At 44.5% G+C, this 121,180-nt stretch overlaps 3 protein-coding genes across 14 annotated transcripts in view; 2 read left to right on the plus strand and 1 right to left on the minus strand.

Annotated features, from left to right (window-relative positions):
- LOC133390454 (arf-GAP with dual PH domain-containing protein 1-like) overlaps positions 1-3,160 on the minus strand; it is a 17,754-nt gene extending 14,594 nt beyond the window's left edge. The window contains exons 1-2 of the mRNA XM_061639066.1: positions 2,809-3,160; positions 1,158-1,288 (exon numbers count right to left, since the gene is read on the minus strand). Of these exons, the coding sequence (XP_061495050.1) occupies positions 1,158-1,288; positions 2,809-2,899 (222 nt within the window). The 5' untranslated portion in view covers positions 2,900-3,160. The remainder of the gene's footprint in view (positions 1-1,157; positions 1,289-2,808) is intronic.
- A 2,676-nt stretch (positions 3,161-5,836) lies between these two features.
- NOL12 (nucleolar protein 12) lies at positions 5,837-21,112 on the plus strand. Its single transcript, XM_061639068.1, has 6 exons — positions 5,837-6,201; positions 7,021-7,126; positions 13,356-13,404; positions 14,394-14,536; positions 17,630-17,718; positions 20,386-21,112. Exons 1-6 carry the CDS (start codon positions 6,125-6,127, stop codon positions 20,555-20,557), a joined length of 636 nt encoding a protein of 211 aa, XP_061495052.1. The 5' UTR covers positions 5,837-6,124; the 3' UTR covers positions 20,558-21,112.
- A 10,475-nt stretch (positions 21,113-31,587) lies between these two features.
- TRIOBP (TRIO and F-actin binding protein) lies at positions 31,588-117,803 on the plus strand. 12 transcript variants are annotated; one of them, XM_061639071.1, is made up of 24 exons: positions 31,598-31,714; positions 32,809-32,873; positions 33,488-33,599; positions 34,195-34,383; positions 44,392-44,528; positions 47,005-47,122; positions 47,740-47,914; positions 48,666-49,062; positions 50,171-50,305; positions 50,570-50,702; positions 54,749-56,140; positions 94,926-94,982; positions 95,564-95,632; positions 96,785-96,874; positions 98,776-98,885; positions 101,692-102,253; positions 104,431-104,526; positions 105,804-105,951; positions 106,826-106,937; positions 107,967-108,126; positions 110,872-110,985; positions 113,340-113,426; positions 114,368-114,524; positions 116,999-117,803. In XM_061639071.1, the coding sequence occupies exons 3-24, from the start codon at positions 33,513-33,515 to the stop codon at positions 117,001-117,003; spliced, it is 4,530 nt and encodes a 1,509-aa protein (XP_061495055.1). In that variant the 5' UTR covers positions 31,598-31,714; positions 32,809-32,873; positions 33,488-33,512; the 3' UTR covers positions 117,004-117,803. The 12 variants fall into 12 exon arrangements, with proteins under 12 accessions (XP_061495064.1, XP_061495055.1, XP_061495063.1 ...); XM_061639073.1 differs by having other exon boundaries at positions 31,610-31,686; XM_061639070.1 differs by lacking the exon at positions 31,598-31,714 and adding an exon at positions 32,024-32,065.
- Positions 117,804-121,180: the final 3,377 nt, after the last annotated feature.

The following is a 121,180-nucleotide window of genomic DNA, read 5'->3' on the forward strand; positions in this document are numbered from 1 at the left end:
TCATTTCAGGGAATAAAATGAGGACACCTTTCACAATGGGAAGCCTCCACAAAACTGGACCACAACAGTGCTCCCAATTTGGTTGGAGTCCTACCCTGTGAGGTATTTAGGATAGCAGTTAATCCAGACCCGCTCAAAATAAAAGAACATTAAACAAAGGTCCACAATATTTGCCTACCAAAAACTGTGGTCACCTGGTTTTTTTATTTATTACATACATTTATGTCTCAACTTTCCATTTGAGATGCTTATGGCAACTCACATAAGCAAACATAATTAAAATACAAGGTACCAAGGGAGGAAAGAATTCCTGCCCCTCCCTTGCTGACTTGGCTGTTACTATTCTTTCCTGGGGGAAAGGGAGACAGGGAATTTGCCCGTCTGGCCAACATTGGGAGGAGGGGCTCTGAATACCTCCACAGAGCAGAGGTCAAGAGCAGGAAAGGCTAGTAAGGAGCTTGCTGGTTTGACCCTGCAAGGAAAGGACAGGGTCACTGTCTGGAGACAATCCATGCTCACCTCTGCAGCCTCCAAGCTGGAAGGAAGCTTGGTCACTTGTCGTGCTTTCCAAAGGGTAGTGTTATACTCACCATGGTGAGCCAAAACATGGAAGCCTAAACCTAAAATTATAGAGCTAAAAAGGACCAGTCAGTGAGGCAAGATTTGTGTGTTTTAATTTTGCAAAAACAATAACCACATAATCAAAAAATAAAATTTCTAATTGGTTTACATAAACTAGCATAAAATATTTATCAAACAATACAGATGAAATTGACAAAATTTAAAAACGAGCAAATGTAATTTCCATATTTTGAGAAATGTCATGTCTATATGATTGGTACCTATATGATTAATCCAGCCACACGGTTGTGCTTGTTTAAATCACTCCTCACCTAATACATATCCCTAACCCTTCAAGATCCCGCTGTGTTACATGATGTCAGGCTTCTACAAAGCCCCAAATGCCCCCTCCTTCCCTGACACAGCAACCTTAGCAGAGTTCACCCTCTCCTCATCCCCCATGACAAACATTTTTGTAGCTTAGTGCCATCCCTTCCTCTTTACTCCAGCATGCTAGAGAGCAAAGATGGGGAAATGTTTGCATGTCCTGTACAAATATATCAGAGTAAGAAGCTTCTTAGAGCAACAAGACTCACCTGCACCTCATCTTCGTCCCAGTGGTCCACCTTTAGTGATTTGATTTTGCTGATGTCAGGGATGTTGCGATGAATCCCTGAGCAGCTTAAGCAGAGGAAGACACCCAAAGTATAGGAGGCCCAGTCAGGATCTAAGGGGGGGGGAAGTGTATCAGTAGCTGTGGATTGGGTCTTGACAGGCTTGGCTTGGATATTAAGAACATATGAATATAAGAAGAGCCCTGTTGGATGAGACCAAACACCCATCTACCCCAACATCCTGTCCTCATAGTAACCAACCAGATGTTTATGAGAAGCCCACATGCAGGACCTAAGCGTAATCTAGGTTTGCTGTGTTCCCTCCTGGGCAACCTTCCATACACAACATGCAAAAGTGGTCGGTGCTGGTTAGGCCTCATTTTGAGTACTGCGTCCAGTTCTGTATACTGCATTTTAAGAAGGATGCAGACAAACTGGAACAGCTTCAGAGGAGGACAACAAGGGCGATCAGGAGACTGGAAACAAAGCCCTATGAGAGACTGAAAGAACTGGGCATGTTTACTCTTGAGAAGACTGAGGGGAGATACAATAGCACTCTTCAAAGACTTGAAAGGTTGTCGCACAGAGGAGGGCCAGGATCTCTTCTTGATCATCCTAGAGTACAGGACATGGAATAATATTGGCTCAAGTTGCAGGGAGCCAGATTTTAACTGAACATCAGGAAAAACCTCCTGTTAAAGAGGTATGACAATGGAAGCAATTACCTAGGGAGGAGGTGGACAACACTGGAGGCCTTCAAGAGGCAGCTGGACAGCCACCTCTCAGGTATGCTTTAACTTGGATTCCTGCACTCAGCAGGGGGTTGCACTCCATGGCCTTATAGGCCCCTTCCAACTCTACGATTCTATGATTCTAAGAGACGAGTGTAATTTTTTTCTTTCTGCAGCAGACTAGTTTCTACACACACTCATACACCCCTCTCTATCCTCCATCGTGACAACCAAGATTCCATATTAGAGTTCAAGGACACATTTCAGTCAGGCAAAATCACTTAGGCTGTGAAGCCATGTCAGTGACAGGTGTGGCCTGGGGAGATGGAGTGTGGCCTGACAGAATTCCAAGGGCCAGACAGAGTGGCCTGGAGGGCCACTTTTGCCCCTCCCCCCTGCAAGACTGGAGGTTCCCTGCCCCACCCTAGTGCAACAAATTCACTGTAGAAAAGAAACAGACTTTTAGTGATTAGGAAAGTGATGGGGGATGCATTAAAAAGTGAGGAATGAATAATGATTAACAGGAAGACATATAAACATCCCCCAAGCACATCAGGATGAATGCTCATTGTCATATAACCTCCCTACAAACAAATCAGAACGAATGCTCAGTACAGACCAGACATAATCTAACTTTCATGTAAACTTTGTGTGAGAAAATCAAGATGAATAGCTCAATATACGTGTTAGCTGGAAGAGCCCCAGGCTAGATAAAGCACACAGCACCCAAACCTGCCTTGCCCCCAAGGGCCAAAACTGCTTCCTCTCTACTAATTCTCCCCTCTAATTCCTTCCAAGATACTATCATTCTTTTGTCTGTTGCAGATGTCCATCATCTTTGCTAACTGCCTTCCTCTTCTGCACTGCATCTTCATTCTTTTGCCTCCACAAGAGAGATTTACCAGGTTTCCCGCAATCTGCACACAAGGTGTTCTCTTCTCTACTCCATACTTCCTTGAGGCCTTTCACAGTCCTGCTATCTTCTGTAGCCATCGTCTTTGGAATGCTTTGGAACCCTCCAGGCGGGTCAGAAATTTGTTTTCTTGGTTCCTGTGACCACCCGTCCACCTTGCACAGAGAATTTTTTAGGTGTCTTTCTTTTTTGGGAGGAGATGGGGACAGATAATAAAAAGCCCAGCCTCTCTGCGTGAGGCAGCTGGAGTGATAGAAAGCGGCTGCAAGGCAAAGCAACTCAGGCTGAGGTGTTAGGCCCAGGCAGCAGCAGCAGCAGCAGCAGCAGAAAAGGAGGCCGTACCCGTGGGTACAAAGGGAAGTGCAGCTATTAACCACAAAACCGGTTTTTCCACATCTCACAGAGCTCAAGTACGAGCCCAAGGAAAAGGAACTCAAGCAGCAAGCAAAGTGATAAAACGCAGCACAACCCACATTGCTCTGTCAATAAACTCTGTCCGTTACTATGCCCTTGCTTGTTAAATGGCTCTTGGAGTGCTCATAAGCCTACACAAACACTCCATTTGGAGCTGGCACTGTTTTTATTGAAGAGATGAAACAAAATCAAGAGGAAGAGATCATACATAACTTGACCAAGACCATGCAAGAAATCAGTGGCAGAGACTGGAAAAACCCCTAGAGCAGCCTTCACCAACACGGTATCCTCCATGTGTTGTGGAACTCCACCTCCCGTCAGCCCCAGCTAGCCTGGCGAATGGTTGAACATGATAGTTGTAGGGAGTTGTAGTTCAGCAACACCTGGAAGGACATCGATAAGCCACCCAACTGATTTGTTGCACTTCTGAACTAAATTGTGAGCATTGAACCAGTTGTGAGAGAAATACTTTTGGAAGACAGAACTGCATGGGAAGGCCAACATAGGTAAACAGCAATAAACCCCTTAAAAAACTTAAGATTTCCAAAAAGTGCTTAGGTGGATAGTTTTCTTTTGCCTGGTACTGGCAAGATTGCAAGTAGGCATGTAGCAAGAGTATTCAGGGAGAGCCATTAAGAAGATAAGAAGAGCCCTGCTGGATCAGACCAATGGCCCATCTAGTCCAGCATCCTGTTCTCACAGTGGCCAACCAGATACCTATGGGAAGCCCACAAGCAGGACCTGAGTGCAAGAGCACTCTCCCCACTTGCGATTCCCAGCAACTGGTATTCAGAGGCATACTGCTTCTGACAGTAGCCACTGATGACCTTATTGTCCATGAATTTGTCTAATCCTCTTTTAAAGCCATCCAAGTTGCTGGCCATCACTACCTCCTGTGGGAGCAAATTACATAATTAGAGCATCACTGCTGTGAAAGCCCTCTCTCTTGTTACTATTGAATAGTATACCTCTGATAAAAGGGGAAAAAAGAGGAAATGGGCAGAAGAGCTTCACATGGGCAGACTGATGTGGGAAGAGGTGCTCTTTCGGGGGTGAGGGAGGCAGTCCCAAGGCATATAGTGCAGGGGTGAACCTATGGCCCCTGGGCCTAATTAGGTCCATCAGGCCTCTGAATTTGGTGCAGGGAGGCCATTCTGGACAATCCTTGCCCACCTATTAGTCACCTGATGTCAGGCGCAGAGATCTGTTATCTCCAATCTAAGTGCTAAGATCAGAAATAAGGGATGTCATACCTCCAGTCTTAGCGGTCGGCACCACAGCACTAAGATCAGAAATAAATCTTTGCTGTTCCCTTTCACTATCAAAGATGTTTGGTCTTTGATGGCAGCAGGCAGAAGCTTATCTCTCATCTTAGTGCTGTAATCTCACAAAGCTAAGATGGGAGAAAGGCCTCTGCCAATGGCCTTTTAAAGAGCGAGCAGGGGCTTAACTTTGATCTTAGCTCTGTGAGAGTACAGTGCTAAGATCAGAGATAAGCTTCTGTTTGCTCCCTGCTTGAAATATGAATCACCTGACATCATATGATGTCAAGTGATTGATAGGTCAGTGGCCTCTCAAAGGCATTGCTATCGTATGGATTTTGAAATGCATGTGTTTCAAAACTCCATAGAGAACTAGCAGCAACTACTGAGTAAAAAGAGGCACACAGTAATAGATGGTAAGTTGCAGTTGGCCAATTCCTTTTAGGCTGCAATCCTATACAGGTACCTACAAGTAAATCCTATTGATCTCAATGGATCTTTCTTCTGAGTAGCCATGCACAGGACTGCACAGTTGACTGGATTAAATCATTTTGCAGAGAAGCAGCCATGTTAGTCTGTTGCAGCAAAACCAAAAAAAGTCTTGTGGTACCTTAAAGACTAACCAACATATTATAACATACAAGCTTTCTGTGGACTAAAGTCCACTACCACTTCATCAGATGCATGATGTAATTTCCAGAGAGGAAGCTGCGTTAAATCTCTTGCAACAAAAATAACAGAATGTCTTGTAGTACCTTAAAAACTAACACAGTTATTATAGTCTAAGACGGCATTTGTACTCAAGCCCTTTTTGTCAGATGCAAGCAAGCTGACAAAGTGAGCTTGAGTCCACAAAAGCTTATCCCCTAATAAACTGATGGTGCCACAATACTCTTTTTCGGGTTTGTTGCAAGATTCCGTGGTTAGAGACATGCAGTGTTGTTGAGAAGTATACTCAGGGCTTTTTTTTGTGACAGTACTCACAGGTACTGTCACCTCCCTCTCTCTCTCTTTTTGCTGCCCATGGAAGCCATTTTGCACTGGCACCCACAGGTCTTTCAGCAATATGTGACTACCTGCACCTCATTTTAACCCCCCTTTCCCCCCCAAAAAAAACACTAGTGGTGGTGATGTATAAACAGTGAGAACCTAGAAAACACATTCACTGAAGATTACGTTATTAACAGTGGGAAAATCTCAAAAGACTGGTCAGGTTTGTGAGTAGCCAATTAATAACGGAATTATCACAGCACCTTCCGCATTTCATTTCCCGTTGACCTTACTGTTTGCACACTTCCCCCCCCCCCGCTCCCTGCAGGATGAGACTCCATGCATCTAATGAAGCCGACTATCAGCCACGAAAGCTTATACCATTAATATAGTGGTCAGCCTTTAAGGTAGCAGCACCAGGCTCTTTATGGTTTGGGGGGTTAAAGCCTGAGGTGATATGGGCAGGGGAATACTCCTTCTCTTGAGAGAAAAACTGGGAGACGTTGACGACAACGATCTACGGCGGGAGGACCCAGCAGAAAGCACAAGGCGGAAGAGGCGGTGTTTGGGTTGCGCCGGGGCTTCTCTGGTGCTTCGCCGGGCCGGAAGAAGCGAATCTTGGCGGGTGGTTGAGGTAGCATGGGCCGCAAGAAGCAGCAGCAGCGTCGGGACGCGGCGCTCCGGAGAGTGGTAACATTTGATGAGGAGAGCCGGCGGTAAGTTGTGGGAAGGAGACGGCCGGAGGTTGAGGCTTTCGTTCTCCCCGTGGATGGCAACGTGCAGCCTCCTTCCACGCGGATCCCCTTCCAGAAAAGCATCTGGCGTGGAAGCAGGCAGATTACCAAGAATCTTCGTAAGGGGGTTGCCCGTGGAAGTGTTCCACGCGAGCGCGGCGTTCCTACAGGATAGCCCACGCGTGCAGCAAAACGAGTCGGGGAATGGATTGCGGTAGAATGGATTGCGCCGCTTCTGGGAAAGGGGATCATACCATGTAAAAACCATTTCTCTACTTTAAAACTTTCCCACAAAGTTATACCAGTATAGCAGGAAAACAGCTGGGCTAGAATTTGCCTTCCGATATACAAATTCTGTTTTGTTTACTTAGGGGAGCAGTCAAAAGGGGCATCTTTCTTTCTCAGGCATGAAATTATACAGTCCATTCTACCACCTTCTTCGGCTATGCGTGTACACTGGGCCTTATAACGGAACTTGGTTCGTGGGCTAGTCCACTGGGTCAAATGCTGACGGTTCTGTGGAGGTTCTTAGGAGGCTTTATGAAAAAACCTTATAGCTAGCAGGTGGCAATAATAGGGTCTCTCCGTCCTTCCAATGCTATATTAAAACCCAAAAAAGAGTTGCCCAATGCATGCCTCCTTTTATGGGTTGTGCTTGTGGGTGCTGTGCTGGTGAATGTTTTCCTGTCTGTTGGTTGTGTCTGGTAGCTTTACTGGAGGAAAACAGCTCTTGAGTTGGCGAGGATATGGTGCTCCTCCAAGGTCTCTAACTTGCTATATGATATACTGAACTCTTCTCAGGGAGTACTTGACAGGGTTCCATAAGCGTAAGGTTGAGAGGAGGAAAGCGGCTGTGCAGGAGATAAAACTCAAGCTGAAAGAAGAGCAGAAGAAGATGAAGGAAGAGGTACTGTTCCATTTGGGGGTCTGTCTTGAAGAATTTGAAGGGGGCCTTGGGTTGCATCCCAACTAAATTTGACTCAGAGTAGACCTATTGAAATGAGGAAACCTAAGTTAGCCGTGTCCATTAATTCCCACAGCTCTATTTTGTGTATGACTAGCATCAGTGGAGGCTGGTGATGTCAGTGGGGTAGTGAATCCGCTCCGGATTTTAGTCCAAACTTTCAAGGAGCTATCCAAGGTACTCACGTTTTAAACTGTGGTGCAGCGTGCCTCTCAATCATGAAAAAGGGTATTTGCATCCCCATAAGGAGTGCTAAAAATAGAGCAAAAATGCTACTAGTTGCTTTCTTAATCATGCGTGGAGTTAGAGCACAATGTAGGCAGGCAGCTGATCAAAGGGAAAGGAGAAACAAGAACTTTGCCATGCTTTAAGGTGCCGCAAGGCTCTTGGTTGTTTTGCTGCAAGAGACTAGCATGGCTACCCCTCTGGAAACAGATAAAGACCTTAAAGGATGACAGGGTTTGGAGAAGTTAAAATGGTCCTGCAAAATGGTACTGGAGATGTAGTGGCAACTCCCTACTGCCAGTGGAGGCTGGTGGCTTTGATGCCAGTGAGGCAGTGAATCCGCTCCAGGTTTTATGGCCATTAAACTCAAAGTGGATTCACTGCCCCACTGGCTTCAGATCCACCCAGTCTCCACTGACTAGCATTTAGTACAACCCCTTGAAGGTCACCTAGTCCAACCTGCTGCTTGATGAAGAAAATACAGAGCCAGAGGATCCCCAGGGGATGTCCACCCTTCCTCTGCCTCAAGACCTTCAGTGAGGGGGAAAAGACCATCCCCACTAGGTAATTGGTTCCATTGTCAAACTGTTTTTGCCATTAAGAAGTTTCTCTATGTGTTTAATCAAAATCTACCCTGCTGTAGCTTAAGCCCATTAGATCTAGTCCTGCTCTCTGGGGCAGCAGAGAACAGAGAATTTGATTTCTTCAGTGTGACTGCCCTTCATGTGTTTGAGAACTACTATCATGTCCCCCCTAAGGCTTCTCTTGTCCAAACTAAAAAAGCACTTCTGGTTCCTTCAGCCCTTCCTCAGAGGGCTTGTTTTCCATCCCGCTGACCCTCTTCTTTCCCCACCTCTGAATCTGTTCTAGTTTGCTAGCAGAGACTCTTCTTCCCACAGTGTGATAGGCACAAGATTCAGGCAGGGATGTTTCTGGTTGAAAGGAACTATCGGGTTACTGCAGTGCTTCCGAGACAGTGCAAATGAAAAATGACCTTGGGTTTATCATAGTCCGCACTCAAGTTTTCCCACTCCAAAACCATGAGGAATTTTTTTTTGCCTTATCAGCTGCTGGGTGCAACAATTTTTATTCAAACTGACTTGTCCTTGTTGAATAGTGTGTTGTTCTGCTCTTACACTTGCTCTTCAAGGCAAGCTTGATAATACCTCAGAGCTTTTTCAGCTTTCCCTGTTCTCTGATAAATGAAATGTGGGTGAATTCAGTAGCATTGAATGGCACACGAAGTGATAATGAAGCAATCGTTGCTTAGGAATTATTGAATGTGTTTCCTTAAAGTTTCTTCCTTGCTCAGAAATGGTTCTTGGTAAGCCCCAGGCCAGGAATGTGGAACTTGTGACCCTCTAGTTGTTGCTGGACTGTAACTCCCATCATCCCTGACCATTGGTCATGCAGGCAGGAGCTGCTGGGAGCTGGAGTCTGTGGAGAGAAGGGGGGTATTTACTTAATTACTTAGTCTATAAAAAGTAGTTATAAAACCCAACTTCCACTCCAGTGGTTCTCCTAAACCTGTGCCGCTGCCACCATTCAGTCTCACTTATTTCCACTGAACCCCTTACCAATAACCCGGTAACTATTGAGTACAGATGTGGTACAAAGCCAGTCAGATACAGACATTTAACAAAGGCATTTACGTTTTTTGGTATAAGATCATTAAGTACATAAATTATCTGGTTATTTTAAAATAGTACTGTATCTTTAAATGATATGCTTTCTTAACTTGTTGTTAGTTTTAAATACCGACAGCTTATATTCAGCTAAGACAACTTCAAGGAAGCAGTTAGTTTCCCCATTAAAACTCTTCAGCCAAATTGTCCTTGTATTCTTTCCACCCCAGTTAAGTCTCAGCATTATAACTGAGGACTCTGCTGGAAGCCTCTTCCCCCGCCCGTGTTGACGTGTGTGCGTTGTTGCGTGAAACAGCATACATTACGTTGGAGTTAAGTTGAGCAAGAAACTTTTTCAGAGCATTAGAGCATGTTAAGAGTCTTTATTAAGTCATTACGGCCAAAGGCTTAAGAGTAAATACATGTAGAGTTTCGTCAGTCACCCCCCTTCTGGTACATCTCTCTCCAAAGGTAAACATAAAAGAGAACCTCACAGTTCAGAGGCAATATTCAGAAGACACAACTTACAGACTCTGTTAGAACTTTCCCAGTTGCTATCTCACGTTACCATGACAACCGCTGGCCTTGGATGTCTGCTCACTCTCAGGCCAAGAGTTAACAGTTACTTCTCCAAACTTGCAGGCTTTATGGAAAACAACTAGAGACAGTAATGCCCATGGGTCACAGCCCAACATATCCCCCTTTTTTTTCCATTAAGACTGCAAATACTTTCCATTGCATCTATAACTTTTCCATTTCAGCAATACAAAGGTAATACATTTCAATACATTGCATCATACAGATCCATATTACATCTCAGTACATTGCAGTACATTTCAGAACATCTCTGTACATTTAGCTAGAACTTTATTCAATCAAACTTTGACTCATTCCAAGCCTTGTCACCAGTTTGCCAAATTTCTCCTCACACAAAGGCTTGGTCATTATGTCAGCCACCATGTTTTGTTTCTTGCTGCTCCAGTCAATGCATGACCCGTGCCACATCACAACTATGCCAGAGGTTGACTTACGACTGCTGAGCCCCCCTGCGTGATCTGCATCCACAAAACATTCAAGACCTCCTGTATTTGCTCCTGACAAATCCAGACTCTTTGTCTTCGTGCCTTTCAGATTTACGTCAAGATCTGGTTTAAATGTTTGCGCTTGTGTTTCTGGACACCAAGCTCCGAAATATGCATTCTCTTGTGCTCTAGGTGCACGTTTGCCACGTCTCTTACCCTGTGGCTTGTAAACTCGGCTGCGATGCACTCTTTCAGGCATCAGCCTGACTGCATTACGTGAATACTGTGGCTGTGTGCTTTTAACAGCTGTCTTCTTACAGCTCTGACCGTCATTCTCTTTCCGCCCCATTAAACTCAAGGCATCAGCACACTTCGCACCCACGGACATTCTAAACTGCCCCTGTGTCATAAAACCCTGACAGACAACTTTGCCTCTTCTCTGCAGAAAACATTTTCCTCTATCAAATGTTACACAATACCCAGAAGCCACCAGTTTTTGAACTGATAAAATATTATGAGCCAATTCTGGAACAAACAAACATTCTGACATTATCCCAAGTTTATTAAATCTCACCAGTCCTCGGGCTTCCACATTCTTGCGTGATCCATCCGCAAGTAAAACAAAGTCCTGCTCATCTGTAGACGTGTAAAACAAACTCCTGTCTTTGATTAATATATGGCTTGCACCGCTGTCAAGAAGCCAGTTAACAGGTCCTAAATCTTGAGACTTCTGTTTACAAACAAAGTTCACACTTCCCTGCTTCAAGCCTCCGTCCCTGGAGTTTCGCTTGACTGCACAGTCTTTTCGGAGATGCCCACGAGCCCCACAGGCATAACAAGCCTTTAACAGCTGCTGCTTGTAATCCTGTTTGCTTTCGGCTGCCTCCTCCGGTTCGGCACTTTTCTCCTCCTTGCTTCTGACAGCTTCCATCAGCTCGGCTCTCTGCGCCTTCTGCCTCCACTGCCATTCCTGGGACAAATCCTGCAACGCGTCCCACATCTGTTTAGCCGACGGCTCATCTCTCACACACATCAGTTGAGAATCTGATAGAGCCAAGATTATAAACACCTGCGCCCTCTGGTCTCGACGCTTCCAGGCCGCGGTCAATACCGCCGGGGGTGGTCCATCTATTGTGTCCCATAAATCCTCTGTTATCAGCAAAGCCCGCATCCTCGGCTTCCAGCTGCCATAATTCTTTTCCGTCAATCTTTCCATTGGCAAGCCTCCCCCAGACAGGTTTACAGCCATGTTGCTCACCTCCGTCTGGTACAATCAATCAAGCTGCCCTCTGGAACTCCGTCTGCCGTTCAGACCAGCAACTTACTCCCGTGTAATGCGCTGTGGATCTGGGCCCATAACCCCTGTTGACGTGTGTGCGTTGTTGCGTGAAACAGCATACATTACGTTGGAGTTAAGTTGAGCAAGAAACTTCTTCAGAGCATTAGAGCATGTTAAGAGTCTTTATTAAGACATTACGGCCAAAGGCTTAAGAGTAAATACATGTAGAGTTTCGTCAGTCACCCCCCTTCTGGTACATCTCTCTCCAAAGGTAAACATAAAAGAGAACCTCTCAGTTCAGAGGCAATACACAGAAGACCAGCCTCACAGTTCAGAGGCAATATTCAGAAGACACAACTTACAGACTCTGTTAGAACTTTCCCAGTTGCTATCTCATGTTACCATGACAACCGCTGGCCTTGGATGTCTGCTCACTCTCAGGCCAAGAGATAACAGTTACTTCTCCAAACTTGCAGGCTTTATGGAAAACAACTAGAGACAGTAATGCCCATGGGTCACAGCCCAACAGCCCGCCCGCCCTCCCTCCCTCCCTTTACCTACTTACTGAAGCTTAGGTTTGTCTTGTGGTATGGTCCTGGAAATCTTCCCTCTGGTATTTCTACCAGTCACTGGAGACAAATATCCTGGGTGCTTCTCACTCTCCCCTCAATGGTGTAGACAGGTTCTCCCCTTGTCTCTTCAGCTTGAGTCAAGTGATTCAGCTATCCCCAGCAAGTCTTCGGCCACCGAGCCATTCTACCTGCCTCTCAGTCTTTCTTCTTCCCTGATCCTCTTCCTGTGCTGTCATCTTCGGGCTCTCCACAAACACCAAGTGCCATCAACTCCAACCATCTAGCCAACTAAGTGCTGACCAGCCCCTGGCCAATCACACTTGCTTAACTGGATAGTCTAAACATGCACCACACCCCAATCTAATATGCATACCTTCTATCCTCCTTTTGCATACTGAGAATTATCTAACATAGCTGTCAGTTAAAAACCCATGTAGCAGTTAAACTAACATTTACCAGGCCAAACAGAAAATTTCTCGCATCAAATACTTTACCGTACAAATGTCAGAACACATTACACAATAACATAAAAACTTTTTTCAAATAAACAGGATTTCTTCACAGAGTCCAACAACGCTGGAGGGCCCACCTTAGACTCTGCATTTACTAGGAAATGTGTGACCAACTATATGGCCTGATAGGCAGCATCTGCTCTGGAGGCCACCAGTTGGACAGTCATGAACACAAGAGATAAAACTGGCTATAATTAGTCAATTAATGCTTGAAATGTATTCATACACAATGTTGCCATTACCTGTTGGGCTGTTAAGCATGTTACATCATGATCCCCACTACCAATGTGAATCATTTGCATTTCTCAGGAAGCATAAAATTCCACTATAATAACTGGTTTAGCTCTAAAAAGTTCTAGAAACATAGGAAGCTGCCTTATACGGAGCCAGACCATTGGTCCATCTAGCTCAGTACTGTCTATACTGACTGGCAGCGGCTTTCAGACAGGGTTCTCTCCCAGACCTTCCTAGAGATGCCAGGGATTGAACCTGGGACCTTCTGCATGCAAAGCAGATGCTGTGCCACTGAGCGACGGCCCTTATTGTGTATCACACCCTTGCCCTCTTCCAAGGCTCTATGTCCAGGCTTGCCCACTTTATACATTGCCTAGGTCAGAACCTCAAGCTTTTCTTTCGTGCCTACTTCTCAAAAGTCTTCCATTTCCCCCTCTTGTCCTTTCCATTGAACACTGCCAAGAGGATGCAAAATTGCACTTGCTCATTCTCTTGATAACCAGTTCCCCTCCCTGTCATTCCCACTCGTCTCATTCTAGACACGCAGCCCAATCCTGTGCGTGCTTACGCCACAGTAAGACCTCCTAAATTTATCTCACAGGATTGCAAGCTTAGTAAGGTTCGTTTCTAATAGTGATATGTTGAATGCCTTTTTGGCACAATGTTGTCCGAGAAATTAAATGCTGTGGTCATTTGTTTTTAGAGACACAAGGAATACATGAAGATGTTGAAAGAGAGAGAGGAAGCTTTGGGTGAGTGTCCTATCTGAAGTTCTAACCAATCAAATAGTGGTTGTTTAGTTTATGAGTCGCCTTTTACATACATCTCAAGGCAATTTACAAACATATAATTAAAACTGTTGTGTTTTTCACAGTGCAAAAACAACCAGCAATAGGTTTTTTTTTTTTTTTTACTGTTTTTAAAGCTAAGGCAGCTCCCTTTTCATCCAGCTGGAAAAGCTTGTTGAAACAAAAATGTGTTGAGTTATTTCCAGAAAGCACAGGTGGTGGGCATCTGTTGTATCTTGGTGGGAAATTTGGTAGGGATAAGAGAAGATGTCAGCATTTTTATCTTCTTTCTAGGGAGGCTTGTTTTAGTCTGTTAGATTAGAGACGTGAAAGCCTGGGAAAATTCAGGGGAAAAACAGTGGGTTTTTTCCATGAATTTTCCCAGGTTTTTTCCAGGCCTTCACATCTCTATGTTAGACTGCAGAGAGCTAAACACACTGAAATAGGTTGGTGTTGCTTAGGATTCACCAGGGCGTTACTGGAGTAAACTGTTTAAGATTGGACTATGAATTACAACCAGTGATGAGAGAAACAACTTTTGTGCTTCTTTTTTGTTAAAGTGTTGATGAACTTTCCACCTTAAAAGGATGATTGTTGCATATAATTGTAGGAAGATTGGCATAGATCAGCCTTTCCCAACCTGGTACCCTCCAGGTGTTTTCAGCTTTGTTGTAGTCCAAAACATCTGGAGAGCACCAGGTTGGGGAAGGCTGCGATAGACTCCTGATATAGTTCATTAGAATCCTAACCATCTTGGTAGAAATCATCTAGCTAAAACAAAATAACAAAAATAGTTTCAGCTCCTCTGTGTGTGTGAAGAAATAGAATATGCAACAATATGTATGAGAAACTCAAACTTGGAAGAACTCATGTCTTGGAGTCTTCATCTGGAATGCTGGAGAAACTGCTTTGACCTATGCAATGTAATTGTGTTCCTTATTTAATTTTCTCAGAGGAAGCTGATGAGCTGGAGCGTCTGGTGACATCCCAGACAGAGTCTGTAAGCTATGATCACCCAAACCACACAGTCACCGTTACTACAATCAGTGACTTGGATCTCTCAGGAGCACACCTAGTGGGGCTGAACACCCATGAGGTAATCTGTGTGTGTGTGCACACATAAATGTCTTATTGATTTAGAAAAATGTTTTAAAAGATGTTTTGTTTTAATATATTTTAAAGTCTGTTTTTATGATGTTCTAAAGTGTTTTTAGTGCTTTTGTTTGCTGCCCTGGGCTCCTTCTGGGAGGAAGGGCTGGATATAAATCAAATAATAAACTTCCCCATGTTCAACAAGTGAAGTCCTTTGGTTAGTCACTTGGGTTAAATGTGAAAAGCTGGGTCCTTGCCTGGAGAATTCAGCTCTTCTTGATATCTGACAGATTCCAGCAAGCTGCTCTTTCAGAGTTCAGAACAAGCCCTGTTTCTTTCAGTTGCTTTTGATTGGAATATTTTTATTTAAACATGTGGCTTTACATTCTGTAATGCACCCTAGAATCTAAAGATGAAGTGGGGATTTGAACCTGGATCTCTCTGGTCCTAGTCCAGCAGTATAACCACTATACCATGCTGGCTGTCACATATGGCGCTCTGTGTGTTTCAAGGATTTAACATCTGAGATCTCAGTAATATGTACAAAAGCAGTATATGACAGGCCACCATTATTTCTGTAGTATGTGGGGACAGAAGGGGGCTTGCCTAAGTCCACTTACTATTTTTTTTAATTTTCTATCCCACCTTCCCTCTAAGGAGCTCAAGGGGGCATACAAACATGGTCCTCCCCCTCCCAATTTTATTCTCGCAACAACCCTGTGAGGTAGCTTGGGCTGAGAGATAGTGACTGACCCAAGGTCATCCAGTGAGCTTCATGGTACAGCGGGGATTTGAACCCTGGTCTCCCAGGTCCCCGTCCGACACTAACCACTACACCACCCTGGCCCCTACTTGGTGGCCAAGACTTGAACCAGGACTTCCTGGGTCACAGTTCATACCAATAGCCACCACACCTCATAAATCTGTGTGAGAAGTTTTGACTTCCGGGAAGGGTGAGACTTCCGGGAAGGGTGACTTCGCTTGTGCCTCCTTTTGAGACGGGCTCCCGCCTCACAAGAAGCTTATTCAGATATAAATCAGTCAGAACACTCTTTTTGACTGATAAAATTTCTCCCGGGCAGGGAGAAACGTAGAGATCAACCTCAAAAACCTGTTTTTGTTGGGAGGACTGGATTTCATTAATTTATGAGAGAAGGTTCAGCCAGCAATGCCGGACGGACTTCTGAACAAGCTCTATCTGATAATGCGACACGTTTATCTTTTCTTCAAAGAGAAAACGTACTAACAGGCAAGCACCCTTCTTTCTATTTTTTTTTTACTTGGTTTAAATTGTTGCAGCAAAAAGAGATTTGTCAAATGAATCAGCTTTAAAGAACTTCTGGGTGAGCTATAACTCTTCTCTGTTATTCACGAAATTAATAGCTTATCTCTGTTTCTATTGCAAAAAGCTGTCCTGGAAGTGCATTCTAAAGATATAAACAGAAGAGGGATTTCTATTCCGAGGAGAAAAAAATAAAAAATATGAACTTTGGAACATTATATTGTCTGGGACTATTCTCTTTTTGGTCTATTTTATTTTGACGAATCTGCTTCTTCACAACGCCACTAACTGTTTTGATGCTGGGAACTAAATTTGTTTTGTATTCTTGAACATAGAGAGATAAGGCAGGCTGCTCTGTTTATACTGTGATGTCATCAAGCCTGGAATATTAACCCAATTGTTGCTGAAATAAGAAGTGGTTCTTCTTTATTTTTGTTTTGTTTTGTTTTCGTGGTTGTAAGAATGGCAATCAAGAAAGTGGCTGAGAATCTGGAAGTAATTATGTTTCAGAAAATAATGGATGAGATTGAGATAACGAAACAAACCCTGCGACAGGGCAGTAAGGAGCTGAAAATTGAACTGAGCAAAATGACGCAGGAGCTTAAAGAAATAGGGGGTCCTGTGAGAGAGGAGAATGAGATCAGAGATGAGAAAAGAAAAAATAAAGGGAAGATACAAGCCCTGGAGATTGGAACAAATGTGGAATTGGAAAAGGATCTGGAGTTTATGGATATTAGAAATAAAATCTACTGTTTGGAATTTAACGTTGTCTCTGAAGAAATTAATGAAGATATTAGAGATAAAGTTATCAATGGCTTGGATAATTTTCTGGACTGGAATGACGTGATGGAGCTTGATATAGAGAAAATCTATGGAATTAACTGCAGCCATGTGACAATGGAAAAACTCTCAGGAGATGAGCCAGTGCATTTTGTAAAAAAGAACAGAGATATGACTTTACAACAATATTTCAGCAACTTATTCAGAATCGATGGCAAGAAAATATTTGGGATAGAGGAAATTCCCATCAGACTCTTATTATATGACTATGGCAATGACAGCAAGATTATTATGGAATACTGATAATGGAAGATTGGACACTGAAATTACTGGACTTAACAGGACTATTGAAGATGGAAGATGGAATTAATATTGATAATGGAATAATGGCTATTGAAATTATTGGACCTAACAGATTTGATGAGATGGGTTAATCAATATGTTTATTTGGACTATGGTTATGACAACAAGATTGTTATTATTATTAATGAGATGGATTAATCGACATGTTTATTTGGAGAAAAATTGATAGATATATTTCTTAAAGAATTGAAACCTCTCTTTGACTTTTTGTGGAAAGAATAAAGTAATGTTTATGAGATTTGATGATTAATTAAGATAACTACTGGAGGAAAGTGATTTTATAATATAATTTAAGAGACAGGATTGTTATATATTGTAGACCTATAACTGATCTGCGACAAATGGGAAGTCAACATTTTATTTTTTTGTTTAATCATTTTTGTTTTGTTTTGTTTTTTGTCTTGGAATGTTTTATGACTTTGTTTTGTTTGTTTTATGAAAATTTGAATAAAAATTATTGTAAAAAAAAAAAATATGTGTGAGAAGTTTTACATGTATGCTGCCGGTTCTGATCACCATTTCAGAGAAGACAAGTCAATAACTGCTTTTTAAACTAGCTTAATCAGCTGTTTGTCAAATCGAACCAGGTTTATACATGTTTCCACTAGTAATGCCTAGATTTCTGTGTGGTGGTCATGCAGGCTCATGTGTCTTTTTTCTTTTCTTTTTTAGGAAGAAGATGCTGGAACAGAAAAAGATGCCTCAAGCAGACCTGCATGCATTTTGCCTAAAAAATCTAGAGACCCTTTCCTGTCTCAGAGGTAGTGATGATCATTTAATACTCATCTATTTAACCCCCGAAAACAAGTTCAGAACATCCTTTTTGCAAGGGTTGCTCCAAGGTAGGGCTGGAGAATCTATGGCCCTGCAGGTGTTGTTGGACTACAACTCTTATCCCTGACCTTTGGTTTTGCTGACTGGGGCTCATGGGAGCTGGAATACTACCTCCGTATTGGGGCATCATGCCTCTGAACTCCAGTGATTCTGTTCATATCTTGCTTATGAGCTTTCCTTAGGGATCTGGTTGACCACTGTGAGAACAGGATGCTGGACTAGAATGGCCTTTCATCTGATCCATCAGAACTCTTCTTGTGTTCTTACTGAGTCCAGAAACAACTGGAGGGCCACAGGGGTTATGCATTCTTGCTCAGAGAGAATTCTGGGGGTTGAAGAGAGCTGCCTTCTTTGTCCATTCACAAACCTATCTGTGAATAAACTGTTTTTTGATGTCCACTGTGTGCAAAGGCCCTGAAGGCCCTGTTCTTATGGCAGCCTTGGAAATAGGTTCCTTAGGCTGCACTCCTAACCCCACTTACCTGGGAGTAAGCCCCACTGAATTCCGTAGGACTTACTCCTGGGTAGATATGGTTAGGATTGCACTGTTACAAAAATTATTTTATCAAGCTGCAGGATAGTAGCCTGTTTCCATGCTGGCTGTGGAGGAGGGGCAGACCTATCCTCTGGCCACCATTAAAACATAAGATATTAGCCTCTTAGCAGGCTAGTTTAAAGAAAAGGAAAGCTTTCTACCAAACCAGTGGTGGAGACGATATGAGAGAGGGACTTGCCTTCCTCTGCAGCCGGCCTGGAAGCCAATCAGACTTGTGGAGTAGGAGTGGAGAGTTCTGTTCCCCCTCTACTCACCTGTATGAGTTGCTGCTAGGTGTGCTGTTAAATACAACATGGGCTCAATGCTTAAATAGCGTTACATAGCAAAAATGTTTGATACTTTGCTGTGCCACAAGGGGGCAGTCACATTCTAGTTCTTTAAGAGTTAAGTTCGTTAGAAGTTAAGTTATTGTCTAAACAGATGTCTGTGACTTAATGCCACGTATGTTCGTATTAGAATGTTTCTATTCCACCATTCTGACAACATTTGTTTTGTTGTTTCCACTCTTTCTTTCAACTGTGTATATTGACAAGCGGGACCTCCAAAGAAAAAGTGTTGCAATGTGCCGTGCTCCTGTTCAGGGTTCCAGCCACCCTAAACTCCGTTCCGCCCTTAAGACCCTCTCACCCCAACTGCAATAGTCAACCAGTGTTCTGTGCCCAGTGAACATGCTCAGCCCTCATTGGAGCTGTTTTTGGGGTTTCCCCTCTTTCTTTAGTTTTTTTTCCAGCTCTACAAACCTTAGGGTTTCACAAAGCCTGCTTATATCTCCCTCTTGTGCATGTGTGGTGTCATTTTGCTGTCATATTCTAGTGGGTGCCATTAAGACTGGCACTTGGTGAAAGGGGTTTCCTGTTGCTTGTAAGGCAAGAGTGGGGGACTGGGTCTGGCCAAGCCTCTGTAGCCCACTGGCATGTGGGCCGGGCCACTCATCTTTCATCATGTGACATCAGATGATTCAAACTGCAAGCCATAGCTGCAAAGGAACAATCAAGAGCATACTTACAGTGCGCTCCCAATTCTTTCTCTTGAATTTAGCGCCACAATTTTACCTGTCCAGTGGCTGATATCATATCACGTCAGGTGCTGGACAGGTGGGCATGGCTTTGCCAAAATGGTCTGGCCGGCCAAAGAGGAAAGTCTTGGTCTGTGGGCCAGAAGGTCCCCACTGCTACTATAGAAATGGGTCTTAAAGGGAGAAAAGAGGACTGATTCATAGTTCCAAGTATAGGAGAGAACTCTGGCAGATTGCAGAGAGAAGGAGAGACATCCAAGGAGGTTTAATTTTCATTTACATCAGGCGTGGGGAACCTTTGGCCTTCCAGATGTTGATGACCTACAACTGCCATCATCCCTCACCACTGACCATGCTTGCTAGGGCTGATGGGAGTTGTAGTTCAGCAACATCTGGAGGGCCAAGCATTCCCAACTCCTGATTCATACTCTATTCCAGGGATAGCCAACTGAGTGCCTCCAGATGCTGTTGGGTTACCATTCCCATCATCCCTGGGCTTTGGCTATGTTGGCTGGAGTTTATGGAAGCTGTAGTCCAGCAACATCTGGAGGCCACCACATTGGCTATCCCTGCTCTATTTCTTTCTCCAAGGAGCTCAGAGTGTCTGGAGTATGGTCTTAGGAACATATGATGCTCCTTATACTCAGTCAGACCAACTGGTCCTTCTAAGTCCAGTACAGGCTACACTGGCAGTGTGTTTTGGGCACATGTCTTTTCTGCTGTCTGAGATTCCAGGGACTGAACTGAGACCTACTCCCTGCAAACTGTATGCTTTGCCACTGAACTATGACTTTTTCCAGGTGATCTCCCATCCAGGTAGCACACAGGGCAAGACCTACTTAAATTCAGGAATAGAACTGTGTCGTGTGCCTCCCAAACAAAAGATACAGCTGTGCATTGACACGGCGGGAGCACGAAATGGGAGTGAGGGGAGAAATGTAGTTCGGGCCACAAAGTTTTGAGAATCAGGCCTGGGAACTAGCTTGTCTGTAGAATTTATTATTTTTCTCCTCCTCACTGCAGGATCTCTTCTCTCACTGCCTCGCTGCATTCCCGTAGCCAGAAAAAGACAAAAGGAAAGCAGATCAGGCACAGCCAAGGCATCAAGAAGAGAACCCAGAAACCAAGTACAGGACGGACAAGCAAGTCCCAACGCCGGAAAATGACTGGCAAAGGGAGGCACTTCCAAGACTGATGGGCAGGCGCAGTGAAAATAGTACCCTGTAAAGTTATGATCTCTGGCAACATCTGGAGGGCTATGCATTCCCAGCTCCTGATTCACACTCTGTTCCAAGGAAAGTCCATTTTGTATCAGTGAGGTCTTTCTCAGTGGGAGCTTCACTGGAAGAGGAAAACTTTCTCAAAACTAAGTGAGGAACACTGAACCTGTTACTTGGAAGAGTAAAATATTTTTGTGCAGAATAGCCTACTTCGGCTAAGCAAATGTGATTGTTCTTGGCCTGCATAGGCCTCTTGCTGTGTGTGCTACACATGCGTGCGCACACACACACAACGGGGGTGGGAAACAGATGCATTTTCTCTGGTATTGAGAGATAATTAAATGGTCACATCTACAAGGAGGGTGCAATCTGCATCCATGGATTGTTGTCTTGCCTGTAGTCCCAGCTTATCCTCACTGGGAGAGCTGGTGCTGTGGGTGCTTAGCAGATGAGCACAAAAACGCTAGGAAACTTTTAAAATTTTGTGTGCATGATTTTTTAATTTTGTGACATAAATATCTGTTTCAGGATACTGTGTGCGCTTTTATTTCTCCTGAATCTTTCTGACACTTGGTTTGGAAGTGATTAGGCTGACTATTATTATTTCTAGGGCTTTTGTGATGAAGGGCTTTATAACTTTTTGCTTTACCCTCGTAAGGAACTTAGGAGATTTCTGCTATTTCCATTTATAGATGGGAAATAAATTTGCTCATGGTCACAGGCGTTGAGTCTGCGGAAGAGATGGGATGGAATCCAGGCCTCCCAGATCAAAGGCCAACACTCCCTCAGCTGCCTGTCAAAACATTTTTTTTAAATGGTCATGATCCGAGAGCTACCTTAAGTTGTGTCCATGGAGTTGCATTTACCTGATAGAATTTTATTTTAAGTTTAGTTTAGTTATATGCCATTTTTCCATAGTGAACTATGCCCAAAGGGCACTCACAGAAAACATTAACATTATGTAAACTGCTTAGAGATTTTTTTATTAAGCAGTATATAGATCTTCCTAAACTGGATAACTTGCCAGGGAGGCTTGCCTTGCACCAAGTTTGATGCCTTTCTGACGTAAGTCTGAGACCACTTCCCCCCTAGTCTTCATGTTTGTTTTAATTGATGGTTTTGTTGGCTCTGCTGGATTTTATTACTCTGACCCTTTCTGTCTTTTGGGGTTTTTAACTTTGAGTTGCATTTGTGGAAGTAACCACACATTACATCAAGAAACTAGTAGTGTATTTTATCCCACTTACCTTCAGCAAGAGGTAGTATGCAAACAATAGTAAGCAGCAAATAATAAGGAACAGTGGGAACTATTCCAAATGCCCCACAAAGGAGGGCTATGGGAAGCTCTGACTGTATAAAGCAGCTTCCTATAGATTTCCTTTGTGGGTATTTGAGATTCTTGAACAGTTGCCATTGTTGCTTATATTTGTACTCTATATCTTGCTGAAGGTAAGTGGGATAAGATACGCTGGTAATTCCTTGGTGTAATATGTGGGTACTTATAGCTAGTGTCCCATGGCTGTAGTTTATCTCAGGCCACCAAAAGCTCACAAAGGACTTTCTTGCCCAGCTTCTGAAACATGATTTGAATATTGGAAAAGCCTAGAAGGGGAGGTAAATGTCATGGGTTAGGTTGCAGCCTTTTGGTTCCAGATGTTGCTGGACTACAGCTACCATCAGCCCCAGCCAACATGGCCAATGGTCAGGAATTATGGAAACTGTAGTCCAGCAGCATCTGGGGACACAAAGGTTGGGAAAGGCTGGGTTACGGGGCATCTATCCAGCCGCTTTTCCCAACCTGGTATTCTCTATAATGTTTTGGACTACAACTCCCGTCAGCCTCAGCCGGCACTACTATGGTCACCTCTGTCGGGAGAGAGACGGGGAGTGTGACTCTGTTGATTCTCCTTGATCTCTCAGTGGCTTTCAGTACCATCAACCATGGTATCCTTCTGGGAAGACTGGCTGAGTTGGGAGTGGGAGGGACTGCATGGCGGTGGTTCCGTTCCTACTTGGCTGGTTAGCTCCAGAAGGTGGTGCTTGGGGAACATTGCTCAGCACCCTGGGTTCCACAGGGGTCAGTTCTGTCTCCCATGCTGTTCAACATCTACATAAAACCATTGGGTGCTGTCATCAGGAGCTTTGGAGTGCATTGCCATCAGTATGCTGATGACACGCAGCTCTATTTCTCTTTTTCATCTTCAGGTGAGGCTGTCAATGTGCTGAACCGGTGCCTGGCTGCGACAATGGACTGGATGAGGGCTAATAAACTGAGGCTCAATCCAGACAAGACTGAGATGCTGCTAGTGGGTGGTTCTTCTGACCAGATGGTGGATGTCCAACCTGTCCTGGATGGGGTTGCACTCCCCCTGAAGGAGCAGGTTCGTAGCTTGGGGGTTCTAGAACCATCTCTGTCAGTTGAGGCTCAGGTAGCCTTGGTGGCATGGAGTGCCTTCTACCAGCTTCAGTTGGTGGCCCAGCTATGCCCCTATCTGGACAGGGATAACCTGGCTTCAGTTGTCCATGCTCTGGTAACCTCCAAGTTAGATTACTGCAATGCGCTCTATGTGGGGCTGCTTTTGAAGACGGTTCAGAAGCTGCAGCTTGTGCAAAATGCAGCGGCCAGATCGGTAACGGGGACCAGACGGTCTGAACATCTCAAACTGATTCTGGCTCGCTTGCATTGGCTGCCTGTATGTTTCCGCACTCAATTCAAGGTGCTGGTTTTAACCTATAAAGCTTTACACGGCTTGGGACCACAATACCTGATGGAACGCCTCTCCCAACACGAACCTACCAGTACACTACGCTCAACATCCAAGGCCCTCCTCCGAGTGCCTACTCGGAGGGAAGCTGGGAGTCTGGCAACAAGGGAGAGGGCCTTCTCAGTGGTGGCCCCAAAATTATGGAATTATATTTCTGACAAGGTGTGCCTGGTGCCAACACTTATCTTTTTGGCGCCAGGTCAAGCCTTTCCTCTTCTCCCAGGCATTTTAGCATGTGTTTTAAAAAATTTTAAATTTTTTTAAATTGTGTTTTTAAATTGTTTTTTTGTGTTTTAAAATTGTTATATTTGTTTTTAATTGCTGTAAACCGCCCAGAGAGCTTCGGCTATGGGGTGGTATATAAATGGAATAAATAAATAAATAATATTGATCCAAAATATTTGGAGGGGACCATAATGGGGAATGCTGATCTACAGGATGTGCTTCTTGGACTTTCCTATGGGGACAAAATGGAGGGGTGCATTTGAGCACGGTATTCTAAAATCAGGATCTTGGGAGTGCCCAGGGAATGGATAAATCAGTGCTGAAGCTATTGCATGAATACAATATGTTTCCCTGGAGTAATTGCATTCTGACCTAGCCAAACTGCTTCTAAACAATTTTCAGATCTGTTTCTAATTGGTAACGGAACCTTGGGAAACACAAAAATGCCCATACTTGTGGAGATGCAGGGGGTGGGAAGAAAAGAGAGGCATAGTCAAAATGTGTGTGAGAGTGTGTGTGTGTCTTGTGACTCAATCATGTGAGGAGTTTTGGTATGCAGCTCCTAGGATTAAATATTTAGGCCACTCTTGGTGTATGGCTAAAAGTGAGAAGCACTAGCTTCATGGCAGTCGGATGCATTTCTGTTCATTCATTGCACCTTCTGCTTTCTAGGTTGCTATAGAACCCTTGCTGTATTTTTTTTAATGGGGGATAATGTTGTCTTTTATATTTTTTGTCTCTGCTATTGCTAAGCAGCAGTGTTTTCGCTCTTGAACAACCTTAGAAATGTTCTCTGTACCCCAACTTGTTAACTAGAAAGATAATAGAAGTGGGGTTGGGAAAAGGCCTGATGTCTTAGTACAAAATGAAGATATAAAAGAGTTTGCCCTACTTCTGAGTAGCTTATATTGGTCTGCTACTGTCACATTCCTAGCCTGTGGAGAACAACTCATAGCTCAACAATGACTGCCGTGATTCTTCACTGTTTCATTTAACCAACAGCATGTAATCGTCTGAAACTGGGAACATCAACAGGCCAGTGCCTCAAGTCAAAATCATGCAGGGTTTTTGTTAAAATTCCAAAGGTTGATTCTTCAAATGGTTTCAGTAGAATGTATCTGCTTAAACAAAGCAATCCTAGCTCTGAACTGGGAGTAGAAAAAGAGGAAGACCAAACAAGAGATGGATTGATTCCATAAAGGAAGCCACAGACCTGAACTTACAAGATCAGAACGGGGTGGTTTATAACAGATGCTACTGGAGGTCGCGGATTCATAGGGTTGCCATAAGTCGTAACTGACTTGAAGGCGCATAACACACACAGTAATACTATTATGACAGTGGAAACTGACTTTGGTGAAACTGCTATATGCCCTCATAATTATGATGATGCAAAGAGAGGGAGGAATGGGTAAAGCTGGAGGCATGGGGAAGGGAGCACACCCTATGTTAGTTCAGATCCTTTTCTCCTGCATGACTGGGTCCTACCTCCTCCCCATGTGTGCAAAATTATACTGACAAAATAGTTCTTTTAGCCAAATATGCACTCAGTGTAGTCGACAGGGAGCTCAAGATGTCAGTTTTTCTATTATGACATTGGAGAACAGGATCCTAACGAACCCAGAGACAATCACAGCTCACCACCAGATATATATAAATCCCAATAAAGCAGCCTTTGCCATCCTACTGCCTTTCATTTGTTTAGGACTCCGACTCCCATCAGCCCCATCCTAATGGCTGATGGGAGTTGGAGTCCTAAACAGCAGGAGTGTGCTAGGTTGACAAAGGCTGTGAGAAGAAGATGCATCATAGGTGTGGCATGGGGATCGCCCACATAGGGACTCAAGTGGCAGAACATGTTGCATAAATGATAGCTATCCAAAAGGCAGGAAGAATTTAAAAGGGGGAGGGGAATTAATTAGATTTCTTGTCTCAGAACTGTTGCATGCATCCTGCCTCAAGCCTCCAGATACAAACGTCTACCAAGATCATCAGTTCCACACGTATAACTGGCATTGCAAGGATAAGATACTCCACCCAGACAAGCAGTGGTAGGAGATCACGAGACAGCTTCAAAGCAAGATTCCTCGGCTTCCTCTTCTAAAGCCCCTAAGGAAAGAGAGGACCGTGTCTTATCAGAATGTCTGTGTGGAACAAATGGCTCCACAGCAAGACTTGAGCCTCTCTCCTTGGGGACCTGTTGCCTGTGGGTTCTACATGCAGGCCTCCGAGCCACTAAGTCAGGAACGGTGAACCTCAGGCGCAAGGGCCAAATGCAAGCCTCTTTTTCTTTTTGGCTCGCAGGACTGTTCCCCCACCACACCCCTCACCAGCCCTGCTTTGCACCTCCCCTCAGTGTTTCTCCTTGCCTGGAATGTGGCCTTGGACTCTGATGATGCTTCTTGCTTGCCTGGATGGAGGACAGGGAGGGGTGTATGAGTGTATTTGGAAACTAGCCTACTGTGCAAAGATAAATTTCACATCTGTTGCTCTGCTCACTTTTGCCTCTGGCCCCTCCCACCACTGGCATGTGGCCCCCAGAAGGGAATATAGCGCCCCACCACTGCATAAACCTGTGGAACTGACTGATGATTGGGCATGGAATGGCATCCCTTTCCTGGATCTTTCTGGCCCTCCAGATGTTGCTGAACTACAACTCCCATCCTTCCTGGCCATTGGTCTTGTTGGCTGAAGCTGATGGGAGTTGCAGTTCAGCTATATCTGGGGGTTCCCCATGCCTGCTGTATCCCAAGGGTGCACTGCTTCTGCATTCATCTGAAGGGACCCCCTGAGGCATCAGTTTCCTTCTCACTGCTCAGTGCCCTCAGACCAGTGAGGCCCAGTGGATTTTCTTCCTGGTAGCATTCTTGTGCTGGGTGATATCATATTGGCATCCCTACTGTTGGTGCATGTTAACTGGCACTTGCTATGTGTAGATGATGTGAAGGCATTGTTGGTAAACAGTACTGTGACTGGGGAGTGAGGGTAGTGTTGCTAGTGATGCGGTGTGAGTGGCTGTCATAGTTTCTGTTTTTTATATACCCTTCTGCTTGTGCTGCAGTGTGCCAACGCTTCTATGGGAATGTAGGATTCCAGCTACTAATGCCAGTGTTTGCTCTGTTTCAGTGGTGGCCATTTTAGCTGCACCATAGGATTGCAAGGTCTGTCTGCATTTGGCTTACTACATCTGGGAATCATCCACAATTAGAAATATTGTGCATGTGCTTGAATGTGTAATGAATTAACTTTTCCTCCTGTTGTATGGAAGAGAAGCTTTCAGTGGGTGGTCTAATGAAGAGATGCTCAAACTTTGCTGTAGTAAGCTGCTCCCTGTGTAGAGTGAAACTATCATAGCCAAGATTAATGAAGACAAAAAAAGAGGTGCGGGTCAGCTTCCATGAGGCTGTTGCCCCACTTTGGGGGATAGTTAGACTGAATTAGAGAAAAGCGAGGGGGAGGGGCATAGGTGCAGAGGCCCAGAGTTTTATGAGAAGTGAAAAGGTCCATGAAAATTGGGCTAATTTCAGTGGATGCATCTCAGGCAGGAACAGGGAACCCTTGGCCCTCCAGATGTTGCTGAACTATTGTTAGCAGAAGAGCCAAACAGTAGTGTAGCTGAGTTATGTACCACTCTTGGGAGAAGAAGCACACCCTTTCGCTGGATATAATCACTCTGAGATTCTGGGTTTAGGAAAATAAAGCTTAGTTTTATTCTAGGGAATACACACTGGATAGAAAATATCCTAGTTCTAGTTAACTAGAGTTGGACATGTAAACAACCGTGGGTGCTCTTTCATCTCTGCAAGAGAGAGAGGCAAAATAAAGGTTTCCTCTCCCAAGGTGGCAGGAAGAAGGGGGGAACAGGAAATGAGGTCAGCAACCCTAGGAGCATCAGTTTACACCTGGAGGAAGGTCAGCAAAGGTTACTTTACTGTTCTTCAACCTTGGGTCCCTAGATGTTTTCCGACTACAACTCCCATCAACCCCAGCCAGATTAGCCAATGGCCAAAGATTATAGGAGTTGTAGTCCAGCAACATCTGGGGACCCAAGGGTGAAGAACAGTAGGTTAGGTTCCCTTCTCTATCTACTGTACTTCTTCCCCATGCAAACCCCATCAAGCTGTGTTGCATCCCAACATTTCCAACAACTCTCTTAACCCCTGATCATTGGCAAGGGTAGCCAACATGACTGAGGCTGATAATGGGAGCTGGAGTCCAGGATGGCCAGAGCATGCCTGGCAGGTGGATACTGAAAGCTCCTATTCTGCATCTCCTATTCCATCCACAGCAGGAGTAGCCAGCATGGTGCTTGCTGGATATTGATGGATTACAGCTCCTAGCATCCCTCACCTTTCACCACCTTTGTTGGGGTAAGAGTCCAACTCCTTCTGGCAAGCACTTGGCTTACCTCTAGTTCATACCAAGGAAATTATATATACCAGAGGTGGGGAACTCTTTTCAGTATGAAACCCTTCTGAGAAACCTTCAGAGGGCTTCATGCCAGTGGTAGATGGTCTAGAGGCAAAAAAATGTATGTAGAGTCTACATATGCTCATTTGCCCTTCTCTAGCCTCCATTCAGACAAGCAAGAGGCATTGTCAGAGATCAAGGACATATTTCAACCAGGCAAAGACACTTGGGGTGCAAAGTAGGTGTGGTCTGGACTCTGGAGAGAGTTCTGAGGGCCAGATACCCCGAGGGCCAGATTCAGCTCCTAGGACTGAGGTTTCCTACTCCAGATATATCTTCATTCACACTCACTCCTGCCTGTGTCCAAGGCTTAATATAAGCCTCAGAAACTGCTTCCAGTATGTGGTCTCAAATGCAGCTTGAAAGCTTGTAAGACATTATGTTTCTGAGCGTCATTAAAGAGTAGCTTTTTTAAATCAGAGGGCAGGAATCTGGGGCAGCTTAAGTGCCGGCACCTTTCTTTTTACAAATATGGCTGAGTTCAATCTCTTACACAGATGCAGGCCCCACTGCATTTTACTCATTAACCCTGATCTGGTTAGTAACTAGCAATTTTGAAAGGCTACTTTGGACCTTCAGTTGACACATTTTTTTTCCATTTGAAGAGAGTTTTTAAGACTGACAAATGCACGGCTTGCACAAATGAAGCTTAGATTGGGCTGCACTAGTCCAAAAACACAATTGGGTGCAACAAAGAGAAATGCAGCAGATTGGAGATAGGGAGGCAGATGCAGTTTGATATGGTTTGCATTCAGTCTCTTATTTCATAGGTGTGTGGCATAAGTGATGGAATTTTGTGCACACCTGGACAGGAACAGGTTGGCCTTTGAGCACAGAACTAGGTCTAAATTCCTGCCTGTCTCCTTAGTGCTGAACTGAGAAGCTTACTTGGTTGACAATTGCGACAATGGCTTTGATAATTTACTTTCAGGGATCCCTTTCCAAATGGGACTGTCTGCTGTGGAACCTTTACATACCTGGTGCAGAAACAAACCTGCACAAAATTCTGAGATGTGGTTTAGTATGCATGCTCAGTTCATATTTATAGTGCATGATGAGCCAGGTCTGTTGAGCCTTACTGTCACCTGCCTTGAACTGAGATGTTACCTTTAAATGCAACCATCAGGCCCCTTGCAGCTGAACATCTGAAGGGAAGATCTTTTGCAGTGAGCCAGCTGTAAGGCATTACTGATGATCATTGTCTTAAGAAATCCCTGATAAGCTTCTTCAGGGTACCCTGATACACAGTTTGAAAAATACTGGTCCAGAGGTAAAACTACACCAGTACACAGGTGACCCATGTAGGTAGGAGAGCCATAGCTCAGTGGCAGAGTACATGCTTTGCATGCAGATGATCTCAGATTCCATCTCCCGATAAAAACAGCAGAGACTCCTATCTGAAACCCTGAAGCTCTGCTCTCAGTCACTGTAGATGTTGTTGTTGTTATGTGCCTCCAAGTCGGCTACGACTTATGGCGACCCTATGAATCAGTGACCTCCAAAAGCATCTGTCATGAACCACCTTGTTTAGATCTTGTAAGTTCAGGTCTGTGGCTTCCTTGATGGAATCAATCCATCTCTTGTTTGGCCCTCTTTTTCTACTTCCTTCTTCTCCAACACCACATTTCAAATGAGTTGATTTTTTTCTCATCCACTTTTTTCACTGTCCAACTTTCACATCCATACATAGAGATTGGGAATACCATAGTCTGAATGATCCTGACTTTAGTGTTCAGTGATACATCTTTACATTTGAGGACCTTTTCTAGTTCTCTCACAGCTGCCCTCCCCAGTCCTAGCCTTCTTCTGATTTCTTGACTATTGTCTCCATGTTGGTTAATGACTGTGCCAAGGTATTGATAATCCTTGACAAGTTCAGTGTCCTCATTGTCAACTGTAAAGTTACATAAATCTTCTGTTGTCATTACTTTAGTCTTCTTGACTTTCAGCTGTAGTCCTGCTTTTGTGCTTTCCTCTAACTTTCATCAGCATCCGTTTCAAATCATTACTGGTTTCTGCTAGTAGTATGGTATCATCTGCATATCTTAAATTATTGATATTTCTCCCTCCAATTTTCACACCTCCTTCATCTTGGTCCAATCCTGCTTTCTGTACAATATGTTCTGCGTAGGGAATATGAGGCCCTTGGGATACTGTTGAACTTCAACTCCCATCAGCCCTTGGCAGCATAAGCAATGGTCAGGGATTATGGGAGTTGTAGTCTAGCACTAATCGGAGGTCCACAAGTTCCCTGCCTTTGGAGGAGACAGTATTGAGCTAGAGAGACCAGTGGTCTGACTGGGCATAAAGCAGCTTCTTATGTTCCCAAGCACATTATACTCAACAGTGGCAAAGGCAGGATAGAGTTGTGTTACCTCTAAGATTTATGGACGGTCTAGATTTCACTTTAGCAAACACACGGAATATTCAGCTAGCAAGTGATCTATTTACAAACACAATTACAGAAAGATGTAGAGTAGCAGTTGTAGAGACAGCGTGGCCAAACAGCCACAACACTTTATATACTTTGTTTATGATGGCACTCTTGCCAAAATTTGTGGAATTCACGTGCTTGTTGGGCAAAACAGAACCTAGACAGAAGATGAATCGCCAAGGTGGGCAGGAGGTTCCATTATTAAGCACAGTGCTTGAGACGGTTGCTCCAGGCAATTAAATTTTGAGTGTCAAGAAAGGGCAGCAAATTGTTATTTGAATGGTTGTTATATGCCTTCAAGTCGATTACGACTTATGGCGACCCTATGAATCGGTGACCTCCAAGAGCATCTGTCATGAACCACCCTGTTCAGATCTTGCAAGTTCAGGCCTGTGGCTTCCTTTATGGAATCAGTCCATTTCTTGTTTGGTCTTCCTCTTTTTCTACTCCCTTGTTTTTCCCAGCATTGTTGTCTTTTCTAGTGAAGTTGTGTTTTTTACGACCAGGAAAATGGAGAGCTGCTTGTGGGACTTTGTTTGTTTGACCTCAGGTGCCAAAATAACGTCACCGGCTTCAGGTACTAATATGTAACTTGGGAGGGGAAAGGAGGCGTCATTTGCTGTTCCCCTCGGGCAGCAAAATATCTTGGGCAGGCCCCGTCAATAGTACTCCACAGAGAGAAGCAGAGGCTTCCGTGACGGTGAAAAGGGGAAGACCGCGATCTCCGCAGGGACTCAAAGCATGTGTGGTTGCGTTTGCCCCATTTCCTATTTCCTTTCTTATTAAAAAGACTCGGAGCATAAGGGAAATGTTGGTTTGGTACGAAGACCAAGCGACCTCACCCTGGAAAAGAAGGGAGAGAAATCAATCACCCACCCAGAAACACTGCAACGTGGGCTACAAAACACGAAACCGAGTTAATTTATTTAATTAAAAAAAAAATCGACTCTGAAAGTTCCAAGCCTGATCTGCATTCCGGCGGTTTCATTCGCTGCCGAATCGGTCCTCCCTTCTAGCAGGCAGCCGCTTAAAACGTAGCATTTAAATTAAGGCGATCTGCTCAGCCAATTAAAAAATGGCCGGTGGGTGTACTCGAAGTCCACCTCCCCGGAGGAAAGTTTGTATTCATTGTTATAAAAAGAGGGAGAGAAGAGAGCGGTGGAGGTGCTCCAGCTGTAGTCGTAATATAGTAGGGATTGTATTCTGAAGGGTGCGTTTCTGCTGGGTTTTTTTAATCGGTATGTGTTGTATTGATAAGTTACGCCCATTAGCTAAACGGGGAAAGCATTTATGGGTTCAAAGAGGTCCCAATGTATAATTGTTTTAGCAGCATCTTCCAAAGGTTGATAGACACGTGAAACTAGCTAACGTCCCCTCCCCACTCGTTTTCCGGTAGAAAGTGGATTGTAAAGGTTTGTGAGTTCCCCAGGTGGTAAAAGCCTGGCTTTATTGATGAGACCCCGAGTTGCTGCAAATGGTTATGCTTCCTTAAATAAGTCTCTAAATGCGTTGCATGGTAATTAAAAACAGCGGCCGAAAAAGAAGTTTGAAGTCATGCAAGGATGAGAAGTGAAGAAGCTGTGAAGCGGGTGTTTGTTGGGAGAACCTGTTCCTTTAAATTGCTTTTAACTGTCTTTTTAATATATATATATATATATATATATATATAATTCTGAGGAATACTACACTTTTTAATTGATTAGCGGGACAGGATACAGTGTTTTGTGATGGGCGGGGAAAGTGCTTTCAAAGTGATAATTGTATGGTGGCTTAGTCTGTTTATATTCTTTTGGTGGTGTTTCATTTGGATAAAATATTTCTAAAAAGGAGAGAGTGGCAGCCTCTTTCAAATAAAATTGTGTGTGGTGGCTCATAAATCTAGTCCACAGAAATGACATATATAGAGGGATGGAAAAAATATAGAGGGGGGGAAGAAACCAGTCCAATACCTATTTACAAAGCTGCAAAATTGCAGAGGCAGTTTTGCCTAATGGTTAGTTCAAGTAGCAATATTTTGACTTGTTTTATCTCTCCATATGTCCTTATGAGTGGAAATAGGTTGAAAGTATGGGTAGGTGCTAGTGGTTATCAGTCCGGATCTTATTCTAATGGAAATGCCCATTGATCAATGCCTCACTGTTAAAATTAATCTGGTGGCCAAGCATGTGCTCTCACTTGCCCTTTAAAGTTTTTCCTTCTGTATGATCTTGGCCCTTGTTACTTCCAGTATGTAACAGAAATTAGAAATGCCTCCCTTACGGGGAGACCTGGTGGAGGGATAAATGGGAAGATCTGTATGTTAAATGCCATTTATTCTATTTCCAATGTTCAGACTGCCAGTGCCATTGCTAAAATCAACAGACAAGGAGGTAACAGCAGGTTGGGAGGATCCCCAAGGTTTGTAGGAGTAGAAAAATTATTTTTTGGGGGGGGAGGGAGAGCTAAAAACATCCCAGTGAGAACTGATTAAGCTGAATGGTCATAGGATGCTAATATGTATGTTTGCAAGATATGTGTGTGTGGAATTGAAAGCTGGGGGAGGAATGGAAAAGAGCAGGAGTAGCCAACCAGGTGCCCTAGAGATGTTGTGGTCTACAACTCCCATCATCCTCAGCCACCATGGCTACTGTTCAGGAGTGGGTGGGAGTTGTATTGCAGCAGCATCTGGATGGCCACAGATTACTCACTGCTGTTGAACTTCACCAGTTTGAGCCTCTTGCATTATAATAATCGGGGAAGTCTCAAATAGTGCCACCTAAAATTAACTTCTCTAGGGATCCTGTGGGACTTTAATGTTCCTGGTGCCATCTTGAAAGTGTTGCCCTTACTGGAGAAATAGGAGTCTGACCATGTGGATTGTGGGACAGAGAGGAGGAAGCCCATAGTTGCGGGTAGGGGAGAGAGGAGATCAAGTGAGGACAGGAGATTGGCAGTGACTGAGCAGTGCAATGATGGTGACATAGCCTTTTTCACCATGAGCAGCAAAAGTCTAAAGCCATCTTTGCTATCAGGTGGGCTACTCTGAACAAAAGCGAAATGAAGTCTCTGACGTTTCTTTGGAAAGAGAGCAGGAATGAGACCCTGTGGAACAAAACAGATGTAATGGAAGCCATGAGTACCCATGTGAGCATTCCATGCACACCATAACACATTTCAACGCACTTAGCACAAACTTTGCCCCATTCACGTGTTTGCACAATGCTCCAGCGATTGGTGAGTAAGTTGCTGCTACAGTTATGCGTTACATATGCTATTAATAATATTATTGTACTTCCATCTTGCCTTTCCACCAAAGAGTTCAAGGCAGTGTATGTGACCCTATAGTCTTATCTTTATGGCAACCCTGTGAAGTAGGTTAGGTTGAGAGATAGTGGCTTTCCAAGTGAGCTTCGTGGTTTGTGTGTGGATCTGAACTGGAGCCTCTGCCGTTCTTGTCTGTAATCACTATACCACACTGCTTCACATGGATCCATAAATTTGGTAAGTGCCTTTAAATGTGGAATGCTCATGCTTTCCCCATGGCTGCCGTAGCTGAGTCTGCTTTCAGCGTGCAGACTTCGATGCTCTTTGAAGATTCCTCCTTCTCCTCTGATGTTCTTGGAGATTGAGACATTTCCTGCTGTTGCCAATGAACACCAGGTTATAAGGAACATCTTCTCTTTGATAATGTTGGAGGAAACTGGAGGGTACTGATGTACTTATGATCCTTTTGTTGCAGCTGCCTTTCCCCCTCCCTTGCAGCCAGTTCCCTAAACATGCATGCCTGAGAGATCTTCCCTTCCCTGCATGGACCATGTCAGAAATGGCAGATAACACTGTCTGTGAGAAGTTTGAGGCCAATGTATTTGTCAAGAGCCGGTGCCAGAACTGTTTTCGAACAGTCGCTGCTCACCAGTGTGGTAACCAGGTGAGCTTATGTTTGACCTTGCTGGCGTGGGGGGCGGGTGAATGCTCTGAGTATTTCATGGAGTGTGGCAGCACCTACCCTGTGGAATTCCCTCCCCTTAAATATTAGGCAGGCGCCATCTCTACTATCTTTTCGGCGCCTTTTGAAGACTTTCCTCTTTCAACAAGCCTTTTAAGTTGAGACCTATCCCAGTCTGCATCTGTGTTAGAATTGCTTTTAATATGTTTTCTTTAATATGTTTTTAACCTTTTTTTAAAAGATGTTTTTAAAGTTTTTTAAAAAAATGTTTTTAACGTTTTGTTTTAATGTATTTTAAGGTCTTTTTATAATGTTTTAATGTGTTTTTAGCATTTCTGTTTGCTGCCCTGGGCTCCTGCTGGGAGGAAGGTCGGGATATAAATAAAATAATAAATAAAATAAATGGAGGGTGCTTTGTTTTGGGGGTGGGATTTTCCTAATCAAATGGAATAAGTGGAAATTTCTAAGGAGAGGTAATGAATGGTAAGAGGCAATGTTCCTAGTGCTCAGGATTTAAATGATCAATTGCATTACCCTTCCCAAGCTTTACAATCTGCATCAGAGGCACTGCTTTCTGATCTGTTAGTAAGAGTTGTTAGAGTGGTGGGTAGCATAGGAAGGTGCTGTATATTGAATAAGACCATTGGCCCATCTAGCTCAGGTTTGAGACAAGAATCTTTCCTGGCCCTACTTGGAGATGCCAGGGACTGAACGAAGGGCCTTCTGTGCAAAGCAGATGTTCTACCATTGAGTATGGGCCTTCTCCTACTATGGACATAACCTTTTTGGTGGTGGCCCCACTTCTTTAGAATTCCCTTCCTAGGGAAATGTGTGTGGGCCCATAATTGCTGGACATGAAGAGGACCTTAAAGACACCTTAAAGCCATTCTCATTCTGGTCTGCATTTGGTTAGTTTTGTGCTTTGAAATGCTGAATTGTGCTGCTTCTAATTTTATGGAGTCGATAGGTATGTAATTGTGGTGGTTATGCTGTGTGTCTTAATTTTTGTAAAACAGCTTTATGAGGGCAATGTGGCCTGAAAAGCAGTTAGAGAGCGTTTAAATGACTTAAAGCCATGAAAAAAGTTTGCACTGATAGGAGACAGAGCATGACGGTTTCCAGAGCATTATGGTGTGTGCATAATGAGGAGGGGGTGGTTTTTAAGTGCTGGAACTTCAAGGAAGCATTATGGTTTTAAGTTTGTATTGGAAATTTTATAATACAAAAACTAGAAAAGCAAGCAGAAAGAAATGGTATACAATGTACAACACTGTATACATAGTACAGAGCAAACAATATAAATTGAGTAAACATTTGAAAGAAAAATCCAATTTTAAAAAAAGTATTGGATGGAGCTTGTATACTGAAAAGAAAAGCATCACATTAAAAAACCCTACAGAGCATATAGAGATAATAAATGAATTTTGCCCAAAAGTGTTGCATCATGCAATATGGGGTAACGCAGTGTCATAATCCATCACAGAATGTTGAGGATAGAAGGGAAGGGTGAGGCCAGAGAAGTAGTAGTTGGGAAGTCAAATTAGTGTAATGGGTGAGATGTTCAGCCTAAGATGGCTCTCCATAATGAAGCATGCGTTGCGGGTTGGCTCCAGTCATGTTCCTTAGTTGCAGTGAATTGAATAAAGGTGAAGCATTTTATCAGGAGGGGCTGATGCATTTCAAATTGCAGGATGATCAAGTGTGACCCTCACTATAGCATAGGTACACCATAAGATTTTCCATGGAAGGAATGCTGAATCTGTCATGGTGATAGCAAGTGTGGTTTGACTCGGATCTGAAGAACTGGGTTAATATCCCAGCTCTGTCACAGACTTGCAGGGTGTCTTCCAGCAAACTGCTGTCTTCCAGCCTCTGCTTCCCATCCTTTCTTAAGAACATAAGAACATAAGAAGAGCCTGCTGGATCAGGCCAGTGGCCCATCTAGTCCAGCATCCTGTTCTCACAGTGGCCAACCAGGTGCCTGGGGGAAGCCCACAAGCAGGACCCGAGTGCAAGAACACTCTCCCCTCCTGAGGCTTCCAGCAACTGGTTTTCAGAAGCATGCTGCCTCTGACTAGGGTGGCACAGCACAGCCATCACAGCTAGTAGCCATTGATAGCCCTGTCCTCCATGAATTTGTCTAATCTTCTTTTAAAGCCATCCAAGCTGGTGGCCATTATTGCATCTTGTGGGAGCAAATTCCATAGTTTAACTATGCGCTGAGTAAAGAAGTACTTCCTTTTGTCTGTCCTGAATCTTCCAACATTCAGCTTCTTTGATTGTCCACGAGTTCTTGTATTATGAGAGAGGGAGAAGAACTTTTCTCTATCCACTTTCTCAATGCCATGCATAATTTTATACACTTCTATCATGTCTCCTCTGACCCGCCTTTTCTCTAAACTAAAAAGCCCCAAATGCTGCAACCTTTCCTCGTAAGGGAATCGCTCCATCCCCTTGATCATTCTGGTTGCCCTCTTCTGAACCTTTTCCAACTCTATAATATCCTTTTTGAGATGAGGCGACCAGAACTGTACACAGTATTCCAAATGCGGCCGCACCATAGATTTATACAACGGCATTATGATATCGGCTGTTTTATTTTCAATACCTTTCCTAATTATCCCTAGCATGGAATTTGCCTTTTTCACAGCTGCCGCACACTGGGTCGACATTTTCATCGTGCTGTCCACTACAACCCCGAGGTCTCTCTCCTGGTCGGTCACCGCCAGTTCAGACCCCATGAGCGTATATGTGAAATTAAGATTTTTTGCTCCAATATGCATAATTTTACACTTGTTTATATTGAATTGCATTTGCCATTTTTCCACCCATTCACTCAGTTTGGAGAGGTCTTTTTGGAGCTCTTTGCAATCCCTTTTTGTTTTAACAACCCTGAACAATTTAGTGTTGTCAGCAAACTTGGCCACTTGACTGCTCACTCCTAATTCTAGGTCATTAATGAACAAGTTGAAAAGTACAGGTCCCAATACCGATCCTTGAGGGACTCCACTTTCTACAGCCCTCCATTGGGAGAACTGTCCGTTTATTCCTACTCTCTGCTTTCTGCTTCTTAACCAATTCCTTATCCACAAGAGGACCTCTCCTCTTATTCCATGACTGCTAAGCTTCCTCAGAAGCCTTTGGTGAGGTACCTTGTCAAACGCTTTTTGAAAGTCTAAGTACACTATGTCCACTGGATCACCTCTATCTATATGCTTGTTGACACTCTCAAAGAATTCTAATAGGTTACTGAGACAGGACTTTCCCTTGCAGAAGCCATGCTGGCTCTGCTTCAGCAAGGCTTGTTCTTCTATGTGCTTAGTTAATCTAGCTTTAATAATACTTTCTACCAGTTTTCCAGGGACAGAAGTTAAGCTAACTGGCCTGTAATTTCCGGGATCCCCTCTGGATCTTCCTACCTACAGTCCTTTCAGCGCAGTCCCTTATACTGGATTCTTCCAATACTCTGAGTAAGGGCAACCTTGTAATGGGGCTCCTCCTCCCTAAGGTCTCCTCAACAGGTCAGACCCTCCCAATCTGTCATTTCGAATTGCTGGCTATGCTCATGCTTGGTATCTTCGCAGATTAATTTCATCAGATTCTAGCAACATAGGAAGCTGCCTTATACAGAATCAGACTCATTGGCCCATCTGGCTCAGTATGGTCTACACTGACTGGCAGCAGCTCTCCCACTTCTCAGACAGAGTTGGGATATCAACCCAGTTCTTCAGACCTATATGGAGATGGTGGGGATTGAACCTGGGAACTTCTGCATGCAAAGCAGATGCTCTGCCATATAGCTACAGCCCTTCCCTTGTTCTCATTGTCATTCCTTTGGCTTTTAATTACTTGCCGACTGTAATCAGTGCTCAAGCCACAGCATGAGGAACACTGAACTTCCAACAGTAGGGCTCATATACCTTTGAGAGTTATATAGAAGAGGGAAGTTTGGCAAGTGCAGCTTTTCTTGCCCCTGCAGCATTGTGATGTGACAAGCTGCACCTGCTGAAATGTATTTTTCTGCAGCTGCCAAAGTGTTGAAAGGCTGATCATCCCTGCCATATATCAGGAAATGGATCTGGCCTTTGCCCACCTCTTCCATTTTCTTATTTTAGAGAAATGTCTGGGGGTGGGGAGGTGTAATCTGAGCAGTTTATAGCAAAGCAGTGACTTCCCCTGCTGACATGCAGAAAGTAAGAAATCCCCCCCCCAACAAGGTACTTGAGTGCTGTTTGTGAATGTGGACTTTGAATGAAACCACAGGGACCATTAGATAATGTGTTAATGAGATACTAAGAGTTCTTACAGGAGGTGTAAAAGGCTGTGACTTCATTCACAGAACCCTTAGCGTAGCTGCTGTATAGTGTAGTTAATGGTCTCCTTTTTAATGGACAGAGGCTCAGCTGCATGGTATGGAGTAATTCAGCAGGTGAAACTTTCCCCATTATTATTTTATAATGCTATCAATGTACCTGGTGCTTTAAGATGTTCTGTCCCAAGGAGCTTCAAAACCTAAAATTCAACAGTGGGGGGAGGTTATCCTAATTTACCTTATTTTGAGTCAGACCATTGGTATATCTAGCTCAGTATTGTCAACTTACATACCAGCAGCAGTTCTCCAGGGTTTCCGAGATCTTTCCCAGCCGTATCTGGTGATGCCAGAAGTTGAACCTGGGACTGTCTGCATGCTTTTACCAGAGAGCTGTGACTTCTCCCCTTAGACACAAAAGTAGGATGCTCGCTGGCTGGAGAAATGACAGGTTATGCATCCCACACTTGCGTGTGGATACTCCATTCAACTTTTTTAAAAAATACTGGAATGGCTATTTTGCCATGAGTAAAGGAGAATGGATGTTAACACTCTCACCAATTGTTTCTACTCAAAAAGAACCCAGGAGAAACTGTTCCAAATCCTGGCATCACTTGCTCTGGTTTAAAAGATTGACTTTCCTAAGGTGCTCAAAACTAATGCTGGATCTTCCAGGGCTAAATAAAACCATTTAATCACTGTACTAGGAGTCTTTGGGTAGCAGAGTGAGACTGCAGTGGTATTTCTAACAGTGAAGTGACATGCCCCACAAGACTAATAGCTAATACCTTGGAGGACAGAAACAAAATTGAATATGATCTTTATAGGCTGGAACATTGGGCTGAAGACAACAGAATGAAATTTAACAGGGATAAGTGCAAATTTTTACACCTAGGAAAAAGAAACTAAATACACAGTTATAAGATGGGGGATACTTGGTTCAGCAATACGACATATGAGAAAGATTTTGGGATTGTTGTTGATCACAAGCTGAATATCAGCCAACAATGCGATGTGGCTGCAAAAAGGCAAATGCTATTTTAGGCTGCATTACAGAAGTATAGTTTCCAAATTGCATGAAGTATTGGTTCCCTCTATTCAGCACTGGTTAGGCCTCATCTGCAGTACTGCATCCAGTTCTGGACGCCGCACTTTGAGAAGGATGCAGATAAACTGGAACAGGTTCAGAGGAGGGCAACGAAGATGATCAGGGGACTGGAAACAAAACCCTATGAGGAGAGACTGAAAGAAGTGGGCAAGTTTAGCCTTGAGAAGACTGAGGGGAGATATGATACCACTCTTCAAGCACTTGAAAGGTTGTCACACAGAGGAAGGCCAGGATCTCTTCTCGATCATCCCACAGTGCAGAACACGGAATAATGGGCTCAAGTTACAGGAAGCCCAATTTTACCTGAACATCAGGAGAAACTTCCTAGCTGTTAGAGCCATACAACAATGGAAACAATTACCTAGGGAGATAGTGGGCTCTCCAACATTGGAGACATTCAAGAGGCAGCTGGACAGCCACCTGTCGGTTATGCTTTAAGTTAGAGTCCTGGATTGCAGAGGGGATTGGACTTGAAGGCCTTATAGGCCCCATCCAACTCTATTATATGATCCTAAGACCTCATGTTAATCTTTTTTACAATTTTGAGAGGAAACCAGAAGACTGTATTGACTGTGATTAGAATGATCTCTCTCTCCTTTTCTATGCACAGGATGAAAGCTACACTGCAGACATAGATTTGGCTTTAAACCTGCTTTTGCTGTCTTGGCTCAACAAGAAACCCTGGGAATTCTTAGAACTAGAAGAGTGCAAAGAATTGCCTCTAAGAACTCCCTAGTCCCCTCACAGAATGACATTGCCCAGTTTTTGGGAAATGGGGGAAGAAGTACCTTAGCAGTAAGCTTCCTCCCTCCCCCATCTCTCTCTCTCTCTCTCTCTCTCACACACACACACACACACGCACGCGCGCGCACGCACGCACGCGCACACGCGCACACACACACACACTTTAAGTTCATAAATAGTTGTGACATTGGTGAGTGGTGCTTTTACTTCTCTCCCGAGTTTGTGCCCTCCAGAACAGGTATGGGGAACCCATGTCCGTCCAGATGTTGTTGGACTCAATAAGAACATAAGAGGAGCCCATAAGAGGGAGGTGGTGGGATCCCCTTCGCTGGATGTCTTCAAGCAGAGGCTGGACAGCTATCTGCGGGAGATGCTCTAGCTGTGAATTTCCTGCTGTGAGCAGGGGGTTGGACTCAATGGCCTACAAGGCCCCTTCCAACTCTATGATTCTATGATTCTAATGGATCAGGCCAATGGCCCTTTTAGTTCAGCATCCTGTTCTGATAGTAGCCAACCAGATGCCTATGGGAAGCCTGCAAGCAGGACCTGCAAAAGCACTCCCTCCTGCCATTTCCATCAACTGTTGCTTCTGATCGTGGAGGCAGAGCATATCCATCATGGTTAGTAGCCACTGATTGTCTTATCCTCCATGAACTTGTCTAATCCTCTTTTCAAGCCATCATAAGAACATAACTCCAACTCCCATCAGCCCCAGCCAGCTTGGCCAGTGGTCAGGAATGATGGGAGGTGCAGTCCAGCAGTATCTGGAGGTCCACAGGTTCCATGTCCCTGTTCCAGGATGTAGAAATTCTGGGCATTGCATTCACCTGATGTGCATCTGTTTAGAAAGCCTTGGACTTCAAATGTAGCACTGGATTACAAGGCCAGGCAGAGTGAGTCACCTGTCAGCTCCTGGCCCATTCTCTGGCTGGCCAGGTGTAAACTCCATCCCTCCCTATGGGGTGCCAGCTGGTGTCCTGTTAACAATGTTGTTCATTGTTTGCTGGGTTAGATCAGCCTAGGATTATGAAATAGTAATGAGGTTCCCTCTCTCCCCAGTCCTGGCCCTCTAGAATTTCCTCCTGGCTTGCTTATGATCTGCTCAGAGCCATCCCCCCGCCCCCTGCTCTTGAGCAGGACAATGAAAGGGAAGTGGTGCTGACAGCCAGCTTGCTATGGGACCCTCCCTTTGGTGATCATACCCTGCTAAGGTAACTGGGCTGGGGTGAAAGCAGGGGGGGGGAGTGGGATGAATCTCTAGCTTGATAGGGCAATGAGAAAACTCTTAAAGCGACAGGCATGTTTGAAAGTGAACTCTGGATTTGAGCAGGGGAAGAGTTTGCTTCTGGAGTCTTGTTAATCCCCTCTCTCAAGCAGTGGAGTGCAAACAATAAGGAGTGCTTCCCAATCTGTGGTTGAGCCCTCCTGAGCCTCCAAAGGTGCTTTCCCTGCATTGCTTGTGGGGCTGAGTAGGAGGGGTAGAGACTTCCTGAATCATAGAGATGCAGGATTGGGAGGGTGACCATCTAGTTCAGTTTCCTGCACAATCCAGGCAGATTTTCTGTGTCGGATATCTCTTTCTGATTAGCTCATGCCATCCAGATGATCCTGTCCCATGGCAAGAGAAACAAGTACAGCACACAATGCTGGTATTGGAGGTGCTGTAAAGAAAGGCAGGGTTCCACAAAGAGATGGTTGTCAAGGGTGGAGCGCACACTCCTTCTAATGCATGCTAATGCATGCCATAATTGTGACAGTACAAGTCGAGCGTCACCCATCCTCTATACCTTCCCGTTAATGCCGTGCAGAAGGCTGTGTGCCCTACATGTGCTATTGATTGCTGCTGTTGATCAATTGGGGTAATAACATGCTATTTCTGTTTTTGTTTTGCAAGGTTTTTGATTCAGGACCTCTTAAGGCATTAGCACATAAAAGCGTACTTTTTTATAACAAATGGGAAGGCTCATCAGAAATTTGATTTAGAGATGTTTAGTTTGAGAGCATCTGAGAACCCCTGCTTTAAAGCAAGAAATAAGCTTGGTGTATGAAGTGGTTTCCAACTGTGCTCCCAACTTGTCTGCCATTCCGTCAGCTTTCAGGTGGTGAAATTGTGCACATGCATGTTTAGTAGGGCTTGGGAAGAGGCTGGGGATCAGGCCAGCCTCTGCAATAAAGAGAAGGGAGGAACTTTTGTTCTGCGTTCAGGAACCTATTGCTTGCCATTTGACTTCTATCCTCAAAGTGAATTATAACTGCCAAGCAAAAGGCTTGGATCTCGTAAGACATGCTCACTTATCCAAGTACACAAAAGGAAAGTTTTCCATGCTCCCTCCTTTCTTCAGCTGCAGCACCTTGGATAGCTCCTTAAAAACTCATACTAAAACCTGGAGTGGATTCACTGCCCCACTACATTGGGGCCACCAGTCTCCACTGCATATGAGTGGGTGCATCCAGAGACAAAAGTGAGTGAGGAAAAGGATGCTGAATGTGACCTTTGTCTAGTCAGCTACATTCCAGCCATGCAAAAACAAGAGGCTTCTATACCTTTTCTGGCCCCGACTCCATTTCTCCATCCAGACAAGTAAGAGGCATTATCTCTGTTCAGGAAAGGGCCCATTCCAGGCAGGCAAGAGCACCTCAAGGAGGTCATGGAATTAGGCTGTTGAGGAGTATGGCCTGGGGAGAGTCCTGAGGCTTGGATAGAGAGGCCTGGAGGATCATATCAGCTCCTGGGCCTGTGGTTTTCCAACTCAGCTTTAACTATTGGATCCCCAAAGACTATAGTTCAAAAGAATAAATAGAAATTATGGCTGTCTTAAAAGAGCTGATAGACAAAATCTGTTGAAAAATGCTAGAATGCAGATCCACAATTGAGCAGCTACCACTCACCAAGAAGGCCATGCTGTAGGGGCTACCACCAAGGAGGCCATGCTGTATTTTAATTAGAAATAGACAGATCTGTCAGTTTCTGTTTCACGTTTCTCATTTTTCCAATCTTAAATTCAGTTCTCCACATTCCCGTATCTCAGTGTGATTTTGTCCCCTAAAAAGTCCTCATGAAAATTCACTGGCAATTTAGAGATGTTTATTTCTCCTAATATACACATTTCTGTATGCAGTTTTGCCTAATATACACATTTCTGTATGCAGTTTTGCCTAATATACACATTTTTGCAAAGCAATTTTCACTTATATGCATTTTAGTACACAATTCTTTGGACAGCTTCATTGTGAAATTTGGAGAAATGCAAATTTTGCAAGATGTCTGTGTTTCGGTTCCTGGATTGTTTTGGAAAATGTGAATTATGTAGATTCACCTTTAAATGTGAACTAAGTCAAAATTCTCCCCATCACTAATTTGAAGAAAAAATATGTTAAAAAAGTATTTATATAGGCACATACATTCTCTGCCCCCCATTCCCTTTACGGGAAAATGTAGGGGGGATTGCACAACATTTGGAGATGGATTTAGGGTGATATTCTCCAAGAATAAAGGATCAGATGGTTCATATGAATAGTTCTGTTGCCTAAATAGGGGGGGGGAGTTCTTTCATTTTTAATTATATTCTGTTACTTTCTTAGCAAGAGCTACACAATGGGTAAGCCAATGTCATACAGGGATTGTTTGCAAATGACTATGCAGGCTTTAAATTACCTTACACAGAACTCTTTATTGAGCAGAATAAAAAGGTAACTGGGGAAAATGTAACAACTTTCTGTACTGTTCTTTGCTGAGTAAGGTAGCCCCTTTCTCTACTCTGAACCCTGCAAAGGATGCAATGAGATGCCACTGCTACATCTCCTGTCACCTCCCATTTCTTCCTGGCAGGAATCAAAGGAACATGCTGCAAAAAGTCTTGATTGTGTTGATGGTACCAGCGAGTCCAGTCCCTGTGACCCCTTGTGCATTTTAGTGCCCCAGTGTGAACTCTATGTATGTGTGGGCTCTGAGGACAGAACTGAGAGGTAAGTGCCCCAGTGGTGAGTTGGGGCGGGAGAAGAGAGATGTCTTCCTTTCTTTTTAAGTAACTTTATTTTCACAGATACAAAATGAGGATCAAAGGAAATCCCTATAACAAGGGGAGTCAATGAATAAGCATTCTCACTTACCAAGTTTTTCAAAGTTAACTTTCACAAGTGAAATCAGTTTAACCCAAAGTTCCGTTTCATAATAAACCATGTGTAGCTGGTGGTCTGCAACTGTGTTCTTGTTCTTAGTGGCTTAATCAATAAGTTATTAACATTTTGCAAAAAAAGTTGTCGTCTTATTTCTTACTGCTTGCAATTGTTTAATGAGTTTTTCCGTTAAGGCCAATGACCATTCTTGGTGGCACCGTTCTTCAAAACAGTCCGGTGTTGTGCTCTTCCAGTTCTTGGCTGTTATTGGTCTTGGTCTGATGCTGATAGTGCACCCGTTATTGGCAATCAGTTTTCCCAAAGTGATTTTCAAAAACAGTGGAAGACCTTTGAAGGTGCAAATTCCCTGTTCTTTAAACTAGCAGGAAGGGGGACAGCTGACCTTTCATAGGTGACTGTGGCTGTGATGTGAGGCAGAGGTGGCACTTAATTTTGAGCCACTGTAATGTAGAGGCATTTAAATGGAGGCTTATGCTGCAGATGTTGCTGGTCCACCGCTCCCATTTTTTCTGACCGTTGGCCATGCTAGCTGGTGCTGATGGGAGTTAACATCTGAAGGATCACAGATTCCCCATCTCTGCTATAAGGCAAGTCAGTATTATCCCCTGTATTACAAGTGGGGGAATGAAGATAGAGAATGGCTGCCTAAGGCCAATGTGTGAGCTTGTGGCAAAAGTGAGATTCAAAATACAGACTTCATGATTTGTAGTACAGTCTCTTAACCGCTGTGCTGCACCCACAGCTCAATTGCATTTTATTTAACATTTATACACTGCTTGATAAAACCTTTTAATTTATATATTTCTTGTAAAACACTTCGCAACAAAAAATTAAAAACAAGTAATGATATAAAAGATAATTAAAATTAATTTGTTATGTGCCTTCAAGTCGAGACTAAAAAAGATTAACACATGTCAACATCTACATGCCTAGATAGGCTTGCTTAAACAAAATATTTAAGCAGATGCCGGAAAGAGTACAGCAAAGGGGCCTGCCTGATATCAATAGGCAGGGAGTTCCAAAGTAAGTGCAACTGCAACCATGATAAAAGACCGATTTCTGACAAGTGTGGAATGAGTATTATGTGGCACCTATAGCAGTACCAGTTCTGCAGATCAAAGCAATTGAGAGGACATATATGGGGTAAGGCGAGCCTGCAAGTAAACTGGCCTCAAGCTGTTAATGCATTTTATGAAAATAGGAGCAGAGAACATTCTGTCCCAGATCATGGGTTGGGCTACACTAGAGCTGGTCTGAACCTTGGCCACCGTGCCTATAAATAAACCAACACACACAGCCCCCCCCCCCCGAAAAATTGGTCCTTGTGCAAGGGGCTGAATGTTTTCCTGAACTTGGGGGATTTGGGGCACAGTTCTTGACAGATCACATCCCTGCTCCTGCCCTCCTTGTAGCCCCAGCTCTTTCTTTCTTTAACTGTTGGGAAGGGCTATAGAGCATCTGTTTTGGATGCAGAAGATCCCAGGTTCAATTCTTGGCACCTTCAGGTGGGGCTGGGAGAGAACTTTGCATGAAGCCCCAGAGAACTGCTGCCAGTCAGTGTCGACAGTGCGAAGCTAGATGGGCCAAGGTTCTGACTCTGTATAAGGCAGCTTCCTGTGCCTCTGAACAGCAGAAGCCCTTGCTCATGTCAGGAATAGTCATCCAATAGCTCTCCAGATGTTGCTGGTCTCCATGGTGCATGGTCCCTTCTCCCCTTCTCCAGGATGCAAGAAAGGTTGGGGGTTTCTTGGAGGTGGAGTCCCTGGTGCACCTTGCCTCAGAGAAGGAAAACCAGTGATCCCCACCCCACCCCACCCGCATCAGCCTTTCCCACAGGAGTATGTGTTGGTGGGCTTCTGTAGTTGAAGCACAATCCTGATTTTTGGCTTGACTAGCCATGCCACCCAAAAATGGGCGCATGGATCCTGGTGCTAGGAAGGAGCCGCGGCCGTTCAAGAGGCTTTGAGCAAGGGTGGAGAACCTGCAGCTCTTCAGAGGCTGCTGGGCTCCAACTCCCATCAGCCATTGCCAGCACTGGCCAGCGGTCGAGGATGATGGAAGGTGTAGTCCCACAACTTGGGGGGAGTCAGGGGGCTCATGTTCCACCAGTCTGCTGGTGCAGCAGTGAAACTAGCGAGGCCATCTTTGGCTCCTGGTGTTGTCTGCCCTTACGCAAGCTCTTAGGCGAGGTTCAATCTTCTTGAACAATTTTCTGCAGTGGACACACCTCTTAGCTAAGCATGCTGGGTGGCTGTCAGTCGTTTATGTGTTTTTGTGTTGTGTGTGTTTTTTGCCTGCCCCACAGCTGGCAGGAAAGCTTGGAGTACACCCAGCTGAGCTGCAGAGCTGAGGAAGAAGCCAGTACCTGTCCTGACGCTTGCTCCATCCTTGGCATTGATACAGATGCCCATGATACATTTGGGGTGAGATGGAAGCGTGTGTGGCTGCTCTTAACAGCCTAATGTGCCATTTTAAAAATAATAATTAATGATTCCTTCTCTTTGAGGTGCCTGCAGGGGCGCCTTGCATGCCTGCTCACCAAGTCAGGAGAAACAGAGTAGAACTTGTACATTATCTTAAAGTTTAAGACTTATAACAGGTGGGGAACCTCAGGCCCATAGGTCCAAATATGGCCCTCTACTGTCTCGAACTGGCCCTCGGGACTCTTCCCAGGCTACACTAATCACCAGCTCTGCTTTGCACCTTCTTTAACTGGTTTTGCCTGGCTGGAATTTGCCCTTGAACTATGAAATGCATCCTGCTTGCTTGGGTGGAGAGTGGAGAGGGGTGTGTGTGTGTGTGTGTGGAAACTAGCCTGCTGTACAGAGATAAAATTAATATTTGTTGCTTTGCCCGCTTTCTGTCTCTTGCCCCACCTACCAGTGCCATGTGGCCCTCAGTCTGAAAAAGATCGCCACCCCTCACTGAAAGGATCTGGGGTCCTTCCCCTGGGGATCTAGTGTCTGGGGCTTCCGTAATTTCTCCACCACACAGGCTCTTCTTGCTAGCGACATGTAGCAAACTCTCTCTCCTTTTATAGGACTGGGAAATGACCAGGATCCTTGGCAGCATTTTGGGGCCTGACAAAGATAATACAATGTACTATGCAGGCCACAAGCAAGAGGTTCGACCTGAAAACCTACATTCTGATAGACCCAGGTGGGCTGACATGGCATCCTCTGGGAGAACAGAGTCCTGGAGTTGTCCGAAAGCAGGTACATTTCCCCACCCACTTCATGCCAGTGTAGACCTGTCTGTATATTTGGGTTTGGGAGAACACAGGAAAGCAGCGTAGCTCAAATATTGCACCGAGAAACCCAAAGCCTGTGCCCAGATTAAATAGATTTCCATACATTTGCATAATCAGTTCTGCTTCCTCTATTTAGGTTCTCAAGGAACTTGAAGCTTTATAGTCAAGCTTTTGGGCGACAAAGGGCAAAAGGAAAATGTAAATAAATATGGGGAAGGCATGGAGACAGGGTAATGCACAGTGATGGCAAGGGGCAGGCAACAGAAGGTGATTGGGTGGTGAGAACTGCTCCAGGCATTGAGGTCATTCTAGAAATACCAGAATTCAGATCCAGAAACTAGATTCTGCACATAGTCCAATGTTCTTGTGGGGGAACGTAATGCACCCCCCCCTTTGGCTTAGTTTAGAGATCTCTAAGAAAGGGCGGGGAGCCTGTAATCCTCCCAATGTTACTGGACAACTACTCCCATCATCCCTGACCATTGGCATCACTGGCTGGTACTGATGGGAGTTAGAGTCCAACAACATCTGGAAGGTCAAAAGTTCTGTTTCTGTGCTGCCGTTGGCTTAAAAACTCATCTGCTTGGAGAAGCGACTCTTGTCATCTTGCACCAATACCCGTGTAGTAATATCTTTGCTGTTGGTTTGCTCAATTTTCCGACATGTACATCTTGAGCATGGGAGGAATTGTTGCAGTATCTTCCTTTCCCTTCCAGGATCCAGGGCCGTGAGCCAGGACCAAGGGGACAGCAGGAGGCAGAATCAAGCAGAAAGCGGCTATTTCTCTCTGGAGCGTCGGAAGTCTGAACCAAGTGGGGCCTCTTCCCCTCCCCGTGTGGGCAGCAGTGTTTTGCCTGCCCGCGGGGGTGCCTCGAGGCCAGGCGGGTGGCTGCCTTCTTCCATTACTTCTGCAGACTCGGACCAGAGCTGGCGCACAGGCGGCAGTAGTGAGGGTCGGCATGGGCTGATGAGGCAGGAGTACACGGTGTTGGCCGACCTGCCCAAGCCAAAGCGTCTCAGCCACCGGCAGGCCTTTGAAAAAGAGCGCAGCAGCTCCCGCACCCGAAGTCCTGGCCGGGCAGAGGTGGAGCGGATCTTTGGACAGGAGCGCAGGTGAGAAATGGAGATGCAAGTTTTGGCTTTTTGTCAGGAGTGGTGGGGGCAAGCTGTGGAGCTGTCCTCCTGACACCGGCATCGCTTACCAGAGTGGTGCAAGGGTACGGCAGCAGCAAGGCCGGGGCTGCATGGGTACACCAACAGAGCCAATCCAGCACTTTTGCTGGTGCGCCCACATGCCCTGCCCAGCCAACCTGCAGCAATGCCAGTGTTGCGTGCGCACACACACACACCGCTTTCTATTCTTGAGCACAAGAAATAGGGGCTGAATTAATGTTTGTCATGTATTCCTGCTCACAGGAAAAAAGTCCTATGCAGAAAGGTTGAAGGAGCTGGGTATGTTTAGCCCAGAGAAGAGAAGATTAAGAGGAGACATTATTCCGTTCTTCCTGCAGAAGAGGACAAAGACTTGTTCTGTAGAGCTAGATCTAATGGGTTTCAGTTACAGAGGGGAGGTTTGGGGTGAACAGTAGGAGAATCGTCTTGATGACAGCAGTTTGACAATGGAACCAATTACCTAGAGGGGGGTGGCTTCCCCCTCTGTGAGGGAGGGCCATAGCTCAGTGGTAGAGCATCTGCTTGGCATGCAGAAGGTCCCTGGTTCAGTCCCCAACATCTCCAGGCTGGGAGAGGCTTCCTGCCTGAAACCTTGGACTGTCACTGCCAGTCAGTGTGGCCAGAACTGAGCTAGATGGACCAATGGATCTGACTTCATATAAGGGGGCTTCCTATGCTTCCTCGCTGGTGATCTTCAAGAAGGAGCTGGACAGCTTTCTGTTGGGGGGGACGCTTAAGAGCTCTCAGTTTCCTGCCTCAAGCAAAGGGTTGGACTAGATGGGTTACAAGAGTCCCGTCCAACTCATGCAGTTCTATAGGCCACTGGGTTCAGTGGGGCCTACTCTTAGGTAAGTGTGCGTAGGCTTGCCCCTGTGGCGCTGACCTCAGTTTGCACCTATGCCCTGATCTTCCACAATTGTCTTCTCCTGGCTTCAGACATGGTCCTGTGGGAGGGGCTCATTTTGGTCTAGGTTGGCGGAGGGGCTCAAAGTGCCTCTGCTCCCCCCCCCAAATGCTCAGCCTCCACTTTCTCCTTTGATGCTGGAAGGAAAGCCAGCCCCAGCCTGAAGCTGGAGAAGAGGACAGAAATCTTCAAACTCTCTTGCTGGGACAACCTCCACCCTCTCTCTGGTTCCGAGTTTGACAACAGGAGCCTCAACCTTCCTTTCTGTCTCACCAGAAGGTGATGAACACTTTCCATGCTGAAGGTGTTGGGGAAATGTGGACCTCTGATGATGTGTATCTTCAGCCAAAAAAAGTACATATGTAGTCCTTGCAATTTTGCACATACCTTGGGGATTGCATGCTTGGCTCAGTTAAGGTCTGAGATCATGGACACAAGGGCTAGCAAGTCCCTTGTAGTGTGTTTGGAGATTAGTTCTTGATTATATCTAATAACTATATCTCCCCTCTCCTGTTTTTTTTTTTGTCCTTTTGGGGTTCTTAGGAAGTCAGAGACACTGGAGGCATTCCAAGCCCTGGAGGAGGGTCTCTTAGAGAGGCTGGATAGCAAGACCCTGAAGCTGGCGAAGGAAGGACGTTTAGTCAGGAGGCAATCGAGCCCCAATCTGCGCAGAGAAGTGAGTGGCTAGTCCATAGTGAGGAATGGCAATTGGATATCGAGTGGGAGTGGAATGGGCCCTTGGTCAAACTATATTTTCTCCTGATATCTGGTTTCCCCAATTTGTGTCTCCATGGTTACCACAGTCCACTTTGAAGAGCAAACCTTTCTGATCTTTGTCTGACTTTTGAATATCCCCATTCTCTCATGCTGATCTGCTTATGGAACAGTCCTGAGAAGACTGTACCACCTCAGAAGGCACAATAGTTTGACAGTGTCCTTGCATCAAACTCTCTCTTCTTGATCAAAACTTACTATGTGAGGGAGAAGGAGTCTAGCCTATCTTTATCCTCAGCCTGCTAGTTTGCGTGAGTGCAAAGAGTCTGGCATGGGAACACTTTCATACAAGCTGTTCCCACCTGCCCTTCTCCTTCTGATGTTTTACAGTCTCTACAGTGGGGAAACTCTGAATGCTTCCATTGGCTCTCAGAGGAACTATTTTTATTGCTGCTTGTTCCTCTGACTGTGCATACTTCCATGACTCCCAAGAGGACAGAGAGATCCGGAAGTAGTATTGTAAATTTCCACCCTTGGGAAAAGGGAGAGAAGGATGGTCTCTTATGCATGTGACACCACCAAAAGACGTGTGTACAGGAACTGTTAAAAAAAAAAGAAAAAAGCAGCAGTCGCATATTCCTTGTTGGGAATCATTAAGAAAAGGATTGTAAAATAAAACTACCAACAGCATAATCTTGCTTAGGGATTTTGCATATTACATGGTATATAAATATTATTAATGAATGAATGAAATAATGGTTTTATAGAAATCTGCGGTGCAACCATAACTTGGAATACTGTGAACATTTCTGGTCACCTTACCTCAAAAAGGATATTGTAGAGCTGGAAAAGGTTCACAAAAGGGCAGCCGTAATGATCAAGGGGATGGAGCAGCTTCCCTACGCGGAATGGTTACAATATTTGGAGCTTTGTAGTTTGGAGGCGGGCAGACAAGTAAAGGAGGGCATGATAGAGGTGTATCGGATTGTGCCTGGTGTGGAGAAAGTTGATGGAAAGATGTTTTCCTCTCTCATAGTAAATTACAGAATTTGCTCCCACAAGATGTGATGATGGCCACCAACATGGATGGCTTTTAAAGCAGATTAGACAGTGTTATAGAGGATAAGGCTGTCCACAGCTACTAGCAATAGCAACTATGTACCACCACCACGGATGGAGGCAGTATCCCTCCAAATACCAGTTGCTGGGGTTTGTGAGCAGGAAAGGATTCTTGTGCCCACTGTCTGTCTTGGGGGCTTTCCAGAGGCATCTGGCAGGCTGCTGCAGACAACAGGTTGCTGGACTAGATAGGCCTTTGGTCTGATCCAGCAGGTGTGCTCTTATGCTAAGGATTTGATTGGGTTTCCTGACTTGTAGCTGTGATGCTACTGTCCTTGCTATAGCGTTTCCTTGTCTTGAAATAAAAGGAGGCACTCTTGGGGGTGGCAGGTGAGCTCTGTTTGATGCTGCATAGAGCATTCAGACAACTGAGTCTAGAGCTACCATAACTGTAAGGCTGAGAGCTGACTACATGTTGCATTGTGTCTGCTTTGCTGCCCCCTCCTGGCACACAATTAACTGGCTTGCCCTTTCTTCAATTGGCCACTGGTGGCCACATCAAGCCCTCAGTGTCAGAGGAACCTGCTGCCTTCCAGATGTTGCTGGACTACACCTCCCATCCTCCCTGACCACTGACCGGGGCTGATGGGAATTGGAGTCCAGCAACATCTGGATGGCACTAGGTTTTCCCTGACCCTGTTCCAACTCTTTTGAACTGGCTCTGCGCTTTCCTAGTATCCCTGTTCATGTGCCCAGGGATCAACCATTTTTTGGCTGTCATTGCCAGTTATGCCAAAAACCAGGACTGCAGAATTCTTACTACTCCACCTCTGGGGAAGCCTCCACCTTGAGTCTTTCCAGCAGGAAAAGGCAGGATGGGAGCAGGTTGGCTTGGCCACTTGCTGAATGGAGGTGCTTCAGTCAAGGAAGCCCCACCCTGACAGCCTCTCACATGGGAAAGACTGGTGGGGGGCTTGCTGGTTTGGCTGCTGTAAAGTCAGGTGCACCACGTGTCCCATCTCCAAACAACCCCCGGCCTTTCTTTCATTCCTGGAGAGGAGAGGGATCACCACACCACTGTTCACATGGTCCCCACCCATCTCTGTAGCTTCCAAGTTGGGAGAGATGCTGGGTCACTCATAGCACTGGGCAGTGGGTGATAGTGACATGGTTGCTATGGTGGATGTGGAGCCCCAAATGGTTGCAGCCTGCCTGCACTTTGTTCTGCTGCTTTGAGTGGCTGCTAGTGTTTCAGTCCCAGTTGGTGTGTTTTCCTGTGTGGTGCTAGGCATGTGCATGCGTAGACAGTCTTTTTAAATACTGCCACTACATAGAAATGGGTATAGCTAGCACAGAAGTTCAGCTTGTATTCTCCCAATATGCAATACTGTGACCCTCAAAAAAACAAAACAAAGTGATGCCACTGGGAGCAGCAAGTGCATGGGACAGGTGGCGTGCCCAGGATCCGAGGTCAGTAGTTGCAGACAGCCTGTTGGACAAGTTAATCCTATGCTGACTAGTTTGACTTGTGCTGTGTTTGCTTTCGGTGGATTGTCAGGTGCACTCGGTGTACTTTGCAATTCCCTGCAAGTGCAGGATCCAGCATCCGCAGTGTCTTTACACCATATAGCTCCTAGCCTCTGTGGCTACAAAGAAGGCTTGTAAGTGTGTTGGCAATGGCTAGTGAAATATCTGGAGTTGTAAAGAAGGGGCTGAGCAGTATTTAAGGCCATTTCTATGCTGCTTAATATATAAAATATCTCTAAGCAGCGTAGAGCAAACTAAAAAACTCCACAGATATTACCAAAATATACAATAGAAACATCTGTACAAACTGCTAAGAGCGGCAATAAAAACTATAGCAGTGAAGGCATAATAACAACCAGAAGACAGAGTCTTAAGCTTTAACAATTAGGGAAAGCCTGCAGGGGGAAAAAGCAGGTCTTCAAAAGATGACGGAAGTAGTTAACTGACAATAACGATAGAGGCAGTGTCATACTATGTCATGTGAACCACCAGTGGCTGATTCGGTGATCAAATCCACGGAAGGCTAAGGATCATAAACCTTTAATAGCTGGGCATCTCCAGGAAGGTGGTCTTAAAGAGGCTTGCATGGCTGCTTGCACAACATATTAATGCAAAGAATGGGGGAAGGGGATAAGAAACAATGACCAACATGGCTTCATTTGCCTAATGTAGACCGCAGGGATGACAAACCTTTTTCAGACCAAGGGCCAAGTTTCCTGTCGGTCAACCCTCTGGGGGCTATGTGCCAATAATGGGCGTGGCCTACGTATGTGCACACGCACACCAATGTCAGTCAGCATGCGTGCACGCATCCAGTTCTGTATATCGTACATGAAGAAGGATGCAGACAAACTAGAACAGGTTCAGAGGAGGGCAACGAGGATGATCGGGACTGGAAACAAGGCCCTAAGAGGAGAGGCTGAAAGAACTGGGTGTGTTTCCCCTTGAGAAGACTGAGGGGAGATATGATAGCACTCTTCAAGAACTTGAAAAGGTGTCACACAGAGGGCCAGAATCTCACAATGGGCTCAAATTATGGGAAGCTAGCAGCCTACTGGCCAGACCCAATTCCCCACACCTGCAGGGAGGAGAAGGGAGAATAGAATGTCCAAGAGTGCCCAGCAAATGGCAGGCATAGGCGAGAGGGGAAGTGCCGTTCATCAGCAGTAGGACGCACATTTTGCTTGCAAAAGGTCCCGGGTCCAATCCCTGACATCTCCAGGTAGGGATGGGAAGGGCCCTCTGTCTGAAAACAATGAAGAGCCACTGTCAGTCAGTGGAGACAATGCCAAGCTACAGGGACTGACTGGATTCAAAGCAGCTACCTATGTCCCTAAGACAGATTGTGGCCCAAGGCAATTTTAATACCCGAGATATGAGGGTAACCTTGTTTGCAGTAACCAGACTCCTCCTCTTCTTCAGGTTATGAAAAGACTCCCCTGGGAGCCAGAACAGCCCAGCCGAAGCAGAGGTGAACCCCAGCGCTTTGGGAGACCAGAACAGCGACCAGAGAGATGTAGCAGGAGCCAAGGCGAGTCGGTGCTCTCCGGGAGTCCCATTCAGCGCTTGCAGAGAGAGAGCAGGAGCAGGGGAGTGTTTCTTCACTCGGTGGCTTCCCATCAGCAAGCAGAGAGGGAGCGGTGGAAACACGAGGACCCTAGGAGAACTGACAGAGAGAAGGCTCCCCTTCGCACCCCTGCAAGTCATGGGAAGCCAACGGAGGAGGGTGGGAAAAGCCAGTCGGAGCTCTTGTGTCACAAGAGCTCTGGGAAGAGCACTGAGACCAAGTGGAGAAGCAGCCTGGGTGCCCTGCATGCTGCCCATCCTGGGAGGAGTTTGGACAAGAGTCGAGCGAGCCACGGAAGGCTACTGGAGAGGTACAAGGACAGCGACCGGAAGGCACGAGGCAAACCTTTGCTCCCCATAGATACAGGCGAGCATCCGAGAGAGGAGGCGAGAGCCTGCCGGGGAGATGTGCGTGATCTCAGCCCAGGGAGGACAAGGGCAGCCAGAGGTCAAGGTGGGCAGACTCTGAGTCCTCCGAGGCACAGGGAGGTTAGCCGAAGAGCCCAAGGAGAAGCTGGGTGTGCGGTCAGTCCAGGGAGAGAGATGGGGATAGGTTTGAAAACTTATGGGGAGGCTAGGGGTGTGCTTGGTCCTGGGCTATGTACTGGTGGAAGCCAAAGAGAGATCAGCCGCTCCCTGAGCCCGGGGAGATGCAGAGAAAGCAGTCAGAACAGACCTGGAGAGGCCAGGCGTTCTCCTAGTCCTGGGCGGCCAGTGGAGAGTTGCCACGCATGTCCAAAGCAGGCAAGGAGCTATGCTGTTTCTGAGCAGCAACCGGAGGGTAGCTGGAAAAGCCAACGGGAGGCCTGTTCCAGGACTCCACGGGCAAGTATAGATACTGATTGGCCGGGCAAAGGAGAGCAGTCCAACACTTTCACTAGGAAGGAGAATGACTGGAAGGGTTGTGGCAAATCCTTATGCCCCACAAGCCCACCAGTTTCTGAGCAGAAGAGAGACCCTTGTTGCCACGTGAGACCAGAGGATAATTGGAAGAGCCAAGAAGGGTCTTTGTGCCATGGGCATCCAGCGCAGCTCTTGGAAAGGGAGTGGATGAGCCAAGGAGAATGCTGGCATTTAGCAAAGCCAGGGCGGCAGCAGCAGCAGCTGGAGAGTAACTGTGGAAGTCGAAGGAGTTCAACCGGATGGATAGAGGATGAATGGAAAAATCGGGGAAGGTGTCCAAGTCCTGCGAAACCAGAGAGTCAGCTGGAGAATGAATGGAGCAATGAGGAGAAGCTCTTGTACCAGGTAAGGAGGTGATGGGAACTTGCCCAGAAGCGTGTCCACTTTTTTCTTCCCAGTTTCTATAGAGGAAGATGTCTTTGGCTTTTTTTCTTGGTAGTCCCTGCTGCTGAGTGGTCCCCAAAATAAAGTCCCAGTAGGACATGCACCAGGAAATCAGTTTTCTGCTTTGGGGCATGAATGTGGCTATAGCACACAACTGCATCAAGGAAGCTTATGTAACTTGTTCCGAATGTGCTTGCTTAACGTGCATATTTTTGTATATATTGGGCCTTGTTCATTCATGAGGGTGTCAAAATAGTTTGGGTACTTCCATGTGACCTGGAATGCTAATGGTTCACTATACTTACAGTCCAAGATATGCTGATTGTTAGTAAAATGTCAAAATGGGACTGTTTACTTACTTGTTACACGTATATCCTGCCTTTCTTCCAAGGAGCTCACAGTGGAATACATCATGGGTCTGCTCCCCATTTTATCCTCACAACAGCTCAGTGAGGTGGCTTAGGCTGTGAGACAGGCCACATTCACACCATACATTTATTCCACTTTAGACAGTTAAGACTTCCACCAAACAACCTTGGGAAGGGTAGTTTGTGAAGGGTGCTGAGAGCTGTTAAGAGAGCCATATTCCCCTCACAGAGCTACAACTGCCAGAGTGGTTTAACAGTCAGTCCCTTTTCCCAGAGACCTCTTACATTGCAGATCCTGCACTGAGGAGGGGTTGGACTAGTTGACCTCAAAGGTACCTTTCAATTCTGCTATTCTCTCCAGTGTTTTTAACAACAACAACAACAGACTGTGTTTCAGACAGGAGACTTTCCCAGCCCTACCTGAGGATCCCAGGGACCGAACCTGGGAATGTCTGCTTGCAGACCCTGTGCTGTACTGCTGAGCTGTGGTCCCTCTCCTCAGTGTTGCCATTTGCTCATTCTCCCACTTGCCATGCTTCCAGAGACCAGGAAATGGTGAGGCTATGAGGAGAAAGGGTCAAAGTGTGAAAGAGCCGGAGATGAAGCAAGAAACAGTGGCAGCTGTTCTTGATCACCATTGCTGCTCATCTTGCCTTCTTCTGGGAGGTGCTTGGGATTTGGGGGTGGGGGAGGATGAACAATGAGGAGGGGATCCCCACTGAGGGAGTCTTGCCCAAGGTTCCCCCAAACCTGGAAGCTGGCACGGTTTCCTCTTAGTTATTTAGGCCTTAGATTTGAGGAAGAAAGGATCATTCCAAAGCATCCAAGAATAGCTATATATCTGTATGGAGAATGCAGGTTTGTTTTGCTAGTATGTAAATATGTTCATACCTTGCTCGCAGGGTATCAAAGCTGTTACTTCCCAATAGAAAATAGATATCTTTTATTTTTATTTTAGAATAGGTGCCTTCCAAAACAGCTCTCCCTCTGTATGGGCTTGAACAATACCCTGGCAGAGATTTAGTTCCTTCTGGGCCACCCTGAATGCTGAATTTTGGCACCCGCACACAGCCCAAGACATGCTGATTACTAGTCAAGTCTGCTCATAATATTCAGATCTTGGGTCATGAAGATTTCCTCAGAATAGAGGCCAGCATTCCAGCATAGATCAAGCCAAGTTCCACAAGGAGCAGAATATTTCTTTGTATGACTTTAATCCCGGTATGTCTCGCCTTCCTGTCCAAGGACGCTTCAGACAGCTAACAAAATAGTAAACAAGCAATGTTTGGGGTGTGTGGGTTCCACTGCCTCTTCAGGCTTGGATTTTGAGGATAGCTCTGCCAGTATAGGGTGATCAGTTGCACATTGCCAAAAAAGAGCAAAAGAGGACACAGATTTGCATATGTTAATGAACATGCATGGCTGTAAATTGGGAAATAATTAAATAGAAATAATAAATCCCTCCACAGTAAGACTATAACCAGGTGACCTGTGTCTGCTATCCAGGTGCTAAATGTGGATGGGGCAACTTAAAGGCCTCTGATCCCCCTTCTTAGGGTTCTTTAAGCAGGACATATGGCTACCCTGTTGCAGTAGCAGTCAGAAACATAGGCCTGTGCTTGCAAAATGTAAACCTTGTATACGCCAACAAACGCTTACACAGTGGCCTGTTTAGGATACTCGTGTTTAGGATCCAAGCTTGGGAAGAAGGATCTAGGCTGTGCATTCCTCCCTTGTCCTGTTGCTCCCTTTGTGAAGCAGCTTTGGCATTGCATGCCTCATTTACATTAAACCAGTATGCCCTGGGAAAATTCTGGTTTAATGTTGGCAACCATTCAATAGGCTTGAATATACTGAAATACATTTTAAATTTATAATTGAAGGGTCACCTTTCTCCATATGTCCCAACATACAGTTTATGACCAGAGGGAGGGACTCTTCTTGCGGTGCCACCACTGTGGTGGAAAGGAAGCTGTGAACACAAGACAGGGATTTCTTCATGGTGACACCCTGTCTGGAAGTCCCTCCCAGGGGAGATTAGGCAGTCCCCTTCCAAGATCTGAACAGGGTGGTTTATAGCAGATGCTATTGGAGGTTGCTGATTCATAGAGTCGCCATAAGTTGAAATGGACTTGAAGGCATATAACAACAAAGGTTTTTTTATAACTGTCATTTCAACCATGGATATACCTCTTGTCAGATTTTATGTTGCCAACTGCCCTGGGCACCCTTTGTGGAGAAAGGGCAGATATAGATGTTCTGTGTCCAAAATGGAGAAATCTGGTTTAATGCATACCAGGATCACAGTGCCAAAGCCAGTAATAAATGGAGGAGTGTGTAGCCCTGATGCTCATTCCTGGACCCCAAAAAGCCATGGTTCATAAACCCATGGTTTATGGGTTGGGAGGATTTCAACTGCTGCATCTAGATGTGACTTCCATGAAAGTTAACCTAGAGAGCCCAGGACAAATATGCAAAATGAACCACTGTAATGTGTACTGGTAATACAGACAAGGACCAGTAGAGCAGTAAATGTGGAAGGAGTGGATGAATAGGGAGAAATGCGGGGAGGACAGAAGGAACTATAGTAACCGGCAGGGTAATGGTAAATTCAGAAGTGCGGGGTCCCTTCGTGATAGTCAGGCCATGCACCCATCACAGCCTTGCTCCTTTTTCTACATTCCCTTGTCTTCCTTGCTCTCCCTGTCATCTCGCAAGCCAATCAGCATGAAAGGAGGGGCTGTGTTAGCTACTGAGAAGAGTCTTCTGAGTGGCTGCCTCACCCCTTCTCATTCTGATTTGTTTCAATCAGCATGAAAGAACAAGGACTCTTCTCAGTGGCCAACACGCTCCTTTCATTCTGCTTGGCTTTGGCTCCTACATAGGGACCTGGCTGGGACTCTGCTCCCAAAAAAGTGACGGGTCTACGATCCCTTGTGTCCCTGGACGGCCACGTCCCTGGTAATAACTTGCTATTAAGCATTTAGGAACTATATAGTGCTCCCCTAGGCTCCTTTGGGAGGAAGGAATGGATATAAATGTAATATATATAAAATACAGAACACAGATGTTTCCAGGCTGGTTAATCTGAAATAGCTGCCCCTCACCAGCATTGTGTGCTTGATCACTGCTGCTGCTTAGAATGGCTACTTTACAAACAACCTTGAAGAAAGCCACCTTTTACTGCTAGGACAGGGGTTCCCAAAATGTTCCATGAACAACCAGTGGTCTGCAAGCTTCATTCAGGTGGTCTGCAGCATGTCCATACTAAATATTTGCATTGGTTTTTCATTGTTTTTTCTATTGCCTTTTAATTTTTTATTGTATTTTATTGTATTGCAATTTGAATTTTGTGGAATGCAAATTGGAATACAATATTAGAAATAAAAGAAGCAATAAAAACACAATTAAAAGTCATACAGCATCTAGCACAGCACATTACAATTGCTGCAATAGGCAGAAACATCATTAAATGGTCCACCAAGACCCTCAGCAATTTTCTAGTGGTCCATGGGGGGGAAAGCTTGGGAACCACTGTGCTAGGAGATGTGCCAAAGATCTCTTTCAGCTTTTGAGCAGAAACAAAATTGTGCATTTTTAAAACTTTCTCCACAATCGTGTGATCAGGAAACTGGCTTCCTTTTTAAAGCAGGGATTCTTGGAAGAACGCTCTGTGAATATGGCTTTCTTTATGCATGTTCCTTAGTAGCACCAGCTAGATGGAGGCCAACTTCTGAAAACGTCTTGCTTATGTAGAAGCCAAGACCTTTATGTGGACACCAATAAGAAGCACAAGGTATAGTATGACCTTGAAAACTATTATCTGGCTGGTCAACTGGATGTCAGCTGCTAAATCTTGGCTCTGAAAGGGCTCCGTCGAGCAATTAACTATATGGCAGAAAAAGGTTTGGTGGATACAGATTCTCCATCCTAGTGTTTTTTGGGAGCCAGGCTTGTCTTCTGTTGCTGTCTGCAGGTAGATGTTGCTGCCTGAATTATCTCTGTAAGGAGTAAAGGCTGTACTTTGGTGCTAGGAGTGGATGCTTGAAGGTGCTGTGAAGACCTGGGGGAGGGGAGGAAACACTTTCCATCTGGTTTTTCCCTCCATTTTTTTCCAGAAGAAAATGGAAAAAATTGGGGGGGGATGATTTCCCTCCCAGTTGTTCCATTTTTTAATATCTGGGCCTTCACATCTCTATCTTGGCCCCCATGTTCCATCCTTGGCTTCTGTAGTTAAGGAATGTTTGGTAACATTTCTATGGTTGGAAAGTAACAGCCTGGAAAAGTGGATTTGAGACCTGTCTGATAGGTGTCAGGCCCAGGATGTGACTCAGGAACCAGACCAACGGCTGTAGTTAATTTGTGTTTTATTAGGGTAATGTCCAAACAAAGACTGCGTTTTCTCATGAAGCAATACAGGGATACAGGTCCTGCGGCATTGGGAGAAAGTTGACAGAGCAAGGGACTTCTTCCCGCCTGTTCTTTAAGAAGGGGCCAAACGGGCGCGCAATCTTTCGCTCCTCCTTAACTGCCCCTCAGGTACTGCCTGCCTTCCCCCCCTTCTCTCCTGTCTTTTCAGCTGTCTGCGTGTGCGCGGTGAGGGGGGAAGCATCACCCCCTCCTCTTCTGAAGTTTCCGATTCCAGGATGGGGGATAGGGGAGGGGCTGATGGTAAACTGCCTCCCCGCTTTTCGGCTGTGAGCAGCCCTCTTTCCCCTCTTGCTCTGAGCCTGAAAGAGGGGGAGGCGTGAGAATGTCCAGGGAGGGCTCAGGCTCCCCGTCGCTAAGCGACCTTATCACTGGCAGTTTCTCTGTTTCGTCTTCGCTCCAAAGGGGGGAAGTTCCTCCCCCTTCCCTCTGCCATCCATCCGAATACTCTTCTCCCAACTCTCCGGGATCCAGCTCCCCGGGATTGGGACCCCAGCTCTGCCTTCCGACACCATCCCCCCTCCCAGGCTGTGCCCCCCTCCCCTTGTCTGGCTTGGGACGGTGGGGAAAATGTTGATGGAAAAATTTTACCAATTCTGGAGCATGCACATCAGCTGCATCTTCCCATGATCTGTCAGCCACCCCATAGCCTTTCCAGTGAATCAAGTACTGCAGCTTGTGGCGTCTGATCCTGGAATCTAAGATCTCCTCAACTTCAAACTCAAGCTGCTCATTTACCAGGAGTGGAGCTCCGGGAGGTTCCTCCGGCTGTAACTCACTGGGAGGGGCGGCTTTCGTTAAGAGGGATTGATGGAACACAGGATGTATTTTAAACGTGTCAGGCAGCTTCAGTCGGTACGCCACGGGATTGATTTGAGTTTCTATTTCGAAAGGACCCACCCTCTTGTCTTGTAATTTTCTACATTTGCCCGGCATCTGGAGGAAGCGGGTGGACAGCCATACCTGGTCTCCCGGTTGAAGGGGGGGGCCCTCCTTCCTGTGCAGGTCAGCAACTCGCTTGTACTCCGTTTTGGCTTCGTTTAACTGCTGTTTCAGTGTCTGTTGCGCCGCTTGCAATTCCTTAAGGAAGTTCTCAGCTGCCGGTACCAGCATTCCTTCTGAGCTGCTTGGAAAGACTTTAGGATGGAATCCATAATTAGCGAAGAACGGGGTTTGTTGAGTGCTGGAGTGCAGAGAATTGTTGTAGGCGAACTCTGCAAAATGCAAATATGATACCCAGTCAGTCTGTTGATAGGACACATAACTTCGTAAATATCTTTCCAAAACGGCGTTCAAGCGTTCCGTCTGCCCATCTGTCTGGGGGTGATGGGCGGAGGAGAGTTTTAATTCCGTCTGCAACTGTTTCCACATTGCTCTCCAAAATTTGGCTGTGAACTGAGTTCCTCGGTCTGAGACTACGCTGTTTAGCAATCCATGCAGCCGGTAGACTTCTTTTATGAATAACTTGGCCGTTTCTTTAGCCTCTAAGGCCCCTGCACAAGGAAGAAAGTGTGCCATTTTGGTAAGTAGATCCACCACTACTAAGATGGCTGTCATTCCTTGGGACTTGGGTAGATCAGTTATAAAATCCATGGAGAGGTCCTTCCAGGGTTCGTGTGGGACAGGCAACGGTTGTAACAGTCCTGCTGGTGTCCCTGTTTGTGTTTTTGTCCGCAGACAGACAGAGCAGGACTTTACATAACTCTCAATATCCCGACGCATTTTAGGCCACCAGAAGTCCTTGGCCACGTTCTGAATGGTCTTGTAAATCCCAAAGTGTCCCGCTGTGATGGAATCATGACACTGGCGTAGGATTCTGAGCCTTAATTCCCCTTCTGGCACATATCTGGCGGTTTTGAACCATAACAGTCCATTTCTCCAGTGAAAGGTTACTTCTGAGTCTTGACCTTGTCCCGTCTCTTGCTGATATTTTAGCTTGTCTGCATCTTCTTGTTGTGCCTTTTTGAGTTCCTCTTCCCGTGAAGGCTGGCATACTCCCAACGTTAATTTCTCTGGCGTGATTACGTACTGAGGCTGGTCCTCAGATTCACTTTCTTTGTATTGTGGCTGTCTGGATAAGGCATCCGCTCTCTGGTTTTTGGCTTGGGCATGGTAAGTAATCTAGAAGTTAAACCTAGTGAAGAACTGGGACCATCTTACCTGTCTCTGGTTCAGCTTTCTGGCTGTTTGGAGGCTTTCAAGATTCTTGTGGTCAGAGCGCACTTCAATTCGATGAGAGGTCCCCTCTAGGTATTGTCTCCAGTTTTCAAAAGAGTCCTTGATGGCTAGCAGCTCCTTCTCCCAAACTGTGTAGTTCTTCTCTGCAGGCTTTAACTTCCGAGAGAAGTACGCACAGGGGTGCAGCTCCTTCCCTTCTTGGTCTAATTGTAGCAGGACCCCCCCGATGGCAAAATCTGAAGCATCTGCTTCCACTACGAAAGGGCGGTTCGGATCAGCAAAGCGCAGAATGGGCTCAGTAGCAAACCTTCTCTTCAGCTCCTCAAAGGCCTCGGTGGCGTTCTCTGTCCATTGAAACTTCTTCTTCCCCCTTAAACAGTCAGTCAGAGGAGCTGTTAATTTGGAAAACCCTGGAATGAACTTTCTGTAATAATTGGCAAACCCCCAAAACCGTTGTACATCCTTTTTGGTGACAGGTTGGCCCCAGTCCAATATGCAGCTTACTTTCCCTGGGTCCATCTCCACGCCTTCCGCTGAGATTCGATATCCAAGGAAGTCTAGAGACTTGAGGTCAAATCCACATTTCTCTAATTTAGCATACAGGTCATTTTCTCTCAGTCTCTTCAACACCGTCTTCACATGCTGGTCGTGGTCTTCCTGGTTCTTTGAGAACACCAGGATATCATCTAAGTAACAGATTACATACGTGTCCAACAAGTCTCTAAACACGTCGTTCATGAATTTTTGAAAAATTCCTGCCCTTCCACAAAGCCCGAACGGCATGACCAGGTATTCATACTGTCCGTAAGCGGTCAAGAATCCTGTTTTCCATTCATCTCCCTCCTTCATTCTGATCAGATTGTACGCTCCTCTCAAATCCAACTTCGTGAAGATTTTTGCAGAGCGCAGTCGGTCCAGCAACTCTGAGATCAGGGGCAGCGGGTAGCTGTTGGGGATGGTGATCTGGTTCAATGCGCGATAGTCGTTACAGGGTCTGAGTCCCCCCCCCTTCTTTTTCACAAACAATAGTGGCGCTCCAGCAGGGGATTGTGAGGGGCGTATGAATCCTCGCCTCAGGTTTTTATCCAGGAATTCCTTCAGGGCCTCCCTCTCATTCTCTGTGAGAGAGTAGATTCTCCCTGACGGGATGCTCGCTCCTGGCACTAGGTCAATCACACAGTCGTAAGGGCGGTGGGGGGGTAAAGTCTCTGCCTCTTTTTCATCAAACACATCTTTGAATTCTTCATACTTTGGCGGCAGGGTCACTTGCTCGATCTCTTGCACTGCCCCTGCTAAGGTGTTCTTGATTCCTTCAGGTTGACAGTTCTCCTGGCAATACTGTGAGGTGAACCACACCACCGCCTCCTTCCAACTTATTTTGGGTTCATGCTTTGCTAGCCAGGGCATTCCCAGAATCACCTCAAAGTTCGAGAGATCTGACACGTATAGCGAAATGAACTCTTCGTGCCCAGGGATTTGAAGTTTCACTTCCTCCGTGGCTTGTGTCACCCCTCCTGACTTCAGGGGTCTCCCATCAATAGTCTCCACAGCTAGGGGAGCGTCCAGTTTCCACCGGGAAATTCCATGACGCTTGACTAACTTTGCATCAATAAAATTTGTGGAGGCTCCACTGTCAATTAAGGCAGTGGAATTAAACACCACTCCTCTGGAAGTTGTAATCCGAATAGGCAAGACCAACACCCCCTTTGAGGGAGGTTGGATTGTTGGGGGGCCTTTATACAACGCTGCCCCCAGTCCACCGGCCTGCACGTGGACTGGGTGTTCTAGTTTCCCGACGGCTCGGCTTTCCCCCCTTTCAGTCCACAGTCTCTGGCCACATGGCCCGGCTTTGAACAATAAAAGCATAAACGTTCCCGGCGTCGTCTTTCCTTTTCTTCTTCCGACAGTCTTGGCCTAGCCCCTCCCTGTCCCTCAGTTGCATTACCTGCCATCCCTGCAGTGGGAAGGGTCTTGTTGCGGGATGCCGAGGCTGAGTATCTCGGGACCTCCTGCTTCCTTTCCAGGCACCTTCCTTCCATCCGGTGATCTATCTGTAGGCATAGCCGGATGAGCCCTGGTAGGTCAGCGGGGGGGGAGGTCCTGGCCAACTCATCCAGGATTTCAGCATTTAATCCACTCTGGTACATAAACATCAGGGCGGCATCATTGTAACCAGTTTCCTGGGACAGAATTTTAAAAGCGTTAGTGTACTCGGAAACAGTCCCTTTAGCTTGCTTCAGAGCGCCTAGTTGCCGCGCTACTGTTTCAGCCCTTTGCGGGTCTTGAAACATCTCGGTCATCTCCTGTATAAATCCTCTGTACCTTCCTAAAACAGTATCCTTTCTCACGAGATACGGAGTCACCCATTTTGCAGCTTCTCCCTCCAGGAGGCTAATCACGAAAGCTACTTTAGCCCCATCGTCTGGAAATTCCGTGTGCCTGACATCCAGATATAACTCACATTGAGCCACGAAGGTTGCCAACTGATCACTTTGTCCCGCGTATTTTGGGGGCAATCCAATGGGGACCTTTACTACGGCAGCTGGAGGGGCTGTTCGCATCTGGTCTATCGTGGCCTTCAAGGTTTGATTATCCGTCTTCAGCGCCTTGACTGCTGCTAGCAGGGCTTGAACATCCGTCTGCAAATCAGCTACCTTAGTCCTCAAGAGTTCCACTTCTTCCGTCTCAGAAGTGGGGTTCGTCCCCCCCGCTGCTCCCTTTGACATCTTGTCCCAGTCAAGTGAAGAGAGCGTTGAGGGTGATTTAGGTGGCTCTGTCAAGCTGTCAGGCCCAGGATGTGACTCAGGAACCAGACCAACGGCTGTAGTTAATTCGTGTTTTATTAGGGTAATGTCCAAACAAAGACTGCGTTTTCTCATGAAGCAATACAGGGATACAGGTCCTGCGGCATTGGGAGAAAGTTGACAGAGCAAGGGACTTCTTCCCGCCTGTTCTTTAAGAAGGGGCCAAACGGGCGCAAAATCTTTCGCTCCTTCTTAACTGCCCCTCAGGTACTGCCCGCCTTCCCCCCCCTCTCTCCTGTCTTTTCAGCTGTCTGCGTGTGCGCGGTGAGGGGGGAAGCATCACCCCCTCCTCTTCTGAAGTTTCCGATTCCAGGATGGGGGATAGGGGAGGGGCTGATGGTAAACTGCCTCCCCGCTTTTCGGCTGTGAGCAGCCCTCCCTCTTTCCCCTCTTGCTCTGAGCCTGAAAGAGGGGGAGGCGTGAGAATGTCCAGGGAGGGCTCAGGCTCCCCGTTGCTAAGCGACCTTATCACTGGCAGTTCCTCTGTTTCGTCTTCGCTCCAAAGGGGCGAAGTTCCTCCCCCTTCCCTCTGCCATCCATCCGAATACTCTTCTCCCAACTCTCCGGGATCCAGCTCCCCGGGATTGGGACCCCAGCTCTGCCTTCCGACAATAGGTGTCTGATTGGAAGCAGCCTTATAGTGTTCGTCCTTTTCAGATTTCTCTATTCTGTCTGGCAAGAGCTGTTTCCCATCACCTGCTGCCTGATTCTTTTTAACTGAAGGTGTCTGGGATTGAACCCTGGGACCTTCTGCAAGCCAAGCAGGTGCTCTGCCCTGAGATATGGTCCCTCCCTTATTATCCTGATGGAGTAAATAAGCTATTGGTCTAACTTTCTATATAAGGAGATGCCTTGTAAAAACACACTTAATGAATTACGCCACAGAGGTAAAAGGTGCCAGATCCTCCTTTCTTAAGGCAGCCTTCCTCTCCCAGTGGCCCTCTGGGGGGGTTGAGTCCAACACCACATCAGCCCCATCCAGCATGGCCAACAGTCAGGAATGATGGGAGTGATAGTATCTGGAGAGCACCAGGTTGGGAAAGACTGTTTTAAGGCCACACAACTCTTGGTTACATCAATGCCTGGATGAAAGACCTTCAGCAGGTGTCTTTCTACCACTTGGTATGGATTTGTGGAGAGAGGGGAATGTGCAATGCAGAATAATGTACTGTAAAAGGCAATTGGAAATATATGTGCATGAATAATGGGGAAATAAAAAAATTACATGTTTTCCTGTTCTTCAGATATTTCTAGTTGGGGGATGCGTGTTACTAAGAAGACAAACAGTTGCTGCATTTTCTAGTCAAGTTTTGGAGGGCTGGCTGGCATTGCTGGCTGTTTCTTCTGCAGATGTTGCATCGCTGCATTGACACACACCTTTGATACAATGCCCCCCATACTTCTGAAAAAGCCTCCGCTTGAAATGCTGCTGAAATGGAATATGTGTCTGCCGGTATGCCTTGGGCAACCCGAGCACCTGCACCTCGTCTCTTTTCCAGACATTGCCTCTGCTGCTGAGCATGCAACACACTTTGGTTGTGATAGCAGTAAAATAAATAGCCTGAGAGTCCAATTAATCCCTAATAAGAGATGAGAAAAGTGAAATGACCCAAGGCTACAGTGTTGTTGGGAAAAGCCTGGATTGGGAGGCAAACATTTCTTTGCCTAACAAATATGCCCAGGCTTAAATTCTTGGTACAAAGTGGATATTTGTAGATATGTTTGAGGCATATTTGCAAATTTACAATGTATAAGTAGGACCCACAACAAAATGTTGCTATCTTGATTGTTGCTGTTTAGGATTCCAGCTACTCCATTCCATTTCCTCTCTCCCCGTCTTCCAGTTTCCCACCCCACTACCAAGCAGACATTAATTCAGTACTCCTCCATTGGTTTGTGTTTTTTGGGGGGGGGGGGAGCAATCTCTACTCATAGGGGTTTTTTAAACTAAAAATATTGTTATGCTTCTGCAAACCTTGGAGTTACCCAAGCCTGCTGATAACTCTCTCTCTGTGTATGGATAGTGCTGTTTTGTCTACATAAGTGATGGCACTCATTCCCTGAACATGGAGGGATTAATAATTTGCATCATTTTGTAGCTTCCCCCCCCCACTGCACGTGCATATGCTATATATATATATATATATATATGCATGAAGGGAGGGAAACGGTGCAAATTAACCACTCAACTTACATTCCCCTTAACCTATCTATCTAAATAAAAATGTGTCATGCTGCAGACATAGTGCTGTGAACTGTAGCATGAACACTTCCACCACCACCACCTGCATGCCACTCGCACTGCCTGCCTTGGCAAGCAGGCAAGGCAGAAGTGACAAACCTGGCTTGGGGAGTGGCTGGCTGGCTGGCACGCAGTGTTATTTGTCCCAGGGAAGCTGCAGCATGGGCAGGAGGTTGGTGTGTGGCCTAGCTGTGCTGTGCTGCAGCATTGTTTGTCTGGAGTGGCAGCGGAACAGGCAAGGCAAGCGGGTTGGCAAGGGGAGTGGGGCTGGGGTGCTTCAGGGGGTAGGGATTGGTGGGGGAGTGGGAGGTTGGTGAGCAAAGGGAGTGGGAAGGTGAGTGCAGTGAGCATGGGGGCAAAGACCCCCTACTGTGTGTACACACACACTCTTAAGAGGCTCCCAGCTAATGGACCTTGATCATAGTGTAGAGAGAATGCATGATGCCAGGTGACATATAAATATGCAAAAGGAAGAACTGAGTGCTTTTACAAGGGTGCTTATTGTGGGATGGATTCTGCTCATCCATGCAAGTTCTTCGCAGGGTACACACAATGTTATTGGCATCAAAATGCCAATCCATATTCTCTCCCTAAAGGTAAAGGTGTCCCTGCACTTATAGTGTGAGTCGTTTCTGACTGTTAGGGTGACGTCTTGCAACGTTTACTAGGCAGACCGTTTATATGGGGTGGGATTGCCGGTTCCTTTCCCGGCCTTTCTTTACCCCCCCCCCAGCGTATGCCGGGTACTCATTTTACCGACCACGGATGGATGGAAGGCTGAGTGGACCTCGACCCCTTTTACCAGAGATTCGACTTCCTCCTTCCGTTGGAATCGAACTCCGGCCATGAGCAGAGCTTTGGCTGCATTACCACTGCTTACCTCTCTGTACCACTGCTCTCCCTACTTCCAATTAAATCCAGATCTACCCTTTCTGGGGGAAATCTATTAAGTTAAAAAAAGCAAACTGTTGCCAATGATCCCTTTGGGATATTTCAGTGGCCTGTTCGTAGTATTAAGCTACACATCCTTCTCCTAAAGTGATTGTGAGCTATGTAATTTAAGTATAAGGTTGGGGGCGGGGGTAATAATGCTACAACAGATGTATTGCGGAGTAAGACTGGCAGATGGGAGGCAGAGGCAGCTGTTTAACACCTTGAAAGCTGTGTATAGATGATAGCTAGCTTGTGTTTTTTCTCTAGAGATGTATTATTAAAAGTTTTCCCTTCTCCTGAATTCTGTTGGAATCCACTGACATAAGATTAGCAAACAAATGACATTATTTCAGTGGCTTCTACCAGCTTATGCCAAATGAAACTCTTTTTAAAATGTAGTTTTTGACTACTAGGATGTAAAGTCGGTAAGTAACTGTTGTACAGTCGCAGCTTTTATTGTATTGGTTTTAATCTGCTGATCTGGAATAACCTTTACTGCTGCTATTGATCAATTTTTAGCATTTTGCTGTTTTTATAATTCATATTTTAAATTGTTAAATTATGGTTTATTTATTTATTTATTTATTTATTATTAAATTTATATACCGCCCGACTAGCAATAGCTCTCTGGGCGGTGAACATAAAATAGCATAAAAATACAATGAATAACAAAATAACTCTAAAATACAATCATCAATCCAATACAATAAACATTTTAAAAAGTAAATCAGTGTAACTTAAAATGCTTCAGAGAATAGGAAGGTTTTGACCTGGCGCCGGAAGGAGAGCAGAGTCGGCGCCAGGCGTACTTCCTCGGGGAGACTGTTCCATAGTTTGGGGGCCACCACTGAGAAGGCCCTAGATCTTGTCATCACCCTCCGGGCCTCCCTGTGAGTTGGAACCCGGAGGAGGGCCTTCGTAGCAGAACGTTGTGCACGGGCCGGTTCATATCGGAAGAGGCGTTCCGCAAGGTATCGTGGTCCCGCACCGTATAAGGCTTTATAGGTTAATACCAACACTTTGAATCTAGCCCGGAAACATATTGGCAACCAGTGCAAGCTGGCCAGAACAGGTGTTATATGCTCGGACCACTTGGTCCTTGTCAGCAATCTGGCCGCCGCATTTTGCACTAGTTGTAGCTTCCGAACTGTCTTCAAAGGTAGCCCTACGTAAAGCGCATTACAGTAATCCAAACGTGAGGTTACCAGAGCATGTACCACTGATGTAAGGTCCTCTTTACTCAAATAGGGACGTAGCTGGGCTACCAACCGAAGTTAGTAAAACGCATTCCTAACCACCGAGGCTACTTGAGCCTCAAGTGAGAGGGAAGAATCTAAAAAGACTCCCAGACTACGAACCCGGTCCTTTAGGGGGAGTGTAACCCCGTCCAGGACAGGGTATATATCCACCATCCGATCAGAGAACCCGTCCACCAACAGCTTTTTGCTTTTTGTTGCTTTTGTTCAACATTTAACTGTATGCTGCTGACAGAATCTTTATTATGAGAGGATAAGTAAATATGAACAATAAGAGCAGGTTCAGATCTCCCACCGCCAGTAAATTTACACATGTCTCTCTTGATTTTGTACTGCTTTAAACTGTCATGGGTCTTTCTCCAAAAAATCTGGGAACCGTAGTTTGGTGCTGAGAATTCTGTAACATGTTTTTTGTGTGTCACTATATCCAGTGTTTGTGAGCCATGCTGTATGACTTAAATGTTAAAATGTATTTGTATTTTGTTTTTTTTTGTTTTTTATATAGTTTTTATTCAAATTTTTCCAAAAAACAAACAAAACAAAGTAAGAAAAAACATAACAATACTACAACAAAAAATAAAAATAAAATGGTTGACTTCCGATTTGTCACAGATCAGCTATAAGTATATAATATACATCAAACCTGTCCCTTAATATGTACATACAGAATCCCTTTTCTCCATAAGCTGTCTTAATTAATCATCAAATCCCAGTATCATCATTTTATTTTGATCTTTCGACAAAAAGTCTAAGAGAGGCTTCCAATCCTTAAGGAATGTATCTGTCGATTTTTCTCTAAGTAAACACGTCAATTTATCCATTTCTACTAAGTCCATTAATTTCAGTAGCCATTCTTCCATTGTTGGTATTGATTCCATTTTCCACTTTTGTGCATATAATAATCTTGCTGCCGTAATCATATATAATAATATTCTTCCATATTTCTTTTCTATTTGTTTATCCATAAAACCCAGTAAAAAAAATTCTGGTTTTGACTGAATATTTATCTTTAAAATTTTTTGCATCTTCCTACCTATCTGTGCCCAGAATAATTTCGCCTTTTTACATGACCACCACATATGATAAAAAGATCCTTCTTGTTGTTTACATTTCCAACAAACATTAGAGACATTACTATACATTTTTGTATTTGTATTTTGAATGTATGCTACTGATCTATATATTGGCAGCCACTTTGAGCAAATGGTTGAAAAAGCATGGCAGAGACTTATGAACAGATATGGGGGCATGATTGAAAATGCAAGCCTTTCTTGGACACAGGCTACCCTGTGCACCACAGCACATTATTATGTGTATGTGTTGTTATATAAATGTTTAGTAAATAATGCTAAAGTAACATGAAGTTTTTGAGAGAGGTTGACTGACACTCTTACCCCCCAATCATTGTCAATACACACACACACGCTATTTTCTTTGTGTAGCAAACTGAATTTGCTATTGGCTTGTCTTCATCTTGTTGCAAGGGCAGTGCTGCTTCATAAGCTGAAAGTTTCTGCGCCCTGGTGCTCCAGGGAACAGATGGCAGTGAGGAGTCATTCAGCCCCAGCAGGAATTGGCCCTGGGATCTATGAATGCTAATTGTAATGCATTGAATTACTGAATACTGGAGCCAGGTAGTTGTCTTCATTGATAACTTATTATGCTGCTACTCACTTATGCAACCAGAGAAGTGATAGCATAACAGATGGGAAGAAAGTGTTACAATTCCCTAGTAATTGCAGCAGGTAAATGGGAACTTTCTTCAAATGTAGGGCAGCAGCATAGCAAAGAGAATTTAAAATTTGGCTGTTGGGTTGAATTTCAGTTGACCATGATTGGAGAAGAGGATCCACCTGGCTTTGTTGATACAGTCCATACTGGGCAGTAGCCAGGACAGAAGATCCTGTTTTTTTTTCTTTTCCATGAAGGACTGTGGGAAAAGGAAAGACAGTTTACAAACGATGTAACATGCTCAGGGCCATAGGCAACGCATAGAGGACTCTTCTGTGACCTCAGTGCTGTGTGCTAGAATAAATACAACTGGGAAATATAACCCATCAAATAGTCTGAAAGCTCCTAACACAACTGCAGTTCTCCAGAGCATACCCTGTGAAATTCTTACCATTTTTTTCTCTTTTGATAAGAATGACAGAGAAGAAGCATTGGAAGGTATGTTCTGTGCAACTCCCACTCTATAGATTTACAATTGTTTAGCTTTATGGCATGCCTAACATTCTCTCAATAGTATGATTCTCTTCCGCAAGCCTCCCTACAATGGTTCAAGTGGGGAGTGTGCGTCTTAAGTAGGCCTGCACAGATACATGTATGTGCATAAGCTTTCTGAGTGCCTGTATGGGCAAGGTAGAGTGTTAAATTGTTCTATGTCCTTGTGTGTGTCTGTGCAATAGAGATAGACTCTTCTAGTGGTTGGAGTTGGTGGGCGAGCCTCTATTCACCATTACATTTTTGTTTCTCTTTAGTAGCTGTTTTTCAGGGACTTCATGGGGTTTTGTGGGCTCAGATGTCTCTGGTTTCTGGAAGTTGGTGTGTGTGAATTGCCAGCAAAGAAATTTCAAACTCAGTTGTGTTAAGCAGTATGAATAGTGTGTTCCACTGGATTTGAGGAATTTCATGGAAACAGAATTCCTACTGCACACATGTGAGCTGTTACTGTTCTTACTATTCTTTATCATTCCTATAGCATTGCAGCCCACCATGTGTGTATAACTGTCAGATCTCTGGACTAAAGGAAAGGAAAAGTGAGCATTTTGCTCTAGTTGTGTAGTTTTGAGTAATTGCATTTGGGGCTCTTCCAAATGACCTGTTTGTTGAGCATTCATCCTGATTTGCTTGCACTACGCTTATACCTCTTCCGATTCATTCATTCTACACTTTTCTGTGGGTTTCCCTGCCACTTTCCTAACCATAAAAACTGTTCCTTCTGGAAATTGATTGGTTGCTCTAGGGCAGGGATTCTTACCTTGTGGTCCATGGACCCTTAGGGGGTCTGTGAACTGGATGCAAAAAAAGATATTCCAATGCAATAAAATTAATGGTATTTTATTTATTTATGGGGGTCCATAGCTTTCAGTCAGATTCTCAAAGGGGCCCTTGATTTAAAAAATGGTTAAGAACCACTGCTCTAGGGTGGCAAACCCAAATTTCTAGGCAAGAACCCCTTCCACAAAAAACTGACAATCTGGAGGCAACCTTACAGCCTGATCCTATCAATGTTTGCTCCGAAGCAAGCCCCATTGATTTTAATTTTTTTTATTTAATATAGGCAATATTTTGGCTTAATTGTCTGCTTTAGGGGTATTGAGATCATCAGACTGCCAGTTAAAACATGAGATCCTGCTTAAATACTTTCTTCTCCCCCTCCCGCCCGCTCCTTTCAGTTTCCGCCTCAACCCCACTGATTGATATGGTGAACCTCGGGCGTCTTTACACAGTGAACATTTGGATGCGAGGAAGGCAGAGGTATAATTCTTCAGGCGTGGGTCCGCTAGGCTCCTTTTCGCCTTCTGCAAATTGCAACCAGATGCCTCGCCCAACCCCCAGCTCCTGGCGTTTGGGGGGGGGGCGTGGGAGCAAGACGGAAAAATTGGGAATATGGAGCTGCACTAAGAAACCAACAGACCTGCAGTATTCCAATCTAGTGTCCTTTGCCGTGTTGCTCGGATCATAACTAGGGTGGTGTGTAAAGTCTTGTGGCTTTGCGTAAATGGCGGGGGTTACTTTGTCAGTTCAGCCTGCCTGTACCAGGCAGCGCCTTTTTTCTTTGCTTTTCCTCCCCATCAATGGCTTGCCACCAAGCCCTGGCAGCGCCGCCTGGCACGCTCTCTGGCCTCTAGAAAGGAAAAAGGGACTCCCCCGGCGCCTCTCTGTGTTAAAAGCCCCTCCCACTTAGCCTGTAGCTCCTTTTTTTTTTTTACCGTTGTCGAAGTCTTGCCCCTCCGCCTCCTCATTGGCCGCCATCCTTACACTTTTTTTTAGTCTGAGCAGCCGGGCTCCGCCCCTTCTCCTCTTGCTTCTTCATTGGCTGTTGGCAACTTGTGCTCGGCAAAAGTTGCAATTGGATTTCTTCTCATTGGCTAGAAAGGATCCTCCCAGGAAGTTTTAAAGAAAGAGAAGAAGAGGAAAAAAAAAGTTTATTCTGGGCGGATAGAAGAGGTTGGAACTGCTAGGAGGGGTGAGAGCGGGGAAATGGACATAGATGCTGCCGCTGCTACTACTTTATTTGGTTGCTTCTGAAACATACCAGTAGACTTGTGTTACCGATTAACACAGCCTTCAGGATGACGGTGAGTTGCTACCTTTTTGCTGGCCGACTTGGTTTCCTTCAACCGTAGTTTTGCTTCTCTTAAGGGGGCTGGAGAGTGCGCACAGGTAAGGCATTGCTGTGGCCCTGGCAGCGGCCCCTCGGCCGCAAGATTTAGATTCCCGCTGGTGGTCCTCCTCCTGGAAGATGGTAGAGGTGTAGGGTTCTGTGTGAGCCCCCCATCGCCGCCACCCCCATTTCCTTCTACGATCCCGTTCGTGAAGGTTCCCGAGCTAGATCTGGATCTGATCCCCGTTCCTCGTGTGCCCAATATTGGGCCTAGCGTTTTCTCGAAGTGATTGTACAGAGACTGGCAGAGTTCGCACATTTGAACACGGGCGTGGAGCATTAACTGTTGTCATGTTTTGCTTCGGAGGGTCCTAACTGATATGGGCAGCGCGATACCTTTTAAAAAGTTGTTTTTAATCACCTTCTTTTTGGCTAGACGCCTGCCAGTTCTGAGTTTACAATAGGATTCTTCAGCGGGTGAGTGCTGCAAGAGTTCTGTTAACGTGAAAGCTGCCATACATCTCTTTCAATAAAAAGCTTTAAAACTTTCTCCAAAAAGGGGGGAGGTGAGCGATCTTTCTCGAGTTGGCTGCTCCCACCCCTAAAATCGTCTCTGTGGAGCAGGCATGTTTGTAGCCAGGAAGAACCACCAGCTCTGCTACTGGGTTAGAGAAATGTTGTTTCCATGTCTGAGGAGGGATTGTGGCCTCTGCTTTTCCGTCTTGGCCTTCAGAGGTGCTCAAGGAAGCCAGCTTTGCACAACTGGAATCTTTCCTCCCCCACCCTGGCCTCCTGGGAGTGGGTGGGTGTGCTATAATCTTGGAATGGATCAACTCTCTGCTTTGGACATGACCATTATGCTGATTTGGAAAAGGCTCTTTAAAACCTTTTTTTCTTTTTTTTTCCTTTTTTTTGATTTGTGAATCACTTTTTCCTCTTTTGCTCAGGCAGTGTGATACTTCAAAAGCATTTCTTTTGTAAAAGTAGTTAAAGGGTTTAGGAGGACACAGCCTTTGGGTCTGCCTCACTCTTGGCCTTCCTTTTATCTGCCAATTCTCCTGTTTCTTTTCCCACAAAAGTTTTAAAGGTTCAGTCCCCATCTCCATTGCCCATTGTAGACAATAACAGTATCCAACACTTCATGAGATTGCTGAGCCGTGAAGTATGATATCACATTGGCCAGTGGCAGATCAGCTGTCTGTATGCACTTCAGATATGTATAGTGTACATGTGTTCTTGAGAGCTAAGATTGAAACAGCAAGGGCTTGGCTGCTGCTTTTAAATGTGGGGATGTAGGTTTCCCTCCCAGGTATGTTGGGAGCCAGTTGCTTGTGACTGTGGAGCAGGACTTGAACAACATGTGACCCATCCAATTTAACATCACCCTTCCTCTGGCATTATGGCCTGCCCAGAGATGTAGTTGTCCAGGGTCTCAGGGGGCCTTAGACCCTTTACTTTTTTGGGAGCAGGGTTCCTATATCTCTAGTATCCTACAAACCGATTGGCATGAAAGGGGAATGTGTTAGCCACTGAGAAGAGTCTTTTAACACGCTTCCTTGTTTTTCCATGTTGATTGAAGCCATTCAGTGTGAAAGGAAGTGAGTAACCACTGAAAAGACTTTTTTCAGTAGCCAACACTCCCCCCTTTCATGCTTATTGGCTCCTAGGGACATTGTTATAGGACAAGGTATTACTAAGTATCTCATTATCAACCCAGCAGCAAAAAAGGGGGTGGTGGCTGTGACTGTCATGAAGAGACCCAGTTTGCCACTACACTACTGGACCTGCCAGGTGTGTAACTCTCTGTTCTTACATACCAGTTTTGCCCAAATGTGGGTCCCCAGACATTCTTGAGGTACAACCTCTGTCTCCAGGCAGCATAGCCAGTGATTAGGGGATGATGGGAGCTATAGTCCAGCAATATCTAGGTTGGGAAAGGCCAATATTTTTTTACTACCAGCCTTGATCACACACAGCCTTTCCCAACCGTTGGGTCCCCAGATGTTGCTGGACTCCAGTTCCCATAATTTCTGACCATTGGCCATGCTGTCTGGGGCTTATGGGAGCTGTAGGCCAGCACACATCTGGGGACCCAAAAGTTGGGAAAGGTTGGGAAGGCACCCTGTGTAGCGGTGGGCAGCATTCAGCTGGAGTGAACAGGCCTGAATGAATGGGAATTTATGCTCCTCCTTTCTCGCTCGCCTCCTTTGTAACTTTTGGCCGTGTGACACGTGTGTGTTTCAAGGGTGTGTTTCAAGGGCCGGCTGAGCCCTGAGAGATGCCTGGTGTATATGAGATGTGTATGATGACGATTAGTTATGGCCGGCTGTGCGTGGAACAGAGGCATCAAGTGATTGCACATCCATATTAGGGGAAAGCGATGACCCGTAGCTGTGAGCACTCTTGGTCTGTGCTTCCTACAGCCACATAACATCCTGCAGCCCTTCCTATCCTTCCTGGAGACACCACTCCTTTTCCTCTCCCCCCCCCAAGGATAATTGCTGATTGAGGGGGAGCAGAAGAAACTGACATGTGAAAATGTTGCTCCCTCTCTTGAGAGCTAAAGAGTAGATTTGTAGCAAATCTCCTCCCCACGCCTTTCGCCTAACAGTGGCATAAATCCTAACCAAGCTTGCCTTGCCTTTCCATGTTAGTTTTGCATTCTCCCTGCTTTTGTTGGGGGGGGGGAGACGGAGTGGGTGTCTTTGGTCAAAAGCCAAGCCCGGCAGAAAGGGAGCTGGTTTTAATCTCTAGGAGGTTTGGATTCCATCTCATCAGATACGCAAGAATGAAGTAGGCAATATCTCTTTCCCCCCCTTTTTTTTCTTGTTTGCCAGCACAGTCTTGTTCTTGGTTCATTATCTGTGTGGGTGCCTTCTTAAGGTCACTCCATGGTGTTTAGTTATCCTCGTAACCTCCTTATTGTTCTTTCATGTGTAGAACATGGTTAACTAGAGGGACTCGCCCCAGGCCAGATCTGCATAGACTGGAGATCATAATAGGTGCATGTGTTTCTATGGATAAGTCTGTCTGGTGCCTGTGTAAGGATTGATTGGAAGGACGTGCTTTCTGTTAATTTCCCTGTGTTACATTCCTGAGTGTTCCACAAAAAGGGACGAGTAAATAGCAGCCTAGCAGATGGATACCTAGCATGGTGTGTTTAGAAATACATGGGGAACCAGTTGTCTGTAGCTTTTGCCCATGTAGGGTATGTTGAAATGTAGTGAGCTTTTGACTCACTCACATCCCCTGGCTCACGAAAACATCTGATCCTTGTGTTGTGGCAATCGGTACTTTTTTGTCCTACTGGGCAAGGTATGGTTTGTGATGGCCTGCAAACCTGAATCTGTTTGTGATCCTGGTTTTCAGGCCATCTCAAACACAGTTTGTCTAGTAGGATGTAACATAAACTATGACTTGCAGCAAGCAAAGATGGGACGTTTGTGATTGCTGTTAGAAAGAGGAGAAGAGAGCATGTGAGCTCAAGGCTTGTAACACCAAACCATGGCTTAATGCAGGGATTGCCAAACTGTCACCTGTGGGCACCAAGGTGCCCACAAAGGCCTTCAGTGGTGCCCCCAACAGGTAGCCCAGGATCTGAGCTTACTTTTTGTTTTAAAAGTATCTAGTCCTCCTAGAAAGTTTTGGAGCAAAATATGTAGGTACCCTTCTAAGTGATTTCTGTGAAATAAGCCAGCCTGGCTGCCCCTGCTTGTCGGTGTTAATAGCCAATGAGTGAAGTCAAAGCTGTGATTGATAACTGAGTTGGTTAAACATCCAGCAATAGGAATCCCTGGGGTCCTAAAGAGCTGCTGTTTTGCCCTCCCTTAGTGTACTTTTCCTGCTTCTGTTTTTGTTTTCCTAGTCCTTGGAATCTGTATAGCTTGCCCTTCCTTTATCCCTAGCAATCAGGATGGATCTTTCCTGTGCTGGATTTTTCCAAGATCAGGTTGTTGTTGTTATGTGCTTTCAAGTCGATTACGACTTATGGTGACCCGATGAATCAGTGACCTTCAACAGCATCTGTCATCAACCACCCTGTTCAGATCTGTGGCTTCGTTTATGGAATCAATTTATCTTTTGTTTGGTCTTCCTCTTTTTCTACTCCCTTCTGTTTTTCCCAGCATTGTTGTCTTTTCTAGTGATACCTTCTCATTATGTGTCCAAAGTATGATAACCTCAGTTTCATCATTTTAGCTTCTAGTGATATTTCTGGTTTAATTTGTTCAAACACCCAATTTGTCTTTTTTGCAGTTCATGGTATGCACAAAGCTCTCCTCCAACACCGCATTTCAAATGAGGTGATTTTTCTCTTATCTGCTTTTTTCACTGTCCAACTTTCACATCCATACATAGAGATAGGGAATACCATGGTCTGAATGATTCTGATTTTAGTGTTCAGTGATAAATCTTTGCATTTGAGAACCTTTTCTAGTTCTCTCATAGCTACCCTCGCCAGTCCTAGCCTTCTGATTTCTTGACTATTGTCTCCATTTTGGTAAATGGCTGTGTCAAGGTATTGATAATCCTTGACAAGTTCAGTGTCCTCATTGTCAACTTTAAAGTTACATAAATCTTCTGTTGTCATTACTTTAGTCTTCTTGACTTTCAGCTGTAGTCCTGCTTTTGTGCTTTCCTCTTTAACTTTCATCAGCATTCTTTTCAAATCATTACTGGTTTCTACTAATAGTATGGTATTGTCTACATATCTTAAATTATTGATATTTCTCCCTCCAGTTTTCACACCTCCTTCATCTTGGTCCAATCCTGCTTTCCGTATGATATGTTCTGCGTATAGATTAAACAAGTAGGGTGATAAAATACACCCCTGTCTCACACCCTTTCCTATTGGGAACCAATCGGTTTCCTGTCCTTACAGTAGGCTCTTATCCAGAGTATAGGTTGCACATCGGGACAATCAGATGCTGTGGCACCCCCATTTCTTTTAAAGCATTCCATAGTTTTTCATGATCTATGCAGTCAAAGGCTTTGCTGTAATCTATAAAGCACAGGGTGATTTCCTTCTGAAATTCCTTGGTCCATTCCATTATCCAACGTATGTTTGCAATATGATCTTTGGTGCCTCTTCCTTTTCTGAATCCAGCTTGGACATCTGGCATTTCTCATTCCATAGAATGAGATTCCAAGAGCCTTTGTTGTAGGATCTTGAGTATTACTTCACTTGCATGGGATATTAAGGCAATAGTTGGATAATTACTGCATTCCTTGGGATCCCCTTTCTTTGGAATTGGGATGTATATTGAACGCTTCCAGTATGTGGGTCATTGTTTAATTTTCCATATTTCTTGACAAATTTTTGGAATAATTTGAACAGATTCAGTCTCAGTAGCTTGTAACAACTCTATTGGTATGCTATCTGTTCCTGGTGATATGTTTCTTCCCAGTATTTTAAGAGCAGCTTTCACCTCACATTCTAAAATTTCTGGTTCTTCATTATACTGTTCCTCCATGAATGAATCTGTCATACTGGCATCTCTTTTATAGCTTTCTTCAGTCTTTTTGCATTCTTCCCTGATCATGTCTCTGACTTCACTCCATAGTTCTTCTGGTTCTCTGTCAACTAAGTTTAAAGCCTCAAACCTGTTCCTTATTTGATCTTTATATTCTTCTGGAATGTTATTTAAATTGTATTTGGGCATGATGATTGCGTTGTTCTTCTTTAGCTTTACTCTGATATTCGATACGACCAGTTCATGATCTGTACCGCAGTCTGCTCCTGGTCTTGTTTTCACAGAAAGTATGGAATGTGTCCATCTTTTGCTACCAATTATATAATCAATTTGATTCCTGTATTGACCACTTGGTAATGTCCCACATGTACAGTCGTCTTTTCGGTTGCTCAAAAAATGTGTTCTCAAGAAACAAATTATTGGCTTCACAGAATTCAATAAGTCTTTCTCCTGCTTCATTTCTGTGTCCTAAGCCCTATTTCCCCACAATTCCTAGTTTTTCTCTGTTTCCTACATTTGCGTTCCAGTCCCCCATGATTATCAGCACATCTTGTTTTCGTGTGTGATCAATTTTCTCTCGTACTTCTGCGTAAAATCTCTCCAGTTCTTCTTCTTCTGCATTTGCCATTGGAGCATAGACTTGGATGATGGTTATGTTAATAGGTTTCCCATTTAATCTCATTGATATCACTTGCTTATACCTTGCGTTGTAGCTCCTAATTGCTTTTGCTACATCACTCCTCACTACTAAAGTAACCCTGTTTCTTCTTAATTTCTCATTTCCTGCATAAAATATTTTGTAGTTGCTTGATTGAAAATGTCCCATTCCCGTCCATTTTAATTCATTCACGCCAAGTATTGTGATGTTGATACGTTCCATTTCTTGCATGACAATTTCTAACTTTCCCTGGTTCATGCTTCTCATGTTCCATGTTCCTATTGTGTAAGTCGTACAACTCCGGACTCTCCTTTCTCATCTGTGCGCATCAGCCTCTGGGTTTCCTTTCAGCTTTGATCCAGCTGCGTCATTAGTCACAGCGCTACTCGTACTTGTCCTTTGTTCTTCCCCAGTAGCTCAATGAGTGCCTTCTGACCTGGGGGTCTCCTCTGCCAGCACTATCTCGTGTGGCATTTTGGATACTCTGTTCATAAGGTTTTCGTGGTAAGAGGTATTCAGAGGTGGTTTACCATTGCCTTCCTCTGAGTTTGGATGCCTTTTAGTCTGGTGTCTCAGCTTTGACCATTCCGCCGTGGGTGTCACTGCTAGGAGTCTAGCCTTTTAGTCTAGACTCCTGACGGCATTGCTCTTAGATTCTTCAACACTCTCAAACCCCTCACCACGTTAAGGTGTGCATCCGAGATCAGGTAGTGCCTAGAAATTATTTTCTGCAAATACTACTACACAATAAGTGAGAGTGAATGTTAAAAAATCCCCCCTCCCAAAGGCAAATGTGGAAGCATTGCAAGGAGGCTTAAGCATGTCTCCTGCTTTGCAGGAGCTGAAGACCAGGGACTCATTAAGAATTCACTGTACAAGACTTCAACTGTACAATCATATAGTACAGTGGTATTAATGTCTACTCAGAAGTAATTCTCTTTGTGTTTAATGGGGCTTACATCCTGGTTAATCTCTTCACAATATCTAGAGCTTAGTAGTTCCAGCAGTTTCCAAGAAGCAAAGCTTGGAGGTTAGTGCTGTAAACTGGCTTGGTATATCTTAGTAAAGCTGTCACTCCACCCGCATAGATGCATGTTCCTGGCTACTTTCCCAATCAATGTAAGCCCAAATCAAGATAAATGTTTCTCCCAGAGTTTGGCTACTAGTTTTCTCTTTTCCAGATATTCCTAATAATCAATGTGCCTTTGAGACTTGTTCAGGTATTCTTCTCATACTATTGGGGGAGGGGAGCATGGGAATGCGCTAGGAAACCTGCCCCTTCAGATGCTGGCCCAGCCAGTCTCTACACCTTGGCAGCCAAACATCTGCACCAGGGGTGTGCTGTACTCATGGAGGCTCCCCCATGCAATCTAGAATCCTGAATGATTAGGGTTCTAAACTGTGTGACATGTCTCCACAAGGACAGTAGGGTCCTGGTACAGATGTTTGTGTGGAAGGTGGCATAGCCAGGTAAGGGGTCATGATGGAGAGGACAGGTTAGTCACTGCTGTTCAAAAACACACACAATCACACTAGTTCAAAGATGCTATTCTAGTGTTGTGAGCCTGGACAATAATGCAAAGGGGAGGGGGAGGTAGTCATGTGTTTCTCCTATTTAGCTACTATCTTGGTTTTTATTCTTAATAAAATATTGTGCAGCTTCTCTGTTTCATTCAGAGCAGCTAACAAGGTTGGTTTTGACACTGATTTGGTTTCCTTGAGCTGTATGATTCTTGTTTGCATAGGTCTTGATGGATTTCCTTCTGTGCTTGAACCACAGGGGTGGTTGTGCATGATAGATGCTTACAAAGAGAAGCTGGAGAAAGTTTATTTTATTATAAAAATATTGATGTACCATTTATTACAATGTGTGTCTAGGTGGCATACACATTAAAACAACAAAATAGTAAAATCACAGCACAAAAAAACATTCATCCGATAGCCCAACCAGGCACCATTAATTAAGTTCCCCAGCCCTATTTTATTTTTTTAAATACTTATTTAGGTTGGTGATGAGAAATTGGGAGGAGAGCAGAGTGGTCACAGAGACTTGTGGAAGTATGGCTTTGAACTCCATAAAGTGAATATTCAAAGGAGACGTGGGAGCCAGATTCTGCAGCAGGATAATCCAACGTTAAAGAGGTCCACAAGAGCTTGGTTATGCCATTCAAACTTTATTACTAAAGACCTGAAGTAGTATGGGTTAAAAGACTTAAGCTAGGAATAGCGTGCTGTGTTTGTTTTTTTCTTTGTAACCAATATTGCATCCTCCTTACCTTGTCCCTAACTGTCCCACAACCTTTTTAATAAAGTGTGTATTTGTTTTTCCTTACCCTAAATACCAATTTCTGTTTGCTTTCATGGGGGGTCTTCATCTGAGGTGAGCTGGCTAACTGACTTCATGGAATTTGAATCCTAAATAATCTTGATTGGGATCAGCACTCTCATAAACATAAATGCAGCTTTTTATGCCAGTTTTCAGAGTATAGGGAAAGATGTGCAGTTCAGAAGGTTTTGAGGTTGATCATGCATTTTGGTTGGAAGTGGACCTTTTCTGCAAATGACTTGCTTGCTGTGTGGACATGACTGCAGGGTGCCCATGAATGGATCCATTACTTCTGGGGTGGGGAACCTGTGGCCCTCCAGATGTTTCTGGACTACAGCTCCCATCATCCCTGATCATTGGCCATGATGGCTTGGGGTGATGGAAGTAGTGGTCTAACAACATCTGAAGAGCCATTTCTGTATTAGTGCATTTTAAAAGCAAGAATTTTAGTCATGCTTCTTTACCCATCCGTAATAAATAAATGGCATTTTTAATATAGATCCATCTAATTAGCCATCTAATTATTCCTTTTATCATGTATGTGTAAGCACTTCGATTGGCAGTCTTTTCTGTCTAATAGTCAACTTTATAACAATCTTGGGCAGCATTTTCAATTCTGGTAAACTTCAGAGAGTGAGAGAGAGGGTGACTTGCCTCACGTTGCACAATGATGCCATGGCAGACGTACGACTCTAACTTAGGTCACCCAGATCAAATCATGCTCTTTGTTCACGGGATCACTGTTACCAGCTATACTGCAACTGAGCTCTTGAGTAGTGGTGTGGGAGAATCATTGTGCTTGCTTTAACTTTTGCCCACTTAAATTTCCAGGCTGGTTTTGACAGTTTTAAGTGTGTGATTTACATATGGAAAAGACTTGTATTTTGCACAAGATCTGCCGCCATCTCCAATTACCCCAATTGCAAATCGTCCTGGAGATTGGTGGTGGTAGAGGGTTATGTCTGTCTTCTGCTATAAATTGCTTTCTGTTGGGCTTGGTGTTCAAAGTAGATTTAAAAGTTTGTTACCACTTTAATCCTTGCAACAGCCATATGAGGTAGGTTGAGGCAGGCAGATAGTAACTTTGCCAGAAAAGCCAGTATGGCTTGTGGCTGCGTAGGGTTTAAAACCTTAGTTCCTCACAACTGAATCCAGAACTCTGCTAACCTTTGTATTAAACAAGCTTTGCCTGCTATTGTGCCCCAAACACCATGACCCACCTAACTACCCTTCTTTGTCTGTCAGTCTGTAGACTGCTTTCCCCCAGGATCCTTTTCTAGCTCTGCCCTCTGGTATGGGCAATGTTCCAGAACCAGGTAGGCTCTGCAGTGGAGGTATAGCCCACCGTGAATTTAGCTTTTGTTCTTAGCGTAGGAGATATTTGACCTCCTATCAGGAGACTTTGGGCTGCCTTTTTATTCAATCTGTTTATGAGCCCACGATTGGATCTTAACATATCCATACATGTCTTATGAACATCCTTTCTTGTTTTTCCTTTACCCGTTTGTGCCATCCTAAGCAATTCCTTTCCTTCTTTGGTGTTTACATTCTTTGCATTCTTGCACGCTATTATCATGTCCCCTGTAGACCTGATTTTGCCAAACTAAGCATCTTTAATTCTCTTTTATCTCTTCATGCAGTGTAGACCCTTCAGTCCTCCAAGTGGTATTGTTTTTTGTTTTATTTCTGTATCAAACGGCATGGTTCCTTAAGATGAAATATAACACTTGGGAGTATAGCTAAATTGCTGTTTGGCTGTTCCTCCTACAAAAGCTTGCAACATTGAGCTTAAAATGGCATTTCCCTTTCTAACACAGGGAGGGATAATCTGTAGTTCTTAAGATGCTCTTGCTAGGATGTGGATGGGGAACTCATGACCCTCCAGATTATGCTGGATTTACAGCTCCCATCATTCCTCATCATTCACTGTGCTTCCTGGAGCTGATTGGAGTTGGAGCCCCACACCATCTGGAGGGCTACAGGTTCTCCACCACTGATGTATAGTATGATATGGAAGACCACAAGCTGGAGCCTGGTCCCATTCAGCTTGCAGCTCTCCATCATTTTAGCGTCGCCTGTAAATATGGCCTAATTTTATCCTTGCTGTTTTTCCACTAGGGAAAATGCCTGACACACCATGCGTCTTCATTAGATAAATGTGCTCCATCTCAGTACTTTGATGTTTGTTGCAACTACTACTTCCATGGTATCTTGCTTCCTAATCTGCATGACGACCTGGTCTATTTGGACTTAAAATGCCATGGAAACACAGTACAACATTTGACTGCAAAATTTTCTTTTCTTTTAATAATGTTATTTGTTATTTAATTTTGAGAATTGCATTATTGTATACACACCTTTATTAATAATAATTGTATACAGCCATTGGCTATTACAACAGGATTACAAACACAAAGATACAATTATGTTTAAAACATTCAAAATAAAAACACGAGCTGTGAAATGTCATTTACAACTACTATTCATGACATATATAGCTCTAAGCTTTTTTGCTGCCAAAGCAAAATTAGCAGTGGCAATTATTATGTGAGGTTGGATGGAGGACAATAAAAAAATCACAATCTGAAACCTGTTATTGTCTTGATTTGCATGAATTATTGGAAGTAGGAATTTAGATCTTGGTAGAGAAAACAGAGGACAATCAAGTATGTAATGTGTCAAATCTTCTGGTACATTACAGCCGGCTATACATAGCCTTTTAGCGTAGGGGATGCCAAGGTATCTACCTTGTAGGAACATCGATGGCATCACCTGGAATCGCAACTCGGTGTAGGCTCTCCGAAGGGGAGCCCTTGTCAAGATATCCAAATAGTGAGGCCACATTCAGGTGGAGTTAATGTGGGAATACCATTTGGAAAATTGTGAGTTGGCAATCACTGCCCTATCTTGGTGTGCATCAAACTCAAAGATCTGGTTTCGGAGAAACTTCAAATTAAGATTAAGTAGGTGGGTAGGGGTTAGCAAATATTGAATACCAAGAACAGGGGAATTCCCTGCCCAGCCCCCCTTATCCAACTGCTCCTGCCAGCATAGTTTGGCCAGTGAGGATGAATCAGTATCCGAGAGTTTCTTCCATAGTCGAAAAAAGGCTAGGTCTATCCTAGCCGTTAAAGAGGGAAGATTGAGTTCAGCTCTCAGGAGAGCAGCTGGGGTGCCTTTGGGTAGACCCATAATTTGTTTAAAGAAAGTGTTTTGAATTGGTTCAAGGGCAAGCCGCAACGAAGGACCCCAAATCTCGCACCCATACATAATTAACGAGAGTAATTTTGTTGAATAAAGCTTGGACATGGGTCTTATGAGTTGGCATCCCTTAGAATAAAAGAATTTCTTCAATATACCGAGGGCCCTGCTCGCCTGGAATTTGATATGAGCCAATTGGTGTGACCATGACAATTTATTATTGATAAGGAGTCCCAAATATTTAAAAGTATGAACCTGTTCTATAGTGTGGCCATTTAAACGCCAGATGGATTTTGCTTTACTGTGTTTTCCACAGATCATTATTTTAGATTTTATATAATTAATTTGTAACAATTGGGAATCACAATAATTTTGGAGATGCAATAGCATTCGTTTTAGACCGATCTTGTTTTGTGAAAGCAAGAGTAGATCATCGGCATAGAGCAATACAGGGATTTTCCTCTCTTTGATTGAAGGTGGAAAGAACGTAGAGGAAGTCATTTCTAAAACAATATCATTAATAAAAAAGTTGAACAGGAAAGGGGCCAATATACATCCCTGTTTGACTCCATTTCTCATTGGAATTTCTTGGGATAGGAAACCATTGAGACCCAGGCGAATTCTTATAACATTGTCATGGTGTAAGGTTTGTAATAACCAAAGAAGTCTTTTATCTATGCCAGCTTTGTCTAGTTTACTCCAAAGGAGATGACGATTGTTGGAGTCAAAGGCGGCCGCAAAATCAATGAACGCTAGATAAAGAGAATGGGATGGTGTCTTTTTTGTTTTCATGATTAGATGCTGTAAAATAAACAGTTGATGAATCGTAGAGGCACCTTCCCTAAATCCTGCCTGGGCATCAGAAATAATGGTATATTTCTTGTCCCAATCAAGGAGTCTATTTAAGAGGTAGCGTCCGTAGAGCTTTGACGCAACGTCCATGAGGCTTATGGGTCTATAATTGGACGGGATAGTAGGGTCTCCTTTTTTAAAAATGGGGATTACTATGCTCGTTTTCCAGCTCAAGGGAATGCAACCCGTTTCATTAATTCTTGTGAATAAGGCTGCAAAAATGGGACGCCACCATGAAGGGAAAGATTTATATAGGTCTGCTGGTATCATGTCTTGGCCTGGGGCTTTCCCCGTACGTAATATTGCAATTAAATTATCAATATCTGGACCTGTTACAGGGGGCCATTGTGGGGAATCAGCAGGGAGGGTTGGTGAACCCTGAAGGGGGGGAGAAAAATCACCAAAAATGGATTTGTAATGTAATATCCAAGTTTCAGGAAGAATCGGAGGAATTGAAATAGAAGGTGTATCGGATAGAGAATTATGGGGCATTATTGTATTTATGCTTTATGATGTGTTATATTCGTGTTTTTGTAAGCCGCCTTGAGGGCCTTTTGGCCATAAGGCGGGATATAAATTTAATAAATAAATAAAAATAAATATAAAATGTAAGTATATTACGCACACTGCATTCCTTTGGCCCGTTTTGAAATCTGGGTGTAACTGGCTACAATTATCCGTTATAATCACTTGCTGTTTGTTCATGTTTCTGTAACTATCTAAATACCTAGGGATTTTCTTACAAAACTCCTCGTTTTTCTTTTTTTTTTCTGGGAAATAGCAACATGGACATTGGTGGTTAATCTGGAATGAGATGGAAGAATCTAGAAAATGGATAAGAGCATGGTTCTCTGGGTTTGGTCAGTAATGTCAGGGTACTTCTGATATGTCAAATGTTTGACTGCAACATACGTGGTATGAATATTTCTGGGATCAAATGAAGCCAAAGCAGTTGTTCTAACCAATTCAAAGTCATTAGCATTTATCTAGAATTGCTGTTGTCTTGTGGAAGGCTTCCAGTCTTGCTTGAATTTAGCATTGCTTGTGACCTGAGGGTGGGGAATGGGGTAAAATTAAAATTCATTTTAAATTGCATATTTCATTAGGATAGCCAACTTTAAATAGTTAAAATGGCGATCGCCTTGTCGCTCAAGAATAATGCTCTGTACACACCACACATTTAAAGCACACATCTTTCCCCCAAAGAATCCTGGGAACTATAGTTTACCCCTCACATTTTCAGCACCCTTAACAAGCTGCAGTTTCCACGATTCTTTGGAAGAAGTCATATGCTTTAAGTGTAGTGTGTATGTAGCCTAGAACCTGAACCAACTGGTTTAAATTACAAGAAAGGATTTTGACTAAACATTGGGAAGAAATTCCAGACTGTATGAGCTATTTAGTAGTGGAACAGGCTGCCTCAGAAGGTGGTGGACTCTCCTTAGTCAGAGATTTTTAGGTTGCTATCCAGCCACTACTGAGCAGGGATGCGGCAGGAGCAGATTTCCTACATTGGCAGAGGGTTGGACCAGATGATCTTCGAGGTCCCTTCCACTTCCATGATTCTGACTACTACTGCTTGCTACCATTCGCTCATTCCTCAAATGGTTGATTCGCAATAACTTATCACCTCTTCTCCTGTTTCCTAGTTGTTGTCTTAGGAAGCAAAATGGGCAACGTTTTCATAATTCAATGCATTCTGATAGTGTTTTTCAGATTCAAACAAGGTTATTGTGGCTCGTAATGCTCTTTGCTCTCCCCACCCCCACCCATGTGGTGCCCAAGCAATTGTTTTTGGTATTCGTGCTCCAGCAAATGTTTAGACTGTGGTCATGTTTTATCACCCCAGTTGTTGGCATGTGTTCCTGGGCTTCCTGTTACTTTTTCATTCTTGCCTCCTTGCTGGCCAAGAGAAGTGACGCCTTTTTGGTTTTAACTGGATGGCTCAACACTAAGGTTGTGAGCTGGTTTGTTATGAAGGTTTGAGGCACTGAAAAGATGGATAGGAGACGTGAATGTGTGTTGAGGGGCAATTCTATGTTTCACGTTCAAATTAAAGCTTGATTCCTGTACCTGACTTCAAGGGGGGAGGGCAGGAAAGAATTAAAAGACAATGCAATGAGATCTCTCTTGAAGATTGCGATACCTGAATAAAAGCTGGCTTATGCACCAAAGACAAAATTTAAAATGTCATTTTAATCCAGGAGCAAGGTCTGACAAACTTGGTTGTTCTCCACTTAGTTGCCGCTGCCGCTGCTGCTGCTGCTGCTGCTGCTTAAGAGCAAATTATATCCTGTCTTTTAAGAGACATAGATCATTTTGGGGTAGCTTAGCAACAAACTATAAAACAATAAAATCGAATAAAAATGTCAAATCATTTATAATAGATCAAGTTTCAACATTCTTGTTGAGTCAAGAGATTTAAATCCCTCTGTTCTGGCAGGCAACAAGTGCCACCCTAGTCAGAGGCAGCATGCTTCTGAAAACCAGTTGCCGGAAGCCTCAGGAGGGGAGAGTGTTCTTGCACTCGGGTCCTGCTTGCGGGCTTCCCCCAGGCACCTGGTTGGCCACTGTGAGAACAGGATGCTGGACTAGATGGGCCACTGGCCTGATCCAGCAGGCTCTTCTTATGTTCTTATGTTCTTAAGTGCTGGCATAGATGTATATGCACAGAGAAGGGTTGGTTTCACTATGTGGAGGAAATGTGGAAGCACTGAGGACTTGCGGACTGTGTGGTCCTAACTGCTCACTTTATGTTCCCTGCTGCGTCTTTCTTTCCTCTTTCCCCTTCCCCCCCCCCACTTTCTCTTGGTGTATTGGCAATCCTGGAGGTGAAGAGTGAGGAAGCCTCGGTCACCTGGCTCTGGTTTCTATGTGGGTTTTCTCCCCACCCCCTTATTGTTGACATCCAGTTCCTGCAATTGGACACCTCGGCCAAGCTTGTCAGTGATAGGCTGGCAATCGCAATTGAAGAAACAGGTGGCCCTCCCCTGCATCCAATCAGGTTGTCCTGTTTGGGGCAGGCCAGGACTCCTCTGTGCTTCAGTCTGCCTGCCCATAACCTTGGGTGTAACCCAAGAACTCTGCTTTGGGAGATGAAAGCAGGGAAAAGTTTCACTGAGCTGGGTTTGGAGACTCACCTGGCAGCTGATGGTGGATGCTTTTTTGGAAGTGTCAGAAACCCAGTGGGGAACTCAGTCCCCATCCAGGAGGTGCTGAGCTGCATCGCATGCTACCTGGGTAGAGTATGTGGCAGTATGTGGTAGAACCACTGGACAGCTTCCCTATGAATGGCCATCTTGATGCAGACAGCTCTCCGGTATGGATGTGTGTCCTTGGATCCTTCTGCTTTTCATGTTTCAGGGGAGGAGAGAAACACTAAGACAAGAAAGGCGCCGGTGTGGTGTTACTATGGCACAGACGCTAATCTGAAGTTTCAGGGCTCTATCAATTCTTATTGGGAAAGTTCAGAACTCCCTTTTTGGGAGAGAGTCCAGCTAGATATATAAGCCTTCCATCGAGTGCCTTGGGTTTAAACTTTCTCTGAGGCATCCAGAGTTCTATCTGAGAAGTTTGGGTTTTGAGAGGACTCCAGTCTTCCCTGTCTTGTTAGGAATGGACCAGACCGTGGCGAGTATATGACACTGGCAGGGAGGGAGCAGGGAAGCATAGTAAGCGAAGGAGAGGCTGACAGCATCACCAGCGATGGGAAACTGTTGTGAAAAGTACGAAAATCCAAGAGGGTGGGACGCACAATGGGAAAGGTGTAAGAGGAGGAGTTTTGTGTGTGGTAGTGGGGGTATTTTGTTTGTGAAAGGTGATCATCCAGGCAGCTGCCTTGTGTATCTTGTTTGTCCCTCATTTTTTTCTTGATATATAATGCATCTAAATATTGAATCCCTTTGGATAGTATTCAGTTCTAGTCCTACTCAGAGCAGACCTATATAAATTAATGAACCTACATTCATGCTGATTAACTTTAGTGGGCCTACTCTGAGTAGGACTAGGATTGAATACCACCCTTTGTCTTGATTTTTATCTTGTGTGTCTGGTGATGGTGGTATATGTCCTCCTTTGGTTTTGTAAAGCAAGAGGGATGTCTTCCTATGTCAGCTGTTCAGAACTGGGAGGCAAGACGGGCTTGAGTGCCACAGCAGTCAGTTGAGAGAGTGAGTGTGTGGCATTATGGCTTTGATGTAGAATGGCATCCACCCCATTTATGTTGATTGTGCACAAGGGCTTTGCCAGCAGATGGGGGAGGAAAGTAAGACTGGTGGGAGGCGTTTTGCTCATCAGAGAAGGCCTCTTGCATTTTAAGTGCCCTTTTTAATCTCAGATCTGACTTGTTCCATAGCCTTGGGTGGGTAATCTTTATATTTTGTATATTTACTTATCTCTTGCAAAGACATGACAAAATGAAGGCTTGTTTGCTTGTTCCCTGCAACTTGCAAACAAACAAAAGTTGATGAAAATGCATCTTTTTGAAGAAGTGATGAATGGTACTGGATGCACATCTGCTATTTTTTTTACATAAATGTAAAAGAATCCAGTCTATTTCATGATATCGATTCTAGTTAATAATGAAAAGGTGCCATTTTGGCAAGGCGGGGGGAGCTACTGATTGAAAATGTAGAAAATGTTTGGTGATGGTTTGTCCATCAATTGGTCCATGTATGCAATTTTCAGATACACTTAACAACTCAATCATGGTGGGTGAAGAAGTGCTTCTTTAAAAAAAAAAAAAGAATTGTCTGGGGAAGTAATCAGCTATGAATTGTTATAATACACTGATGCTGTAAGTGTTGATGCAAATTTGAAGTGAAATACTTCAGTAGCTCTTCTGCTCCCCTCCCGCCCCCTGCCAGTTCAGAACATTTTCTAACATTCTTAATGAATATGTTATTTAAATCTAGTGTCTCCTGTTCCTCTATTCCTGGTGTGCTGCCTTCAGGTGGAGTTGTCAGATGCTGTATGCTATTTGATCAAATCAGGAAGCTGATTGAGGCTGCATTTAGACATAGGTGTATTGCGTTAGTTCAACATATTAAAATAGTAGCGCTTCTGTACCAACTTCTAAAATTCCTTTCACACTGCGGTACCTGTTGTGTGAAGGAACCGTGAGTTTTTTTGGCCAATATACCAGCATTTTGCGTAACTGTCTTTCACGCTGCTGCAACAAACAGTGCCTTGTTTTCATCCCTTACACGTTATACACATGTTCACTGTAGTTCCTCCATAGTTCACTGTTTGAGTTACTGTCTGGACATGGGTATGTGTGAGGAAAGGAGGAAGGGAATGCTACCCATGCCTAAGCTGGAATACTGGTACAGTTTTCATCAGGCAAAAAAAGTGGGGGCACCTAACGGGCAGGAACGTATTGAATGCCAGGATCCCTGTCACATGAGTGGCTACAGCAAGTACAAATCTGCAATCTTCTGGGTTCCCTGGCTTGCAAACAGATTATTTCTGATATTATTTATCACGAAAATTAGCATTAAACTTCCACTATATTCCAATAGATTTCTGGAAATACCTTTTATGTTGTGTGAAAGGTCAAATATAATGCACAAATTACCAGGTATGAAATTGTCAGAATAACAGAATAAAATTTAGTGTGACAGCAGCCTCAATCACTGTTACATACACACATGTATACATACTTAGCATTGTGGATTTAAAAAATCCATATCCTCTCTTATGTATTCAACTAGTGAGTCCTATCAGCACATAGATTACTGCTAGTACAGTAGGACTTCCCCTCTCCTTCCCCTGCACTCTCCCCAAATCTTCTCCAGAGAGTTGTGAGAATCCCTAGAATAGATTTAGGGGGTGCACAGGGAGAGGAAGGGGGAAGTCCTGTTGCACTAGCGATAATCACACTGATGAGACGCTTCCTTAGCACTACATTGGTTGCAACCCTATATATTTCAGATAAATAAAAATCTGGAGCATGGCTTCTTGACAGAGGGTTTCAAATTGGGTCAAGGTTTGGGATTGCTTCCCACTCTGCCTCAGATTTCCTTTTTTGACATATTTTTTTCAATTAATCATGTAAAGAAAAGGTAGGGATCCCTGTACAAAAAACATTTACAAAAAAGGGGGAACAGTGCAAGGGGGAGAGAGGTGGGTTCTTGTGCTGCAAGCAAATGAAATGGAAAAAAATATCAGTTAAATTGATGATGTAAAGTATTGAGAAAAGCTGACACAGGTTTACTAAATGAACTTGAGCAAGTCACTTAGCACCCTCAAGCCCAAGCTGCACATTTGTAAAACAGGAAAAGCAATAATACATTATGCCAGGTGGTTAAGATTACTCTCAGTGCAGTACAAAATTGAAATCTTATTGTCTGTCTCCACATTTGTGGATGTGGGGAGGGGGAGGTGCGACACTGAATGCCAGGCTCCATCCCATTGCCTTGACTAGCACTTAGTTAGACATACTTTAGTAGACAATCAGACAGGTGTTAAAGCTTTTCAGGAGTGAGAGACAGAGAAGTCTTTGCAGTTCTGACTAGGGCAAGGATAGAGATGTGAACACCTGGGAAGAAAAACGGGGGAGAACCCATATTTTCCAGGTTTTTTCACATGAAAAAATGGGGGAAAGTTTTTCCCCCTGATTTTTTCTGTTTTTCTCAGGCTTTTACATCTCTAGGCAAGCATAGGGTGTCTTTTTCATGCCAATGGCGACATTCCCTCAAGGACAACCTCCTGGGGGTCGCATACTTGTGGTGGGTGGGACTAGAAGCAAAAAGTGACTGGGCCAAAGGCAAAAGTAGGCAGAACATTGAATGCAACTCTTACCTTTTGTATACCAAGATAAAATCTAGCCAGGCGAAAGTCAGGTTCTCACATCCCTTCCCCCATGTCCCTCCATCCAGGCAAGCAAGAGGCCTTTATCGCAGTTCAAGGACACTTTTCAGTCAGGCAGGAGCACTTGAGGAGGGCACATAACAGGTTGGTGAGGGGCATGGCCTGAAAAGAGTGCTGAGGACCAGGTAGTTATACTTTGCCCGTAGGCCTGAGGTTACCATTCCTGGGCTGTAGGATCGGGGACACATTCTTTGCATTTCTCCATTTGTACAATGTTTTGGGCCCAACAAAATATAGTAAGATTAAACCCAAAAGACAGGTCATACCCATTAATGGTAAGCCTAAGGTTATGTGCTGGAGACAACTGCCTCTCTCCAAAACAAGAGAAATTCCTGGTGTACTGAATTGTAGTTCTTGGAGCTGAGCTAATTAGACCTAGCTAGAGTTTTACTTCTTGTAGTATTTTAATAGGGACTTAGTATAAAGTCTGGTGTGCCACCCTTAAAAACCTAGGAGCCCTGCTGCATCACATAAAGAGTCCATCTAGCCCTTCCTTTCTCAGTCTGTGGATGTTTTGGACTCCCATCGACCCCAGCCAGCACAGCCAATGGCCAGAGATGATGAGAGTTCTCGTCCAAACCTTCTGCAGGATACCAGGTTGGGGAAGACTAATCATCTTGTTTCACCAACTACAGACAAGCCAGATACCTCCCTTGCTCTTTACATGTAGTTGATTGTTCTAACTGGCACATGTGTCATCTTTTTCTAGGCTCTGTTTTCCCAATTATTGTTAGATCTCAGATGTATGGATTTCTGGTAAACTTCTGCATTTATTTGTCTTTCATCCCATGCCATTTAGTAAACGTCTGGGTCACTTTTCTCTTTCCAGCCGGATCTTCTCAATTTCAAGAAAGGATGGATGTCCATATTGCATGAACCAGGAGAGGTAAGGGTAAAGATCTAAGAGTGTTCCTCTTCTTTCCCCACCCTCACAACGCTGTTTTGCCCAGTCACCCTTTTTGGTGTAGCAGGGATAACTCCTCCTTTGACTTCCCTTCTTGGTGGAATCGTGCTATTCAGAAGCTTTTGCTTGTGCAGTATGGGTGAAAATCTCACTGGAATAAAAACACACACAAATGTGTAGAAAATGAACCTCTCTAGAGCAACCTCGCAGAATTCCTTTTTGGAGTTGAATAAAATAGATGCATGGCTGAGAATTTTGGGAGGGCTCCTTCCCTAAGACTAGGAATTCTTGCTACTACTTTACCTAGCATGCTTTGTGCATTCCACAATCCTCGTTGTATGTTTCCTGCTAAGCTCTGCCTGTATCTTATTGAATAAACACTGGGAGGGAGGTGTCTCCTGAGCAAAATGGAGCAGTCAGACTTGAGGCTAAATGTCTTTTTATTGAGCATGAGCTTGAAAGGTCAATGAGTGCTATGCACATCCGTGGATATTTATAATTTACCTCTTCCATCTTGTCCTGCCCTTTCCTCTCCTCTCCCTTTTTAATGTTTCTGTCTGCAGTGGACAAAGCATTGGTTTGTGTTGACAGACTCCAGCCTGAGATATTACAGAGACTCCAATGCTGAAGAGGTAAGGAAGCGGCCTGACCTACATGATCTCTCTTGCAGGGGGCAGTTGGACAGCTGCTGAGAAACGTGTATGTGAAGCAAGTTTGAGCACTTAGGAAAAGCACAGTGTATTATCATTCCCTCTATTTCTTGTGTTCAGGTTGTGAGTGCCATTGCTGATGTAGCCAAAACAGCACCTCCACATACACAAGAGAGAGCTGTTAGCGGGCTTGGGGGAAACCCATAGTTTGCAGAAATAAAAGAAAAATGTGAGGGAGAGAAAATCCCCAAAACCAGTTGAATGAGGACTAGGAATGGGCAAGAAATTCAATTCAGTTCTAATTTCAAGATGAATCTATCAAATCTGCACTTTCTGAAACAATATGAGAACCAAAACACAGCCATCCTTCAAAGTTTGCACTTATTTGAATTTTGCAATGCACATCACCAACCACTGTTTAAAAAATGTGTATATTAGGGGCAAGTGGGCATAAAAATGAATATATTAATGAAAATAACTTCCAAACATTCATTATATGACGAGAAATTGCTCACAATAATGTGTATATTAGTGAAAACTGCTTACAAAAATCTGTTCATTAGTAGAAATTTGCACTAAATGCTGGAGAATTTTCATGTGGATTTAAAAAAAAATTCACAAATTGCTGCACAAACGTGGAGAACTGAATTTAAGATTGGAAAAAGAAGGAAAGGAAAAACCCGAAACTGACAGATCTTTTCATCCCTAATGAGGACTGAGCATATTCAGTGGCAACAGAATGCTTGCTGATAGAGGGAAAAGAAAACTGGGGTGTGTGGAAATGGAGGGTCTGGGATCCTGAACAGGGAGCACTTCACACTGCAGCATTTTGTTACAGATCCTATTTGTTGGATATCATTATTTGTGAGAAAAAGTAGTGTGCTTAGGACTCAAGTTGTAAGGGGACAGGAGGCTACAGTACTCCTGTGGTGTATTTTGTATTAACTGAGTAGAACTGGTAGATTGTTGAATTTTAATAATATAAAGTATGCAGGGTTTGAAAAAAATCCAAGGGAAATAGGATGTGAAAGACTGGTGTGGGGTGTATTCATATATTTGTGCATATATGGTTTTTTTGGGGGGGGGGTTAAGCTAGATGCCTAGCTTAAGCTGATGGTCTGGGGGTCATTTCAGGCTGATGAACTGGATGGAGAGATTGACCTACGCTCTTGCACTGATGTGACGGAATATGCAGTGCAGCGGAACTATGGCTTCCAGATACATGTGAGTGCTTAGAATGCCATAGAGTTAGATGGGACAAAAAGACCATCTAGTCTACAGTGCTCATCACAAAAGCATTTTTAGACTACTAGATACCCTTGCAAATAAGCATCTTGTCTGAGGCAAGGAGGTAGAGTGCATATTTATGCACACAGTCCTTGACTGTATAATGTAACAGGTCTTCCTTCTAACACAGGGGATATATGTTGGGTGTTGAGTGTCATGGGATCATTGGCTTTATATATTTTTGTTGGCCTGATTGATACATGCTTCCTTGGGGTAAGAGCTACAGCAGCCCACGAGTGCGCATCCAAGTGGCAAATGCACTTGGGGAAGCTATGTGGGGAGTGCTATGGCTTCTGCCAGCTTCAGTGCTCTCTCTTGTAATGGAAGAGCAGCCACAGCTGGAAGGAAGGGGAGAAAGAAGTGGTAGAGTGGGTGACCTTAATAAGTATTTCCAAAACTTGGCTGTAATTTACATGTAGAAAGTGAGGTACCTTAGATAAAGACTTTGGATTGGACCGAAGAGTCTTGGGTTCAAATTTCACTTCTGCCGTAGACTGAGTGATTTTTCCCAAGGTCACGTATTCTCTGTCTCCTTTCCCACCCCCTGCCTCTAAAATGATAAAGGCCTACCTCTCACCACTATACCTGATACAAACTCAAAGAAGGTAGCATGATTTGCAGATCTATAACTCATAGTTATAAAATTACAGCTCTGAAGATCTTTTATTTCCCTAAAGGAAATGTCTACCAAGATAGAGGGTCCAGCAAGATTGTGTTTACAGCAGGGGTGAGGAACCTTTGGGCCTCCATATGTTGGTGGGCTGCAACTCCCATCTTCCCTGACCATAGGCTGTGCTGGTGTGGGCTGATGGGAGTTGGAGTCCAGCAACATCTGTGGGAGGTTCCCCATCCCTGATCTGCATAGGCCAGCCTTTCCCAACCAGTGTGCCTTCAGATGTTGTTGGACCACAACTCCCATCAGCCTCAGCCAGCATTGCCAATGGTCAGGAAAGTTGGGAATTGTGGTCCAACAACATCTGGAGGCACTCTGGTTGGGAAAGGCTGGCATAGGCTATTGATATGAAGGCAATCAATGTAAAGTTTCAGAAAAGTAAAGGTTGATGGATTATTTTATAAGGGGGGGCGGAGTAACCTGACAATTGTGTCGTGGCACTTTTTTCCTTTAGTAAAAAAAGAATAGGACTCAAAACTGTGATACATGAAATTCAATATAAGACATAAAAGAACCTATAAAATACAATTAAAATCAGTATAGATATTTAATGCAGGCATTCCACAGTCCACCTGAATGAAGCTCATGGGCCACTGGTGGTCCATAGACCAGAGTTTGGGAACCCCACTTTGCATGGAAGTGTTTTTTAAATTATGTTTTTGCCCACATTTAAAATCCCATTTAATTCAAAAGCTTCTTCTGTTTCAGGTGTCCCCAGCTTTTTTGGGCCCAGAGCACATTTGGAAATCTAAGAGAGTGTCATGAGCACCATGAAATACCCATTTCACAAAAGAAAAAACTTGATGATCAGAACCCTTCCCCAAACAGTCAAAACTCATATACCCCCCCCCCACCAAAAAAAACAGAAGCCGGCAATTTCCCTCCCTCTCCCCAAAGAAGCCAAAACAACTCAAATAAGGGCCTTGGCAGATGCTTTGGAGGGTGCATCTGGGGGCATCATGGTGGCCACAGGTGCCACTCTGGGGATTCCAGTCCTATTTTGTCAAACCCCAAACTTTAAGGCTTTATTGAAATGCAAATGTTTGCCAGATATGCTTAAAGGGTTCAATGATATGTACTAGCTTGCATCCATGCCATTTATCTTCAGATCTCTTTCCTGTATTGGAAGTAAAGTATAGGTCTTTGTCTGGCATTTCCCTTTCAGACTAAAGATGGGGTCTTCACATTGTCTGCAATGACATCGGGAATCCGACGGAACTGGATAGAAGCTCTGAGGAAAAGCATACGTCCTGCCAGTGTTCCAGACGTTACAAAGTACGTGCCCTGAAAATATTTCCCCTGCCTCTGAAACGCAGCAGTGTTGATCAGTTTTCCTGATTGATTGATTAACCTAATTCACACGCAATGATAATCCAAAGTTAAACGAACTATGGCTTACCAAGAACAAGCAAGTGTGCTGGTGCACATGCTCAATGTACCCCCTTCTCCTTCTGCTGCACTGGGAAGAAATAGAGCACTGGCTTAGGGTTACATGTGAACCAGTGCTCATGATTTGTTTCTCTCCAAACAAACCATGAGAACAAACCAGGAACATCTGTCTGAGTAAATCTAGTTTTGCTTCTCTGGCCATTATTGCAGTTGCTCAGCATGCTGTGCTGTGTTACAGATAGATAAGCAAGAATCCCGTGATAGACTTGCTTGCTGCAGCAAATCATTAGCCACTGCTTAGAGACAAATTTGCAGCAACTACTTCTTGGTCCAGGAAGCAAAGAAGTATAGTGTCATGGTTGTGCAGATTCTTTCTTGGCACTTCTAAAGGTGCAATACTACTGACAAGATTCGGGGGGCGGGGGGAGGCCACATTCGAAGCAAATGTGATAGAATTGTGATGCTAAAGAATCTGGCAGAGAGTTTTTACAGAGTTAGGACCACAGGAAGCTGCCTTATACCAAGTCAGACTGTGTGTCCACCATGTAGTTCAGGGGTGGGGAAACCTAATTTGGCCTGAGAGGCCTCATTTTGGTTTGCAAGGCCATTTCAGCCAAGCCACACCCACTTTCCCCCTACATCTGACATCCTATAGGACATCTGATGTGGGGCAGGAAAAAAATCTGGCTCAGCCCAAATGGGGTTTTTTGGGCACCACTGATCAGGTGATTGGTGGGTGATGGATGGGTCTTGAAGCCCCTTTCAAAGCTCTACTTGTGGAGTACCCTGCAAGATCCTTTCAGGCAAAAAGGTCACCTGAAGTCACTCTCTACGCCTCTCGAACTCGGCCCAGAAGGTATGGGGGCATAACAATCTGGACCACTGGCCAGATCCAATTCCCCACCCCTGATTTAGCGCAGTGTTGTCCACGTTGACTGTCAGTGGCTAATCCAGGTTTCAGGTAGGGGTCTTTCTTAGTCCTGACTGGAGATGCTGGAGATTGCACAGAGAAGGCCTCAGGTTCAAAGTGTGTGCCCTGCCACTGTGCTACAGCCCTTCTCCATTGTGAGAGTTCATCTGCCCTTGCTGTGAGGCTGGAACATCTGTTCTTCTCCTATCTCAGCCAGATCAAACATAGGCAAAACAGTTCAGCGTGCTGCAAAGAGAGAGAGAGAGAAGATACACTGCCCAGCATGACTTTACAAAGCAGATGGCTTGAGATGACTCATGTATTTTTATTTATTTATTATATTTATATCCCGCTCTTCATCCCAAAGGAGCCCAGGGTAGCAAACACATGTGCAGTAGAAATACATTTAAAAATAAAATGAAAACCTATTTAAAACCTGTTAAAAACATCTAAAGGCCAATAAAACACAGTAAACCATATATCTGGATAGGCCCACCGAAACAGAAAAGTCTTAAGCAGCTGTCTAAAAGAATACAATGATCACACCTGCCTGATGTCAATAGGCAGGGAGTTCCAAAGTACAGGCGCTGTCACAGTAAAGACGTGACTCTATACAAGCGCAGAACAGATGTTCTGTGGCCCTTGTAGAAGTGCAGGTTCTGCAGATCAAAGTGAATCAGTCAGCACATATGGGGTAAGACAATAGACACACGCGCACACACAGGTAGGTGTGAGTGAGTGTGTCAGAGTGTGTGTGTGTGTGTATGTGAGAGAGAGAGAAAGAGAGTGAAAAACAGACAGGGGTTTGCAACCATGGGCAGATGCTAGGTTCCAGTACCCTGGGAGGCCCTACCCGCTGCAGTCCCAGAGTGGCCAGTGGAGGCAACTGCTCCTCCTTCTCATCTCCATGCAAGCTGGGCATCAGGTTGGCCTCGGTGAGAACAGGATACTGGACTTAAATGGTCCATTGGCCTGAGCCAGCTGGTTGTTCTTGTGACCCAGTAAATACAAATTAAAACACCAGATGCATACAATTTCTAACACAGAGAGTGTCTATGGTTCTTACCTAAACTAAGGACAGAAGAAAACCAAGATACAGTTAAATTAACAAAATCCTTTTACGGGTCTGTGCAGCAGAAGTGGGAAATCTAGCAACTGTTTCTGTGTTTTTTTCCGTGTCGGCCAATAAATAGGCAACATAACATTCAAAAGTCCTCCCTCGGTATTTTAATATGATGGAATCAAATCTATTTCACTAATCTCTGTAAAAGTTGCATATAAAAAGAAAATGCATTAATATTTCTGTTGCTCCATCCTCGCAGGGGTAGAACATTCATTACATAGAACACCCCAAAAATGGACATTCATTAAGCAGTATATAAATTAATAAATCATTTTTATATAATTAAGCAGTATATAAATTACTAAATTTGATGTAGATATTACATTTTATTATATACTTTTATATAACGCACATTAATAAATAAATAATGGCCTGCTTGTGGGCTTTCTCACAAACCTCTGGTTGGCCACTATGAGTACAATGGACTAGATGGGCCTTTCGCCTGATTCAGAGGGGCTCTTCCAATGTCCTTCCTCCATGAAAACTTGTTCCTCTTCCATTGCCACCTGATGTAACAAGGCTGTCTGTACTTGGGCTATTCCAAGGTCTGGGTGTGACCATACAACAGGGTTGGAGAGCCCTTTGTGGGCAGCATTCACAATCCTTGCCTGTGCTATTCCCATCTCTAATTTTGTATGCGGCTTTCTTCCTGACTCTAGGCTATCTGACAGCAATAAGGAGAACTTCCGCAGCTACGGATCCCCGAAGAGCTCCTTCAGGTCGGAAGAACAGCGGCCAAGCACAGGATCTGAGGTCATCACTAGGGGCGGCAGCAGCAGCAGGAGAGCAGATGGGCAGCGCCATGCTTTTGACTACGTTGAGCTATCCCCCTTGCAACAGGGGCCCTTAAACCAAGGATCCCCGCAACAGACAAGAGGAAGGAGTGCAAGAGCCATGGACGGAGTGGCCAAGCGGGAGGAGCTAGAGCGGGACTTGGCCCTCCGCTCGGAGGAAAGGCGGAAGTGGTTTGAGTCTTCGGCCAGTGGGGTCCTGCAGACGGACGGCCTGCCAGGGGACCTCTGTCCTAAAGCAGGAGGCCAGGAACCTCTGGGGCCTCCCCTCTCTGAAGCTCAGAGGAGTCGGCTGAGTGAAGAAATCGAGAAGAAGTGGCAGGAGCTGGAACGCCTTCCCCTGAAGGAGTCCAAGCGGGTACCACTGATGGCCCTGCTGAACCAGGGGAAAGGAAGCCACGAAGATGTAAGCGAGGCATTGGAGAAAGAGGTATGCTTAGTCATGGAACGGCATTAGCCGCGTTTAGGAAGGGGGTGCTGTGTCTTTTTAAAGAAGCTTGTTTCATGCAGTATATGTGTGTTTTGAATTCTCTCTTAGTGTATTGCCTTGTTGCAAAGAACAGTGGTGACTGGTGGCCCCCAGGACTGGTAGGGTGGAAAGCAGGAGGATCAACAGTAGGTGGAGCCAGAGCCAATGACAGGCGGAGCCAACTGATTCCAGTTTTGTCCTCCATCCTCCTCCCTGCTGTGTTCTACAACAGGCAACACTGAGACTAAGGAGAAAGAAGCTGACAGATGAGGCCACCCCCTGGATTGGATGAAAATAAGAAGGCAGGGAGGTGGGGGCTGGCTGAGGGCAGGGTGAGGTTGGTGGGGCAGTGCCCCATTTGCTGAGAGGGACCAGCCTCCACTGGCAAAGAGGAGTGTGTGTGTGTGCGTGTGTTGGGAGTAGCAGGAGGCAAAATTACACAGAACTCTTAGCCGGCAAACCTCTGCTCCAGGACATACTCTCTCTGTTTGGAATGAAGGTGTCCTGGGAAGGGGAAAAGCAGATGCTTTTCAGCATGGAGCATTCACAGGAGCAAATGGTGGAAGAATCGGTGCCGTTTGTTCTTAGAACCTGTGCTGCTTTTCCTTCCTCATTTCAACCCCTTTCACAAGGCCACTAGGTAGAGATTGCTGAACATGGTTCCATGTTGCGCTAGTTCCAAGTACGGATCATAGGTCTTGAAAGCTGTTATACAAGTGATTGGGCAATCTGCAGAGTGGGAGCTGCGTATCGAGAAAAGGTGAATCTGAGGTGACATGATAGAAGTGTATAAAATTATGCGTGGCTTGGAGAAATTGGATAGAGAAATGTTTTTCTCCCTCTCGCATGACACTAGAACTTGTGGACATCCAATGAAGCGGAATATTGGAAGATTCAGGACAGATAAAAGAAAGTACTGCTTCACACAGCACATAGTGAAACTATGGAATTCGCTCCCACAAGACTCAGAGGCAGTGATGGCCATCGAGCTGGATGACTTTAAAAGAGGATTAGACAAATTCATGGATGATAAGGCTATCAGTGGCTACTAGCTAGGATGGCTATGCTTTGCCTCCATGGTCAGAGGCAGTATACCTCCAAATACCAGATATACTGGAAACTGCAGGAGGGGAAAGTGCTGTTGCGCTAAGGTCCTGCTTGCAGGCTTCCCATGGGCATCTGGTTGGCCACTGTGAGAACAGGATGCTGGACTAGATGGGCCACTGGCCTGACCCAGCAGGTTCTGCTTATGTTCTTCCCTGCCCCCCAGCCTAATTTCATGTTGACTTGCAGACTGTTTGCATTCTGGACCACCTGTTTTGGGAATCTCTTCCTCTCCTGCATCACGTCTCTGTGTGTGCAATGCAGTGCTGCAGACGCTGCCCCCTTTGGGCTCTGGCCCCACCCACCCAGCATGTGGCCCCCAATAGATTACCACTGAGGGAATGCAATCCTCAGCAGGAAAAAGAAAATTCCCACATGTGCTATATATGTTGCCCAAAGCAACTGGGAGAGTGTAATCTTGTTGACGAACGGCTATTGAATGTTGCCATTCCCTTGTGAATCCACTGCACATAGAAGTATTTTCCTTGACCTCTATGTGGTGCCTATAACATAGTGGCATGTGTTGTTTTATATAGCACCATCAGTGTGCATGGTGTTGTACAGAGGAATGCTTGAATTGTCCCATAGTGTGTCTAGTACGTGACAGAGTATTAAGGGCTTTAAAGGACACTTATAAACTGAAGTAACTGCATGGCTACAGAAGCATCACTATTCCCTGATGTTTGCAGTGTCTATCTGGGTGTGTGCGCATGCACGAAAACATCTGCCTTCTCCTGCATGTGGATTTGAAAAAAATCAATGCCTTCAGTATTTATTTATTTATTTATTGCATTTATTACATTTATATCCCACCTTTCCTCCAAGGAGCTCAAGGTGGCACATATTGTTCTCCTCCATTTTATCCTCACAACAACCCTGTGAGGTAGGTTAGGCTGAGAGGCTGTGACTGGTCCAAGGTCACCCAGCAAGCTTCATGGCAGAGTGGGGATTTGAACCTTGGTCTCCTAGGTCCTAGTTCAGCACTCTGACCACTACACCACGTATGGCTAAACCTCTTTTTTTTTCTGACACAGGTCCAGGTTCTGAGGTCACAGCTGGAGTCCTTGCGTGCTCAGAGTGAGGCAAAATCCCCCAGAGATGGGCATGCACCCCGAGGCTATATCTCTCAGGTAACAGAATAGCTTAGCATGATGATCTGGATCCTCTGCCTTTTTTACTGCCTCTCTTTCTTTCCCCATCCCTATGCAGTAAGGGTAGAGAAATGAGGGACCAGGGGTCATCCCCATTTGTTTGCCCTTACTAGATTATTGCTGCCATAGCAACCTCAATCAGACTTTATCTGTAATCAATGTTAATTATAACTCTTGCATTCAAAGAATTCTGCACCTAACACATGGCCAAAGTGTTCAGCTTTGGAAAAGGTCAGAAGAAAAAATCCTCATCCTAGCCTATGCTTATGCACCTCCTTTTAAGCTTAATCTTGGTCTGTTTATGTACCAAAAATAAGCAAAATGTAAGTCTGGAACAAAGAGGAGCAAGTTTTGCTAAGAGTCTTCTACTTTGCTTGTTTCAGAGGCCAACATGGTTCTAGGCATGTGCTATCTTCCTATGCCACACATATCAAACTCTAGAAACAAAAGTGTAAATATGTATATTTGCACACTACATTTTTAAAATGTTAGTACATAAGATTTCTTCCTTTTGGCTTTAATTTGGTAACTGGTTTGCAACATTCTTGTAATGTTCTCATTTTTGCTCCAGTTGTGTGTTTTTATACATTTATTTCAATTCATAGTATAAACATACAGTAATACATCTCCACCAAGGATATAGAGTGTATGTGGTGGGAGATCCCAATCATTCTTCTGTGATTATTTGCTCTTTGTATGCCCCCACATGGAGAACAGAGATATAACTGGGGGGGGGGGAGGCACTTTCAGTATTTCCATTACACCATGTTAGCTCTGGCAGGAGTAGGGAACCCATGGCCCTCCAGATGTTGCTGGGCTGCAACTCCCATAATCTATGATCATTGGCCATACTGGCATGGGCCGATGGGAGGTGGAGCCCAACATTATCAGGAGAGCTACAGATTCCCCGTCCCTGAGCAATGGGGAAAGCTGCTGTGTGATGGTGGTGTTAGGTGTTCATCGCTAGTCCTACTCAAAGTAGACCCACTGAACTAAACATTAATTTCAGTGTGCCTGCTGTACTCTGAGTAGGACTTAGTTGAATACAATTATTTTGTATTTTATATTTGTAGTTTGTAAATTACTTTTGCTACTGCTACAGGAAAGTGTTAGGTGTAAACAGTTGCAGAGCCAGCTACTTTTTCAGCACAGAGAAAGACTCTTGAATTTGAGGTCCGTGGCTTGGTTTGCCAAACTCAGCATTGGTTCCCTGATGGATCATAGATTCTCTCTCCCCGCTCCAATCTTTCTGGTAGGAGGCATGTGAGCACAGTTTAGCCAAGATGGAGACTTCCCATCAACAGGTTATGACGGAACTGCAGCGGCACCACCAGCGAGAGATGGAGCGGTTGCGGCAGGAGAAGGACCGGCTTCTGGCAGAGGAGGCAGCTGCCACAGCTGCAGGTGAAGCTACACTCGTGTGTGTGTGTGTGTGTGTGTATCCCCGTCCTTTTGAAACCCCATTGCAAAGCTGTCATTGTAGCATTCTCAGCTAGAACATTATGGTGAGACAACACTGGTGTGGTATAATGGTTAGCCTGTGGCCCTATAGATGCTGTTGGAATACAACTCCCATCATCCCTGACCATAGACCATGCTTAGCTTTGATTGATGGGAGTCTGGAGTCCATCAACATCTGCAGGGCCATAGGTGCCCCACCATTGGATTAGAGTGTTAGATTAGGACTGGTGAGACCATGTTCCTAATCCATACTTAGCCATGAAGCTCACTTGGGCCAGTCAGCTACTCTCAACCTAACCTACTTCACAGGATGGTTCTGAAGATAAAATGGGGAGGGGGGCAGCTGTCTTTGACAGATGGGATATAATTAGATATCACCAAGGTACATCATTATTGTCTGTCCAAATATGTATGTGTGTGTGTGTGTACATTATATAGACAATATATCACAGCTCTATGATATATTGAACATATTAGGCTGCCTTGTACTGAGACAGGTCATTGGTCTATGTGCTGTTACTATTACCTATTCTGACTGGAAGCATCTCCCCAAGTTCTTGTGCAGAAGGTCTTATCACCCGCAGCCTGCTCCATTTGTTACTGTTTTTTCAATTGAAGTTTGTGGATGTTGAATTTGGGACCTTATGCATGCAAAGCACATGCTCTCCCACTGAGCTCTGGCCCTTCCCCAATAAACCCTTGCTTCTTTTATTAGTTAGGAAGCAATAAAATGCATTACACATCCCAAGTTGGCAAATTTCATAAGTCTTCCCCTGTTTCTGTTTCCTTCATCCCTTTTTTTCTTTTTTGCTCTTAGCAATTGAAGCATTGAAGAAGGCACACCGGGAGGAACTAAATAAAGAGCTGGGCAGGACCCGCAGCTTCCAGAAGGGAGGTTCAGACCCAGATGTGCTCCGGCGACAGCATCAGTAAGCAACTCTTCTGGAATGTCTGTGTGCCTCTGTTCTAGCCTTGGAATGTCTGACCTTGAAAAGTTTAGAGAAGAGGGGGGAGTTGTGTGTTCCCAAGTGTAGGTTGCAACACCATTGGAACCGATGAAAGGGAGGAATGGGTAATTGTGAGATCTTGGTAACTAGGCATGGAGCTCTTCCAGATAAAAGTGGCTGGAAATCCACCCCAGGGTCACTTTTCATTGCAGAATTGACATAGAAGTAGACCCGCAGGATGGTCCTTCTAGGATATTGTCATCTGCACACTAGTAAACAGTGTCCCCAAATTTCTGTCACTTCAGATTTACTGTTTTTGTTCTGTAAATGAAAAACAGCTGGGCCAAAAAAACACAACCCTTCATGAAATGTCGTGATGTTTGCTATTGGGATGTTTTTTTATTCCAGCCAATGTTAACATACTGGGTTAAAAAAATAAAAGGTCCCTTGTGGCTTTTCAAGAAAAAACAACCCAGGGAAGCAGGTAAGAGCTCTGACACACTGCACATGGCTTTATTTTGGGATGTTAACCACTCCGGGACTCATTTGAATTCAGCTTGGGGTAGAAAAATCCCCTTGAAACTGTCTGACAGTTTCTTTTGTTAAGAATTACCATGTTCTCTTTCCCCAACATACCCTGGACGTCAGCTTGGTTAGAAAACTACCCCCTAAACCTGTCTGTCCAGTTTAAGTGGCCATGCAGCAATCTTAAGCCAAAGGGCTATAGAAGAATAGGTACTGTCAGTTTTCACTGGAGGTCGTCCTCCTCTTCTGTTGTTGTAACCATTGGTCATTTTGTTCAGAGTCATATCCAATCCCATCTGTCATCCAGCACCTTTGTTCTCTGGACAAGGGGCAGCTTCTTCAGGACACAATGGGAGCCTTGGGATCTGTCAGTGATAGAGAGTGAACTTGGGGTGGGGGGAAGAAAAGTGGGTGTAAACTGTTTGCAGAAGGTCCTAGGGTGGGCTGATACCTCCTGGCAGCAGCGTGTTTTGACCTCCGCTGCAGGTCCGACATGGAGTCCCTGAAGCGAGAGCTGCAGGTGCTTTCAGAGCAGTATTCCCAGAAGTGCCTAGAGATTGGAAACCTTGTGCAGAAGGCCGAAGAGCAGGAGCAAATGCTACAGCACTGCCAACAGGAGGGAAAGGAGCTGTTGCGGCAAAACCAGGCGAGTGGCTTGCTGTGTGTCTCAGGCCGGAGCGGGGAACCTTTGGTCCTCCAGATGTTGCCAAAGTACAATTCCCATCAGCTCTAGGAAACAGGCCAGGGATGATGGGAGTTGTAGTCCAAGAACATGTGGAGGGCCAAAAGTTCCTCACAGCTGGTCTGAGGGCAGGAATTGGGGAGGAGAAAGGTGGTGTGAAGAACATCATTATTGACATCATTATAACATCATTATAACTGATTATGTTTGTCAGTTGCTTTTATACAAAAAAGCTCAAAACAGCTTAAGATAAAATACAAACAGATAAAATCAATTAAACCCTTTTTTTAAAGTACAATACAAAATTTCTTTTTTTTTTACAATAATTTTTATTCAAATTTTCATAAAACATACAAAACAAAATCATAAAACATTCAAAGACAAAAAACAAAACAAAACAAAAATGATTAAACAAAAAATGTTGACTTCCCATTTGTCGCAGATCAAATCAGTTATAGGTCTACAATATATAACAATCCTGTCTCTTAAATTATATTATAAAATCACTTTCCTCCAGTAGTTATCTTAATTAATCATCAAATCTCATAAACATTACTTTATTCTTTCCACAAAAAGTCAAAGAGAGGTTTCAATTCTTTAAGAAATATATCTATCAATTTTTCTCCAAATAAACATGTCGATTAATCCATCTCGTTAATAATAATAATAATCTTATTGTCATAACCATAGTCCAAATAAACATATCGATTAATCCATCTCATCAAAATCTGTTAGGTCCAATAATTTCAATAGCCATTATTCCATTATCCCTATTAATTCCATCTTCCATCTTCAATAGTCCTGTTAAGTCCAGTAATTTCAGTGTCCAATCTTCCATTATCAGTATTCCATAATAATCTTGCTGTCATAGCCATAGTCATATAATAAGAGTCTGATGGGAATTTCCTCTATCCCAAATATTTTCTTGCCATCAATTCTGAATAAGTTGCTGAAATATTGTTGTAAAGTCATATCTCTGTTCTTCTTTTTTACAAAATGCACTGGCTCATCTCCTGAGAGTTTTTCCATTGTCACATGGCTGCAGTTAATTCCATAGATTTTCTCTATATCAAGCTCCATCACGTCATTCCAGTCCAGAAGATTATCCAAGCCATTGATAACTTTATCTCTAATATCTTCATTAATTTCTTCAGAGATAACGTTAAATTCCAAACAGTAGATTTTATTTCTAATATCCATAAACTCCAGATCTTTTTCCAATTCCACATTTGTTCCAATCTCCAGGGCTTGTATCTTCCCTTTATTTTTTCTTTTCTCATCTCTGATCTCATTCTCCTCTCTCACAGGATCCCCTATTTCTTTAAGCTCCTGCGTCATTTTGCTCAGTTCAATTTTCAGCTCCTTACTGCCCTGTCGCAGGGTTTGTTTCGTTATCTCAATCTCATCCATTATTTTCTGAAACATAATTACTTCCAGATTCTCAGCCACTTTCTTGATTGCCATTTTTAAAACCACGAAAACAAAACAAAACAAAAATAAAGAAGAACCACTTCTTATTTCAGCAACAATTGGGTTAATATTCCAGGCTTGATGACATCACAGTATAAACAGAGCAGCCTGCCTTATCTCTCTATGTTCAAGAATACAAAACAAATTTAGTTCCCAGCATCAAAACAGTTAGTGTCGTCGTGAAGAAGCAGATTCGTCAAAATAAAATAGACCAAAAAGAGAATAGTCCCAAACAATATAATGTTCCTCAGAATAGAAATCCCTCTTCTGTTTATATCTTTAGAATGCACTTCCAGGACAGCTTTTTGCAATAGAAACAGAGATAAGCTGTTAATTTCGTGAATAACAGAGAAGAGTTATAGCTCACCCAGAAGTTCTTTAAAGCTGATTCATTTGACAAATCTCTTTTTGCTGCAACAATTTAAACCAAGTAAAAAAAATAATAGAAAGAAGGGTGCTTGCCTGTTAGTCCGTTTTCTCTTTGAAGAAAAGATAAACGTATCGCATTAATCAGATAGAGCTTGTTCAGAAGTCCGTCCGGCATTGCTGGCTGGACCTTTTCTCATAAATTAATGAAATCCAGTCCTCCCAACAAAAACAGTCTTTTGAGGTTGATCTCTACGTTTCTCCCTGCCCGGGAGAAATTTCATCAGTCAAAAAAAAAATGTTCTGACTGATTTATATCTGAATAAGCTTCTTTTGAGGCGGGAGCCCGTCTCAAAAGCAGGCACAAGCTAAGTCACCCTTCCCGGAAGCCCTACAATACAAAATTTCTAAGATAATCACTTCACACCACCACAACAAGGACAAGTCCTAACCAGCTCACTAAAAGATGATCACCACAGTAGAAGCTAACTTGACTCCCTGGGTAAATAAAAATGTCTTAGCCTGGCACAAAAAATGGATAAAGATGATGCTAGGCATATTTTCTGGGGAATAGCATTTCACAAATGTGGGAGGGGGAACCACTGAAAAGACCTGTTCTCGTGTGGCTATTCTCTGCACCTCCCTTGGATGAGGCACACGGAGAAGGGCCACTGATGAAGGCCACAGGATCTAGGCTGGTTCATGTGGAGAGAGGCAAGGTATTGAGGTCCTGAGCCTCATACAGCTTTATAGGTCAAAACCAGCATTTTGAATTGAGCCTGGAAAGCCAGTTGGTAGCCAGTGCATATAGGTCTTATTTGTTTAAGAGCAGCAGATGAACTAATCCCAACTGGTCCTCCTCCTTGTCTCCAGGAGTTACAGAGGCGCCTGTCTGAGGAAATTGGGCAGTTACGGTCCTTCATTGCTGCCCAAGGGTCACGGGAGGGTGCTTCACACAACAGCGAGAGGAGCTCTTGTGAGCTAGAGGTGAGGAGGCCTGTTTCTTTCTCTTTTTTTCATGTTTATTTTTTAATTTAAAAGAAAACACAATTTTCTTCCGATACACATAATGGTTTTCATGTCAAATATTACCTTGTAGCTTATTATTTCAGGTTCTTATGTAATCTTAAATAATCTTATTGATTGATTACAAAACTATCTTTTTAAAAAATGCAGTATTACTAAGTAAGTAGCTTAAACCAAGATTCTATTTATCAGGTGTGGGGAACCTTTGGCCCTCCAAAGATGTTCCTGGATTGCAACTCCCATCATCCAAGGCCATTGGCCATGCTTGCTGAGACTGATGGGAGCTGGAGTCCAACAGCATCTGGAGGGCCACTGGTTCCCTACACCTGCTATATAAGCTCAAACCTCTGGTATATTTAAGTCTATATCTCCCCTAATGCCTGTATGGATCTATTACCTCCTGCGTCCTTTCATTCTGTTGTGATATGAACAAGGTCTGTTTTTCTACAAGTCTATTGTCTGGCTTGTTTCCTTTTTGCCTGATTCAATGCCTATTGTGAGCTGAGTGTCATGGATGTGGAATGTTGCTCATTATATCTGAGAGCTGGCTGCTTTCGAAGTGCCAAGAGAAGAAGAATCAGTTTGGAAAGAAGTAAATCTAAAGGCTAGAAGGGAAAAACGTTTCTGCTGTTGCCTCTCTGCATTATGCAAGTTCACTCAAAAGTATATAGAATTTGTTGCTTTTGCATAATTTTACTAAAGAAGATGAGGCACTGAAATGTCTCCCCTTAACCTCTGGAAATCCCACTTGGGTTGGTGACTCTAACCCTGAGATTTCACTACATGTCATCTGCACAGATTCCAACCTAAGTGCCAAAAATGTGGTGTTTGTATTTTTGAATGACATCTTTAAATTCACAGGATGTTGAAATCTGAGCCCAGTTGCAAATTCTCTGTTTGCACAGAGTTACGAAATGCAGAGTTCCCTGGCTGTACCTGATTTTCGTTACCCACCACTTGTGTATCTGTCGCTCTATCTCTCTCCATCATGACTCGTTGCTTTTTTCTTTCTGACAGTTTCTGGAAAAGGCTAGTGCACTGAATAACTATGGTCCAGGCCACTATCTGCAAGATCCCTATACTCAAAATGGTTTGTTAGCACAACTAGATGTCAGTCTCCAAGGAGAGGAACCTAGAAAGATGCCTTATACTGAGTCAGTCATCTAGCTCAGTATTGTCTACACTACAGGGTAGCCAGTGAGGTGCCCGCCACATGTTGCTGAATGCCAACTCCCATCAGCCCCAGCCAGCATTGTTATTCACCAGCAACGATGGGAGTTGGAGCCCATCACCATCTGGAGAGCACCACACTGGTTACTCCTGGCCTACGCTGACCGCCAGTGGATCTTCTAGGTCTCGGGCACAAGTCTCTCCCAACCCTACCTGGAGATGCTAGGGACTGAACTTGGTACCTTCTTCATTCACAACAGATGCTCTAGTACTGAACTACAGAGACATACAATATGTAATCAATTGAAATGTAACATGAAATGCCATAGTTAGTGCCTTGGGACTGTGTGTTAACCAAAGGGAAAAAAAGACACAAATCTTGACTAATAAAAAAAGAAACTCAACTTTTATTTGATTTTATCTTGGGTTTGCTGAAAATACTTGAATCTGGAAATGCTTATGCGTTTAGTGAACAAAAATTCTCTCCCCACCCCCCTGCAAGCAGAAAGTTAAATCTGGAGTAAACTATAAAGGCTTCTTCACACAACCCATTTAATCTGCGATAACCTTTGCGGAAGATGGTAGCCCTGTGTCCCCTTGCAGCTGCTTAACCCCACAGTGTGATGGCCATATGCATCTGACACCCTTGCACTGAATGCAGTTTGGATTGGCTGTCGGTGTGCCACTGCAACCATTGTTTTGCAGTGGCATGCTAATGGCATGCTGAGAGCTATAATCCATGCTGAATTCAAAGAATAGTATTCAACGTTAGTCCTACTCAGAGTAGACCCAGTGGAGGTTTATAGGCACGACTAACTTAGGTTCATTAAGGTGGTTATATGGAGAAGCTTGCAATCATGCCGTGTTATGTTCAAGATGAATTACTTGCTCAATGTAGCTGCATTTCAGATAGCCAAGCTTACTAAACAATATATTGAAAACCGTCCATGGAATGATGCATGTTCTGACCTCCTGCTTTGTACCAGAAGGCATTTGCTAATGTGCAGTGTGGGACACTTAGGCAACCTAGCTATTCCTGCTTTTTCCAGGGCGATTATGAAACCTATTATACCGTATTAAAAGCTGTCTCCTTGGCAAGTGTTCAAACCATTCCCTTATCTTTCCCCTTCTGCTCTTCTTTGCAGGTGCTGCTCCGAGTGAAGGAGAATGAACTTCAGTATCTGAAGCAAGAAGTCCAGTGTCTTAAGGATGAACTCCAAATGATGCAAAAGGTAGATTCTTAGGAGCAGGTGAGGTCTACTCATAAGCAGGGACAAGGTGGAGCCCCCCCCTCACTTGCTTGAGTCTTGGAGGTGGAGCCAGTGTTCCACTGAGCACGCTGACTTCTGTGGAGTGCAGTTTGGTCCCTGATGCCTATATTGCTGTGTCTGATTCCCACCTGCAACCTCAGTCTGTCTGTTAGCTCAGAATAAGCCTCTGCCTTGCACTCACATCTTTGCTTCCATTATTTCTGGAGCAGCTGAAGGCATAGATTTTTGGAGAAGAGAAAAGGGTTGGGGATCTATACTGTCCAGATTTTTTTTAGCTTTTCAAAAAGGGGTGAGGAAACCTTTTCAGCCCAAGCCCTGTGTTCCCTTATGGACAGCCTTCTGGTGACTGCATGCCAGTGGACAGTGGGGCCAGAGGCAAAAAGCAGGTAGAGCAATGGATCCGCTTCTTACCTTTGTACAGTAAACTACATTTCAGCCGTGCAAAAGTCAGGTTTTCACCAACACCTCCATCCAGACAAGCAAAAGGCATTCTCACAGTTCCAAGGCACGTCCCAACCTGGCAAAAGCATTTGAACGCAGAGCAGGCCAGAAGCCCTTTAATGAGGGATGTGACCTAGGGAAGGGGACATAATCTGGGAAAGAGGACTGCAGGGCTGCACTCATCCCGACCCTTAAATTCCTCAACCCCTTTTTAAAACTGTTGTTTGTGTTTATCAGCTAAATGGTCTCAGCTAGACTTGTCAGATGCAGTTGGATTCCAGTTCCCATCATCCTTGACTGTTGGCCGTGATGGCTGGGTCTGATGGGAGCTGGAGCACAAACAACATCTGAAGGGCCACAAGTTCCCCACTGCTGGTGTAGGAGATCCTGGAGAACAGGATTCAAACCAGATCTCTCTCTGGGTTAAATACCAATATCAGTGTGGGGATTCCTTTCCCCAGCAGGATAAGACGTTTGCCTCAGGGAAATACCAGGATGTCTATGTGGAGCTGAATCACATCAAGCGGCGGTCAGAGCGAGAGATAGAGCAGCTGAAGGAGCACCTGCGCTTGGCCATGGCAGCCCTACAAGAGAAGGAGATGTTGCACAACAGTATCGGCAAGTAGATGCAAGGAAGAGCTGAGCACAACAAGGGGGCGTTGGGTGAAGCTGAATGAGCAAGTGTGCTGGGGCAGGAGAAGATGCAGGAGGGTGTCTTTTCTTCTAGCCCTAGGGGATAGCACTTATATTAGGCATCTTGTTTCTGCCTGTTGCTTGCCCAGTGATTGAAACCAGCCTTACCATAAAATCATATGAAGCTATTGCTTCATAACAAAGGTTTCAAGAGGGTGCCGGTTATTTGCCGTCATTCTCTTCATTCATTATTGAAAAGCACAAATCATGCAAACTCAGTAAGTGTAATAAAGTACTTCTTGTGACTGAATGGTGACACATGTTTGGGCTCTTGCTGGGAGGAAAGGCGGGATATAAATATAATAATAATAATAAAAGTTTTCCTTGAGTTCCTTGGAGGAAAGGCAGGATATAAATCCAATGAAAAATGGAAATGGACAGTCTTCAAGTCAATTCCGACTTATGGTGACCCTATGAATAGGGTTTTCATGGTAAGCAGTATTCAGAGGGGATTTACCATTGCCTCCCTCTGAGGCTGAGAGGCAGTGACTGGCCAAGGTCATCCAGTGAGCTTCATGGCTGTGTGGGGATTTGAACCCTGGTTTCCCAGGTCGCAGTCCAGCACTCTAACCACTATGCCGCACTGGCTCTCTAAATCCAATAATAAATAATAAATAAATAAATAAAAATGATCTGTGGGCTGCCTGTAGACAAGGGTCTGAAAAAGGCAACCTTTTAATGTGTCAAGGGCTTTATTCCTTCAGGGGTGATGATGGGAGGGGCAGAGCCAAAAAAGGCAGGGCCACCCCCTTTCTCCCCTCCACCACTTCCTTTCTCTCCCTTTTCCTCTTTGCTCATCTGGCTCCAGGGAAAGGGACAGATTGCACTTGCCAGTGGTCCAAACGTCTAGCTTGCACAGTTATTTTGAAATTAGGCCTAGAACAGCAGCAGGTTGCCCACCTCTGCGTAGGCTCAAACTTGGCCTGTAGAGCTCTTCTTTCTTAAACTTGCATGCTGCTTAGTTCTGTTTCTTTGACCCCCATAGAATAAATTGTGCCACATTGATCAGAGAATATCACCACAAGGGGATGTGGTGGTGGTGATCATTGTCTTCCTCCTCTTCTGATATTCTTCTAATTGGGCACCCATGTGGTAAAATAATTTCAGAGAGAGATGATATGCTTAGTTTTTACTACAACAAAAGAAATTTAATGATGCTTTTTTCTTCAAGTATTATTTGCTTCTCCACATGGAGCCTTATAAAAGCCCAGAAATCATGCAGGATGGGTCTTGGTTTTGCATGTGTTTTGCTGCTGCTGTGACAGGGGACTCTCCCTCCCACCATTGGCTGTTGTTGTTCCTTTTCATCACTGCTGGGATTGTCCCACATGATAGTTCCTGTTCTGCTGTTTTGTTTTTGATTTGAATTGTAGCTTGATGTGGTGGTCTATAATGGCATGAGTTCGTCTGAAAGATAAAATAGGATATACATTTTAAATTAAAAAAACAAACTAACTCTTCTCTCTAGCAGTTCTGGAGCAAACTTGCAGACCACAACCATCTTTTCAAGACATCCAGGCTGTGCATCCTTGTAACTGGCTCGAGGAATAGGCTTCACCTGGTTATTCTTCAATGTTTGTGGTAGAAATGATTGTCCTCTGCAATTGATGCATTCCGTTTTAGCTGTTATTGAACCTAGGAAAAAAAGTAAAGCTCATGGAAATTGCACAGTGCCATCCTCGCATGATGTGTCAGTGTGGGGGTGTGACCCACTGCTGTATTCAATGCTAGCCTGGATTTCTATGGCTGGTGTAAATCTAGGATGCAGGCAGGGGTGAAAAAATCCCAGGCCTTTGACCTGGATAACTAAAAATGTCACATTGTTCCCTAGAGATATGAACCCCTTTTTTCCCCTCTCTACAGCAGGGGTTGGCAATGCGCTGCCCTCTAAATGTTTTTTGGACTCCAATCCCATCAGCGCCAGCCACCATGGTCAACGGTCATGGATTTATAATGTATTGCATTTATATCTCACCTTTCCTCCAAGGAGCTCAAGGTGGCCTACACAGTTCTCCTCCTCTCCATATCGTCCTCACAATAACCCTGTGAGATGGTTAGACTGAGAGTCAGTGACTGTCCCATGGTCACCCTGTGAACTTTATGACTGAGTGGGTTTGAAACCTGGCCTCCCAGCTCCTAGTCCATCACTGTAACCACTACACCACAATGATGGAAGCTGTAGTCCATGTTAGCTACATCAGTTCTACAGGATCTACTCATAAATACCTTGAAACACTTGGCTGAATTGAGGCCTGTGCCCGGTTCACAATGGTTCTGGGTCTAAAACAAGTTTATAAGCAAGAACTGTTGAATCTAAGGTATAATCTCCTAAGCCTTGCCCATCTTGGTATGTTTCAGGTGCAAGTCAATGTCTTTAATTCTGTTTGTCTGTTCCTTAGGTTAGTCACTTCATGTCCCTTGATTTGGAGGACAACGCTGTACTCTAGCAACCAACAACCCCCTCCAGGAAATGGACCAAGCCTCCATCAGACCATCCATCACATGCACCTACATAACTTGGCGTGTTTGGGGCTGGATCCTACTATTTGCACCTTCTTTGGGATTTTATACATGAAAATATATTTTATATGGCTTGAGGGTGGGGTGGGCGGTTATATTTTAAAATCCGATATTATGTTTTTAACCAGCAGTTGACAAGAGAAGTGAGCCACATTTTTCTCCCCAGCCTTCTTTTAGTCATAACTGAGTCCTTGTTCCAAATCCTTGAATATATTTAGAAAACCATAAATGACCTCTTGCTTCCAAGTCTCTTCCAAGCAGAGAGACAAAATCGTATACATCCCAACTTCACGGTGAGTCTCTTTGGATGAACAGTGTTGCTCCAAAGTGATCCGTATTTTGAGATGCACTGTACTGGGATAATGTTGTACTGATGGTTTCTTCTGAGGGCACTGGCTTTGTTCCAATATGAGGGTTTTGTTTTGAGAGTCTGGGACCCAGCCATTTGTTTTCATGTGCTAAAAGCAAAGACAGATTTTTCCCCCCCTATGCCGGTTAAATGTCTATGCATCCTGCTGCGTCATCGGCATCCGCTGCATTCCAGAAGACTCTTCTTCCAGCTGTGTACTCCTGTGGGGAGGGACTTGACTTAATGTCGCCAGAGCCAAACTATGAAGGTGGCTGGATTTTCTTTCTTCCTGCACAATTATAAACTAACTTAATAAAAATCTTCAAGATACCAAAGGTGGTATTGCTTCTTATTTTGGGGTTGGCAACAGAAGCTTTTAATGAACTCTCTTTACAGTAACTTAAAGTATTGGACTTCTGCATTCACAGCAGGTTGATGTCTTTTGCTCTGGCATCATCATAACTGACAGTGTTTTTGTTCAGAGCACTTTGCCTGATTTCTCTCTAAGAACCTTGTTAGGTAGGTGAGTCAATCAGTAGCATTATCCCCGTGTTACAGACAGGAACCAATGGAAAGTTTGCCTAAAGTTACTAATGAACTGAAGTAAGATTTGAATTGTAGTTTTCTCAGCTAGCAGTTTTAGCCACTGGCTCTACATCAGCACTCACCTAGATCTTTCATCACTTCCTCCAATTATGAATAATGGCGGTAAGTGACAATAAGACTGAACCAAAATAGAGCCACTGAGTAAGGAGGGAAGAGGTATCGGCATACTTTGAGGGTCCCTGAAGTTTGCAGCAATACTGTGTGTGTGTGTGTGTGTGTGTGTGTGTGTGTGTGTGTGTGTGTGTGTGTCCTCGTTACACACACATACTCATTACACACTAATGAGGTCTGTTCAGTAGCAATGGAATGTTGAGTTTTGTTCAGGAAAAAAAAAACATTTTGAGGTTCAACTCAGGTCCCTAATTTTGGAGGAAGACCCAAATGCCTTGTTTTCAGACTTCATTAGAAGGGTGGAGGCATTTGCTTCCCCCTGCAATTTGTTCAACTCCTTTGCCAGCTAGGTCAGGGAGCTGTGCTAGGTATTGGAAATATCACAAAACCCACCTTGCTCATGGTGGAAGCCTATCATTGCAGCCACAAGGTCTATAGAAACTTGCTTGTGCATATGTGTGTCTTTTTTAAAAATGAAGTTAAGATTCTCAGCATGGTGAACTCCACCGATACTGAATTGTGTTCCCCACTCCCTGCCAAACATGAATAATAACAGAATAAACGTATCTGCCTATGAAGGCCACTGTATAAGCTTTCTGAACAAATCTGTGCTCAAACCCCACCGACCGGTTTTGGGAACATGCCATTGGCCCCATAAGCAGGAGTGCAATTGAGTCTTCGTTGTAGCAGCTGCTACTGTGCAGAACTTGTTTCTTCCAGATACTCATCTTCGCTTAAAGCATTTAAATGCTTTACTCAGCAGCTGTTTTGAGGGAGATAGGTTGTTGGCTGCTTTGTACAATAGCTTCTCCCTATTTAAATCAATACTGTGTTGGGTGTAGTTTATGTAAATGTTCAAGTATAAGGTTTGTGTGAAGCACATGGAGCCATTTTTACCTATGCTGCCATAAGCACTAGTGGTAACCAGGGCTGTGGAGTCGGAGTCGGTAGAAATGTACCAACTCCGGCTTCAAAATAAAGTTTGATTGACAATTTTTTTAAAATATAAATTCAAAATGTCAAAGAAGCTTCCCATGAAGTCAGCTGTAGTTGATCATTTCACCATAACTCAAGATGGAAAACATTTTGTGTGTCAGTGTATGACACAGGACCCAGATGAAGACAAATGCTGTGATGCCAAGATCCGCGTATATTCAGGCAGTGATAAAAATGCTCCTATGAGAGCTTCCAATTTAAAAAGACATTTACAGCCCTTTCCAGGCTCTGGAGTTGGAAGCAATTTTGGGTGGAGTCGGAGTCGGACAGTAGAAAAATAGAAGAGTCGGAGTCGAAGGTTTGGCGTACTGACTCCACAGCCCTGGTGGTAACCCGTACAGTGTCAAGGCTAAGGTAATGAGTTATGAATTGACACACACACAGGTTTTATACTCGCCTCGGCCATTGACACCAGGTAGGCAAGCAGTTTCAACCCCTCCCCACAATTTTGCAATATGCAAATAATGCTAACCTACCTTACAGGTCTGTTGTAAGCATAAGAAAAATAATGTATGTGCAAGCAGTTGAATAAGTAAAGTGGATTGAATTAATAAGGTCTATATCAATGGTAAGTACTCTGAAAGAGAAAATATTTCAGAAAAAGACCTACCGCTACCCCTTTTATGAGTTTTTATTTCATTGGAGGGGGTAGAACTAGTTTTTTTTCCCCTAACTGCCTTTGCCACCCTTCACATTTTTAATAGTGGCCTATTTGGATACTTTGGTCTGCCCTACTAAGATGTAGTAACCAATGAGGTGTGCCCTGTTTCAAATTAAATGGATATGAATGTAGTTACAGGTAGGAAGCAACATGAACGATACTGAAGCCTTTAGAAAAGTCAGACAAAACCCAAAAAAGTGGATGCATTGTAGCTGTTTGGACTGTAATGCACATATTGTGAAGCAGCAAACAAATAGTTCTTAAAAGATACCCTATCCATGCATGCATTTATAAACATCACGCCCCAATCTCTTGTTTTTTAAGTGCCAGCATTACAGACCCGGAAAGGGCCACAGCAGTGTTTATGGTGCTTATTTGTTTTACTTTCTTGCACGTGAATCCTGCCTTGCTTCCGGTGTGAAACCTGACATACATGTCCCAATGCAGTCATCCACCCAGGTACCAGCCACATCCAGGGCTATAGGGAGAGTAGAGGCCAAGTGATGTCACCTGTTTTATAGCAGGGATCATGTTGTCTCCTGTATTTCCTAATCCTCTGCATGCCAAATAAGATATAGGGTTAAGCTGCCACTCTTAGCTTGAAAAATTCCCAAATCACTTCATTATCACCAAACAAAATGTCACAAAATAGCAAGCTTTGGAGTTCACCAGAATTCTTCATCAGTTTGGATGTTGAGCATAGGGTGTGTATATGACAGAAATGGCTTGAAATTATTTTAATGTCTGTATTAAGTTTAAATTGACTTGAAGGCACATAACATTAGTTTAAAGTTCATTGTTGTAGAGTCTTAGGTGTGGCTATGGAGAGCACCTGTACTTCAGCATTTACCCCAACATCACTGCCTAGAATTGCTGAGCTTCAACAAGATGATGCACTCATCTGCCTTTAGACTACACCCTGGGCCTTTGCTGCATTGTGGCAAAAGTTCTAGATGTGGGAGCAATCTTGGCTGGCAGGGGTCCACTTTAGCTTGCAAGGCTGTTTCTGTGAAACCATGTCCACCTGCCAATTAGGTGACGTTACTCTGATGGGCAGGGTTTGATGAGCACAGTTAATCTTAGCAGAAAACAGGCTTGAATCCTCCATCAATTGATGGGCTGGTAGCTCAATCCTGCTTGGTCGCTATCTCTCTACCCACATAGGCCAACTTTAACAGATGGGCAGGGCCACCCATGTGTCAGTCACCTGATGCCAGATGACTGACAGATGAGTAGTCCTGCCCACCTGTCAAAGTTGGCCCCAGGGAAGGGGGAGATCTGGGCCAAAAAGGGTTCCCTGTCCCTGACCTTCCCTTTGTCTTTAACAGACGCTTATGG

Source organism: Rhineura floridana, chromosome 8 (genome assembly GCF_030035675.1).
Source record: "Rhineura floridana isolate rRhiFlo1 chromosome 8, rRhiFlo1.hap2, whole genome shotgun sequence".
Taxonomy (NCBI): Eukaryota; Metazoa; Chordata; class Lepidosauria; order Squamata; family Rhineuridae; genus Rhineura; species Rhineura floridana.

Coding starts and splice junctions, on each gene's coding strand:
- NOL12 (XM_061639068.1), top strand. CDS start 6,125: ATGGGCCGCAAGAAGCAGCAGCAGCGTCGGGACGCGGCGCTCCGGAGA. Junction 6,202..7,020: donor TTTGATGAGGAGAGCCGGCG/GTAAGTTGTGGG, acceptor AACTCTTCTCAG/GGAGTACTTGACAGGGTTCC. Junction 14,537..17,629: donor TGGGGCTGAACACCCATGAG/GTAATCTGTGTG, acceptor TTTCTTTTTTAG/GAAGAAGATGCTGGAACAGA.
- TRIOBP (XM_061639070.1), top strand. CDS start 32,039: ATGAGAAGTGAAGAAGCTGTGAAGCGG. Junction 98,886..101,691: donor AGTGTTCCAGACGTTACAAA/GTACGTGCCCTG, acceptor TCCTGACTCTAG/GCTATCTGACAGCAATAAGG. Junction 113,427..114,367: donor AACTCCAAATGATGCAAAAG/GTAGATTCTTAG, acceptor TCCTTTCCCCAG/CAGGATAAGACGTTTGCCTC.